General features: G+C 41.2%; 1 protein-coding gene across 2 annotated transcripts; it reads right to left on the reverse strand.

The window, feature by feature from the left end:
• Positions 1-23,904: 23,904 nt before the first annotated feature.
• LOC147905200 (magnesium transporter, putative (DUF803)) lies at positions 23,905-62,974 on the reverse strand. 2 transcript variants are annotated; one of them, XM_087397148.1, is made up of 9 exons: positions 62,753-62,974; positions 62,235-62,333; positions 44,695-44,824; positions 40,793-40,881; positions 33,983-34,069; positions 33,811-33,869; positions 33,419-33,539; positions 31,161-31,309; positions 23,905-24,356 (listed from the first exon to the last, which is right to left on the reverse strand). In XM_087397148.1, exons 1-9 carry the CDS (start codon positions 62,861-62,863, stop codon positions 24,143-24,145), a joined length of 1,059 nt encoding a protein of 352 aa, XP_087253274.1. In that variant the 5' UTR covers positions 62,864-62,974; the 3' UTR covers positions 23,905-24,142. The 2 variants fall into 2 exon arrangements, with proteins under 2 accessions (XP_087253274.1, XP_087253283.1); XM_087397157.1 differs by lacking the exon at positions 23,905-24,356 and having other exon boundaries at positions 31,186-31,309; positions 33,436-33,539.
• Positions 62,975-102,947: the final 39,973 nt, after the last annotated feature.

The raw sequence follows: 102,947 nt of genomic DNA on the forward strand, positions 1-102,947 counted from the left end.
CATTGTGTATTGATGACCTTCGATGCATTTATAGTCCTCACTAAAAGTTCCCATTTCTTATGAACATTCATGAAATGTTTGATTGCATCACATGATTGGCTCTATTTCAGGTAGTTTTCTTTCTCTTATTTTACAACAAAGTGTTGAATTGTAGCAAGGGTATGGACAATAGAAGGGTGTCATGGGATTGAAATTTTGATTAGATCTAATTTTTTCATTGATATATACCATGGAAATGTTGATTTCCTTTCCCTTTTTCTATCTTATAGTAATATGGATTCTATTTTACTCATGATTATCTTTTGTAGTGGAGAATATTTCAATCCCCTTAGTCATGCAAAGTCTCTCCACTATGTGGCATTCCTTTGTGTTCTAGTGTGCCAATGTAGAGAGTAGGCTACCTGAGTCTCTTACCTTTTCTTCAACATCAATGTTCTTACCTCGATTACTTTGTTCCTATTCTCTTTTTTCATTGTGTTCAATTGTGCGATCTATGTGGGGCTTTGTACCTATTATTGTGGTCATGTTTATATAAAAAGCTACAATTTCAACCAACAAATCATGTGGATTTTATTTCTATACTTTGTTTCAAATTCAAATCTGCTTTGTCTTTGGTGAAAATCTACTTCTTCAACTATCTATAATGTTGAGATAACCAAAGGGGAATGCCTAACATGTTCGGCATTGTGGACAAGTTGGAGATTCATATGGTTAATACAAGCTACTTATTTAACCACAATGGACATAAATTATGCAGTTGTAATGCATGATGGCTTCATCCTTCTTCTATATATGATTGAGACATCAGTGTGGTGTTTATAATTAGTGGCAATAGCACACTTTCAACTCAATGACACCTTTTTTCTAACTTTTTCATAATGAAGGGCCCAATATTTATTAGTGACCCCTTAACCCCATCACCTTCTTATCTAATCACCCCTCATATCCAATCCGGCCACTATGGACATGTAAGGAGCAAAATTTGATCACAAGCCCTCAATAAGAAATAAGCAACTTCCTTAAATTGTTAATAATTGGTGAATTAGCAAGGTTAAAGGTGACACAGAGGAAGGACATGATGCTAAGATCAAAGATGGTAGTATTGGGTGGATGGTTGGTAGAAGCAATTTTTTTTCATTCTGTGTATGTAAGAGTTTGTGATTTCCACCATGAAGATTAATTTCACATGTAGTGCAAAGAGTTCTTTGATAACTCAACAACAATAGTGAAAGCTTGTTTTGGAATGCAATTTGCACATGTGAGTGCATTGCTAGTGATGACCGCTCTTGGTAGAGGTGCTAAGACTTCACTTTGAATATTTAATACCTTGTGTATGTTTCCTTCTCACATCAAAACTCTACTTAAGATGGTCTACATAACGGCCCTAGAATTTCCCACTTAAGCATTCAACAATCAATAAAAGTGGAGGAGGTGCTTGCATAAGCTATTTCAGGAAACAACATGTGATGTGTGCACAGAAGGTTTGTTATATCATATTCCATTTTGTTAGTTTTATTTTCCAAAGGACTTGGTTGTGTTGGATATCGTTGAATCTTTTGCAGTGTATTTCTACTCCAACTATAGGTTATCAACCTATTGTTGCAACTATAGCTTCTACTAGCAAGAGCCATTGTGTATTGATGGACTTCGATGCATTTATAGTCCTCACTAAAAGTTCCCATTTCTTATGAACATTCATGAAATGTTTGATTGCATCACATGATTGGCTCTATTTCAGGTAGTTTTCTTTCTCTTATTTTACAACAAAGTGTTGAATTGTAGCAAGGGTATGGACAATAGAAGGGTGTCATGGGATTGAAATTTTGATTAGATCTAATTTTTTCATTGATATATACCATGGAAATGTTGATTTCCTTTCCCTTTTTCTATCTTATAGTAATATGGATTCTATTTTACTCATGATTATCTTTTGTAGTGGAGAATATTTCAATCCCCTTAGTCATGCAAAGTCTCTCCACTATGTGGCATTCCTTTGTGTTCTAGTGTGCCAATGTAGAGAGTAGGCTACCTGAGTCTCTTACCTTTTCTTCAACATCAATGTTCTTACCTCGATTACTTTGTTCCTATTCTCTTTTTTCATTGTGTTCAATTGTGCGATCTATGTGGGGCTTTGTACCTATTATTGTGGTCATGTTTATATAAAAAGCTACAATTTCAACCAACAAATCATGTGGATTTTATTTCTATACTTTGTTTCAAATTCAAATCTGCTTTGTCTTTGGTGAAAATCTACTTCTTCAACTATCTATAATGTTGAGATAACCAATGTAATAGGAGCATCCCTATAGCTGATTAACTCCATAAATTTACTGTTGTGGACGAATTGTTTGTGAAAGTGAAAATTGATTAAAGGATTGTAGTCATAGAGCCATTGTTGTCCATGAATGACATCATATCATGAGAGTGGCATGATCTCAAAATTCAACTTGTCCATTATTGTTTGGGTTGCTGGTGAGGCTGATATGGATGGTGTTGCTACTCGCAGTGCTTTTCCTTTTTGAAGTTGCATCTTCTGTATGAGTAAAGATGCTGGGTTCTATATTGGAGGTTTGCTTGGGTCAAACCATTTATGATTGCCACTATAGATGGTGCATAGTCCTTTGGAGGAATTTCCATCATTCTCTATTGGTTTGGTATCAGCCCTTTTAGAGTACCAAGGTCGGTCACTGCTATGTTGGGGTAGCGTTGTTGAATTAAAAGGTGCTTCTCTAGTTTGTTATGAATATAACATATTATTTTCTTTTTTTTATTTTGTAATTTTCAAGATCTTCTAATGAATATAACGTATTATTTGTTTTTTTTTCCATTTGTAATTTTCAAACTAATAAAAGGATGCAAGCTAAATAAGTACAATGTGTGCATAGACCATGTCCATTGTCTATATTGATCTTCTTTTTTTTGGCTCATGATTTTAGTAGAATCATCAGGTGAATTTTATAAATGGTTTTTGGTTGTTTTAGTATTGTTATTTGGCCAATAGTCAATGATGTGTTAATGATTTGAATAATCCTAGTTGCATGATGCAGTGATAATGATAGAATAGTATAAAACTACTTGTTGGAATGACATTTATTGTAGGTTCAAGAAAGCACCACCAAGTTTTTGAAGTATTTTTTCACATCACAAGGTTTTCTTCTCAAGAAAAGAGTTGATCTTTTAGTTTAGATTCCATAGCCATAATGTAATATATTTTTTATTTGTAAATAATTTATAAATTTATTAAATGCATAAGTGTCATCTTAAAATTTTGGAAATACTTTTTAATGTGTTTTCATCAATATGTGTGGATTCTCCAAAAGATACTAGTATGGTTGTTTCCTGCATTGAAGGTAGTGGGAATTGGAATCTACAAATAGCGACATTTTCTTGTGGGCATGTCTGTGTATGCTTGTGTTGTTGAGATATTTGTATTGGCTTAGAAAGTAATGACCCATCACAAGAAATTTCATCGTCTTTGTTTTTCTCTTTGATAAGTTGGCACATCTTTGATCCATAGAAGGACATGTATATGTTCACTATCATATTGTGGAACTTTTCTATGATGAAAAAATCAAGCAGTTTGCCAATGTTATTAGGGATTCTAATAGTAGTTTTATTAGAGGTTTAACTCATGATACTAATTATATTGATGTAAAGGCTGATGCCTATACTTACACTCATACTTTAAATGTAAAGGCTGATGCCTATACTTACACTCATACTTTAAAAAATGGTAGAAAGTGATTTATAACAAATTCAGACATCATACACCCTAGTGTTTTTTATCATTTTAAGATAATAACAAAAAAGCACATCCCATACCACATTTTGGATTTAAATACTATCAAATGAAATCAAGAAGTGAATTATCCTAATGCAAATGCATGTCAAACAAGCAAGGATGAAAAACTCTCTTCATGATAATTTTAATCCGGGAGATATAAATACATCAAGGGATGCATTCAAATTCTTCAACCAAATCCATGATGTCAAATGAGTCTATCTAGTTCATCTATATCTTTGACAGCTATACTAGTTAAACCTTAATCCTCTAATGGTGATGATAACCTAGAAGATGCACCAAAATATGTACTAGACAAGATTCAAAGTAACTAGGTCATTGCATATGTATTCCTGAATTCGAGTGTTAATCTTGTTTTTATCTAGTTTCTATGTTCACAAGTATTTAAGAGTCTCGATCAGTGGTGGCCAACTACTTTCTCTACCACTGTGAATTACAAGTATTTAAGATTGTTTACCAATGGTTGCCAATTACTCTCTCCTTGGGGAAATGTTATAAAGAGATTTTTATGGTTTGAACTGACAAACCATAGCATACAAACTATTGCACAAATTTTCCAGATGATTAAGGGATGATTAAGGGATGTTCGCATTCAATCTATTTTTTGATAACCTATATTGGGTTTTAAGGGGATGTTCATATTCAATCTTCATCTTGATCATTTATATTGGGTTATAACATTGAATCTAAGATTGGATTACTTTTCATACCTTTGATCATTATAACCATGTTATGTAATTTAACTTTTCTCATATGGATCCATGTAGAGCTTACAACAAAACGTGTTAAAATTTCAATTACCTTGAAGCTAGGTATGTCTTACAAAGTGGCTTATGGAGAATTTCTCATTGAGCTATTTTTTAATGAGTAAAGTTGTTGACTATTTGTTGTTTTTGGCCCTGCAAGCGTCTTAGGGAAGGGTGATTCTTTGTGCCTTGGGTTGGGAAAAGGGTGCGTTTGTTTGTTGTTGGCCAATTTGGCCAAGTTAGTGGAACCACTAGGGTTAAGTTATGGTTAGTAGCACGGTTATTAGAAACACTAGGGTTAGGTTATGGTTAGTAGCGTGGTTGGGGTTGAGTTTGATTTTTAGGGTTCTTTTTATTTTTATGTTCATTTGATTTGGCATTTTCTCCTCTTGATCGCTCTACTAACCTTGTCTTGGCTTCATCATTTTGTCAAGCTCCTGCATTGTTGATCCCTTTTATCCCTCTATCTTTGCTTCATCTCCACCTTCAAAACTGGTTGCATGAAGCTCCCACATCGCTAATCTGCTCAATCCCTTTTTCTTTGCTTCTAATCTACCTTCTCTCGAAATCAACTGTCCTTGATGAAGGGGTGGCGCTGCTTCCTCCTGTTTGTCATTTTGCCCCTTTTGTAGGAGTGCAATTTTCTACCTTTTGTGGTTGTGCAAGTCATCCGGCCACACCTATTCCAACGGGCCCTGAGGGAATCAAACATGCAACATACTATTGTTGCATGTGGATTCTCAAGCGCAAATGAAAAGGGCCTTTATAGTTGTGCTATAATGTGATGTGTGGCAACAGGGCAGAGTCGGTTGCATGAGCACGAGTGGGTCAAGTCATTTGCAGAACTTGGTAGAAGATTGGACTGTTAAAGTAGATGTTTTTTCTGGCTTTTAGTCATGGGGGATCATCTATAAAAAGGTGCACGCCCATAGTCCAACAGTATCTGTGTGATGATATCAAGTATCTATAGTACTGCGCTTCTGTGCCCGAAGATTTGAAGTGTCTGCAGTGTTCCACTTTGTAGTTGGCTTGTAACATCTAATCATTCAGCTATTCACATTAATATTGTCGTACCGCTTCTCCATTTAATAGCTTAGTGACATATGAGCTTTATTTAGCTTCTCATTCAACATAGAGCCGCTCCACATCTCTCGAAGCATTTGGTTGCCTTTTGGCTTGCGTATCCTGTTCACTCCCAGCTCGTTCGCTTCCATATCTACTTTGAATGAAGCATGTCCCTTCATCTTGTTTTCCTTTTATAACTTTTTCATAGACACGACGGCAACACTGTGAAAGCGGGGAACCATATCATGATGACACCAATCAACCTTCCTTTCAGCATGATCTAGACCTTTGACTTAGATCAAACATCATATACCAACTTGCATAGACTAATCATAGTCAACTCATGCATTTTGTGGGAATGACTTGACACGTGATTTCTTAAGTTGGTTGCAAGTGTAAAGAAAATTCGTTGTCCCTGAATGATGGTATTGGCTAGCTTCTCTCTATTATTCAATAGATGTAGCAAGTGAGCCTTATGTCTTCTTTTCTTTTTCCATTATTTATTTGCTGAATGCAAAGCCTAAGTGCCTATACCCAACAAGTCAGCCTATTCTTTTTCTCAATTTTTTTCATGTACTTGCAGTATTTTTTATGGGACATGAGTATGTGTGTCTATTCATTAAAGCTGGAAGCTGTGGTTTATCTGTGTATTCCAGCTATTTGCTGTATGCTTGCTTGTACTATGATGGTGTGCAAAATCTATGTTGTGGTTCATTATTGTGTGCTTGTTTGTATCAGTATAGCTATGTCTTCCAGGATCTTTGGAAGGCATTGTCAATGGAAGGCCTAACATTTTTGGCTCATGCCAATGGTTTTCTTTTAATGAAAATACATATGGAGTTCGAAGTTTACTTAGTTTTTTAGTCCGTTAGAGTTGTAGCTACTTCAAAGTAATAAATTGGTTTAAAGAGTGAAGAGTCTATAGTGGTTTCCATTGAGCAAAAAGATTTGTAATTTGATAAGCAACATTTCAATAAGATATTATTGTGGAAGTATATGTATTAGCAACTTTTTAATGATATGTCATTAAACCAAATTATTGTAGGAAGAGTGCCTAACATGAATGTATTCTTGAGCATTAGTATATCTAATTCAATATTGAAACTATAATGGAGCCCATGGCGTATTAATATATAAGCTTTTTTTTTAAACAAAGTATACAAACATGCTTCTATTAATTAGTTTTTGTAATGCCTACAAAGTATACAAACATGCTTCTATTAATTATTTTTTTTAATGCCAAACAAAAATTTTCATTATTTGTTAAATTTCCTCATAATGAGTGTTATAATTTCTTCAATGTTCTTTTCTTTGTTTTCTCTTGTATTGGCAACAAGTAGGCATTACTGTACATGTCTATACCCTCTATTTTTGCCTACAGTTGTTGCTCGGCATGGTGAATGTAATTTATTACAAACTCATTTATTATTAGTGTTCTCTAATAAGATATGAAATTTTAATAAAAAAGAATTCTCTAGTATGTTAGTATCAATATGTGAAATTAACAATTGAAAAATCATAACAGATTTCAGGTTGTCAATCTATAAACCAAACTATATATCCTTAGGTATTTCAATAAATGCATTATTATTTTGTACTTTGTAAGAAAGAATCAAGAGGTCTTATACTAGAGTTTATTTTTATTGAGGCAAAAATACTATTAGCTAATAGGGGATTTGTAATTTTGCATTCTTTGTATATAAATAATTATGAATTACTTGTAATTTTTGTATAACATTTCATTGTAGAAAATTTTGTTGTGGATTTTTTTTAGTATTATATCATATTTGAAAAATAAATTATAAGATTTCGTAGGACTATGTTTGTATTTTTCTATTGTGGAAAGAATTTAGAGGAAAAAAAAATCATTACAACTTTGGCTTACTTAATAGGATTTTAACATGGCGTGCAAGAATTCCGCACAAAATCATTGGTACTAATGAACCTTCAAAGTCAAAGTTGATTACAGTTAGAAAGAAGAAGAAGCTAAAGCGTAAATAAAAGAGTGAGAGAACATTGTAATGAAACCTTGGTATTATGAGAATGCTCGAGCTTTAGGGTTTTTTGAGTTTATAAGCACACACATGCACCTATATAGCCAAGAGAAGCGTATGCACATAGACAATTCTTATTGTTACATAGATGTTAAAAAGGCTATGATATGAATGTATCTTTCATAATTTGTACAAACAAATGCTTTTGTATTTTGTCAAATTGTATATTACATCTACACTTTATGATATGAATATATAGTTTGAAAATTATATAACCAAATAAATTAAAATTTTCTTATGTTTATAGATACTAAATGGGATTTAAAAATATAAAGTTTTGATTGAATATTTTGAATGCATAATCTACGAAGTATTTAATATAGCAACTACATTAGGATCGACATGTGCAACTTTCAAATTAGCATAAGATATTGAAATTACTATAAATGTGAATATTTCAGATTCAACTAGGTATTACACCAAGGACGATGCAATAGTCCCTATCGAATCTGATGGGGAATCATCAAGTTTTACTGTTGTGACTATCGACAAGAGCTCTCTGAAAAGATTGTATAATGAAGTAGATTTTAGAGAAGACAAACGAGTGAAGTTAGAATCTCCACAAGAAGATAGGCCTTACCACACTTTGACCATAGAGTGTTTAGATGAATTGAATGTCAAAAGCAAGCACTCACTTGGTGAGAGGCCTTTACTCATTCACGAAGTAGATTTATCTCTTAAGAATGGGATATTCAAAGGAAGAGTATTGGATAAATATGGAACCTGGGCCTTACAAAACATCAATTATACCAAAACTTTGAAATTAGATTTGACTGATAGTATAGAGGGGGGCGGTTGTATTACTCTCGCAATAGGTGAGGTTAACTATGCCGACTTTGTCAAGATGTTAAATGTAAGATATTGCATAAAGGTTACAAACTTTTTAGTTTATAATATATAGAGGAACATCCGATTACTTTGGTATTTGATCCCTCTACTAGGGTCGAACATTCTGAAACATTTACAATTGACCCAATATTTGTTTCGACTTCTAGTATCTGCAAGTAGAAAGAAGATTGCAAAGAGATAATGAACAAAGGACAAGCGAACTACTTGCCATTGGCTATAGTCGTAAATCATTATATTATTAATTGCAGTGAGATTTTCACTCACCTTAAGAAATATTGGCGCATGTCACCATTGCAGTTGACTTTTTGGAGCAACCGGCATTCGGATTATGTCAAGATCATGGATAGATTTAAGGCACTAGGCTTCAGCTATTTTGTTCTGAGAAATGTAGGAGCGAAGAAAAACAGCCAACCAATTGCACTAAACATGCTTGATCTGACTATCATGGCACTTGCTGGCACCTACACGAGTTCCATCGATCTCTGCAAAATTAGCTCGAGTATTTCATTGACATATTCAACAAATCAACTATGAAAATCAAGTAACATTTAATTCGTGTACATTGGTATGCAATATTGTAGAACAAAAAATAATATATTGGTAGTTAACACTCACTATGTTATATTAATAGATAAACAGTGTTCTTACTATTATAGGACTGAAGTCCACATTATATGAGCCTGTGTGCTCATTTTGTAAAGAGGGAATTATTTTTTTCGTAAAATTTCTCCTAATTTTTTTATGCTAACCTTTTTTCCCTATTTTTCTTTTATCTTCCCTAATCTTGTCCTATTTCTTCACGTTTCTTCCTTAGATTTGAAGGAGAACACTATACTGCGATGCTTAACATGTGACTAGATCACGATTCCTAAAGTGAAGGCACTTATTACAAGCTTAGATGGTGCAAGTGTGAAGGTTAAAGTTCTAGATTTGCCTCACCCATTCACAGAGTTATTGGAAGACAACACACAATTCCTAAAATTGGAATTGTTCAACCAGAGGATCGAAGAAAGATTCTTGGTTAATATGGATGGTCTAGTTGCAAGATTCATTCCTTTAAGGCATAATGGTCCTTGAGCAGCTCATCAACCAAGCAATGCATGATATAATCCTCCCATTGTATAGTGCAAGACCATCAGCTCAGTTTATTTGCAGCAAAGTGGTAGCCTAATGTTTTCCAGCTTCAGTTTCCTTCATTACACAGTTCAAGCTTTTCACTGAGACTGTTTTTTACCTACCATAGAACATAAGCTTGTAAGCTTGGTTATTTCATAACATAGTAGTACTCACTGCTACATGTTACTTTGTAAAAAATGCTTTGTTTATTTTATTTTATTTTAAGTTGTACATTAAAAAAAGTTGCATCTACTTTCACATTTATTTTTTAATAAAGCAAAGTTTATTTACCAAATAATATATTCTCAACATTAATAATGTGTTTTTAGAAGTAGATCTACACTTCAAATGTTATTTTAGATATGTTAATAGGAGCTTGTTCCTTCATGGGATACAACTCTATTATATTAATAGAGTAAACATATTTGCGATATCAAACTCACTCTCACTTTAGTTTGTTTGCAAGATATTATTCATAATGTAGATTTTTTTTGCCTTCCCAAGTAATCCTACTTACCAATATTTCTTATCAAATTGCTAAACATATTAAAATCTTTATTGGAAAATTTAAAGCAGCACTATTATTTATAATCATACTATACAAGCATAGTTTTGTCGTACATATAATTTAGCACATGCGTACTAGAACAAGTACTCTTATAATACCCTTTCAAAGACGATGAAAACCATGAACTATTAATACCTGGTTCTTGGCAACAAGCTTACAATTCTGGGCACGACTTTATACTACCAAAAAAAGCTTGGTACACACAAAATGTCAACGATTACCAAAAAGTAGAAAAAACCAACATACCATAAAGGAATAATTACGACACAAACAACATTGACCATAATGACATCGAACAAAATAATTTCCCCACATATGACATTGCATTTGACATGTGCAATACAAATTAAAAAAAGAAAACCAATAATTTTATTACTCCAGTTAAAAAACAAATTCTTATGCACAACGACCAGTACTTCAAGATGATTTGATCTTTAAATAGCAAACAAAGACAACTATTTGATGATATTATAATACGCAAAAGGATTTATCCAACATAAAAAATTCATTTATTTCTCACTAGTGGAGCTAGCACAGGCAAAACATATCTTCTCTTACTTATAGTCCAAGGCTTACTCCGGTTTTATAATCGAACCAATTCAAGTGTAGATTATGAACTACTACATGTATTAATGCTACCTTACATAGGAAAAGTAGCTTACAACATAAACAGGCTCACACTATGCATTGCATTTACCATTACAAACAAAAAACTTAAACTCCCTCTCAAGGGAAAAGCTTGACATATTAATCCGTCTTTATGAACAATTACAACTTATTATCTTTGATGAAATATCATTAGTAGGAAGATGCACTTATAAACTCCAATACTATATATTTACAAGAAACAAGAACCAAACACTGTCAACCATATCTAACATCTGACTTCTAATATATAAACAATCACAACAATTGTACCCTAGTACGAAACAACATTGTCATTGAAAAAGCAAATAAAATTTCACTACAGGGAATTGAAATCACAACAACTCAAGTCAAAACAAAACACAAAACATATGAAATTATAAACATATATAGACCACCATCTGAAAACATGAAAACATTCTTTCAATTACTATGCAAAAAATTATCGGCAACTACTGACACACAAAAAATAATTCTCATAGGAGACTTCAACATTAACATGCTTCAAAAAACAAAAAAATCACAAATGGTCCAAGAGATTATGAACACTTTCAGCTACACACTACAATGCTATCATATCACAACTAGATCACATTTGGACTAACATGCCTAATAAAAATAATTGTGGATCTGCATATGCATATTAGTCAAATCATTCTATGATCTACATACATGTTGATAATTAAGTACCTAGAACAACCTTTAAAAAAACAAAAAACAAAACTACGAATTCAACTTCACCATCCGCACTGAGCAAAAAACCAAAAAAAAACAAACAAAAAATACCTTTAAAATTCCAACTCCTCAAAATTGAAAATTGTTAATTCGACAAAAAAGCAACCTAAAACAAGCTAAACAAAAAAACATATCAATTTACAAATAAAACTATTCTACCTTTACTTTGCATACATAACACACTAACAAAAGAAAATCCTTTCACTACCTATCCCTCAATAATAACTAAGTACGTAGCTCCATAAATTCACCATACTCAGCCAAATCAATACCTTCATCCATGTACTGTAATCCATAAACCTTCCACTAACCTTATACCAACTCCACCCTTCTCAAAGCAGGGCCTCAGTGGATCCTCCACCTTGTTTGAGCTATTATATTTGACCAAAATGTTGTACGTGGTGCAACCAATCTTTGTCTAAATTTTGATAATATTTCTGATCATCTGAGAGGAGCTATTTTTCAATGTTCACTTTTTGTTTTACAAAGTGAATGTATTCCATCTACTATCACTATTTCTATACTCGTTATTGTTAATGTGCTCTTTGTGAATCCTACCTCTATTAAAAATTAAATAATAGCAACAACCACATACATCAATTGGTACATCTCTTATGATTTTCTTGAGCAGGATTATTGTTCTTATATTATTTTATTCTCCCTCTGTCCTTTTGTGGATAGAATTGGAATTTCACTTTTGTTTAGGTTTAATGAAATTAATCATATTTAATTGTCTCACTATTCATTGGAAATTTTTTCTTTTACAATAGGACTTTGAAGTTCTTGCATTTTGATTCTAGAAAGAAAATCATTGGTTTCTATAATAAAAAGGGAATGCTTGTTCTTTTTTTACATATGTTGCATCACTGGGTGCATTTTTTTCATTGATGTTTTCCCACATGTCACAATACATTGGTTTGTGCTCTTGGTGTTTTTGTTGTACTTTCATTCACTTTCATGGCAATCATTTTTTGTCTCTCTCCTCTTTTTTATTCATCATTCATAAAATTGGATTGATTTTTCTCTCTACACATGTATTTATTATGTTTATAGTCTAGTCAATATATACATGATTTCTTTTTGTCTTTATGAAAATGACCTCTTGCTATGTCAGGCATTTATAGATTGTGCATTTGGTTGCATTAGTTTTTGAATTCTCTCGTGCATCCTATTTGACCATTTGATTTGTCATTCTTTTGTTCTTGAAATTCTTTTGGGATGCTTAAGAAGTTCTTGCATTTTTTATTTATGAATTAATACATCTCTTATGTTTCATTAAGCACAATTATTGTTTTTTAAAACCTTTCTCTCGACATCAAAGTGTCATTGATTATCCCACATACAACATTTCTTTTCTTGTTTATATCTATACATATGATTTTGGTTCACGATACTCATAAGCAAGATTCCCCATATGGCTAGGAGCAAAGAGGTGTTAGTGTCATCAATGTAGTTGCATGATGTTGCACCTTTGGAAGCTTACGTTTAATATTATGTGAAGTGAAACATATAATTTTAAAGCTAACATAAGATAATATACTCATCTTCCTCATGCCTTGGTCTATAGTTCAATTCATATGAGTAAAAATAGATGAAGGTAGTAAGCTATAAATTCAAGCTATAGTTCAATTCATATGAGTAAAAATAGATGAATGTAAAAAGCTATAAATTCAAAGAACCTCAAGAGATCCTCCTTTTTAAAGTCTTTATATATTGGTTTTTTGTGTAGTTGCTAACATTCTATATATATTAAAGTTTTTGCTTGTATAGTAGCTCATGAATTCCATAAAATAAGTACTCTCAAATAGAGCATCATAGCTATCTACCAAATATTAATCTATTATAAATTAATATGCATCACAAAGTGCATCTTATCAAAATTCATGATATTTAAATTAATAAGTACAATTATCTATTTCTTTTGTAAGATCCAATACAAAAAAGCAATAGTTTTTAAAATTTTAGAATTTAGCTCCAAAAAATATTTTTGTATCAAATTCTTATCTTTTTTATGGATACCTAGGTACAAGTTTTATCTTAGTTTTAAAATTTAAGTAAATCAAGCACTGTTTTGAAGGAATCTTAAAAGTGAGTAAGATGCAATAGTTCTTACTTAATATGCAATAGTGTTTCGCCCTTCACTAACTCCTTACTAGACATTGTCACTCGACAAAAAATGTATTCTTGCTTGGACAAATTCAATGGCTATAATCAAGCTCAATGGCCCCCCAAATACTTTGAAAAAACTAGTTACATCACCAAATGGGGTGTGTTTATGAGCAATGTCTTCATGTTTAGACTAAAGAATGTGGTTGTTACCACGTTCCAATAGATGTCCAAAAGGTCTTCAATTCCTACATATGTTCTTCATGATGCAAGTGTTTCTTAATGACTTTAACATTTTTAGTATAGAGTTTGGACACCTTGGTTGCCTCTAATTGTACCTCACCCAATGTCCTACTACCTACCTTAGTTTGAACCCAACAAAATAATTTTTTCACAATCTTATGAAAGCATGGTCTCATAGTCAAGCCCAACAAAGTTGTTGCCATTCACACTATCGAGTCCACCTATATCAAGGAGCTTAGATAGTTTCTTAGCCAAATCACATGGCACAAGTGATTCCTTCAACATCTTTGTGCCGATGTTGTCATACCTCTCTAACATCAAACAATGTAGACTATCCTTTTATCTTGGACTACTGAGTGTAATTTGGAATTTGGCCAATTAAAAGTGTGCTCTCTCAAGACCTAATAGTTCAACCCCCCAATTGTTGTAAATAGTGTTGATGCATGGGACACCGCCATGTGTAACATCCTTATGCAAGAGTTCCAATAAAGATGGTAACAACCCATCTACTACATCAGCCATAGCTAACTCTCCAATGCCAAATGCAACTACTGTATGACTCAATGGGAAGTACTCGACATGATCTACTTCATAGGTAAGTACTACCACTACCCACTCACAATGCCTTCATGTTTCACATGGACCACCATTCTAGCCCCTATAAATTATCAACAAGCCCAATTGCATCAATAAGCTTGCACGATGCTTCGCTAAGGATTTATTTTTCAACTTATCCATACATCTGATACTCAACCCATACTGGCTGGCTATTTTTTGACTCTAGATAAGCAAACCTATCATCAACATCAACAATGACCTCCTCAACACTAGTCTATTTCACACAAACATTGTCAACATCACACAGCCGCTCTATTTTGGTAAGATAAAGCAAAGGTAGAGAGAAAAATGCAGGATCTAGAAAAGGTAAAGAGAAAGTAGAAAAAGAAAAGAGAGAAATACATGGTATCAAAGGGAAGATTGCACCCCACAAACAATCTAGGTAAGGCAGCATGTAATTAATTTCAATATGTTTATGTTTACTTGAGTTTTTTTTCCCAATTTTCAATAGGAAACAGAGACTAGGAGCATGTTTCACACAATTCCTCACATCAAAATATGCTGTGGTCAGTTTTCTTGATGTAGCCAAATGTCAAGCCTTTGATGGCTATGCCTCCTTAAATAGGAGATTAAGAGCTCTCTTAGTGCACCCTCTTCCTAATGAGGGGAACACCGAGGCTATCCATAGATTAATGTCTTGGAGTAGCAAGTTCTTGCATGGCGCTGCATCGTTGCACGCTAGCTTCACCGCCTGCTTGGTGGCTGAGGTCCCCCACATGTTCCTGTAGATGACACTGCTCACCTGGATGCCGGAGGTCTGCCAGGACACAAAGTAGAGGAGCTTATTCTGTGCTGTGGGCACTGAAAATTCTTACGAGTCTCAACTCTGTGTGTGTGTGTGTGTGTGTGTGTGTGTGTGAGAGAGAGAGAGAGTGAGGGACCAGATTTTTTGTTAGAATCGTTTGGCCTTACACTTCGGAGGTCCGCCGCAACCAAAGCAGTTGAAGCTTCATAATTAAGTTTTGGATTTAGAATTAGAATCAGTCTCAACTCTGTGGAAGTGAAAATGTCCACTAGTTTCAAGTGTTTACTGTGTGCATGTGTGTGTGTGTCTGTGTTTGCGTGTGTGTGTGTGTGTGTGTGTGAGAGAGAGAGAGAGATCACGGACAAATACTTTGTCCAGGACAAAATATTCTTTGATCAGACCAGACAAAGTATTCTGTCGAGTGCTTCACTCCCGATATCTGCTAAGTTTCAACACTGTATTTGTGTGAGAGGAGATTGAGAGTATGAGTGTTCGAATGAATATTTCTTTCGAATGTTCTTGCAGCCATTTCTTTTCCTAGATCTGCCTGCAAGCTCATAATTTAGACTTGGATGGAGTTCCAACCCTCTTTATGTGTCCAAAGCTTTTCATGGGTCTGCCAAATGGATGAACAAGTTGCAGCCTATTACATGACGTGGGTGGTAAAGATAATATCTAGATTCTACCGATCAAACGGGTTATTTGCAATTGATTGTGGGTTTTGGGGATGAAAAGTTACGAGAAAACTCAATTGTTGTGTGTGTGTGTGTGTGTGTGTGTGTTTTATATGTGTGTGTGTGTGTGTGTGTGTTATATGTGTGTGTGTGTATAAGAAAGAGAAACCGAGAGAGAGGGGGGGAGAGAAAGAGAGAGACCGTGTTCGTCGGGCATGATGATTTGGAATCGTAAATCAGTCCCAACTAGAGAGAGCTTGGGTCAGAAAGCTCGTAATGAGAATTTCGCTCTTAACTTACGAGCTTTCATAGACAGCTACTTTCATCCTAATGGTGTTGTTCAAAAAATAGCATCCCTAACATTATGGTGGCTACTTTAACCACATTCCTATTTGAATAAATCTTCTCTTAATTTGGTCACCCTTTAGAGAGCAACACTCATAATGAATTGATGCAAACCATTATGACAGGTTATAAAAGTTTGCATGGATAGTCAACTCAACTACTTAGGTTGCAATTACTTTACTCTCTCTATGTCTGTTCACTTATTCAAATTGTAAAAGCCAATAGTAAAGGCTTTCATCATAATGTTCTTCCCTCCTATTCCTTAAAGCAATTTTGAGTCTAAGGATGAAAGCTTGCAAGTAGGCAGCTCTAGACTATTTTCTTGGCATTGGTTTTTGTACACATACACATCAGCCTTGTACAGCCTCTTGGCTATCTAGACATGCAATCTAGACATGCAGTTGTCACCACTATGTTACAGGCTTGATCCTTGGCACATCCTTGTTGTCACATGACTTGGTTTTAACCGTCTAGCATAAGCCCCCCAGTGGAAGAGAGACAGACAGACAGACAGATAGACAGAGAGAGACAGAGATAGAAAGACCAAATTCTCAACCTTGTCAATGTAGGGCTTATGTAAAACTCTTGCTTCATTGATTTCTAAAGAAAATCCTTTTTAATTTAATGTTGGTGACAAACTATTATAGAAGGGTGAAGTAAAACACTCAACATACAATAAAGTGGTCAAATCTACCATGCCCTTGGGTTCTTCAATGTAGCCCATTTTTAGAATTGGCTCTTAAAAGACATATGAGGATAAATTTTCATTTTCTTAGGTTTATCTCGCAACAACTCTTCCTCAGTATGCATCAACATTGTTGCTGCATGAGAGGAGGAAAAAGGGGAGGAGAGCAGGGAGGGGTAGTACAGGAAAGGAGTGGAGTGTGAGCATGGTAAATGGGGAATGAAATGGGAGCATGGCAATAGAAAAGAGGTGGAATAGCAACAAGACAATGATAACTCAAGAGTAGAGAATGTTAAATTACACGGCACAGTGGAACAGAAACTGAACAAAGAATAGAGAGTACACAGCAAACTGGAGACGAACAAATTTTCCTTCAATACTGATGTAGTACAGATGATGGCTCCGTCCACCCGTGCGCTCCCACAGTGGAGTTTAGATGGCGATCTAAACAGACACTAGGTGAAGAGCTACTAGCTGGAAGATCTGATCTGATCTGATCTCAACTAATCTAATACAATGGACTGGGAAGGTCGCCTTTTTATATATGAGGGCAGTAGTCGGATCAACATAGTTGGTAGAGGTGACCCGTCAACCTAGTCGGTGGAACCGACGAGTCGTCCATGGAATATTCAAGGAATATTTTCTATAACGTCACCTCGAGGGCTCTCGCCCCCGAACCCCCACTAGGGGAGCCAGCTGGCCCCTAGACCCCAGCGAGAGCAAGGGGCTCCCACACAATCAAGACAATGTGCCTCGTTGTGCTACTAGCTTACCTACCCTGCCTAGCCCATAGGCTAGACTCACATAGATTACCTTCTACCACCAACGGTCTCATTGATAGACCTCATCTGACATGCAAGTCAGGATCTATCCAGTGTCCCGGCCTCACATATGACTTCTCCTCATATGGGGGCCTTACAACTTGAGCACCTTGGACCAGTGGTGGTTACGAGGAGGGTGGGGCATTGAGCATGTCTAACAGAGAAATGAAAGCTCGTTGTATTCCACACAATGCATGATGAAGACTAAAGACAAAGAAGTAGCGTTGGGAATCGTCAATCTTGCCTAAGGCCCTCACCCTCAAGAACGAAAGATGCCACCAAGGTTATTTAAAAGAGGCTAGGAATGAGAATATTGGGGGGGACAACAATGAGGGTGATTCTAGGTAGGATCTGTATGTAGCTCCAGCAGCACATAGCTTATTCTTTCGAACAGAGGCATGTTAAGAAGCTTTATAGATTCTTAAGTCAAAATAAGTCGAAGCACCAATATTAGTACCTCCATATTGGACCAAGTGATTTCATATCCACACAGATGCATCAATGTGACAATCGTAGGCGAGGCCTAATGTCAAGTAGGTGATGATGAATTACATCATCCCATCTATTAGCCAAGTATAGATTTGTGTGATGCGAAGTGCAATTACATGATGACTAAAAAGGACTCTCTCCCAAGTGTTTAGTGAAAAAGTTTCGCCTATTAGAGAAATTTATATTTTATGTGGATCATGAGTGTTTGAAGTACTTATCAAGCCAAAGTACCTGGAAGAGTAATTTGATGGATGCTCATTTTTAATCCAATAGGTAACCAAAGCAGGCAAATTGCATGGTAGATCACCTATCTATATCACTACCTAATGATCAAGAATTCGAGTATGTATGTATCTATGCATGTATGTATGTATATGTGTTTGTGTGTCTACATACGTACATATGTATGTACACAGATAGATACATGTGTATGTATCTATGTATGTATATGCGTACATGTGTAAATAAATAAGTATATAAATAAATAAAGATATATGTGTATATGTGTTTGTACGTTGGTGTATATGCATACTTTTTTATTATGTGTATACACAAAAGATACGCATGTTCATATATGTGTATTTATTTATTTATTTGCATGTCTATGCATATGCATACATATGTACATATGTGTGTATAAGAGTTTTGATAAGAAGTGACATTTTTTTTTTTGCAAAAAATTGCAAAATTTTTGAGCTTGTAGAAGTCCTAGCAAGCATCTCTTTTATTGAAGACGAGAGTCTGCATACCTGCCACCATCCAACAAGAAAACATGGTAAGAATCAGCTTAACTTTAATTGGGAAGATAGGTGTCATAAACACCCCTCCCTTGTTATTGGGGTCACAATAAAATAGGCTCTTAACCACAAACTTAAACAACTCGATGTGGCATTAAAGGTGTAAACAAGATGGGTTTATATTTTGTGGTGGGGTGAACCACCTTGGGGTGAATCAACTTGAGGTAAATATGGAGGGGGAAGGGAAAGTATACTAGAAAAAAATAATGAGAACAAGGAGGGTTGGAGATTTTAAGAGGAGTTTACATAGGGAAGTAACAGGGGGAGACAATAAAGGGAGATAATAAAGGAATTTTATCGAGGGGGGAGGTAAATAGAAATATAAATTTAGCTTTAGAAAGGGGGAATTTTTTAGGAGGAAAATGTTATAACTTTTTTCAAAAATGACTAAAGGAAAAAGGTGAAAAAGATAGAAATATAAATGAATTTTAGCTTTAGAAAGGGAAAAAATAAAGGAGGGAAAAGTATATAAATCTTAGTTCTAAAAGAAGAACTTAATAAAGGAATAAGTAAAAAAGATAGGGTTGGGGAGTAAGGTTTAAATGAGAATGAATTAAAAATAAAAATTAAGAAGCACACATTAGGGCGAGAAAGAAACAAAGAGTTGAGGAAAGAGTATCAATAAATAAAGAAGGGGAGGGGCAGGGGGGGTGTTTGAGGTACGTAGGAAACAAGTAAAAAAAAGAGGAAAAAGGGGACTTGAGAGTCCATAAAAATCGTGAAGCCGGTGAGCAGAGAAGTACCAGGGGCACAGTAGTCTAGGGACAGGGACTTGAGATGCGAGCAGGAAGTCCATTCGCACAAGGAGCACGAGAATCGATGATTTGATGTCAGGCTGAGCACACAATGCAGAAGAGCGAGCCAGAGGTGCAGTTTGGATCGTAGAAGCTGAGGGAATTTGCACCAACGTATAGTAGTGCAGAGGTGAGGGGACATGGGGTAAGATGGAGCATCAAAATCGAGAGGATTTAAACAATCGGGGAAGAACAAGGGTCAGATACCCTAGTAATAATGTGGCGTGAATCGTGGGATATGGGGGGGGGGGGGTATTGTATTCAAATGGAGTTAAATAAATAAAAGAAATTAGGATAAGGTGGAAAAAAGGGAGGAAATTAAAGTTAAAGTTAGGAAAATAGTTTTTTAAAATTAGGTAACGGAGAAAAGAGACAAATAATTTTGAGAAGGTCCGTGTAAGTAAAGGAAAAGTAGAAAAAAAATAAGAGAAAATTTAAAGTTAAGAATAAAATAAAGGGTTGTTTATTCATTCATTATAAACAGAAGATAAAGTGCTAAGCAAAAGGTAAGAAGTTATGAATAAGGGTAAATTTTTAAGTAAAAACCATAAACAAATAAGGAAAATAAGAAATTTAGAAACAATCAAAAATTAAGGAAAATTGGAAACATAAACAAGAAAAGTAAAAGTAAAAAATGAAATTAAGAAAGAAGGTAGGAGAATAGTGATAATTTAGAAGATAAGAAATAAATAGGAAACAAGAAGGTAGGAGAATAGGGATAATTTAAAAAGAAAAAAGGAAAAGGGAAAATTAGAAATTTAAGAATAAATAAACAATAGAAAGGCCAAGGAAAATTAAGAAAAGTAAATAAGGATAGGGAATTAAGGAGGATGAAGAGAAATAGGAAGAATTAGGGAAATAAATTGAAATTTTGAAAAGATAAGAAAGGAAAAAGGGAAATTAATAAAGAAGATCATGGAAAATTAGGAAGGACTAAAGGTTAGGAAAAAGAAAAAATAAGAAAATGGATATAAGGAAAGAATAAAGAAAATAAGAAGAAAGGGAAAATTTTAATGGAAGTAAGGAAATTTTTAATAAAAGGGGGGGTAAAGAAGAGGGAAAGAAGGGGGGAAAAGGAAGGGGTAGAATGTGTGTGTGTGTGTGTGTGCACGCGCGCGCGCCCGCGCGCGTGTGTGTTAAGATTAAATTAGAACCCCTCAAGAAGGTCCAATAATATATGAACACCACTTTAACATCAAATGATATATAAGAAAAAGTATATATAAAGAAAAGATGTGGTTGAATCCGAAAAAGAAATATTTTTAGGATTGAAAAAGATTTTTTCCATGACAGAACCTTTGCACCAAACTTCAACCAACATCGTTGATACCTGCCACCATCCCACACACTTATGTTATGATAGCTTAACCAAAAGGGAAGACAGAGGTCATAGCATTACTGGACTTGTTATCGATGTCCAAAGTAAAGTTAAAAATTAATCTATGGAAAAAAACTAGATAGGAAAACTCCTTAATCCATGCACATATAAAATATCACCACATGCACAAAAAATATTTTTCTCATTATAAGGGACAATAGCTTTATAAAGAATTGAAAAGGCCAACCCTCATAGAAAAGTATAGAGCTATATTTTTTATTTTTCCACCCAAACGTGGAAAGGATTTTCTTTTCAAATATTGTTTTTCTAAATGACCCATGTATTGTCAAAAACATAATGAAAAAGAATTAATAAGATTTCAGTTTTAAAAAACCCAAGGGGCGAAAGGTAATTACAACACAGAGGTGTTGAAAAGGGACCCCGTGGACAAAGGTCTTCAGGTCTTAGGGTCCAATTAGAAGGGTCAAAGGACTATATGTCCAATAAAAGGAGCCAAAGGTCCAAAGGTTCACCTAAAAGGTCCTAGCGCCCATAGGTCCACAAGTCTAATTGAAAGGTCCTATGCTCCAATAAACAAGGAACTAAGGGCTTTCAACCTATGTATCATGTCCCTCCCGTGACCCACGACCATTGGAACACAGTGTAAGGGCCTACCACGTGGCGACATGTTCTATGTGGCACCATCGCCGTGATGGACTAGTCTGCCAGTCCATTAAATGCGTCGTTTTGTGTGTATTGAGACTTTCCCTTGAATGGCATGAGTCGCACTACCTTATGGGCATGGGCTTGGATACTTCAAGGCTCTAGGTTCCAAGAACGTTATATAAACTAGGTCCACGTGCAAGGCCACGGAGACGGTACCTCCATGGCAATCACTGCTATGACCCAAACTCTTTAATGTCCCTATGCAACCGAACCCGCAACGCGATACTCCAGATTGCCTTCGTCCGTGATTTCCAATGCCACCCCTGCAGATGACAACGACCACCAACGCACTATTTGGCTACCATGCGATGTTCTAGCAATGCCTTTAATGGCACAACTACCTATGCACAGTGCACCTCTAGCCATGTGGCACAGAACCCCCATGGTTCTGTGTCTGTTTCTGCACGGTGCAATCCACTTTTAAGCTTAGCACTTATGTGGATGCCCGTGGCCATCGATGCGTGCGTGCATGCGTGCGTGTACGTACACTTGCCTTTGTTCACCCGAGATGTATGGGGATTTGAGCATTCTTAACACTCACATCCTTGCTCTCTTTTTTGAAGCGACGTCAACCACGGGCTGTTATGATTTCCTATCTAGTGAATTTCTTCGCATAGATGCTTTTGCTCATTGGATTGCAGTTGTTTCTTGGCATATTCCCGGCTATCCCTTTTCCTCTGGCTTGATACACGATTGACAACAGCTTTAGATCACTTACACTAGTTGGGTCACCCCCAGATCCAGACAATTCCCTTCGGTTGCATAGTATTCATCGAAGCAAGGTATTTGATCCTCCCTTCACTTAGCTTCATCCCAAAAAGGCATATTTCCTACATCGTTTGGGTATTTCTATAGTCCAAGATATGGTGGATGATCGAGGCTACACTCTTTCTTTTTTGTAGGCAAAGAGACAGCACTATCTAGGTCCCTTTTGTGCACTCTTATTACGATGCTCAACCTTTTCAAGCTCTCCCTCATCTATTTACCACTCTTTCTTTGTTGAATTATAGGTTTGATCAAAACTCTCAAAGCTACACTTCCTTTTCATTTGCAGATCTCTTTGCTTAGAAAGCTTATGATCTTCTGCTTCCACAACCCTACATTCAACATGGGAATCTCTTTTAGCAACTTCACAAGCCTCTTGCATGGTGAAAGGCTTGTCTTCAATGCGCTTGGAGTAGCAAGCTTCCTCTCAAGCCATGGGTCTTCCTGAGGCATCATTTGATATGGACCTTACCAGTGGGTTCTTTATTGGTTGCTCAATGTATTGCTTCCTTGGCCTGCCCTACTTGTTCACATCCAAGGGAGACTGTGCTACATATTTTTTCTACCTGTCCTATTGCTCGAGATTTTCTTTTCAAACTTACACGGTCTTCTTACTCGTTTTCTTGATATTACTTTGACCAACACTTCTCGTGGTTTGATCGACATGCTTCTAGATCAAACTATGCTTACTTCTTTTCCTGGTGTTGCTTTGGGCTCTATGGCCATGATATCATGCCGGTAACATTTGTTGACTGTATGGGCATTGTTCTGGTGAGTTTTTCATTTCTTTCATTTGTCCTTGCTCAAATCTTTCCGGGATGTGCATTTTCTTGGAGACCTTCCTCTGTTTTAGTTGAAAGCATTCTATCAATGTTTCTAGTCTGGAGTATTAGCTGCCCCACTTTGGGATGGCTATGAATGTATATTCTTCTTAATGAAATGGTTATTCTTCCCCCAAAAACGTGTGCGTGTGCGTGTGCGTGTGCGTGTGTGCGTGTACATACATATATGCATGTGTGAACATATATATGCATGCATACACAGACACACACACAAAATGTAGAAGGTTGATGGAAGAGACCCATCTATGATCACGTGAGTTTGGGGTTTTTTTTTCCTTTTTTTTTTTGGGGGGGGGGACACACGGAGAGAGAGAGAGAGAGAGAGAGAGAGAGAGAGAGAGTTCAATTTCTGTGGATTGATATTTAATTCATACTTTTATGAGCAACTCATCAAGAAACCCTTTCAAAGTTTCTAATTTGGAAGCTGCGTTGCCAATATATACAAGGTTTGCGGGTTGTCTCACCACAAGGACCTAATTTTTGCCCCCCTTCAAAAGAACCAAAATAGCATGTGCTACAATTGAATGTCAATCACCTGATTGCTATTTTGCAGGGACGTGGATAGATATCTTCCTGAATTTAAACAAAGGGATATTATGGTCTAACCTTCGCAGGTGAGGCTTTAGGTGGAGAGAAAAGCTGCACAACAGTGCTAGGGCTTGATTCTCGTCGAGAAACTGGCATAGTACGAGGGGGGGTGCTTCTATGTGCTGTTTTGAATCTTATTATGCGCCGAATAGACCTGGGAAGCATAAGGCCGATTCTATTGGAATCCATGAGGATCACCACTCCAAAAATTATGAGCAACCTGCACAATCAAGCAACAGACCCCTGCTTAAGGAATATTCAAACCCATTCTGTCTGAAGGGACACAAAGGACCTCTCTCTCTCTCTCTCTCTCTCTCTCTCTCTCTCCAAAAAAGGAGTCACCTCACAGCATATTGCTTACGTTATCAGTATAGGTTTGGAGTCATCTCGCAGCATATCATGGCAACTCGTGAAGAGCAACTGTACTCTTGGATGCTTGGTTTGAGTCACAGAGATATCACTTTATTTCACACGGCAGGTAACAGATAGTGGAGAGAAGTGGTCTTACGAGGATTTACAAAGCTCAAATCAATTTATGCATAGCTCAAATCAATACCTACTACTATTTGAAAGCTTACAAAATCAAACCCATTGTCATAATGAACAGCTCAAATCAATACCTACTTCTATTTGAAAGCTTACAAAATCAAACCCATTGTCATAATGAACACACCTTATTTTACCTTTTACATGGTAATGAAGCCCATGGCCCAAGGTTACCACAAATTCCGCACCAGCATTATCTAGAAGTAAGTCGCCCTAAGCATGCTGGTGCCCAAGGCCCAAGGCCCAAGGCAAATGATCTCAAATCCATGATCAAATCTTTAGGTGCGTAGCGTGTTACGTGCGACATTTGGAAGAATTTTGTTTCCAAAATTCTGAGGTGCGAGCTTATAAAAAAGGAGAGAAAAGGAGCTGAGAAAGGGCACGAGAAGAGGATGAGAGAGGGATGAGAAAGGCTGAGACTCGAGAGGGAGGGAGGACTGACAATCAAAGGGGGCTGAGTCTTGAGCAAGGTAAGGGGCAAAGGGGGGCCGGGGCTGACAGAGGCTGACAGATGGGGAAAAGGGAATGAGAAACGGGAGAGATTGCTGAGTGTAGGCTGAGAGCGGGCCAGGGGTTGAGAGAGGGCTGAGTAAGGGCTAAGTTAAGGGCCTGACAGTGGTGAGAGAGGCAAGGCTCAAGAGCTCCAACAGACCCGAGCGCAGAACGAGTGCCAGGGCCCAGGCGGGGTAGTGCCGCACGATGGTGGTATCATCCAGGTGAGTTTTAGGGAGAAAAATCAATGCATTTAACAATTCAAAGCATTCCAAAAATCCCTTAACGCTTCAACTGGCACCTATCCATTATGAGTACACTTGCTCAAATCACACAATGAAGACATTCTAGGGCCATTTTATCAGCTGAGATGTGATTTGCAGCTCTATGCCTACCAAGTAAGAAAAAGTCTCCCATTTCAAAGACACTCAAGATCCACTCTTTTTGGTGCTGCAACCTTCTCTGTGATAACGTGAAACTGCACTTCTATGCACTTTGTTCTTGCTTAAAACACAGTATTTGGGCCAAAAAACTCTCAATAGAAACCTTAACCAAATACCTTTATAACTGCCTCATACTGTGCCTTATCAACAAAGAGCGATGAAACTCATTGAAGTAAAGGAAGCCAGGAAGGAGGAGGCCTCAGATACTCCAGTATTTTCTTAGCTCACAATGAATCTTCCTTCACTGCTCCGTTAAATGAATTACCTTATAGACTGCATAGGCTATGTCAAGCCTAAATATATAACACTCCTCCACAAGCTGTCTCTATAAAGTGGCATCCACTCAACCTGAAGCATACGCAATCATCTTATCTTTGGCATCAAGGGGAGTTTTCAGATGCTCGGAACTTTCCATGTTAAACCTCTTCAAAATATCTTTCAAAGATTTAAACTGTGAGAGAGTGTTCTTGTCATCAGTCCAACATCTGTCAATTCAGATGACCTACACGAACCACTTTTAAAACCTGCAACAAGTGCATCATTGTTCCAATGATGAGTATATCGTCCACATAAACTACCAGAAGCACCATATCTTCAATATTCCTCAGGTACTGAAGATTTGGATCTGCAAAACTAACTGGTTTGCAGAAAATGCTGGTCAATCTTGGAGAACAGGCCTTTGTGCCAGCTTCAAGCCTTAAATAGCTTTCTTTAGCTTGCACACTAATTATTCCTGCGCTCTGCCTACAAAGCCCTCTCGCTGCTCAACATAGACTTCTTGTTCCTCTCAACTTGGCTGTGACATTGTGCTACCAGCCTTGCTTTGACTTCTGAATTTTAGAGTCCTTTTTAGTCCTGTATATCCTGTTTGCGCCAATAGCATTTTTACCTTGTGGTAACATACGCAACTCCCAAGTGTTGTTCTTCATAATTGAATTATGGTCACACTCCATGGCAAAGTGCTGTTCTGCGCATTGAACTGCTTGAGGCTCTTGCCTCCCTGGCATCTCTCCCATACAAGTTGCATTGAACTTTTGAAGTATATGTCTAGATGAATCCAGGAACATGCCCAAACTCATCCTCTAAAAATACAACACATAGTGCAGTTTCAATCTCATGAACTTTTGAAGTAATTTGAGTACTTATCGAGCTTCTCCATTCTCTCGGCCATTTCACTGGTTGCCTATAGAACTTCCTTCACTAGTGAATTTTCCATAAGATCCGAATACACACCGGATGTTAAAGGGAAACTCTCATCCTCAAGCTTCTTCCTCCCTTTATCAACTGGCTTGGGCTATTGTACCTGTATCTTTGGCTGTCCATCCTCCTCTTACACCTAAAGAGTAACTGCTTGCTGTTTTGCTTTTCCAGCCTGAAGAGAGTCATTATCATCATTTCTAATGATTATGAGTTTCCTCCCCTCCATCCTATATATAATTAATATGCAAGTTGACTACACAACAAAAAATCATGCATTTGATAGAATTTACATCCAACTTTCTTCTCTTCTGATTTGGACCATGCATACAAGCTGTGCAACCAAACACGCTCAAAATAAGCTTTGTACATGTGAATGCCTCCTCCGGTGTTCTGCCTTTGACAGCCATGTATTAGAACTCAAGACCTTAATCCTTTTTTCGGTTTGATACAATACATCTGCCCTGTGTGCCATTGTATACACCCAGGTCGTCCAAGACAATTCATCATTTAAACTGATGAACCAAAGATTTAGTCTCAAAGGGTCCCACTATTTCCATATGCACATAGACATCTCTTGCTCCTTGTGACTGGCCTTTTGAAAATGGGTCCAAAAGTTGTTTCCCATAACGACAAGCTTGACAAATCTGTTGCAAGTATCACATTGCCAAGCTTTCAAAATTCATATGACCATATCTCATGTGCCAAAGAAAAACCTCGTCTTATTATCTGCATAAATCATTGCATTTGCCAGTGGCACAATTGTGCAAATTTCAATACCTCACTCTAAAAACTGCCTTCAAATTATTTGCTCTGTACAAAATGAAGGATTCCTTATCAATGAACTCCACTTTCAACTGTTGATCTGAAATCTGATTTTAAGGCAATAAATTCAAGTGGGGTTCAGGTACATAGCACACATTAAAATACATTTCAAGTCCCCATTTGCAAAACATATGGGAATATTATCGATTCCCTTTACAAGTAGTTTTCAATATTCCATCTAGACTTCTAGATTGCACCAAATAAATGTTCCTATCTAGATCATTAAATTAGTCTTTTATGGGTGTCTATGGCATGAAGCACTTATATCTGCAACACAGAAATAGGATATGGTACAATTACCATGATAGCGGAAGTGAGAGAGGAAGAGGGAGGAGTGCACACGATATAGCTACCTGTACACTAAGTGTATTGACAATGAACATGAAGATATACATGTGAACCCCTAAGGGTTAGGGTTAGGGTTTGCCCGTATGCCCTATGTGGATAGTGCAATTTACACTATCTTTAACACCCCCTCTTTAATTGCACTGGGTAAGTAGAGGGTGCATATACAAGACCTGTTTGTGAATTTCATTTGGTGCATATGATAGCATCCAAAACTGAAAAGAAATCAGAGTAGTATGTGCGTATGTGAGCACAGTGACTACGTAGCGGAAGCATGTACAATGAGTACAACTTATGTGGTCCTATACAAGATGTGGATTTTTCCCTCTTAAGTTGCGGGTCATCCTTCGCCTTTGGGAACGAAACCCAAAAGATAGGCCGAAGGAAAAAGGAAGCAAATATGCAAAAAGTCAAGTCCACCTGGATCAAAAACTAGTCGATCAAAAGATGATTGCGTGTATGGCTGCGTGCTGAACATGTCAAAACTAAACATGTCATGAGTCACCGTGGACTGTGCAACTGCTCTGTGGAAGAGGCATCCGGATGTGAGGCTAGTCGATGTTATGATCTGGTAGGTTGTGACATACAAGGGTGTCACCAACCCAAAAGAACTGACAGCAATGTGCAAGGTATGCTGCAGTAGAACTATAATCTCTGTCAAATGACGCTGCAAAGACCGCATAGTCGGGGTGGACAGAGTGATCCAGGGGCTGAAAATCCAAGACCGAAGGTGCAGGTATGATACGCTGCTCTACTGAATAAGAGGCCCATAGAACTGACAATGTATGGCAACCTGTCATGAGCTGAAGGTCGTCGCCACAAAAATAGGACGGAATCAGAATATTATGTCTTTGATTCTCCGGAATTATGGAGATGTTGGACGGAATCAGCCATCATGAGGAACGAAGATAGAGGGCTAGCTGGTAAGCTGGTCGCTCAAGTCCTGCTGAGCGTGGTCGAAATGAAGACCGAGTCTATGGGCTTAGTGCTGCAGTTGGCTATAAACAAACCTATATGGAGGCATCTTTGCGGCTTGCTTTGGCATCATTTGAAGCCTTGAAGAAGCCTAGCTGCTCGTGTTGGGAGTCTCTTTGCAAGAGAGCTCATTGTTGGAGGAGGCTACAGGGTTGCGGGACTTTGCGGGTGCCGTTCGGCGCTGTAGTCGTTGCTTGCCAGTCGTCGTCACTGAAGCCATCCATTAGCGTGTTGTGAAGCTAGGTCGTAGGTCATCGCTGGCGGTGGATGAGTAGTCCCGTATGCAAGTCGTGGCTCTGGAGTTTGCTTGTGCACTCGTTGCTGGAGCCGGAGCTTGACAGTAGATTGATAAATGCTGGTTTGTGCCGTTGAGACCAGTCTGGCGCTGTTATGGTCTTGCGTGGAGACTTTGGGCTTGCAGCCTGTGTTGGAGCTCGTGGCTTACAAGCGATGGGAGCTGGTCTCAGTTGCTAAGAGCCCATCGTTGAAGAGGCCGTTGCAGGAGGTACCGAATATAGGTTGTTGTTGTAAGCCACCCTGGGCACTGTGGAGACTCTTAGCTACTGGTGTTCGGAGTTGATCACGAGTTGTGGGCTAGAGCGCTGCATTCGAAGAGGCGCTATAGAGAGGAGCTAGTGATGCTCAAAAGTCATTATTGATGTTGTTGCAGAGCATCACGGGTGGCTAGCATGGATGTACTGGCCTTGGCGTTGGAGGCGAGGTCGGAGCTATGGCGTCTAAGGCCGTTGAAGCTGTGTGGAGCTTAGTTGTAGAAAACTTCTGTTGCAGGTCGCAGCGGAGGCCATCGTTGGGCATTAAAGCCGATCTTTGGATGGCGTTGTCTGCTGTTACATGAGACACTGCTATAGAAGGCATTTGTTGTTTGGCTGCTAGTCATCGTTGTCTGAGGAGAGGCAAGCCGTCATAGGAGCTTGTGTTGCAGCCCCTTCGTGCTTGCTGTGTCATTTGGAGGGCTTTTGCTCCTAGCCGGGCTGTTGCTAGAGAGGATAGTAGAGGTCGTTGTTGTCGACGGAGAGGCTTGAAGGAGGATTTAGACCTTGTCTCTCTCAAGACCCTTACAAGACCTTACGAAACTCCCCAATCTTTCATAGAATCCTCAAAGAAAATCACAGTGAACAGAATTCTTCCAGAGTGTTCAATCTCTCTAAGAAAACACACGATACCATGATAGTGGAAGTGAGAGACGGAGAGAGAGGAGTGCACACGATATAGCTACTTGTACACTAAGGGTATTGACTATGAACATGAAGACATACATGTGAACCCCTTAGGGTCAGGGTTAGGGTTAGGGTTCGCCCCTATGCCCTGTGTGGATAGTGCAATTTACACTATCTTTAACATACCAAAGTGGGATGGTTCACAACCATGCATTGAAGTTTAAGTCTCCGCCACCAAATCCGATAGAAGTCAAGCCCATACGGCCCTTCATATATCCTCAACCTCCTCACCCACAGAACTTGTGGCATAGGCCTATCTGTTTTTGCCTCTGGCTACATGGCTGCACATGAATTCGTTCCATCTCTGCCCCTGCATAACTCCATCTCAATTTGCAGGACTACTCTCACCCATATCTGCTGCTTCTTCCAGCATATTGGAGCCCAATGTCTAGTCTTCCAACCCACGTGTTAGCATTACAGTACCTCCTCCAACATAAAAAATCTAGAATCACCAATCAGAAAGAAAAAGTCTTTTTGCAATGGCACTTTCAAGCTTTCTTTCTTTCTTTCTTATGTGGATTCAATGTTGCAAAGATTTACAAGAAGCCATGTGGGTGCACCAATGTATTATACGTTCATAACAGAGAAACAATACTTAGAATTCAACAATATTAAAACGTTGACCAATGTGACCAAATAGGATGAAAAATCTTTTTTAACTAATAGCTTTAATGCCAAGCAATACAGCTTTAATGCAATATTTGACCTTAATAAACTCTCTTACAAATTTGCATTATGATGCATACAAACTCTGGGAATTCGGTAGAACATTTCATCATAGAACAGAAAAGAGAGAGAGAGAGAGAGAAAGAGAGAGAGAGAGAGAGAGAGAGAGAGTTTAAGGTGCATATCCAATTGTATGTATGTACTTGCATGTCGGTGTATGGACCTTTTTCTTTTTTGTTAAGGTGGTTGTTGGGAAGGGGGGGGTATATTTTGGATGTTTGGGCAGAAAGGAAGTACCATCCTATGAACAGAAAGATTCGCCTCAATGCTGACACGGGCAATGTCTCACCAAGTACTAGCATCCCTACAAGAACTCCTGTAACTATCGAAGCAACTGCCGCACAAGTCGACACTACAACTGCCCTCCCTTCCTTTAAACCTTTAGTCTGTCAACAAGAATTAGTTATCAGCCATCCAAGAGTCTTTTTACGATAAATAGGTCGCTTTTTGATATACGAACACAAAAATATACCTTTGTAAGCCTAGAATATATCCAATCATTAAAAAATTTTAATATAGGAACACAAAAATGCTTATATATAAATCCAGATGTTGTACAAAGCAAATTTTGTAGAATGCTGCTAGCTTACACATTACTAAGCACATAGAAAACTGGAGAAGGCAACAAACAAAAGACAGATGTGAACCTACAAATGAGCCTCAAGAAGAAAATAGCATTCCTTGACCCAAACATTGTCAATCCTATCTAACATAAAAGTCTGGCGATCTCCCACAAGATGTCACCAGCATCTGTGACTCAATCTGTACATCATACGTGAAACATCACGAATTGAGCCTACACGTAATACCAGCTATCCCTTGTCAGAATAGGGACTTTTAAAAGCCAGAATAAGTTCCGTTCGGGATGCAATTGCAGCTTTGTTTAGCATTAACTAATCAAAGTTTGTCAAAACATGTGGCTAGTTCATCAAAAAAATCAAGTTGAAGTTGTATGGCCTTCAGACTTATTTCAAGGGAATTCCAAATCAAGGTTGAATGAGCGCTATCCATCTCCATCATCACATAACTAATGAAAATATCTCATGTCGAGTTTTTCGTTGCAGCTTGGCATTCAAAGTAAGTGCATATGGTGCAACCACAAAAAGTCTCTACTACACACTGGGTGGAAATGCATGTGGCTAAAATTCAAGGACATTACTATGCCGCATGTTGCGACTACAGAATTATGGTAACCTGTAAGTTATGCTCATTGGCAGTCATGTTATATGTTACTATGCTACTATATATCTAGATGAATCCAAGAAGATCCTCTAAAACACAATAGTGTGCAGTTTCAATATCATGATAGTCAGTCAGAAGGTTGAAAACCATGCAAGGACTAGCTACTATGACATTCCCACTGACGTTATCAACGCCCAACAGAGAGTGTAGTTTCTGTTGGCACACTGGAGATGAAGGGCAGACTCCACGGTGACAAAGGCTAGGACTAAATGAGAAGGCTAATCAAAAAGTAGTCCACATTCTCTTCATTCAAGCTACAACTGCTTGTAAAGACTATGCTAGCATGTTGGTTATGGTCACTAACAATGGTTTGCTGCAACTGTGGACCAGACTTCCACATACACCAGCTCAGCATGAGACTTGACATAGTCCTATACAACAATCGCCCCATTCGAGGTACTCTCCTTGTGGCATCTCATCCCATTCGAGGTACTCGCCACCTCAACATCAAGCCACCACATGCCACCATCGAATACACAGTACAAAGCAGAGTCGTGGATGCCAACAGTAGATCTCATGTATGTTCGAGAGAAGCTAGGACTCTCAATGAGATCCCAATCAAGCCACACATCTCAGGCAGCTCATGACTCACACATGATGTAGATACAAGACACACGGCATGACATGATAAGATCCACTCCCAACGCATGGAGTTTTTTCCTATTCTTTGTAGTAGCTCATTGGGGGTGTCACGTGTGATAGGTACCTCTAGTTCCCACTTGGGGGGTATACATCCTGTTTTTTCCCATGTAATAAGTACTTAGACTCGAGTTTTCCTATTTTGAATTGGAGGCACTTGTTTGTGGAAATGTATTACATGGCCCGTCGCTACGGGGGCATGAGAATATTGTGCATCATCAATAACATCAATTTTTATGCGTATTTTTATGTGTTTTCCAAAGTTCAAAGATGAAATAGAAAGTTCAGAGCTGTAAAAAATTAGTTTTTTGAAAAGAACTCAACAACTAGTCTAACCTTTAAAATACACCTGTGACGATGGTCAAGGCCATTTATGACAGCAGAGTCAAATCAGAGGTCTCCTTTTTAGCAATAAACAGAAATGTAAGTCACAATTTGATATGACACACCTATGCTTTTCTTAATACTATCTTGACCTAAAGAGAACAAACTTTACTTGATGGCTTTCAGGATACTATCTTGAAGCTAAGAGAACAAATATGTTGTTACTCGATGTTCTTGATACCATTTTGATCAAAAGGGAGCATAATTAGAAGTTGTAACGGCAATTCCACCTGACAGAAAAATCCACCTGCACTGCAGCAAACACCAGCCAGGATTCCAGCAGGAACACACGTTCTGGAATAACCATGATCCGTGAGCATAAATCCCATTCTCGCTGCAACTGCTGCCATTCTGGACCACATCCTGATACATCTGAGACATTCTCTCTAAAAGTAAACAGATATTGACTGACTATGCATACTGTTGTTTGTTTTCACACCAAACCAGCAGCTCAAAGAATTATGATAAGAAAAAATAAAACAATTTCAAAGAATATGGATAGCAAAACTGAAACAATTTGTGGTTTCCACATGCCACTGCTGGTCTCAGAGAAGACTCTGGGAAATAAGCAGGGCTGAGTCATAAATGTTACTGATCCAGTTAAGCATCAACATAGGCATACCCAAAACAAGCGCCTGCTTCCATCCCAGCAACCACTTCTTCTATCACCCCAGTTTGAGTCTGCAATATAACAATTGTGGGAAAGGCTCTAGAACAATGAAATAACATTCAACTTATTTAATTAGGAAAACAAGCATTCTATTATGTGCTTCAGGCATAGGTTAGAGCAATACAGCAGAGGAAGGTGCCAGGATAGAAGCAGCATGCTCAACAGTTCGATGACTGCCTTTCTGTGCACGAGCCCACCAATCAAGGGTTCCCTGTAGTTGAAGCTTTCAGAATATTAAAAGAAATAATGATCACACTCCTGCAGAGCATCACTTTAAACAATTCATACCTGTGAACATTTGCAATGATGGAGAGGTGTTTTTCTTCTGTTCACAGACTTACCCATAACCATACTAATCAGAGATGCATAAAAGATTTCCCCACACATGCTATAACCATGTGATGTCCTATTCAGGACATAGGAACAGAAATGAGAGAGAGAGAGAGAGAGAGAGAGTTATATTCAAAACGTCAACTAGAGGCTATGAGACCAAATGATAAGTACAACTGATCCATGGTATATCTCGGCATGGATAAAACATTGTATGGCCCGAAGCAAGCAGCTCCACACATCAGAGATGGAGTGACTAGAGTGTCAAACAGTCATAGCTTCACTTCTAAAGCTGAACATGTGCACAATGTTTCTCTAGGGCAGCCAGGGCCGCAAACCCCCATGTGAGTCTAGGATCGGCAGCCCTTGTCGTGGAAAACTTGGATGTAGAGAAAGTCACCCCTGGATATACATATGATGATACTCACTCCAACATATTGCCCTAGTATATGAACGGTGGTGCAGAGTTGGCTATCCCCTTAGCAAAGGTATTAAAGATCACTACCTTGGTCTTCCCATGGTTCACCATGAGGTCCCTCTCCAAGCAAAACCCTATAAGGCATCAAGGTTTGACGAAAATCCCTAGGGAGAATCAAAGATGAGCAAGGAAGAATCAAAGATGAGCACAATATCATAGGCATATAATAAGACTAGGATCTCAATACTCTTGACAACGGTGCTCTTGGTCCTCCAAACCTATCTATGAAGTCAGAGACCTCATCAATGTACAATCCAAACAGTGTTGGTGAAAGGGAGCAGCCCTGTTTCACTCCATTAGTGCTATAATTACATCAAACATCCCACCTAGAGCTGGTACCCTGCCAGTCACCGACTCATATAGTGTGAGAATCTCCCCCATCTCCAATTGTACTTCTATATCATGGAGCCGTCGCATCAGCTCGGCTTGTCGGACTGTGTCAAAGGCTTTGCAAAATACCACAAAGCAACAATAAACCCTCCATCTCTGTACCCTCCTCAACGATGGCATGTAAAGTGAAAATGCAGTCGAGTGTCGAGTATCCTTGCCTAAAGCCGGCCTATCCAACTGCCCTATGTCCATGGCACTTGGTCCACCTACTCAACTCATGTTCTAGGGTTGAAACCAAAGATCTTGGCCAATGTGTGACCGCACCCTAGTGTCATAACAACCAGCCCAATCACCATCCGTGAAAGCATGCATGAATAGTGAAGACTTGTCATCATAGAGAAGTCCCAAATGTTGTGTGCCCTTCAAATAACGGAAGACAAGTTTCACTGCCTACGTGCATAAACCTGCTCATTTGGAAAAGGGCATGCTGGAGATCAGGCTGAGTGTGACACAAATAAATAAAGCAATCACGGCTTGCTGATATAGAATGGCATCAAATGGACCACTGCCATCCTTTGACAACAACGGAAGCCAGGCTCCAAAGGTGTCGAAAAAGGCTTACAATATTCAAACTAAAAGCGATGTAAGAGCTGTCCAATATACTTAAACTGGCTCATCATAATGCCCCCCCTCAAAGTGAGCAAACTAGACGCCAAGATAATAGTGCAACTGACCCATATCCGTCATGGCAAAAACTGCTGCAAATAGGCCTTAAAGGCCGCAATTTTGCTGCGTATGACCCAAAGATAAGCATGTCATCCACATAAAGAATAAGAATGAGCAAATCTGCTCCACACTTCTGGACATAAAGTATTGATCAAATAGGGCTGTTTTGAAAACCAAGGCGGATCAAATGCACATGAATCTTGGCATACCACGCCCCGGGTGCCTGCTGCAATCCATATAAGGCCTTGCACAGCCAGCATACCTTATTTTCAGATCCCTTAAACTCAAAGTCAGGAGGTTAACTGACATATACCTCTTCAAGAATGTCACCATGAAGAAAGGCAGTTTTAATGTCAAGCTGATGCACTTCCCAATGCATGTGAGCTGCAATAGCAAAGTCAATTCCCTGCTGATGAGCATAGCCCTTGGCAACAAGATGGGATTTGTAGTGCTCAACGCTGCCATCAGCTTTCCTTCCACTTCAATTTGCAGTTATAGCTTCAACCATTTTGTTGCCCTACTACTACAGGAGGAGCAAAGTCGTCAAAACAGGGAACAGGGCTACTTCTATTCATGCAAATCAGGCCTTTGCTACCAATCTCCAAGGCAAAGGCAAAGGAGGGAAAAATTACAGCAAGCCCAAACCTACATCTGGTGCCTCATCATCTTTTTCTCCTACTGATGGGAAGAAGAAGAAGCGCTGTATTGCAGGAAGCCCGGCCATGACATCTCTGAATCTCGCAAGTGCATTGCTTCGGAGAAGGAAAAACAGCAGCAAGGTCTTGCAATTGCAAATGCTATTGCTGCCCATGATCATTCTCATGAGGCAACAAACTTAGCTCAAGATGAGTGTGCATTTGTTGTGACCTGCCAATACAATCCGGAGATGCATACTTCAGCTTTGTCTATTTCAGATTCTAAGTCAGCCTGGTATTTTGACAGCAGTGCTTCTAAGCACATTACCTCCTCCAAATCTCTATTTCAGTCCTTGAGTGATGTTCCACATGGGGGCATTGTCATTTGTGCAAACAATGCAGATTACCTCGTGAGGGCTTAGTGAGAGGTGCTGGTCACATCAGTGTCATGTGATACAATGATCGTTTTGGAAGTTTTGTATATTCCACGTATCAAGAAGAATCTCATTTCTATTTCAGCCATCTCCACCAATGGCTTCAAAGATCTTTTTGACAGTCATCATTGTGCCGTGTATGATAACCAGTACACTAACAGTATTATACTCGCTAAAATCTGTGATTTCCGATACTCACTTATGGCATGAGAGATTGGGGCATCTGAACTTTAATAGTTTGACATGGTGGTAGATCTCCCACCCATGCATGCAGTTACAAACAATGTATGTGAGGTCTGCTTATTGTAGAAAATGCATCGGTTCCCATTTCCAAAAGACAGGACCCTTGGTGCATAGAAGAAGTTGTACGTCATAGTGATATGTGTGGGCTGAGAAGGACAGCATCACTTGAGGATACTACTACTATGTTACTTTTCTGGATGACTTCACCAAGTTCACTTGGATATATCCCATGAAATTGAAGTCACATGCCTTCTCTAGCTTCAAGCATTTTCTTGCCTTCAAGTTGTTTCAGCTTAGCACAGGCAAGGTAAATGTCAACAAAGACTCGGCTTTCGCTGAGCATGCCCCTTCGCCTTGGCTGGATGTAAAAAACAGCCACAGTGGAAGCCTCTTATGTATTTGATACCATACTGCCCTTTACAGATTCATATGGCACTTTACCGTGTCCGGCTCCAAAGCTTCTAGCAGCTCACAGCCTCCTCCTGTTGCCCATGTTCAGCCTGATTTACAGCCACATGATGATTATGCTATTCAACAAGTAGTTATAGAAGAACGGGGCTGTCATTAGATAGTAAAAACGAGTTCCAAGGTGGCCCTCGGATAACTCTACGGGACAGCAAGCAAGCTGATCCCTTGGCTGCCCGCAGGACCCTCTCTATCATAAGGATGCATTTGCCATAAAAGCTGAACTTGATTCCATTCATTCAAATGGCACATGGGAGTTGTGTAACTTGCCAGCAGGCAAGCGTGCCATAGGCACTAAGTAGCTGATGGAAGTGCTGACTACTACAAGGCCCGCCTTGTTGCAAAAGGCTATGCCCAACAACATACTTTGAGGAGACATTCGCTCCCACTTCACGCATCACGACCATTCGGTGCGCCATTGCTCTTGCATCCCATAGGCCTTGGGGGGTCCACCAGTTGGACATTAAGACCACTTTCCTTCATGGGGATTTACTGGAATCGGTGCGTCATTGCTCTTGCATCCCATAGGCACTGAGAGGTACACTAGTCGGACTTTAAGACCGCTTTCCTTCATGGGGATTTACTGAAAGAGGTCTACGTCACACAACCTCCAGGCTTCCATGTTGAAGGTTCTGAAAATCAGGTATGCAGGCTGAAAAAGGCCCTCTATGGTTTGAAGCAGGCACCTCGGGCATGGTATGCAAAGATACATTCCCTTTTGCTATATACGGAGGCCACTCTTTATTTGCGGAAGAGTTAATCAAGATTTCTGATTTTCATTCTTTATGTGGATGACATGGTTATCACTAGGCCATACATTCAAAAAATTGCAGATTTCAAGGCAGATTTGCAGAAATCCTTTGCAATGTCAGATAACAGCCAATTGCACTACTATTTGGGCATCCAGTTTGCTAATGTTGAGGGGGGCATACTGATGAGTCAATCCAAATATATTGGACAGCTCTTGCAGTGCTTCCAATTCGCAGATTGTAAGCTGGTTTCTACTCCATTGGAACCTGGCTCCGTTTCTTCTTTCAAGAGGGGAGTGCCCCATTTGATGCCACTCTTTATCAGCAGGCTGTGGGCCGCCTGATTTACTTATGTCATACCTGGCATATGCCATTTCCCAATTAAGCAAGTACATGCACAAGCCCAACACACAACATTGGCAGGCAGTGAGGTGAGTCTTCCGTTACTTGAAGGCCACTCAGCATTTGGGACTGTTCTATAGTGATCAATCTTCACTAGATTTGAATGCATTCACAGACAGTGATTGGGCAGGATGTGATGACACCCGCCTATCACATAGTGAGCTTCTACATATCTATACAGGAGCTTCGGCTGTACATGTGTGTATTCTTTCTAGATCTGATGTGTTTCTTTATTTACTTGCGTGCACGTGTGAAGCAAGATAAGATGCATGTTTATAAAAACTTCGGTGAACAAGCAATGGTATCAGCCTTGAATCTCCTGCATTTGCAGCCCTTTTATGCCAACCAGGTCTATTGGGACTGTCGATCTGTTGGCCTACCTGCCAGTAGTACCATAAGTTGTACTACATTATGGAATAATTTATTTGAAGCTCAGACTAGGCAAGATATCCAAAAGATTACTATTACTCATCCATGCCTAGTATTGTGCCAGTAGTACCATACTGCCCTTTAAACCACCATTGGAACAAAGATACTCTTCATGCCTTTCTCCGAAAGTGGCACGATTTTCATAAATTGGAATAGACTCCTCCTGAGCTGCAAGTCACCGGATCAAGGTTGTCTCTTGGCAGTAAAGTTAATAAGTGGTGGATAAACTTGCATGATAACAAGCAAGTTCCTTGTACCTGATCAGAGTTTTACAAAAACATTTAAGGAATTCCTTCCAGAGAATGAAAAAGAATTTCCATGGCAAGCATGGGATTTATATAAGTATGCAAAAGTTCCCATTGAATCAATATGTTGCAATGTATAGTGAGGCCATTCTTAAGATACAGTAAGTTTCATAGAACTAAGGAGTTTATGCATGGTGTTAAAGGTAAGACGTCCGTAGAAATGCCCCAAAAAGTTTGAACAAGGCTATTAGGTTTCCCCATATCTATGATGATTCCGTAGCAAAGCCTAAAGCCCCAATTGAAAGTCATGCCTTCAAGCTGATCACGATAAAAAACCTACTTTCAAACGAAGGTTAAATTTTAAACCTCCTCGTTCTTGAAAACTACAAAAGGGCATTGCTGTTGAGAAGCATCTATTAACTCCTAACCACTTTAGAAATGCAATGAAGGATCGGCTGTCTTAAACATTCAAACATAGCCGCAAATTGCCCTAATCAACCATAGGGAAATAAAAACCCTTTTTATAAGGGTAAACAACCAATGAAGCAAGCTCATAGTGTACACATCTTGCAAATTTCGTAACATTCTCAATGTAAGGAAGTGGATGAGGATGAAGAGCATGCTTGCTTCATTACCCCAGCCATGTGAAAGTCCACATTGGCCCCCATGGTTTGGTTAGGATGCATGATATTCTTAACGGAAAGAGAGTTCGAGTAATAATGGATGACAATGTCACTCATAATTTCTTGAATTACTCAAATGCAAGTTACCAAAGAGTCCCAGTGCACATAAATATGTAGTCTCATTGGCATTTGGAACACGATGGTTAATACTGTAAATTTGAATAATGATACTCTTAGTTTCCAAATTATGCATCTTGTCAAGACGGATGTAGTCTTGGGAAGGGTATGGCTCTATGGATTAGGCCATACCCTACAAAGGACTTATTTAAATAACTTCAAGACTTTTGACAAGGATAGACAGTTGATCCATTTTTATGGTGAGCATGGGATTCATGAGATTTCTCTCATTAGTTGTATGTAGCTAGAGCACTTGGTCAAACATGTTGATGCCAAGGTATTCCTTTGTGATGTTTTCTTTATTGCTAAACTTCTTTGCATTTAGTTGAAAAGGAAAATGAGAAGGCTCCTTGTTACTGTATGAGTTTGATTTTTTCCTAAAAACCTTCCTAATGGTCTACCTCATATGATAGAGTTAGTCAAGTGAAGTTCCTTTCATGATGGTCCCTCGATCATTGGAACAAATAGAAAGGGACCCTACCCTATTCGTGCTCCTCGTCTTGAAAGAAATGTACGTTTCCCCTTTCAATGGCTTAACAAAAAATGCAAGGAAACTCTTCATAGAATTATAGGTTCTCTTGACAAGCAATACATTTAGAACAATCTAAACCAACCTAGCTTTTTCTAGTAATTGTTTTCTAAAGATTGGCTATGTATTTGATACCTACAAAGAGAAGAACTGCCCAAAGGAAAAACCAAATTAGACGCAACAAATGTATATTTGAAGTCCTCTGTTCCTCTCCAGCCATCCCAACACCTGAAAAGCACAAAAACATACACAATTTGGCAACATTGATGTCACATGATAATCAATAGAAAAGAGAAGACAAGCATCTGTCACTACATTGCATATCAAACTCATACAGAAACATGCAAAGAACCAATGAAAGGCACAAATAAGTTCAGCGTCGGCATTAAGAAATCTAATGGGTTTATATCTCAAGGCTACAAGGACCTTAAGCTACATCCTCTGAGTATACACAAAATGTCAAGACTGTGACCACATGCCATTAGATCTTCTGGTATCCCAGTAGTATTATGTCCTAATCTAAGCTAGCAGGTCCCACAATCGTAAGCCTTTAACTCCAGGTTTACATAGGTCGCATGTCAGGTGATATTGGATTGAGACAGTGCAATGTAAAGCATGTATCTGATACAACAAGCTGCCAAATGGCTGTGGGAATGGATCCCCGACCTGCTCTGATACCACTGTAGGCTATGGCAAGCAATGGAAGCTCAAAATGAAGGAGAGAAGACAAAAACGAGATGCTGTAATGAATTGCTGCAAAACTGAGTGGAGGACCCTAGGGCTAGTGCCCTAACTGGACTAACTGTCGTACATGGTACATTTACTAACTGACCTACATATGGAGGGTTATGACACTCTTCAAGTATTTATTTTGTATAACACACATGCAGTGTTGCATCCAAAGGTATGCATGGCACCTTATGCCCTTCACTATCATTCAATGTTGTTAAAATCTTCCTATAGTCTGAATCATCTTTATAACTTCCTTTCATCTTTCCAAATCATTTTGTGGTGGCAGAAATGGTTTTCACGCGACATCATCTAGAGAGTGCATCAGCCATCACATTATCTTTCCCTTTATGTGTTACATCTGAAAACTGAAGGCCGACAAAACATATGCCCCATATGATTTTCTTCAACTATCTGCTATTTTAAGAAATCCTTTACATTTCCGCATACAAACCATATGGAATACAAAATATAGTTTTATGAATGTCTTCTGAAGCAATCGTATCCTCTTTTTAAGATCTATCCGTCTAAACTTAGATGTTCCATTAAGACAGTCTAGTACATCATTGATACAAGATATGGAAAACCTTCTTGATAGTAATCTCGTTTAAGGCTCTATAGTCAACACGCATTCTCGAAGAGCCATCATTCTTAGCTGAAACTAATATTAGTGAGTAGAAGAGTGAACCACTAGGTCTTATCAGCCCATTCCAAATGATTCCTGAACTTGCCTTTGAATCTCTTTTTGCTAGGCCTTACTCACTCAATAAAGTGGTTGGTCAAGAAGTGAACTACATGGAATGAAATCAATCTTGAGATTTTCAGGCTTCTAGGAAGAAAGAGATATCAGAGAATTAGGGTCAACTCTGTTTGTAAGCCCCCAAATGAGGAGAGGATGAGGAGTGACACCTGTAGCATAATAGGGGAGCATGGAGGGAGATGGGAAGCACCCAGGCTGTCACATGGACACCATGCAGACATGCTTCGTGGGGTTACTTTTGACCCACCCTTTAGGGAGGATCTATAATTGTATAGAAAGCCACAGTGTTGACCATTCATTGGACCACACATGGGCCCTAATTGCAGGCTGCACATAGGGCTTGAAGTCTGGCTTATTGACTACAGAAGAAGTCCAGTGCTTGGGCTGTGGAGCTGGGCAAAGACCCAGCAAATAGGCACAGGTAAGGAGGGCTTTTATAAACCCTATAAGCCTCTTAGTCCTGGTCTGGTCAGCAAACAGACCAGCCTAGTTGGCCAGCAGAATACGCTGGTCGGGCTGTATAGCAGACTGCCAGATCGGCAGACCTGCAGACTGGTTGGCAAAAAAGGCCCCCAGTCGGCAGTTTTAAGGGCATTCCAGCCTCTATATAAAGCCCCCATTGTGGGGGGCATATGCAATCAGAAAGAGCCATCTGCAGGCTGTGTTCCAGCCCTCCAGAAGTGTAAAGCAGACACTAGAGGAGGCAGCACACGGTAGCAGCAGCAGGGCAGTAGATCCAGCATCTGTTTCAGCCTCCAGAAATGCATCAGAGCATTAGAGAAGGTGGAGACTAAGGTAGAAGGAGGTTGTATCAGAGGCACCAGCAGCAACAGCAGCAGTAGCAGCCCTTAGCCTGTGTGGAGAACTCATCTATTGAGCAGACCATCTCTTATCAGAAAAGGTGCTGGCTGGTAAAGAGTTTTGGGCTCCTTCCATAGCCAATGAAGTCCTCATCAGAGGCAATCAGTAGAAGGAGACAGCAGCAGATTAGGGCAACAGTCTGACCTCAGATCCAGCACTAGGGGGCCACATCTTGCTGTCCAAGTAGTGTGGTTTGTGAGTGTACCATTTTGTAATACATTTTCGTCCTCTCTTGGACATTATTATTCAAGTATTGGTTGTCCTGTCTATTCCAGATTTGAGCATGGTTTAAATTTACATGTATTGTGTGCATGTCCCGAGTAGGATCTAGAGTTCTCAGGTATGATCTCGTGGGCCATTCCTTATCCATTGCGTGTTCTCACATGGTACCAAAGGCTAGGACTTGAGTTAGACGTAACGTTCAGATATTGCTCCAACAAAAGAATCAGGTAAAACGTTCAACAATCATTCATCATGCTGTCCTAGGAAAACCGCTTCTCTTCTAGGTGAGCATGTCTGATTAGGAAGAGAATCAGGAAACACTCATGCTATCCTAAGAAAACCCCTTCTCTTCTAGGTGAGTTTATCTTCATTTCGTTGACTTTTAAGGTTCTTTTTTAACATGACCTTTGTGTTTTCCCAAACACAAAAATTCTTTTTCTCAAACATAAAGGTTTAAATTGACTTGAACATGACTTACCAAACAAGGTACTATGTTACTGAAAATTCCCACTTTGATAACGATGTATTTACCTTTTGACCAAACAACTAGGGCATGTGCCATACAATCCAAAATTAATAAGGTCTGGCAACGTCACAGATAACCCAAGAGAACATTGACCTCATCGACCAAGGCCCAGTCTGACCATTAAGTCGACATGGTCCACATAATCCTAAGAAAGAACGCAGAGCTTGCCAACCACAAATGAGATCTCATGTGGCTGGTCACAAAAAGCACCACTGGCATCGGTGCCTTGAGATGAATCAAGATGAATTCCCATAAATGCATGCATCTTAACATTGTCCACGTGCAACCCCTCACATGCCTCATCCTAACACACTCAACTATCCAGGTATTTCAGTCCTACTTTGAATGCTCTTTCTGATTCAGCTTTCTTTTCAATAGCTTTCCGACCTGTCCTAGCTAGTGGCCTAGGCTTAAGTATTTACCAGACTGCAGTGACAAGACGTGCTCCTGTTTCAAAGAATCACAAGGTAGCTATAAGCCCAGCAAATCTATGAGGGCTCAAAGGACGAGATGGGGGAAAGGATAAAACACTCCCAGATCTCAAAAGAGCTCGCCCTCTCATGGGAACCTTACACGAAGTAGTATTAGTGTGAGGGAAGGAATAAGTTCTGTGCTTGAGACATAGAGGATGTGGGATAACAAAGAGATATTTGTCAGAATTCTGGACCAACCAAACTTATTTAATAAAAACTACTAGTACAACATAGACGATTTTTTCACCAACATAAGTCCTATTACGTTCAACATAGTAAGCAGTATACTCTACTAAAATTCAAGAAAATGCAAGACTGAGTAGTTTCCAACTTTTATTCGTAGAGACCGTTCTGTTGTGATTTGGATATACTTAAAGCTTGAGCCCTGTTATGAGTCTTGAAGCCTCCTAAAATCCTCCTCAAGACACAAAAAGCCTGATTGTATGTAATGCTATCTATCACATGCTTACCGATTGTTCCCACGCCAGCTAAAGATACACCCAGCCAATCAAGAGAATTCATTGTTTCATGCAAATAGAAGTGAGAGAAGACTGCCAATATTGCCAGACCACACCCTGAGACTGGTTGTACAACGGAAACCTGCCCAGAAATAAGCAAACAACATCAACCGTAACCTTTAGAGACAAGCCCATGTGAGTAAACTTACCAGAAACATATATCTCACGCAACCAACATATTGAGCAACAATAAGAAAAAATGAACCTGTCTTCAAATGAACCAGAAAGAATATATAGATATAAATGTGTGTGTGTGAAGACTTCACCAAAAAATAAGTCTGTGTGTGTGTGTAGAGAGAGAGAAAGAAAGAAGATGTATTAACGTCTTCAGGAGGCCTCATGGACCTATGAGACAAAGTACAATCACCAAGAGTAAACCATACAAGCCACTGTAGGTTAGAGCAAAGGGCTTGCTAAGGCCCTTTGCAGGTACTAAGTACTAAGCTAAAAACAAAGTAGTACTCAAACAAAAATCAAACACATAACCCGGTGCCAGGGTGGCTCTCCTATGAACTGCAACAATATCTTATATCTGTGTCTACCGAGTCGTCTCTCTCGGCACGGAGGGGGGGGGGGGGGGGGGGGTCTCTGTAATCGCAGGCCAAGTTGATAGTGACCCCTCGGAATATGGCTGTGATGGGCTGGACCTCCATGATGCGTGCCCTAGTCCGTCTCTGCACCTCTGGCTGTGTCTGTCCACATCGCCGTCTCATCCCGTTGGTTAACTCAATCCTCATGTCATCTATCTCCTCCTCAACTCCGCTATGTCCAAGGGCATACTTAAAAGCGTAAATTCTGTAACATGTCACTAGGCTTCATCTAGGTGCCAATGCCTCTTCCTGCTCTCTGATGCGATGCAGCAAGGTCTCTCTATGTCGTCGCATCTCTATCAAATAGAGACCAACACAGACTTGGTCCTGGAAATGAATCAGCCGAGAGAGAGGTCCGAACCCGTGTCCCTCCTGAAATAAGCAATGGTATCGTCTTCAGATCTCATAGTATATGGGGCAAGTACACAAGAAGTGCTCCTCTATCTCCACCTCCTCCAAGGTGCGTAGTCTACAGATCCGTTGCTCTCTTGGTTCACCAATGGCTCTCCTTGTCTCAATCCTCAACTGATGGGATGAGACCCGCATCTGTGCAATGGCAATCCTCAAGGCATGCAAGACTTGACTATCCTCTAAGTATTGGGGTCAGATAATCACCGATGCACTGCCTGCAACTTGGCATATGCACACGTGCCCTCACAGACACGAACAAAGTTAGATGGCAAGGCTGTCAAATGCATTTTTATTGGGTACAGCTCAGAAAGCAAGGGCTACAAGCTCTACCAGCCCCGTACGGGTAAAGTTTTTGCTAGTAGAGATGTTGTTTTTTATGAGTCATCATCCATGCCTTTGCTGGACTGTCAAAAACAGCCCACAGTTGATGCATCAGGTATTTTTGACAGCTTGATGTCTTTATCTCAGTCAGACCCACATGATGATGCTACATCTGAGGTTCCTCCTCCTCCTAATGGTCATTTACAGCCAGTTGAGCAGTCTGAAAAAAATCAGCAAAATTTACAGCCTGATATGCCTCAGACTGATCAGGATGTTATGCACAAGGCAATTGACCAAGAGAGAGCTGAAATTCAGGAGCCCAAAATACTTCCCCGTTGGCTGTTTGACACTCTCAAAGACAGCAAACAAGATGCTCCTCTACCAGCCCGTACTAGAAAGAAAGAAAGAAAGAAAGAAATTGTATTAAAGTCTTCGGGAGACCGTGAAGGTCTATGAGACTAAAGATAACTAGTACAATGAGCATAACGGTGGCGGTCTCAAAACGGTCCGGCCAACCGTTTTCTTCAAAAAAGTTATGAAGGACGGTGTGTCTAGTCCTGGTGCAAAAAATGTGTATCTATCTCCAGATGATACAAAAAATGGCACAAAAAAATGGAGCAGAAGGGGGGAGATACAAATATATATATATGCCTGTGGTGATCGTCAGAGGCCAATCATAGAGGGCCCGTCAAATGGGAGGTCGAAAAAACCCTGCGATGGATGATTGGCCTCTGACGTCACGCTGCCTAATCGAGCTCGGTCGTCGGGGGCAGCGAGAGGCCCTATGTTGAAGAACGAGAGGAGGTCGAAAAAACCCTGCGATGGATAATTGGCCTCTAATCGAGCTCGGTCGTCGGGGGCAGCGAGAGGCCCTATGTTGAAGAACGAGAGCGACGGTGACCCCGGTAGGGCATGCTGAGAGCATAGAAGGGATGTCATGGACCCGGATGTGTGAGTCTGTCCGCTGGCGTAGCTGTCGTGGCTCTGGCTCTCGCTCACGTCCGCGTCGTCAGCTAGACTGAGGAGAGATACCCTGTGACTGGAAGAAATCAGTGATGGGTCGCTGAGTGTCCTCACGCTGTGTGGGCTGCGCATAATGTCGTGCCCGGAGAGATGCATCTCAGTGGCGGGTCATCTCATGTAAGAAAGCGGCTAGGCACCGTTGGTCCGAGAACTGCAGCATGCGTGTGAGGGGGCCGAATCCATCGCGGAATAGGCAGTGGTACCGGCCTCGGATGGCACAATAGATAGGGCATCTGAAAGCAAAGTGCTCCTCCGACTCGATCTCCTACAGGTCGCAAAGTGGGCAGATGCGGCCCTCTCATGGGATACCCTCTGCGCGTCCACTCTCGATCCGTAATCGGTGTGACGAAACCCTAAACTGGCCAAGTGAAATCCGGAGCGCATGCGGTAGATGAATCTGTGTATAGCCCGGGGGCGTGATGAAACCCTCCTGTGAGATCTGGAGGCAGTGTCGGCGATAGCAATCGAGCTTCATAGGAAGCTCGGGATGAAGAAACCAAGTCCTCCAGGTGTGAAGCTGGAGCAGGTCCTCTCGGATGATCTGGTTGACCTCCTCGTCAGTGGGGGAGAAAGGGGATGGTGGAGCGTCGAGGCTATACTGAAAAGGAGGCAACCGGTCCATGTCGAGGCCCAGTCGGGTGAACCAACTGGAAAGGCGTCCATACCAACATCGCTGGTCCCCATCAGCGGATAAGGCCATAGAGGAGCTGCCAGAAAAGAACATGCTAATTTGGTTGCTTCTACATTGGTTGCTACAGCATGCAATGAAGAGCCACTATGCCATAAGGATGCCTTTGAAAATTATTGTTGGTTGCAGGCCGTGCAAGCTGAATTAGTATGTGGGTAAACAACGTCAAACGAAAAGCTGATGGTTTAGTGGACCATTACAAAGCCCGCCGTCTTGTTGCAAAGGGTTATGCACAAAGGATTGATTGTTATTGCCCTTGCTGCCCCATCAGCCTTGGCATTAAGACAGCATTTCTTCATGGGCACTTCCAAGAGGAAGTCTATGTTACCCAACCTCCTAGCTTTGAGGTTGAAGGTTCTGAAGGAAAGGTATGCGGTTGAAGAAAGTCTTTAATGGATTATAACAGGGACCCCGGGCTTGGTATGCAAGGATACATGCTCATTTACTAAGTCTTGGCTACACTTTACATCCACACGAGTGGGACACATTTGCTAATTTTATACTTTATGTGGATGACATGCTTGTTACTCGGACCCATGCTGAGCATTTTGCAGCATTTAAGATTGCCATGCAGAAGTCATTTGCTATGTCAGATCTTGGTCCTTTGCATTATTGTCTGGTCATTCAATTTGCTAGCAGTGAGGAGGGTATTTTGATGTCACAATCCAAGTACATTGGACAGCTTTTGCAACGTTTTCAGTTTGAGGATTGCAAGCCAATATCCACACTATTCAAGCCTGGTTTTCATTTCTCATCTGATGATGACAATGGTGACTCTCTATCAACAGGAAAATAGTTGTTTGATATATTTTTATTTTTATTTTTCAAAGAAAGGAACCTTCTATTGATGCTTGAAAGATTTCATACAAGACAGCAGCCCCGAAGGTGCTGAGTATGGAAAAAAACCGAAAAAGGCTGAAGAAAAACCGGCCTCTGTTCCTGAGAAACCCTAGCTCACTGCCTAGGGGATCTCTAGAACTGGGGCTAACAGCCAAGTGGGGGGACTATATAACCAGCGAATCCCTCGTGGAGTTATGATGTAGAAAACACCTACAGTCCAAGCCTTGCAGAAACGAGCACGTCTCTCGATAGTCGCCCTGGAGCCTGGAGTCCCGCGCTCCCAGGTAGACCGTAGTGTGTAGATGATATCCTGCCATATGGCAACTAGAGTAGTCGCGCGTGGAACCAGGTGCTCACCCATCACAATACTGCAGCAACCACTCAAATGTTCCAAGCCGTGATGCTGGCTACTACCTCCCAAACACTGTCCTCCTTAGGAGGAGGAGGAGCTACATTGTCAGGGGGGATTGCCTCGTGGAGTGCAATCCTCTGGATGCTCTGACCCTGTATCCGGTAGGCTGGGGAGATCTCATCAATCTGAAACCAAGTCCTCTCTCTGTCAACCAAGCCACCGTTCCCCAGGTGTAGTCTCTATGAAGACTCTGCATACGTGTCATGATCCTGAGGGCTCCCATCCAGATCCTCGCTATGCTACGACAACTCCACAAGCAATGCGGCATAGTCTCCAAGACACCATCGGAGCAACAATGGCACTACCTATCCACTCGCATCTGCTCCAACCACGGTCCAATGGACAAGCCTCCGCGGGTGGCCAGCCAGAAGAAGAGTAAGAGATCTTCCTTGGCCGCAAGCTGAACCACAACCGCATCCAAAATCTGGAGCGCACATCTCGGGGCACTCTCTAAGTCACCCAATGTCTCTCCCTCGAAGGGGTCCACCTCGACGAGTCCATCAGAAGCCTCCTGCCAATCCGTGTGGTGTAGGAAAAGAAGGGCACCTCATCCACCTGCTCAGCTAGGCCGCCCCTGGAGGGCCAGAACCACTCTCCCGGATCCCACTGGACCTCCCTCAAGGGTCTACCCTCCCACAGCCAAAGGCGCCATAGTCACAAGAAACGTTTCGAAACGTAGAAACCTGAAACATTTCAAAACGTTTCAAAAAAAGTAAATTTTTTTTGAAACTCCTGGTTGTACTCTCTAGTGCCAAAAATGCCTATAAAATATGCTAAGGAACAGAAAGGAGACTGAAATAGCAGAGAACAAGGAATAATTGTATTGCTTGAGTGTCTGTAGTGTAGTTGTAGTGTGTCATTCATACAATTGGGCCTCTCTTATATAGAGAGTGAAGAGTCACGCATGAAAAGGTGTGTACTCCAAAGTGTATGTGCATGAAGAGGTGTGTACCCCTTGTGAAGGGTGTGACCCTTGATGAGAGGGTACATTACAATAGGAGTGTCTCTTCAATAGAGTGTCTCTTGTGAAGGGTTGTGCCTCATAGGAAGTGTCCCGTCGAAAGGGCATACCCTTCCACAAGTGTCCATTCATCAAACAATCCATAAGTCTAGAAATAGAGAAAGGAATACGTCACAGATCGTGACATCCCCTCCCACTCAAAATAAGACCCTGGTGGAGATAATGAACTGATGTAGAAAATATCACTGTAAATTCTGAAAATACTGCTGTAAATATCAAGGTACTGCTGTAAGTCTTCATCAGATTGCCAAGTAGCGTCGGAGTCGTCTAGATCTCGCCAAAGAACAAGGAATTCTGTGATAAGTCAATGTCGAGTCTCTCGCTGTCGATGGTCCAGAATACGCTCAGGAATCAGGAGAACATAATCGTCTTCGATTTCTGGAACATAATCACCTGCAGGAGGAATTGCTTCATCGCCTGGAATATACGTCTTTAGCCAAGAAATATGAAATGTCGGATGGATTTTACCCCATGATGGTTGTAATTCCAATTTATAACTTAAAGGTGAATTTTTCTTGATGATCCGGAAAGGTCCATAGTATCTTGGTCGCAACTTAGGAAACACAGACTTAACTGTATTATAGCGATGTGGGGCTACAAATAATAGCACCATGTCACCAGTGTCAAATTCTAGGTGACGTCTATGTTTGTTGGCAGAGCGTTGATACCGCTCTTGCGCTTTTCGCATATGATCCCTGACTTGGAGTAGAATCTCTTGCATTTCTTGAACCAGTTGATCAGCTAGGGCCACTCGATGTTGAAGTCCAAAATTCGTTGGTACAATCAGAGTGTGTCCATAAGCTGCTTGAAATGGAGTCATGCTAATGGCACTATGAAAAGAGTTATTATAAGCAAACTCAAGGAGTGGTAGATACTCTTCCCAAGCTGCTAGGCGTGACTGAATATAATGTCAAAGCATTTCTTCCATAACTTGGTTGACTCTTTCAGTCTGGCCGTCTGATTCTGGGTGGTAGGCTGAACTGAACAGTAGAGTTGTACCCAAAGATTCGAACAGTGAGATCCAAAAGTGACTGGTAAACTTAGGATCTCTGTCGGATATGATATTCTTGGGCAATCCATGGTGTCGGAAAATGTGTTGTATGAAGAGTTTGGCTATGTCTGGAGCCTGTGCACTGCTTTTGCAAGCAACAAAGTGTGCCATTTTGGACAATCGACCAACAATTATCATAATCTGAGTGTTACCTCGGGAGGATCGTGGTAGTGTTGTAATGAAATCCATGGAAATACTTTCCCACCTTTCAGTTGGAACTGGAAGAGGTTGAAGAAGTCCTGTTGAAAGTCGTCGGCTTGCTTTCATTTGTTGACAAGATAAGCAAGATGTAACCATTTTGATGACGTCGCTTCTCATCTGAGGCCAGTAGTATGTTGCACTGAGTAACCTCTAAGTCTTGTTGATGCCTGGATGGGCAGCATAAGCAACTACATGATGCTCTTTTAACAAAAGACGTCGAACCTCCTTGTCATGTGGTACACAGACGCGATCTTGATAATATAGAAGGTCGTCCGTATAAGAATAAGATGAGAAAATCTTCTGTTCGGAAGTCGAAGGTTGATCTTTTGAAAGAACTTGTATTGTTGTGCCGAAGTCTTTATCATTGAAATACTTCCCTTTGAATGAATTCGGAACATCCATAGATAATGTAGAGATTACCATAGCTAATGCTAGAGTTAACCTGCTGAGAGCAATTGCAACTACATTGCGTAGTCCTGGAATGTACTCAATGGTCATGTGAAAGTTGGCCAGAAACTCAACCTAGTGTGCTTGTCGAGCGTTCATGACCGGCTGAGTAAAGATATACTTTAGAGAGTGATGGTCTGTCTTGACCACTGAGTCGGCTCCCATGAGATAATGTTTCCAAGAGCGATAAGCATGTACAATGGCAAGAAACTCCTAATCATAAACCGGGTATCGGGTTTGAATATCAGAATGTTTATGGCTATCAAAAGCAATAACTTTGTCTTCTTGCATCAAGACTACTCCTGTAGCGACATCGGAACGTCGGTCATGACCTCAAATGGAAGGTTTGGGTCAGCAATAGCCATAACTGGTGTGGTAGTGAGTGCTTGCTTGAGTTGTTGGAAACTATACTCTGTTTCGGGAAGCCACTGAAAAACTGATGTGCTTTTCAATAATTCAAACATAGGAGCTGCGATTTCGGAAAACTGATAGACCTTTGTATGGTAGAAGTTTGCCAATCCGAGAAAAGAGCGGACATCATGAACATTCTTAGGAGTAGGCCAGTTTCGGATTACCTCGACCTTCTTGGGATCCACAAAGATGCCTTGAGCGGAAATAACATGTCCCAAATATTCGAGTTGGGTCTTGAAGAACTCACTCTTCTCCATGTTGATGTAGAGAGAATTTGCGCAGAGAACTTCAAAAACTTGGTGAAGATGTTGTTTGTGCTCATGTAGGGATCTGCTGAAAACGAGGATATCATCGACATAAATGATGACGAACTTATCAAGGAAAGGCCTGAAGACGTCGTTCATAAGTGTCATGAATGTGGCCGGGGCATTGTTTAACCCAAAAGGCAAGACCAAACATTCATAGTGTCCATACTTTGTTCGAAAAGCTGTCTTGTACTCATCGCCTTCTCGTATGCGAATTTGATGATAACCTGAACGAAGATCAATCTTCGAGAATTGTGTTGCATGTAGAAGTTGATCGAAGAGGTCATCGATGTGAGGCAATGGATACTTGTTTTTGATAGTGAGCTTGTTGAGGGCTCGGTAGTCGATGCAGAGGCGCATTGACTTATTCTTTTTTTCCACAAGTAGTACAGGAGATCCGAAAGGGCTGCGACTGGGCCGAATGTGACCTTTGTCGAGTAGTTCGGTCACCTGTCTTTGGATTTCTTCATTTTGAGTGTAAGAAACCCGATAAGGAGGTTTCAACCGTGGATTACTGCCAGGAATAAGTTCGATTGGGTGATCCACTGGTCGTCGAGATGGTAACTGCTTTGGCAATTCCTGTGGAAAAATATCCAAGTAGGGCTAGAAAAAAGGTTGGTTGAGGTATTCAGGAGGATCCTTTGTTGGTGTCTCCTCTACTGCCATAACCAACAGAAGTGAAGTCTTTACTTGACGTTTACGAACCCACTTCTTTACTTGTAGGGCAGAGGCAACTGGGGTTGAAGGAGAGTCCCTAGAACCAATTAGCTCAATAAGTTTTCCCTGGTGGACAAACTGGATAGTATGGCTGCGAAAACTGATTGATGGATCATAGTCGTAGAGCCACTGTTGTCCAAGTATGACATCGTACCCAGAAAGAGGCATGATGTCGAAGTTCAACTTGTCCGTATAATGTTGGATGCGAAAAGACAAGTTTTTGATTCTGGTGTTGCACAAGAAGGTAGTTCCATTTGCGAGTTCAATCTAATAGTCCATGAGACTAGGACTTGTAGTCAACCGAAGTTTGTCGACCATAGAACTAGCTAGGAAGTTATGAGAGCAGCCACTGTCGATGAGGATAGTGACCGTTGTTCCACGAATCGATCCTTGAACACAAAGTACTTGAGTGGCCAGGGACGGTTCGGGGTTGCTGGCAAGGCTCAGGTGGATGGTATTTGCCATTCGAACAGCTTTGCCTTTCTTGTCTTGTGCTAGGGTAGCATCTTCTTTTTGGGAAGTGCTAGGTTCCATATTGGAATTTTGCTTTGGTTGCTTGGGACAATCAAACCATCTATGGTCGCATGTACAGATGGTACAAAGTCCTTTTATGCTAGAGTTGTTCTTCTTGTCAGTGGCCGCACCTTTATGTTGGGGATGTCGGTGATGACTTTGTGAAGAATAAGAGGCACGATCCTTGAAGGAGTGCTTCTGTTGGAATCCAGCATACGATTTCTGAGACTTCTGGGAATCTTGAGACTGTCGCTGACCTTGATTACCGGAGTTTTTTCGAAACCTGGTGTTATCTTGAGGACGAGCACCTTTGGCCATAGTAGAGTTCTGTGTGCGATTAGCACTCTGCTTCCCTGTGTTTTGGAAATCTGTAATGCGCTCTGCGTAAGCAATAGCGCCAGCCGTGGTGGTGATGTTAGCTTTAACGACATCAATGCGTAACGAGGGATTTAGGCCTGAGATGAAAGCATGAAGGCGATCATCCTCAGTTAAACCATCAATCTCCAGCACCAATGTGGTGAGCTGAGAGATGTAGGAAGACAGGGAGCCTATTTGCTCCAACTGTCGGAGTTTTGATCGTGCTTGGAAGTCCGCATTGGCAAGTATGAACTGCTTACGGAGCACGTGTTCAAAACGTTCCCATGTTGACACACTTTTGTCGTCCTTTAAGCGTCTTTGCCACCATAGAAAAGCTGTATCCTTGAGGAGGGAGGCTGCCAAGGCGATCTTTTTGCCTTCAGTGAGGTCAACAGTATCAAAATACATGCGCATTTTTACAAGCCATTGGTCAACTATTCGGCGATTGCGTTGACCAGTGTAGGCTTCCGAAAGTTTGATGTCAAGTCTTTTAGTTTTGGAAGCTTGAAGTAAACGATAGAGGGCACGTAGTTCAGTGTTTTCTACCTCAGGTGGGAATGAATCCGCATAGTCATCTGGTTGCGTCACGTCATCCTCTGTATGGGTGGTACTGCGAGAATCTTTAAGTTGTTGAACTTTCTGGACCAAGTCGGAGATGTTGTCCTGAAGCTCGAAAATTTGAAGTTGTAGTAGTGTTTCGCCTTGTACGTTGACTTCAGGGGTCTTTTTTGGACTTGAGTCTTTGATCTCTGGAGAGGCTGCACGCGAGCGTTGCGACATATCTGAGGTCCCCGTGAGAAAAGCACGAACCTGCGCTCTAGTTTGTACCATTCCTGGAAGAGGATTCAGGCTGCTCCCTGAGGTTGCTCATGTTGGAGGGGGCAGGTGAGGCAGGATGGAACCACCCGTGGAAATCTGGTAAAGGAGGTCCTGTCTGAGGTAACACTGGTGATGCCGAAAGGGGTGTTACTGCTCGTGAGAGTACAGGAGTAGGTTGAAAGGAGATGCTATCGGAAATGGAGGACATCCAAGAGAAGGAGTGCCTTCAAAGTGTAAATACTGTCTTGGAGGATAAGGAGATGCTATCGGAAATGGAGGATAAGGAGATGCTATCGGAAATGGAGATGCTATCGGAAATGGAGGATATCCAAGAGAAGGAGTGCCTTCAAAGTGTAAACACCGTCTTGGGGAAGTTACAACCTGTATAGGAGGATATCTGGGAGCTGAAGGAGGTGGAGAGTACCCTGGAGATGCCGAAGGTGAGGGGTAAAATTCTCTCCAAAGATGGACAGCAAACTCTTGAGGAATATCGGGTTCTGGGTATCTTCGTGTCTCGTGGAACACAACCTGGACTTTGCTGAGGAAGTAATGTAACTGAGGTGCCTCACGCAGAAGATATAGGATGTGGTCCAAATCACTAGGAGGGCACGTGACACAGAAGACCCAAGATGCCAAAGCTCCGAAATGGGCTGGTTGTGCAATCTGAACACGATATTGTGTGGTAGATAATGCCTCAGGTGTCCTGCCGGGTGAATTACCAGGGGTTTCCATGCTTTAAGGGAGCGTCTTTCAGTTGCTGAAATTTGATAATGACAAGAGAATCCTTAGAAGTAGAATGGAAAGAATCCACCTGGAATTGATTTAATCTGCCAATTTGTTGCATAGAAAAGGCCTGCAGATTTCTATCCGGAGGTCCATGTTGCAGTGGGTTGCGAGGAGCAGATCGGGGCCTGGCTGGTCCGGATTGGAAAACAGGAACAGGGCACATTTAACAGGCTGTCTGCATCGCGATAGGAGGGCTGAACCGCTGCTGAACTGGCAGGAAAAGGTGGCGAAACAAGGGGGGGGGGCAGGCTGTCAATGGCAAAACAGGTTGATGGCGAAACCAGGCTGCAGGCTGTCACTGGCGAAACCAGGCTGCAGGCTGTCACTGGCGAAACCAGGCTGCAGGCGTCCAAGGCTGATTTGCGACCGAAATGGCAGGCTGATGCTGAATCTAGTGCTGCAGGCTGGCGAGGCTATCGCTGATCTGGCGCTGCAAGCAGGGAACGAGGGCCGAAAGACTGGCGAGGATAGGGCAGCAAACCGGCGAGGGGCAGGGGCTGCATATGGCGAGGGGGCAGGGCAGCAAACCGGCAAGGGCGGATGGGCTGCTTATGGCGAGGAAAGAGGGCAGTTCCTGCGTGACCAGATTCCGTACGATCAAGGGAGGCGAGCCTGCGTGACAAATCCGTACAGGCGTCAAATGGTGTGTCCCTTTTTCGTTTGTGGCTGCCTAGGGTGGGTGGTTGCCCAAAAAATTAAAGGGTGCGTTTATTTAACCCTTGGGTATCTAGGGTAGATCCAAGGTTTGGCGCTGGGTTTTTCTTTTTAACCCCTCTAGGTACCCTTTTTATAAGTGCTTGGTGCCAAAAGGTACCCTTTTTATAAGTGCGTGACAAATCCGTACGGGCGTCAAATGGTGCGTCCCTTTTTCGTTTGTGGCTGCCTAGGGTGGGTGATTGCCCAAAAAATTAAAGGGTGGGTTTCTTTAACCCTTGGGTATCTAGGGTAGACCCAAGGTTTGGGGCTGAGTTTTTCTTTTTAACCCCTCTAGGTACCCTTTTTATAAGTGCTTGGTGCCAAAAGGTGTGCCTATTCGAAGGGGTGTGACCCTTGGAATAGGTGCACCTTGTCATGAAGGGGTGTGTCCCTGTTTTTAAAAGGGGTGTCCCCACATGAATAGGTGTGACATTTTTGCCACGATGGGGTGTGTCCCTTGGGTGAGGAGTCAAGACTCTTCATCAAAAGGTGTGTCCGATGGTGGAAAAGGTGCGTCCCTTGGTTTTGGGACAGCCCAAGCACATGAAAAGACACGATTTTTGTCGTGTCCATTCACATCAACTCGTGATGTGTGGGAGATGGAGAGGCCATTGATGACTTTAGGCAGGGTTGGCGCTAAAAATTTTTACGCTCATCCTCTCCATCTCTTCCATGCACAATGTGCACGGATGTCCTAGCGGAAAAAGATGTATCAGATAGGCGCTAGAAGGTGGGGGGCATTTCCTACAGGCAGGAGCGAAATTTGCTCTGATACCAGTGTAAGAAATCCTAGATTTACTATATTTAGAAATGTGCTAAGGAACAGAAAGGAGACTGAGATAGCAGAGAACAAGGAATAATTGTATTGCTTGAGTGTCTGTAGTGTAGCTGTAGTGTGTCATCCATACAATTGGGCCTCTCTTATATAGAGAGTGAAGAGTCACACATGAAAAGGTGTGTACTCCAAAGTGTATGTGCATGAAGAGGTGTGTACCCCTTGTGAAGGGTGTGACCCTTGATGAGAGGGTACATTAGGAGAGTGTCTCTTGTGAAGGGTTGTGCCTCATAGGAAGTGTCCCGTCGAAAGGGCATACCCTTCCACAAGTGTCCATTCATCAAACAATCCATAAGTCTAGAAATAGAGAAAGGAATACGTCACAGATCGTGACACGCGAGGTATGCAAAAACGATGTCTTCCACATACGCTTTTTGAGATTGCTCTTGCAAATCTGTCGTGAATGGGCTGAATCATTGGCTCTCTCACGATTGGGAGAGTTGTGGAAGAAATAGATGTCCATAGGCTGTGTGCTTTCGCTCGGTTTCTATGCGCTTGGAAATCGAGATACCCTAAGAAGGGTAGGCAATGAGAAGACTTGACGATTTCAGCAAGAGATATGAGGATGGCTTGCTTCTGCCCTAGAATTTATCATGCTAGTCTATTGATACGACTGGCTCTGTGGGGAAGCGTGAGAGTGGGCTGGTTAGGGAAAGAATTCGCTCTAGGTTCTCGAGGATGAGATTCCTACCCTAGAGAACTAGTTAGGGTGCAGTTGAGAAATTGAAGGGGAGAGAGGGCGTTCATAAGCCCAGAGGGCAGCTTGTCTAGTAGATTCGGGCCTCAGGAACAAGGGCGATGAGATTGGGGCAGGCGCTTAGCTTTGGAAGGAGTGCGGCAGAATTTAGCGAGTTTTGGCTGATTTTGGCTGGCTGGATAAAAGCGGGACAAGATCCATGAAAAGCAAGACTTTTTTTGTCAAAAAGCAGGTTGCTTTTTTGTTTTTCTCTAGCAAGGAAATCACTTGCTCTAAATCAAGCATTCACCTAGCTTTTGATGGCCCTTCTTGGCTATTTTTATACCCGGGATTCCTCTCTCTCTCTCACTTCAGCACTTCAGCACATGAAGGCAAATTTCCCACCCTCTTTTCGTCTGAGATCAGCCTACCAGATTCCGCCATCTTTCTTGCTGTCCTCTACCCATCTTCTTCCTTGATTCCACGCAGCACCTGATTCTCTCTTGCTCGCGTGAGGAGCACGAGTTTGGATGCAGCTGCTTTTCTTCTAGTCCCTCTCTTGTGCAACTTGTTTCCCAGCCATGGAAGGACATCAAAGTAACTAGACACCTTCACTTAATTACTGTTTTATCGAGATGGAGGACGAGGCTACATCGAAGATTATTCCTCGTAGACGTCATGACCTGCTATGAGAGATGGATTCCTTGATGGATGAACTCCAGGCAGCTCTTCACTACTTTAAAACCCCTCAATACCAGAAATATATTGAAGAAGGCTCGTGTTATTCTAAATGTAGATAGCTTGTTTTAGAGTCACATCATTGAGTTCTCTAGGCAAGAGGAGAACCTCCTAGGAGACTTCAACACAGACACGCGGAGTAGACAGGTGTACCTATAGAATTTGAATCTGACCCCCTCAAAATACTAGAGGTACTTGATTGGGACCCCTAGCCTTTGTGTCACGTGTACACCACTTTAGAGACCCCCCGATCGACGCCAATCCCACTCAACTATTCTTATTCGGCATTCATCATCTCGGCTAGTGCACCGGACACATGCCCGATCCCCCTACCACCATCCACATCCAAATACACTTTGATCATGCCCTCAATGTGGTCTATGAGAGCCACTTGTCTCGTGAGCTATCGACCTCCCTTGGAGATGATGTAGGCCTCGCCCAAGCAAACACCCTGGTCCCCTGCTTTGTCTCGGTACTATGGTCATGCAGGAGGCAAACCGTGGCATACGACATGATTGAACATATGTGCTAGAATCAAAGCCAAGACCTCCTGCCCATGTGTGAAGTAGTCCCTCATGGTCCTCAGCTCTTTTGTTGTAGTGCAACCAGAACATTCCATGTGGTAAACAAGGTGGATGTGGTAGGACTAGGCAAGGACATATCAAATGGTGCCTGGCCTAGACCATCATAGAGCAACATGGTGTGTGTCTACCAGATCGCTGAGCCCGTGATGGGGATGGGTGGCTTCCCTTCTTATAGAAGCCCCGAAGCAATGGTGAGGTCCTCTCCCCAAAAACAATGCATCACCTCGTCAAGCCCATGTGAGAGGAAACCCTGCCTCTTACGGCACGTAAGACGGCGTGAGAACCATGGGTTCTGGGGCATCTTCTTGGCTAGGGGGCGTGATGTGGGTCAAGTCGAGCATGGGAATGATCTGGAGGCAGCATCTTGAACCACTAATACTCCATGGATACTAGAAACTACCATGCACTCATGATTGGCCCCACACTGGCCAAGATCTACACATGTACTAGAGAGAGATCATAACTTTCACAGAGACTTAGGGACAATGCACTTTGGGACAGGCTGGGTTCCAAAGACAGCACTCTACTCTAAATCACATCTTCACTTTACGGGCCTTCATCGAGGAGGCAAGATTGAGATTGCAGAAAGTCTACAATACTTTTTTGACTTTCGGAAGACTTCTAACCCAGTTCCACAATCTTGTATGATCGGGAGAATTTAGGAGATGCAAATCCCAAGAGTCAAGATCTAGGTTAGTCAAGAGTACAAGCCCCATGTAGCATGCCTGACTAGATTGAGAGTGATGCAAGGACTGTTGGATGCAGATAGTGTGAGCATGTCGGATGCTAAGCGTGATTGTTGCACGTATTACATGAAAAAGAAGTACAGCTTTGTTGCTGAGGCACAAGTGCATATGCAAGGCACCCAAAAACTCTAAAATGAGCCATGGTAGGCTTCTTATCAAGCCAAGTTTCATAAGGAGTAATTTTCTGCAAAGCCCTTGTTGGGCATTAAGCACATAAGCTGCACTGTGCACACATAATGGCCTCCAACCAGAACGACTTTGACCTTTCACCATGCATCTTGTCATCCCTATGAGAGTGTTTTTTCTCTCACCCGCACCATTTTGCTGAGATGTAAGACACAGTACCTTAATGAATAATGTATTTGTCTACCATACATGCATAAAAGTCCTTTGACATATACTCCCCCCGTATGAAGAGTACCACCTGACACATTTTCAGCCATCGAGAAAATATCAAAATTGCATAAAAACATCAGATTTTTCTTTCATTGGACATACCCATGCGAATCTGGAGTAATTGTCAATCAAAGTCACAACTAGAGCATTCCCAATAGATGGTGTCCGCATGGAACCACATACATCATTATGTACTAGCTGTAATTTGCTGACAGCTCTTACTGATCCATCTTTTGGAAATGATGCTCATTGCACTTCACCCAAAATGCACCCCTCACATATATATCTAATAGGGGCCTGAAGCTAAGGGAACATCGACACCATACCTTGCCTTTTCAGATACAGCAAACTATTAAAGGTCGAATGACTAAAGCTGGCGTGCCATAGTTCCACATCTGTCATAGCATGTGTTATAGTAACTGAACATGCACTATGTTGCAATATCTCATCTCTGTTAAGCCTATAAAGGTCATGGCCTAATGTACCTGAAGCAATGATGGGCACCATCACTCACGTCATGATCCGTCCATCTGTCATCAACAGATTTCATGACCATGCCTGCCCTTACAATGGCTGAAACTGACAACAAGTTCTCTAATCCAGGCACATATAAAATATCAGAGTGTGATTGTCCCACCATTTGCTGCAATGAACACAATCTTACCAAATCCATTCTCTGGGTAAGAGGATTTCTTTGCACGTGTAATAGTTCCTCCTTGAGAAGCATCCCTAAGAGGGACAAACAAGTCATGCTGTGAAGTGATGTGCTTGCCAGCACCAATATCAAAATACCAGACATGTGAAGCTAAAACTGAAAGGAATAAATCATGAATAGAAGAACACATCAGATGATTGTACCCCTGGAACTCCTAGGAGTGCACAGGCTTTCCATGAAATAGCAGAGCATAGATAGCTGCAATTAGCTTGTACCGCCAGCTCTAAACTTCAGAAAACAAAAAGTAAGAATTTGCTGACTAAATGCCACGCACAACAAGAGATATGGGGGGAAGAGAGCTTCTAGCAAATCTTTAGAAAGATGCAAACGTGGTGAAAACATATCTGAAGAAGCAACTTGTAGAAGAGTTGGGACACTGCGCCAAGGGGCATGTTCCACCACTAGCAGCAGAGCATTGACCCAGACTATAAGCTAAGATTCTTTGTTGAGGAAGCTTGCCTCTGTTGAAGCTACAAAATGCATTAATAGTCAGTTGCATTCACAGTAGAAACAGAACAGCATGTCACGTCATTACTGTCACACAAGGAAATTTAAGGCAAGAGCCCTCTCCTGCACTGCAAAGCTCCTGTAGATTGCTATCTAGAGCAACTCCTTAAATCTAAGTGGATGAAGAAACTAATGAAGCTTGTCTTTAAAAAATGACCAAAAATTTTGGTCATTTTTCAAATGAATATCGATTTAACTATCTTTGAAAATTAAAAATAGAGACAGCACTTGTCACGAGACCTTTCAGAAGCCAGCTTTCCATCCATGCCAGAAAACACGAGTTACTGGAAGCACCTGCTGATAGAGCGTTAACCCCTTATGATTCCCTCAAGAAACCTCGGGCACAGTTCCAGTTCAAGAACCAATACAAGAGAAGTCTCTAGACTCGTAAATAGATGGACAAACATATACTTGCAGTGTCATTAGAATGTTTTCATGTGTCACATGCATCCACTACATGCAGTGGGCATGCTTCTACGTGGCATTTAGGATTACAATTTGTGTATGATAGGCCCGCTATGAGCCCAAGCAACTATTGGACAGCACCATAGGAAAGAACCCTAGACACCAATAATCAATTCCTCGTAGCGTATGCTTGGATACATTATACAATCATTGAACTGATCCAAAATGCTTGCTCTTTGAGGATGCTGAAACAAGGGAAGGGGTTAAATTGAATATCATACGGGTGCTTCAGATACGGCCTTCAGCATTGCCAACGCTCCAAAAATATCTAGACCAAATCCCATCGTCCAAGTAGGGCTTGATACATACGTTTGCATCACCTGCGGCAGGGAGATAATGTTAGCAAAAGCAGCGAATATCTTGAGCATACAATAAGACTTCATTAAAACCAAGGCAATATTTAAAACCGCTTAGATAGCTTATGATTGTGCATCACTTTAGCAGCCAATGCTTGGCACAGATACGGTGACACCAGCATCATGCAGGCCAAAGAGCGAACGTTGATCTTGTTTCGTTTCTAGTAGATTTTTTTTAACACAACCCCTTTGGGCTCACTAGATCTGGAGTAGGGGCACCACACGACAATTGACGCTAAAAGCTAAACGACGACAAAAACACAAATGTGGGGGAAGTGCCGCAACGAAATTTGGGCTTACTTGAGGACAGAAGGGAAGAAAATAACGAATCCAACGTCGACTAATCGTAGCACAAATCTGTGAAATGAAAGGCAAAATGGCACCTTGAAGTTGAGCGAGAGCTGCGGAAGACCTTTGGTGCCTTGCTTCTGCAGGACTTTGCCGATGCTGTTCCCAGCTGAAGCAAGGACGGTGAAAAGCACAGCCCGCCACATCCTGAAAGCCGGAAGTCGATGTTGGAGGCCAAAAACCTTCTCCTACCGAGCATCCCAAACGCTCACGATCGCGCAATTTAAATGAAGGGGACGGGTAAGCTTTCTCAAATTAACTGGTCTTACACACTTGGATTTGTGTGTGCGCGTGCGTGCGTGCGTGCCTGCGTGCACGTGCTCTCTTGTCTATCTACGCATGTGCCTATGCTTGTACAATTACATATATTAACATCTACGGGAGGCCTCACGAGCTTATGTGACAGTACAATCAACACAATAGCTCATACGTCAAGCAAAGGGCTCGCTAAGGCCCTTGCTGAGTGCTAAGCTAAGCTAATAATCTCAAAACCTTAGAAGCACACTCTCAAAGCTCTCAGGAGATTCCAATAGGCAATGTGAAAGCTCCAAGGACATATCCAAGAGTTGCGGTATCTCTCCGATAGGATGCAAACATGTCACATATGTGTAGCTGTCGAGTCGTCTCCTGTCATGGTGGGGGTCGTGGTCTCCGTGATCTCTGTATTCGATGGCCAGCATCAAGGGTGACACCTTGGGTCAGTCGGTCTCCTCTGAGTAAAGCAGCGAACCTCTATCGTGCATGCTCTAGTCCTCCTCTGTGGCCGCCTAATCCTCTGCCCTATGTCGTCTTTGCCCCTAGTGATCCAAGGTGCCCGCATTTCAACTATCTCCTCATCCTCTACTCCGATGTGCCTTGGAGCTGATGCAAAGGCATAAAAATCAATGACATGTCTATGTGCTTGATCGGTAACTCGTGGTGCTGTCTCCTCCTACTGTCTAATTTGTGTAACAAAATCTCCCCGAGTTGCCACGTCTCCATCAGAAAGAGGGCAACACATACCTGATTGTGGAAGGGATCAATTGGGAGAGTGGTCCGAAACCCATCCCCTCCAAGTAGAGGCATTGGTAGTGTCCTCGAATCTCATTATAAGCTAGGCACGTGCATAGAAAGTGGTCCTCTGTCTCCACTACTACCATCATCCATAATCTACAAATCCATTGCTCCCTAGGTGTGCTTGTGCCCCTTCCTTGCTCGATCCTCAACTTGTGTAAGGTTCCATTGCAGTTCCATACAACCATTTGAATTTTGTTTGTACTCTTGTGTCCGGGGAGACAATAGGCTACCATACAAATGCTCGTGGTTTCATCCTATCAATTAGAGTAGAGGGTGATAATCTAAGATGTCTAAACATCCAAGGTTCCACCTAAATCCTAATCGTGACTACACAAAGCTTAGCACACTTATATGATTCATAATTTGGGAAGCGCTCCCATACATTTAGTTTGGATCTTTTTGAAGTTTCCGTTTGAATTTATGTCAAATCCTTATGGGTGTATTAGATGCCTCTATTCTCCTATGAGGGAGTTTGTCCTATTGACTTGGCCCATTGACACTTTTGGCCCTTCACACATGCTACTCTCTCTCTCTCTCTCTCTCTCTCTCTCTCTCTCTCTCCATAGATGGTAAAGTTATCAGTTGTGATAGAGCACATCGAGTAGAAAGAGAAGAGAAGGAAGAACAAAAAAAAATTGGAGTTAAAAAAGGCCCTACGAGAGATCCCTTCTTGTGAAGAGATGGAAGGATGAGGTGAATAAATTTGAGTAAAAAATTATTTTGCGGTGACTAGAATGTGACATGATTCTCCCACTTTTTAATTCAAAGTTAGATGTAATTCTCCCACTTGTGCCCTTGCCTTCCCTATCATTTTTAAAAGTGTAATCAAACTTGTGAACTAATTTAGCAATCAAACTTGAATTAAATCTCTTGAAACCAAATACTCCCATCTAGCTACTACCTCGCTTCCATCTCCCATGAAACCCTTGCCTACCTCTCACTTTTGGATGCCGTTTCACCTCTTTTGTTAAAAACCTAATTTTGGACTTCTCTCTTTCTTTTGAACGGGACCTCTTTCATTGTCCCTCCTCAACTTTGGATGGACTTTCCCATCATAATCTCAACATTCTTAATCTGTGCGGCAAGTTTCTTGCCTCTCCGTCTTCATTCTTAAACTAATATGAAATTTGCTAACATGTGATTAATTTACTTTATGAGCATATCTTCTTTACCATCTTGCCATTTCTTCGCCCACATCTATGATTTCCTCTCTATTTTAAATTATTTGAGTCAAGATTCACAAAATCTTTGAGGGCCTTCCTCTGACTTTGTCGCACAATCAATGTGACTATAGGAACATGTTTCAACTTGCCTCTAGTTTGGAGGAGACACTTGAACGAGATACTTTGAAAGAAGATTGAAAGAGTATCGATCTTCAAGAATCAAATTTATTAGAGCATGAAAATATATCCTCATTTCGTCCCTTTTTTTGAATTCACAAATATTTGTGTTGCTTCCACTCTTCCTATCTTTAGGTTGCTCTCTCTCTCTCTCTCTCTCTCTCTCTCTCTCTCTCTCTCTCTACACACACATATATATGTATATGTATATATCTATCTATTCATCTATCTATCCATCTGTGTGTGTGTGTGGGTGGGTGTGTGTGTGCATGCGTGTGTCAAAGTTAGGATCCTCTTGCTATACAATTAGTAAAGTGTAGTGAGAATAAGGAGATTTGAAGGTCTTATGATGCAACGTTTTTTGAAACCTCACTTCCAAAGTCACTTTTGTATGAGCATTATAATCTCTTTTGAGATTGATAGAGATTTGGATGAACATTTACACCCTCGTTTTCTCTTATTTGTGTTAAGAATAGTGTAAAATACATTATTGTAGAGGGGACTATAAGGGGATAGGGATAATCTATAAGAATAGTATACGTTGCATTATTCTAGAGAGGACTATAAGGGGGTAGGGACAATCTCTAATGCTAACCTTGAGGGGGAAAGATGTATATAGTCATCATTGTCTTCATAATACAAGTAGTGTACACTTACATATTGTGTGCCCTCATCTCTCCTACATCCCTAACATGGTACCATAGTTCTGGTTCTTCATCCTTTGAAAGAAGATAAAAAGAGGATCAACCTTTAGGCATCATACTTATTGGAGCATGGAAATATATCCTCATTTCATCCTTCTTTTAACATCACGAATATTTGTGCTGCTTCTTCCTATCCTCAAGTTGGTATTATATTGTTACATTTCAAGCATGTTTTGGTGGATTTCACCTATTTACAAGATTGCTTCATAAAGAATGAGGAATTAAAATCTTTCCATTAGTAAAGTATAGTGAGAACAAGGAGCTTTGGAGTGATTCTTCACTTTTTAAATCAATTGTACAAACATTCCTACGTACCACCCTTGCGAAGCTTGCCATCAAGATGAGCAGATCGATGGATTTTGAAACTTTTTGACTTCCAAAGTGCCACAGTCCCCGGCTTGAATTTGTATCGCCTCATTAGAGGAGGGCATCTTTGCCCTTGATGTGGACTTTGGAGGGCTTCTTTGCCTTGGACCTAGAGTTGGGTGTCCTCTCCCCCCTAGGCGTGGATGCTGATTCTCTGCACTTGACTTAGTCCTCTGCTCTGTCCTTCATTGTTTCTCTTCCTCATGCTCCTCCTCTTTGCTCTCTGAGTCATTGGCCTCTGCATTGTGATCCTCTTATGCCTTCCTCTATCCCTCTATCTGTGGACCTGCCCCTCCCTCTTTGGCCTCTGGAATGGCAGTTTCTCCCTTCGATGGGGATCATTGGGGGAGAGGGGAGGGGCTATCACGCTGTCTCTGAGTTTGGAAGTGGGTCTTGCTGTGCCAATCTCCTTGGTGCCTTGATCTTGGGCCTGGCCATGGGGGATGGAGAGAGTGCGTGAGAGAAAGGGTGAGGGTGTGAGAGAAAGGCTGGAAATGTCAGGGGCAAGTTGGAGGTGGTGTGGGATTGGAGAGCTCTTCATACAGTGAAATGAAAATGAGGCCCTATTCTTTTATATAGGGCCCAAAGCCCTAATTTTTAAAAATAGTTATTTTTAATAAAAACTCTAAACAAAGCAAAATTGGTGCAACCTTGAGCTAAATACTTATAATTAACCTCCAATAACTCAAAATTTCTCATTTGTATAGCAACTCATGGCCATTATACATTGGCTTTATTGCAAATCACATAACTAAAATTACAAAGAAATTGTGAAACTTATGCATGGGCATCCACATTAGAAGAGTCTAGACCATCATTTTCATCTGTCTCTACCCATATGTGCCCTTGTCTATGATGGGTTGCATGCCACTTTGCATTATTCTGTCTTGCATTTGATGAATTCTATATTCTTCTTCGACATTCCACGTTAACATCTTGCACTGCATGGGACACTAAGGACTCTTGGAATGCGTGTTGCAACTACTCTTATTTTGATACGCCTATACCACCATTGAACCATTGGGCTTGACTTAGTTTTACCAACCCCCTGTTAGGTCGCTCTATTATATGCACAATGTGCTTGCCAATGCGATCTTTCCAGCTATGAGTGAATGTGCTGCCAAATAGAAAAACAAATTAGTAAATATAGGACCATTATGTGTGAAATGATTCTTTCCCCAAGCTGTCTCCATATTCTAGCTAAAGTCATTCACAACATTGATGAAACACTATGCATCTCCAAATCTATTTCAAATTGTCTTCTGTAAAAACCTCAATAGTAAGAGTGCATCTTTAAAAAAAATAAAATCTTTCTTCCTCTTCAAATCATGTATTAAAAGAAAACAACATAATTACCAAAAGAAACTACAAATTAACTGCTTCTTTAAAGTTGCATCATAAAATCTCATTATTTTCATTGTCTTGCATTGTTCTAAAGGTTTTCTCACTTGAATCTCCATGCAAGTTGCTCTGATAGACCCTGATTTGAGTTGAAAACTAAAAACATTCTGAAAGTACATGAATGAAGAATACACGATTCTTGGAGCAAGGTTCTTTGAAAGAAAAATGTGATCAAACTTGTCCCTCCCAGTGGTCCCAAATGTGTTCCAGGAATGATGAAGTTGATGGTTCTTGCTTCAAAACAAACTATATGCTCCCAAGCATCTCGAAATCTTTTTCAGCAATATTCTATAGAAAATTGTTGATAGCAAGAGTGGGAAAGACTCATTTCTCATGAATTTTCTTACAAAACAAACAAATCTTTCAACGTTTTCAAACCATGTAATAAAACAAAACAACACAAATACACAAAATGAACTACAAACTAGTTGTTCAAAGTTACATCATTAACAAACGAATCTCCTCATAATCACTATGTTGCATTGTTCCAAAGATTATCTCATCTGAACCTCCATACAAGCTGTCTGGATGGACCCCAAACCTTCACAAATGGTTCAAAATCATGCAATTGCAGTAGAGAAAGTGACTAGTATTTGTTGAGGAACTAAAGGGAAAGCATGAAGTGAACACAAAATGAGAATGCTTGATTATGGAATGAAGAAAGGTGAGGTCCATATGTAGGCACCTCTTACATGATCACTGACATCACTGATGACCTATGAGCTCCACAATCATCTCCTCAATCAGCTCCTAGAATCTCTCAATCATCCTATGTGGCATGACTAGTATTTGTTGAGGAACTAAAGGGAAAGCATGAAGTGAACACAAAATGAGAATGCTTGATTATGGAATGAAGAAAGGTGAGGTCCATATGTAGGCACCTCTTACATGATCACTGACATCACTGATGACCTCTGAGCTCCACAATCATCTCCTCACCGTGGGACTATGATTTCTTGAGCATACCTTATGCAGATCACTCTGGTTGCAGTTTGAGCAGTGTGCGCTCATTCGTGGTATGCATTGGGTTGCAATGGATGATTTATAGGCCATTTGGATGCATTGCGGTCCTTGTTGGATGCGCTGATAGGCCCAAATTGCCTTGTGGGATGCTATTTTTTATGGACGCTTTGCACATGGATGCTATTTTATGCTGAGGGACAGCTTTGACACATTGTTGGTGATGCACTGATAGTGCTATGCTCTCTTGGATGAGATATAATTGATGCATATGCCAGTGGATGGTGTTTATGCTTGAGTCATTTGGCACTTATTGGCATGTTCTTTTGGGCCAGATTTGCTCATATGGATGCATAGTATATGCACATGAGTCAGATGCATCTTTTGATGCTTTGAGCTTTGAGTTTTGGTGATATTTCAGTCTATTGTGGCATACACATTTGGTGCACCTAGTATTTAGTGTGGTTCTCTCTTGCAGGCACTAGCATTTGGGATTTTGTTTCATTTGCATCATGGCATCCTCTTCCACATCTGAAAAGGAGTTTTTCAGCATTAAAAAGTTTGATGGGACAAACTTTTCTTTGTGGAAAGAACAAATAAGGGATGTGCTTATTCAAAAGAAGCAGATTAAACCCTTGGCAGGGATTGAAGCTAAGCCTGCAAATATGTCTGAGGATGATTGGAATGAGTTGGATGCATTAGCAAAGTCTACTATTAGACTTCATCTTGCAGAGTGAGTTTATTTCACAGTAGTAAATGAGCAGACGACGAAAGATTTGTGGAAGAAACTATGTGCCACTTATGAGAAGAAAACTGCCTCTAATAAAGTTTACCTCATGAAGAGGTTGTTTGAGCTGCAGATGAAGGAAGGGGTCTCCATTGCTTCTCACTTGAATGAATTCAATATTATTTTCAGCCAGCTTCAGGCTCAGAAGATGAATTTTGATGTGGAGACTAAGGCAATATTTCTCTTATGTTCATTGCCATCCTCATGGGATACCTTCCGTACAGCTGTCAGTAACTCTGCACCTGGTGGAGTACTGAAATTTGATGATGTTGTGGGTAGCTTGTTGGCTTGGTCCTAGGGTTTTAGAAGGAGTGAAATTGATCACTGCCTCTACACTAAAAGGGCTAAGGATAATAGCCTGATAATCTTGGCACTATATGTGGATGATATGCTATTGGCTAGCAAGAATACTTATGAGCTAGATGCATTAAAGGCCAAGTTGCATGAGGCCTTTGATATGAAGGATTTGGGACTTGCAGGTCATATTCTAGGTATGTGCATCACGCGTGATCGGAGTAGGAAACTCCTTTGGCTTTCACAAAAAGAGTATGTTACAAAAGTATTGCAGCGTTTCAATATGGAGGGGGGGAAGGCAGTGAGTACTCCATTGCCTCCATATGTGAAACTGAGTCATACAGATAGTCCCAAATCAGATGAGGAGAGGGCCATGATGGCCAAGGTTCCTTATGCATCAGCAGTTGGGAGTCTTATGTATGCTATGATAGCTACTAGACCAGACATTGCATTTGCAGTGGGAGTTGTTAGCCGGTATATGGCTAATCCAGGAAAGAGGCATTGGGAGGCAGTTAAGTGCATCATGAGGTACATGAAGGGTACCAAGGAGATGTGCATTTGCTTTGGTAAAGGAGACATGCGTGTACTTGGGTACACAGATTCAGACTATGCAGGGCATGTGGATAGTAGGAGATCCACTTCTGGTTATGTGTTCACCTTTGTAGGTGGTGCAGTGTCGTGGATGTCTCGCGCACAGAAGTGCATTGCTTTGTCTACCACAGAGGCTGAGTATGTTGTAGCCACAGAGGGTTGCAAGGAGGCTATATGGCTTGATCGGCTAGTGGGAGATTTGGGGATTCATACAGGTGTATCGACATTGCATAGTGATTCCATGAGTGCTATTCAGCTAGCACGGAATCCGGTCTTTCATGCAAAGATCAAACACATTGAGGTCAGGTACCATTTCATCAGGGAGGTACTTGAGGACAAGCGCATAGAGCTTGTCAAGGTTCATACAGATGATAACCCTGCAGAGATGCTGACGAAGAGTCTACCTAGTCAGCGGTTTGAGTATTGTCGTGTATTGATGGGCATTGGATAGTATGCTCACTGGTTGTTCTCCCTTAAAGGCACATTGTCCTTTAAGTGGGAGGTTGTGGGGGTTAAAGGTCACTGTGCCTTAACCCCGGTTATGTACAATACTCAAACACATATATAAATGAATGAAAAAGAAGATTAGGGTGGTTCTGCACCCACCAAACTTGTGTGGCTCTCTATCTCTCTCTCTCTCTCCTTCTTCCGTTCTTGCTTCCGTTGAGAGCACTCTCACACATAGAAACCAAGGTGTGCCTGGGGCATACACCTTGAGATATCCCAACAAACCCCCCCTCAAGGGAATGCCTCAGGCTATGTCAAGGATTCATCTAGTCTCATAGTTTCTCATGCCATCTCATGGTGGTCAAGGATTAATCTATGGCTAGGATCTCATGCTAGTAAGGGGTTCCCAAGGGTGTGAGGTAAACAAAAGGGATACATAAGACCTTCCAATGGTTATCTCCCCTGCATGTACATGCACACAATGTCTCCAGGAGGTACCATGGAGCAAAACACATACACATGGCCTACATCATATGCTGACCAGAGGTGTTTACAAAGAACACAATAGTTTATTTCATTCATTTTTGAGGACTATCCAGGCTGAGTACCTTGACTCAACATAAAAAGAGAGATCTGGAGCATATATGGAGATGGTTCAAAAAGCATAATCTTCATCATGTGGAGACTCATCAAATGAAAGTAGATTGGCAGTTTTTGACTTTGTAGTTGCTTCCTTTTTGGCTCTACAATACTTTTCATGGTGATTGTTTTTGTCACAGTGTTTGCATGGATTGATCTTGAAGCAGTCTTTTGAGAGGTGATTAGTCTTCCCACAATGTTTGCAAGGTGAAAAATTGCCCTTTTGAAATTTTATGGCATAGGCTGTGTCATTGCCTCTCTGGTATGCTGTGTCATTGCCTCTCTGAGTTCCATGTGCCTTTCTTCTTCTTGAAGAGCAGAAATAAGACCTTCAAGATTAGGATTAGGAAGATTTTTCAAAGTGGTAAAAACATGATCATAATCTTCAGGCATACTTTTGAGCAATACTACCATTGCATCATCTGTAGTGATTGGAGAGTTGATAGAAGCAAGTTGAGTCATGAGACTCCGCATAAGATTGACATGGGCAGCCAGAGGAGTGCCACTAACCATCTTCAATTCAAAGAAAGCAATCTTAAGTGACAATTTTGAGATGTGAGAGCTAGCGCCAAAAATAATGTCAAGCTTCTGCCAAGCTTCTGAAGGAGACTCTAAGTCAGAGATGTGATGAATATAGTCATCTCTCAAGGCAAGAGCAATGATGCCATAGGCTTTCTCCTCTCTAGTAGGATCTCTTGCCAGGTGTGTCAGAGCTGAGGATTGTCCATCATTAGAGGCTGTTGAAGAAGAAGTTGAAGCCGGTTTGACAAGTCCCCCAGAGGTTCTCTCATCAATGTGCGAACTTAACCTTCATCTGCCATGTGTGAAAGCCTTTACCATTGAACTTATCCATATTCAAGATGGTAGCCATGAGAGGGTCTAACCCAGAATGGGAAGTGTCTACTCTCTTACAAGGCTAGAAAGAGTTGAAGAGCTTCAAAATACAAGCATTTAGAATAGCAAAGGCTTGCAACCAAATTCCATACTACAAAACATAATGGAAATGATGTTTTCACTTGCATGCTTCATAGAGGTGGCTAAATGAAAGCATTCCAAGCAAATCCAAGTGTAGAAACTTAAAGCAAAGCTGTAGCCATAGTTGTACTGAAGTATTCATCACTTTAAAACATCAAAAATGCTAAAGTAGCATCTAATGTAGCATTAAACTCACAACCTTGTCAAAACTGTCCAAAACAGAGGCCTGAATTTGGAGGGCTTGTATCTCCTTCTTCAGAGCAAAGAAAATAGGGCTTTCTAGGTAGAAACAAAGCTCATATACCAGAGAAGAGCCACTGAGGAGGAAGGGCAAAATGCCACATCACGTCGCCATAGCTAGCAGCTTGAAGATCAACTGGTTTTTCTGCATTTTCTCCTCGAATATGCAACCATTTCTACTCAAATTTCAACACAAGATAGTGCAAGGTATGAAGAAGCTTCCCCTAAAAAGGAATTGGAGAAAGGTGGAGCAGAAATAGAGAATATGCAGAAGGGAGTTTCGATGATCTTTGGGGAATGGCGACCAGCAGCGATGATGTTTCTTCAATTTCTTACAGGTGAAAGTTTGCCCATACGAAGGGTATCTCTAGCTCAGAGGATTTGGAGAATGGCAGAAAAACGAGGGAGAACAAGCTCTAGCAAGTTTTGGGAAGAAATGGTGAAGATGAAGAAGAAGAAGAAGATGGAGAAGAAGAAGATGATGTGGCACAAATGGGCTCCAGGAGGATCATAGGCTCTGATACCATGTTGAGGAACTAAAGGGAAAGCATGAAGTGAACACAAAATGAGAATGCTTGATTATGGAATCAAGAAAGGTGAGGTCCATATGTAGGCACCTCTTACATGATCACTAACATCACTGATGACCTCTGAGCTCCACAATCATCTCCTCAATCAGCTCCTAGAATCTCTCAATCGTCCTATGTGGCATCTACCACCTAACAGTGCTTATGGGCACCGAGTGGGCACCTAACTGTGCCTCTAGCACACACACATAGAAACCAAGGTGTGCCAGGGGCATACACCTTGAGATATCCCAACAGTATTGAGAGATGGGCAAAAGAAAGATTCATTTTCATGCATCAGCAAACTACAATGCCTGAAAGTCAATCTTCTTTGATCCTTTCTCAAAGAATCTAGTCCAGTAGCTCCTTCTAAGCTCCAAACACCCTGCAGCATTCATGGTTTGCTTAGAACATTGGTTGCCTTGTCTTCCTAAATGTAATGATTTAGATCGTGGGAGAATCTCAGATGAGAGAGGAAGTGGCGAGATTTGAAGGAGAAGCACCCAAAATAGAGAGGAGAAGGTAGGTTGAATCTCATTCAAAAATCTTGAGAGTTTTGAAAGAAGGAGAGGGAAATGGGAGGGAAATGTAGGTAAAGAAGAGAAGTAACGAGATTTTGGCACATGAGTCCATCCCATGAGAGGGAGAATAGAGAGAGAAGGTTCCCACTCAAGAGCTAGCAAGAAATTTGAAAAGAGGGCTTGAGCAAAGAAAAATTCAAAAAGGTGCTCAAAAATGAGGGAAAAGGAAGAGGAATGAGAGAGAATGAAAGGAGTGTGGTACTTGGATGGGAGGATTTGGTTTCAGGTCAAATGGTACAAGTTTGGTTGAGAGACTAGGTTTCTCAGAAGCATGTTGGGAGAGTTGAGGCAACAAGTGGGTGCTCCACATCATTGTTTGGGCTATTAAATAAAGAAATAGAGAAGTCAGGCCACTTCCAATATTCTATTGCCCTCCACTAGCCAATATTCTATTTGGTTTTATTCACCTTATTCTTCCATGTGACTAGCCCAAGGGCTCCCTTACAGGGCCCTTTTTGAGTCCACTTTTTTTGTAATGACTTGCACAAGGCCCACTAGCTCTGAGGCTAAATCTTGTTTCCATCTAGACCCAAGTCCCGAAATTACTTAGAAATCCAAATCCACAACAATATCTAAGAGTGCCAAATCTAGCTCCTCCAGCAATAGAGGTGGCGCCCACCCCGCCTCCAACTTCATAATAGTGGCAACGCTTGACCACCTACGCCCACCCATGGTGCCTAGTGCTAGCGGCGGCACCACTCTATAATTGCCTACACAACCCTGCCTAGTAGTGGCATGACCTCTCCATTGCCATCTCCTCCTCTATGGCCTCACTCGCCCCTCCTCTCCAGCGCCATCTCCTCCTTTGTTGCCGCCCCTCCTCCTCCCTTCCTCCCTCCAATCCCCTCCCCTCTGCTAGCCGGCTACCCAACCACTGTCGATGGCACCCTCCAAAAAAAGAAGGAAGTCACCCTAACCTGACCACTAACCCAAGTTATGTTAGGTTAGGTGGGTTAGTATGGTTAGGTTAACTATAATTAGGGTGAGGCTAGGATAGGTTACTTAATTGATAGTTAGTTAGCTTGGTTAATTATCCTTAGGTATAATTAACTAAAGATAGGCTAGATTAACTAGATCTAGGTTAGGCTACGGTCAACTTAACTGAGCAGTTATGTTAGGATATCTAACTGGTTAGTTAGACTAATTGGACAATTAGGTTAGTTACATTAACAGATAGTTAGACCAATTAGTTAGCTTCACTAAACCTAGTTTAGTTTCTTTAAATCTAGGATCCATTCACACCTAGGTTGAAAGTCTAAGAACCCCTCAAAAACCTAAATTTCACCATAGATTTAAAGGCCATAACTCACTCATTTTGAGCCCGAATTGAACCCAAATTTCACACAAAAAAAACACCACTCATGACCTCCAAGTGATGATCCATCTCCACTGGCACATTTTTGCACTTAAGGGGAACAATCCGAGGCACAACTATAACACAAATGTTCCTAATACACTGACACACCTCTAGCCCCTCCAACACACATACATCAACAACTGCACTTGAGGAGGACTTACCCAATCGACCTCTCTCCATTTTTGCATGCAACTATGCTCTGGCCAACATCTCCAACCACCCTCTACCATGAATTGCCCCCTTGAAATTCATCCAATCCATTTGACTCCTCAAAGTCACAACATGGTAGATCGCCCTTGCAATGATGGTGACATTGACCTAGAAGTAGATGGGGACAATTTCTTTAACCCTCGCAATAATTATGGCCGACACAGTAACAATCAAGGTAGGCCATGGCAATTCACCAAAATTCCTCCACCATTTTGATGCCATGTCAAGCTAGAGGAGATCAATCAAATGAAACCAAGGTCACATGGTCCCCCATGGCCTTGACTGATGAAGCCTCCGAATCATACCTCGACCTCTTATTGGAAGAAGAGCCACATGGGACCTGCTACAAACCAAATTCAAGAGGCACTTCCAAAGGGAAAGATCTTGCTCTCCAACTGAGCAAACTCAAACAAGGTTGAAGGGAAGGGAAGATGTACACATGTACCTAGGCAAAATGAAACACCTAATTGCAAAGTGTGATCCACATCCCGATGATAAGTACCTCATAGCCTGGTTCTTGCAGAACTAAGGAAGAATATTTGGAAGGACATAAAAAAGATTAGTAGCTATGAAACATTCAATGTGGCTCATGCAGCAGCAATTGACATAAAGGATGGAATGACAAATTTTGACACCAACCGTGATGATGGAAGAGCAAGTGTGCAAGATAAGCACTCTAAAAAGGGCAAAGCCAAGTCTGCTATAAAAACATCTAATGACAATTGCCTAGAGGCCAGGACCATGAAGCTCAGAGAAGAAATGATGTAGGTCATGGAACAAAAGCTTCACATGGCTCTCAGCCGGCACCTCTGACTTATCCAAGGTGAGAAAATATATGGTGTCCACATTACATGTCCAATCATACAGCAAATGAATGTCCTGTTCTTAGAGCTAGGATAAATGCATAAGCCAATCCACCGCCAAGGTAGTGGTGCCACATATGTGCAGTCAATGGGCATAGCCAAAATCGTTGCATCTTCAACATGTGCAACAATCCACCCTGACCTCAATAATACTAACCTACGACCATCCCAGTGTACCAGCAATCAACATTTGCACAGGCCCCACTAGCTCTAAGGCTAAATCTTATTTCCATCCAAACCCAAGTCCCACAATTACTTAGAAATCCAAATCCACAACAATATCTAAGAGCGCCAAATCCAGGTCCTCCAATAATAGAGGCAACGCTTGGCTCACACGGCTCCATAACGGTGGCAATGCCTGACCACTTGTGCTCGCTTGTGGCGTCTAGCGCTAGCGACAGCACCCCTTCGCAACTGCCTCACAACCTAACCTAACTTTGATTAGTGGTTGGTCTAGGGTGACTTCCTTTTTTTTGGAGGGGTGGTAGTAGCCGTCAGTAGTGGCTAGGCAAGCGGCTAGCAGAGGGGAGGGGATTGGAGTGAGGAGGGGATAATGAGGGAGGAAGGGAGGAGGAGAGGGGGCAGCTGACGACAGTAAAGGAGGTGATGGCGCTAGAGAGGAGGGGCGAGTGAGGAAATAGAGGAGGAGATGGAAGAGGACAGGTCACGCCGCTATGTAGGTAGTTGCGGAGGGGTGCCACCGCCAATGCTAGGTGCCATTGTTACGGAGCCGGGTGGAGTGGGCACCGACTCTATTGCTAGAGTAGGTGGATTTGGCACTCCTTAGATAATGTCTTGGATTTGGATTTCTAAGTAATTGTGGGACTTGGGTCTGGATGGAAATAATATTTAGCCTCAGAGCTAGTGGGGCTTGTGCAAGTGTTGATTGCCTATACACTGGAATGGTTATCGGTTGGTATTATTGAGGTCGAGGCAGATTGTTGCGCATGTTGAAGATGCAGCTATTTTTGCTATGCTCATTGACTGCATAGATGTGGCACCACTACCTTGGTGGTGTCGGACACCATTGTTGTCTCTGTGCTAACATGGACTTAGGAAGTACAGAATGTGACATGTGTAGAGTAGTGGCAAAGCTCCACTTGTACTTGCATAAGGCTAGGAATAATCTCTCTTAGGAATTCTCAACGTGCAAGTTCTACATGCAACTCCTACATGCAAGTTCTACATGCAACGTCTACTTGCAACTCCTACATGCAAGTCCTATATGCAATTCCTACATGCATGTTCCACATGCGAGTTCTACATGCAACTCCTACATGCAACATGCAACATGCAACATGCAATTTCTACATGCAACTCCTACATGCAACTTCTATATGCATACCCCATAATGGAATGAAGCCCACAATCTTTGGGGCATTGTGTTGAGTTCTACTTTGGTATTCCAAGCAATTGTCTCAAGTGTCCATGCTTCCTTGCACTCCACGTCCAAAAGCATGCCCTAACCTTGCAACTCCACCTCCTCCTCCTCTTCCCTCCTCCTCCTCCTCCTCCTCCTCTCCTCCTCCTCCTCCTCCTCCTCCTCCCTCTTCTCTCTCTCCTTCCCCCATACTCTTACATCTTCTTCCTCTCCCACTCCTATGCTCCCCCTAAACCCTTAGTTCCTCAACCCTTAACCTCCATGAACTACGAGGGAGATGAGTTCTCCACCATGTACTCTACCCTGAACCTTGGATCCTCCTTCTAACCCTTGAACCTCTTCTAAACTCTAGAACCTCTTCTAAACTCTGAAACCTCTCTCTAAACCTTGAACCTCCCCCTAACCTTTAAACTCCTCCTAAACCCTTCAACCCCCAATGAAGATGAAAGCCTTCATTACCCCAACCATGATGGTGCATGTCCCTTTCACACATGCATGCACTATGTTTGCTTGCCACACTTAAGCCTACATCTCTCACCGGAATACGACTCGAGGTCCTATGCTACACGTATACTACAAACAACAATCATGATATATCTGTAGGTGACTAAAAGCCTCGGAATCCTGCATACTAAAAATACCCTGCTCTTCCTACAGAAGACGTGGGAAAGAGCTAACATTTGGTGGCACTATCGAGGAGACTAGCATCTCAAATAACGAGTAAACATACGCAAGTATGTATAAAACACGAACTACTATGAACTTTCACAAACATACTACTTAAGGGCAAGGAGAGTTAAAATTTTTCCAACTCTAGCCAAACATATCAATCCCAAGCATTAACCTTGGGTTACTACCTTAAGAAATTTTCTTTATTTCTAAAAAAGAAGCCACTAGGTAAACAAATCAAGCTAGGTAGTGGATAGGAATGCGTAGAGCTTGCAATTTTGATCATTTCACCTTTTTGCAAAAGAGCGATCCAAGCTAACCATGAAAAGTTATGGCCCGAGAAGAGTTTAGGGTTTATTAACCCTAAAACCTGCACCCATTCCTATAAAAACCCACTCCACCCCCTCATTCTTCTTCTTTGACATATTGCCTCCATTCTCTTCCCCATTCCAAGCCCTATTGAAGACACTCCTCCCTCTCCATTGACCACCACCCTACTCGCATCCTCACACGGTGAGTTATTTCGAGCCCTTCTCGCAGTGATAACCTAGCCATCCACCCATTGTCCATTCACCCTCAACAATCCCATTACATCAAGAAAGACTTGGAGAGAATTCAAGTGACCATCTCTTCCTCCCTTTATATTTCTGTCAAAGTTTTATGTCCATCAAGTTTTCCCCTCCCCCTCCACCCCCATCCCCCTCCATTTCCCTGCCCACCTTTTTCCCCCATTTTCCCCCCCTCCACCCTCCTTCCATTTTCCCACCCCCCCTCCATTTTCCCCCCGATAGCCCCCCTCCACCCCCACCCCCCTCCCCCTCCACCCCCACCCCCTCCCTCCATCCCCTTCCCCCACCCCCCCCTTCCATCTTCACCATTCACCCTCTTTACCCTCTTCACCGCCCCCCCCTCCTCCACCCCCCTCTATCCCCCTTCCATTCCCCCCCCCTCCCCACCCCCTCCATTCCATGCCCCACACCCACCCCCCCCCCCTCTCTCTCTCTCTCTCTCTCTCTCTCTCTCCTTCTCCCCCCTTTTTCTTCTCTCTCTTCTCTCTCCCCCTCCCTCTTCTCTCTCTCTCTTCTCTCCTCTCTCCCCTTCCACCCCTCCTCTCTCTTCTCTCCCCCCCTCCCTCTTCTCTCTCTCTCTCTTCTCTCCTCTCTCTCCCCTCCCCCCTCCTCTCTCTTCTCTCCCCCCCTCCCTCTTCTCTCTCTCTCTCTCTCGCTTCTCTCCTCTCTCTCCCCTCCCCCCCTCCTCTCACTATCCGCTCCTCTCCCTACACCTACCTAAAGGGCTTTAGCCCTTACCTAATAGCAATTGCTGTGTAAGAGGCCAAGGTGCCCGCACGTAGTGCCCACCAAGGGTGATGCAACCGATGGCGACAGTGCCCACCCTGCCAACCTCACAGTGTCCCTCCGCCTCTAGCCTCCGTTGCTTCAACCCACACTCGGTGCCACGCTGCCTCCAACCTGTCCAGCCAACATAGGCCTTTAAAGGCCTAAGCCAATCCTTCGCCGTCGAGACATTCTCCCCCTCCTACATCTCCAAAACCCCCCCTCTCTGTGCGCGAACCCCCCCTCAGACATCGCCCACTATCGCGACTTGACACCCCGATGCAAAGTACCTCACGGCCTGGTTCATTGTAGGATTAAGGAAGAAAATCCACAAGGAAATGAAAAAGATTAGTAGTTATGAAATGTTCAGTGCTGCTCATGTGGCAGCCATTGACATTGAGGATGGCACAACTGACTCTAACGCCAGCAATGATGATGGAAGATCCAGTTCACGAGATAAGCACTTTAAAAAGGGCAAATCCATGTCCATTGCTGAAACCTAAAATGAATATCGCCTAGAGGCCATGACCATGAAGCTAAAAGACAAAATGATGCAAGCCATGGAACAAATGCTTCACTTGTCTGAGTCGCCATCTCAGACTTATCCACGATGAGAAAATGTATGGTGCCCACACTGCATGTCCAATCACATAGCAAATGAATGCCTGGTCCTAGGAGCTAGGATCACTACACAAGCAAATCCACCGCCACGGTTGTGGTTCCATATCTATGTTGTTGGTGGCCATGATGAAAACAGTTGCATCTTCAGCATGTGCAACAACCCACCTCGGCCTCAACAATACCAACCAACACCCATGCTAGTGTATGGCACTTGCACAAGCGCCCCCAACTTCGAGGCTTAATCCTATTCCCGTTCGGACACAAGTCCCACAATTACTCAAGAATTTGAATCCACGACCATATCTAAGAGCGACAAGTCTAGCTCCTCAAGCAATTCCAATACAACTACAAGCTGAGGAAGTAGACTCACCATTTGAGTATAAAGCAGAGTACCCAATGTACTATGTAGAAGGAGCAGAGGGTCTAATACCAGTCTATGCAAATCAAGTTTGACCCAATACATATCGAGTTCCAATCGAGTGCTACGGTTGTGGAGAAAATCTAGTCATACAAAGAGATGAAAGGAATTTCACCAGACGTGGTAGTACACACAATACCTATAAGGGAAGGTGCGCACCCTAAGGTATGTGGACCTTATCGCACAAATGCTAAGTATGGCACCATGGTTTATGACGAACTGGAAAAACTCTTAGATGCTGGATTCATCTATGAGATTGAGCACACTGATTGGGTTTCACCCATTGTCATCGTGCCTAAACACAACAAGAAGCTTAGAATATGCAGAAACTTAAAGAATGTGAATGCCACCACAATTAGGGATCACTATCCCCTACCGTTAATAGAAACAGTGTTGGAAAAGGTGGTAGGTTTCGAAATATATAGCTTCTTGGATGGCTTCAGGGGCTATAACCAAGTGCAAATTGTTCCTAAAGACCAATCAAAAATAGCATTTGCTACAAAATGGGGTATATTTTCATATAGAGTCATGCCATTCAGCCTTTGTAATGCCCTAGCCACATTCCAGCGAGTCATGTTCATAGCTTTCAAGTCATTTTTGAATAAGTTTTTACAAGTGTTCTTGGATGATTTGTGCATCCACTCGAGCAAAAAATACCAATTCCAATGTCTTAAAGCATTACTAATCAAATGTAGGGAGTATGGCATCTCCCTAAATCCAACAAAATGCTAGTTCATGGTCACCTACAGAGTTCTTTTGGGACACATTGTTTCTCAACATGGGATTGCAACTAAAATGGACAAAATCAAAATCATCATGGAATTGCCTCCTCCTACAAATTCCAAAGGTGTACAGGTCTTTATGGGACATGTCAGCTATTATAGAAGATTTATGTTGTAGTATGCCATGATAGCCAGACCACTTTACAAAATATTAGTGGATTCTTATGGATAGAAGAGTGTGACCAAGCCTTTGATCTTTTAAAGTGGCGCCTAATCACAACACCCATCCTTATATCTCCCAATTGGGATATTGATTTTCATGTTCATACTGATGGATCCAAGTATGCAATTGGGAGTGTGTTTTGTTAACCTAGTGAACATAAAAAAGACTAGCCATTCTACTTCGCCAGTTGTGACAACTTAATGATGCAGAGATAAGCTATACCACCATAGAAAGAGAGGCCCTAGCAATGGTGTATAGTGTTAAGAAATTTTGGCATTATCTACTGGCAAATGATTTTGTCTTCTACATCGACCATCAAGCATTGCTTTATCTTATGAACCATCCGTGTGCAATAGGAAGAATAACTAGATGGCTCCTCTTGCTTCAAGAATTCAACTTCAAAATAGTGGTCTGCAAAGGTACATTGCCGGTCACATGTCTCGTGTTAAGTCGAGAGAAGAAGCCACTGGAGTAGAAGACAACTTGCCAGATGCCACACTATTTCAAATAGATGCTGTTCTAGAGTGGTGTGGAGATATCATTGAGTACTTAATGGCAGGAAGACCACCTCCTGAAATGAAAGCAGTAGATGCCAGAAAACTAATTTTAAAGGCTGCACCCTATCAACTCATTACAGGACAACTGTACAAGATGGGCAAGGACCAAGTATTAAGAAGATGTGTAATGCCTCATGAGATCATGCCAATCCTCACTGAAATCCATGAAGGCATTGCAGGAGGACACTTCCAAGGGGAAGCCACGGCAAGAAAAGTCCTCCTCGCAGACTACTGGTGGCCAACACTTTGGGCAGATGCCTATGAATATGTAAAAGGTTGTGATGTATGCCAAGGGACTACTAAACCACAACACAAAGACTTCAATCCCCTAACAACAATTATTGCACAAAAACCATTTGATAAATGGGGGATTGACTATGTGGGTCCCATCCATCCAGCAACAAAGGGAACACAGGCATGCTACATCATTGTGGCCACAGATTACTTTACAAAATGGGCTGAAGCTAAAGGAGTCAGAAAGGCAGATGCCAGAAGCACAGCAAGATTCTTATACAAGATGTGATCACCCGTCAGATGCCCCATTGAAATTGTGTCGGATAGAGGCACACATTTTGTCAATGAGGTAATCTAAGAACTCTTGTCTGGCTTTATGGTAATCCATAGAAAAAACACACCCTATAGGCCGAATCCACCAACAAAATATTATGCATTATCCTCACCAAGGTAGTAGAACCACAATGTTTTGATTGGGCAGAGAAACTAAATGCAACCTTATGGGCATACTGAACCACACTTAAGGATAGTACAGGGAACACACCTTTTCAATTGGTGTACAGCCTTGAAGCTGTGGTCCCACTGGAATTTGTAATACCAAGCCTATGCATAGCAGTATAGGAATGCATGGGAGATCATGAATCCTTTAAAGAAAGACTCTATCAACTAGAGAAGCATATAGAGATAAGACTAGTTGCCTACCATGCCATGACAATAGAAAAATGCAGAAGAAAGGCATGGTTTGACTCTTAAGACATCAAGGAAGGTGACTTGGTCTTCTTATACAATGTTAAAGTACATAAGGGCAAACTCAAGTATCTAGGTCAAGGATTCTATTGAGTCAAAAAGATGAATCCCATCGGAGTTGTGCTACTAGAAACATTGTATGGAGTCCAATTCAACACAACCATTAATGGGAGTCAACTGAAGCGCTACTACAACACGCAAGCCATCCCTGACACAAATGAAGATTTGGGAAACCCAAGTCTTCCTTAATTAGGATTAGCTTGTATCATGAGCACTCACTTGCATATGTACATCTTTGCACATATAGGTAGCATCAATCGAGTTCAAACTAGGGCTCAAAAGTGATGTTTGAGTTCTAGCTGTGAAGAGAGTGGGAGAGAAGGAAGGAGTCTCACTTGCAGCTTTCTCACATACACAATGGGGGAATATACACAAAGGTGGAGGCTGAAAATAGTTTTCCTCTTCTTAGTTGTGGAAGCCAAAAGAATCTAAGTACAAAAGAATAGGTGAACCCTATATGTGGGTCTCAAAACCAAACTTAGCTAACGAAGGTGGCATACTAATTGAGCCACTAACTAGAGTACATAAAGATAGCTGTCATCTAGCTATTATTCGCTCCTACTACAAGGTAGCCCAACACATGCTGAGTCATTCTAGCTCAAAATTCAAAGTTGTCCTCCTGCGTGGCAATTAAATGGTCCAAGAGCATGGCCGCTCGATCCACATATCAACGTGCCATCTCACCTTCTGAGACTGCTTCAAGTTTGCCGCTGCACCCCTGTACTCAGCCTCTCTACTTGACAAGGCAATTATAGGCTATTTCTTGTTGCTCCAAGTGACTGCAGCACTCCCAAAAGAGAACATATATCCACTTGTAGATCGTCTATCAGAAATACTACTAGCCCAATCAGCATTAGTGTATCCATGCAACTGTATCTGAACCCTAGTATCATAAAACAGTCCATACTGCAATGTGGACTTCACATACCTCAGTATGCGTCTAGTCACATCCAAATGCGATTTCCTTGGAGCCTGTATAAACTGACTTACCAACCCAATATCATAGCTCAAATTTGGCCTGGTAATAGTCATATAAATCAAACTTCCTACTATGTGTTTGTACATAGTAGGGTCTTCCAAAAGCTGACTTGCATCTGTGGTCAACTTCACATTCTGCTCCAAAGGAACTAAAATAGCTTACAGCCTGTCATCCCATATTTGGACGGCATGTCCAATCCATACTACCTCTGCAAGAGCCATATCCCACTTGTGGATCTAACCATCTGAATGTCCAAGAAGTAACACAGCTCTCCCAAATCCTTCATCTCAGACTTCTGCTTGAATAGCATTTTCACATGAAGGATATCTTCATCACTATCACCTGTGATGATCAAATCATCAACATAAATGACAAGCAACATAATGCCTTTCTCTGTTTTTCTCACATAAAGTGAGAAATTTGCCCTAGAAATCTGAAAGCCAATAGTGACAAGATACTATCCTATCTTGTTAGACTATGCTCTGGGTGCTTGCTTCAAGCCATACAAGACTTTCTTCAAGTTGCAAGCAAACTCAGGATGAACAGCATGAACATAACCTAGTGGCTACTCCATATAGACCTCTTCTTGCAAATCACCATGCAAGAAAGCATTCTTTACATCCATCTGATGTAAAGACCATCCCTTTGATGCAGCCATAGCAATGACTGCTCTTACGATTGCCATCCTTGCAACTAGACTGAATGTTTCTTCATAATCAATGCCATATGTTTATGCATACCCCTTGACAACTAATCTTGTTCACAAAACCATATGCATTGTGCTTCACCTTATAAACCCACTTGCAGCCAATTGATTCTTGTGTTTAGGCAAAGGCACCAATTCCCATGTAGCATTTGCTTCCAAGGCATCCATTTCTTCATCCATGGCTTTCTCCCATTTTTCTTTTCCCATGGCTTGCTCAAAAGAAGTGGGTTCTGGTTCATGTATCGCTTTAATCATATAGGCATAGTGAATGGCTGTAAATCCATCATATTTTAGCCTATCCACAGGATATCTAGCTCTAGTAGACCTACGCAAAATGGGCTCACTACTAGGTGCTCTCAAAACATCCCTTGTCTTCCTTACTGCAGGTGTAACAATAGAAGGAATACCCAACTCATCATCAAGGCTCTGTTCTGAGCCACTTGATTCACCATCCACATAAGAGTGACCTACATTCATGTCAATCATGGGCTGATCTACTTTCTCTTTTCCTTTTCATGATACTTGCATACCACTAGCTACATTACTTTGAGGAGATCCTCCTAATCTCAATCTGCTTATCCATGGCGAAGTATGTGAACCACTGCTAGAGGACACTATAGGTCCACTAATATTTTGTGATTGCTGCTGTGAATTCTGTGCAGCATTACCATTTTGTGCATCTACATCATCAATCACATTTACTGGTATATACCAGCTGATCATCTCATCAAAAACAACATATCTGCTCACTGTAAACTTACGAGTAGAAGGGTTATAGCATCTATACCCTTTCTGCTATAGAGAATAACCAATAAAGATGCATTTCTCAGCTTTTGCATCCAACTTGGATCTCAACTCATTTGGTACATGAACATAGGCAATGCAACCAAAAACTCTCAAATGAGAAATATCTGGTTTCCTACCAGTATACCTCTCCTTTGGCATCATGCCATGTATTACTGCAATGGGAGTCATGTTCATTATGTAGACTGCTGTAGCAACTGCTTCAGCCCAATGATAATCTGGCAGGTCGTTTTCGTTGAGCATAGCATGACTGCATGGATATTGCTGCTTTATGCCATTCTCCTGCAAGAAACTTGCAAACTCATTTGAGAGGTACTCTCCCCCTCCATCTGACCTTAGGAATTTTATTTGCAGGCCTGTTTCTTTTTCAACCATAGCTTTAAAAGCTTTGAAATGCCCAAACACTTCACTTTTCTTTTTCATAAAATACACCCAAACTTTTTTGCTGTAGTCATCAATAAAAGTGACAAAATAATGATAGCCTCTAATAGATGCAGCTTTAGTAGTCCATACATCAGAGTGGATTAATTCCAATGGTCTCTTACTCTCTTGAACATGTCTAGGAAATGGTTTACTTGCCTGTTTTCCAAATTGACAGGCTTCACATACCTAATGCATTTCTGTAACCTTGAACTTAGGCAATCTTGCAACAATATTTTGGGCCTGCATTAATTTAAGTCACTGTACATTAACATGACCAATGCATTTATGCCAGATATCAATATTTGCAACTACACTGGTCCCATGTGCAAACATTGCTGTACTCAATTCAAGCATGTCCGCATCCAACATAAACATCCAACCCTTCTTCTTCCCTTTTGCTATCAAGCGACCTTTATTTTTCATATCCTCAACAAAGCATCCATGAGGATTAAATCTGACTTGCAAGTCATGCTCAACCATTTGACCAACAAAAACCAAGTTCTTGGTGATATTCGGGACATGAAATACATTAGACAAGTATTTCTTTTTTCCATCCTGCATAGACAAAGGAATTTTACCAATCTGCACAATAGGATGTGCAGTATCATCACCAATCTCCACAAATCCTAGTCTTTCCATTTTCCTTGCATCCTACATCCATTCTGCATGACCTGTCATGTGGTTTGATGCACTTGAGTCAACATACCACACATCATTGCTTTCTTCTACACTTGTTATAGAATTGGTCATGTGCTGCACCATAAACAAATGCTCATTTCTATCATCACCTTGTCTACTAGAGGATGGATAATTGCCTTGCTGCAATTTTCTAGTCATGATGTCATTCTGCTTTTTATAGTAGTCTTTAACCATATGACCCATTTTACCACAATAGTAGCATTCAACATTGTTGTTTGCATTTTGGCCTCTCTACCATCCACCACGACGTCTTTGGCTCCCCCTACCTTTAAAGTTACCACGTCCTCCTCCATAGGACTGGCTTTTTTGAATTTGCTACATATTTTGATTTTTGCCACGGCCTCCAAATTGGCCTGATCTACCTTTGCCTCTACCTCTTCCAGCATTTGAGTAGAAGATAGCTTCTTTTGAAGTTTCTCCTGAAGAAGATGCACCACCATTTCTTTGCTCTTCAGAAATTAGAAGAGCAATCAACTCCTCAAAATCAGGAAAATTCTCACGGATGGCAATGGATGTTCAGAATTATGCATAATCCTTTCCTAGACCATTTAAGGTCACAGAAACTAAATCATCATCTTCCACTAGCGACCCAATAGAAGTAAGTGCATCTGCAATCTTCTTCACCTTCATGTGGTAGTCATTGATGCTCATATTTTCTCTCTGCACATTATGTAACTCCTGCTTGAGCTGCATTTTCCTAGCTTGCGTATTTGTGCTATACATTTTTGTCAAAGTATCCCACGCCTCCTTCGGTGTGCTTGCATCTTGAATATGCACAATTATAGAATCTGAAATATTGATAGACAGCCAGTACATAACTTTTTTGGCTCTCTCATGCCAGCCTTTAAATGCCTGCAACTCTTGTTGATTGGGAATATTAGGAATAAGTAGTTCTTGTTCAACTCCAATAATAAACTCCCAATAGTCTTTTCCCTTAAGGAAATTCATCATTCTAAACTTCCATGCTTGGAAGTTGTTCTTATTAAGCTTTTCAGTGACAATCTGTGAAAGAGCATCATACGCCATTATAGAACACTGCAAAATATTTTGCCATTGGAATTAACACAACTTCTGCCTCACAAGGGCAAATCTGCAAAACTGACGAGAGTGGTATTTGACCACACAATCACTTCCTAGTGACGATTATGCATGAATAGGCAATAAGAATGATTCAGTCACTCCCAATATCTTTGTGCACAGGCATACGATGTAATTTCTGTGATAACTTTTCACCAACTTGCAAAATAGTGGTCGCATAGCAAAAACAAGGCACTTTCTTGAGTGCCTGCAGAAAACTTCCGCCACCAAAACGGGCCTTGAAATGGCCTCAAATGTGCCAAACCAACCTGAGACAGTGCACTCTTGCACTTTCTGACTGTGCTACCCACAAAGATTTGCTCCCAAACTTTAAAAAAAAAGGAAAGCAACATTGATCCTCTTACTAGGACACCGCGAACTTGGTTTGCTTTCTTGAGCTCCTTACCATGAGTCGAGCTCTGATACCATGTGAAGAGAGTGGGAGAGAAGGAAGGAGTCTCACTTGTAGCTTTTTCACATACACAATGGGGGAATATACACAAAAGTGGAGGCTGAAAACAGTTTTCCTCTTCTTAGTTGTGAAAGCCAAAAGAACTCTAAGTACAAAAGAATAGGTAAACTCTATATGTGGGTCTCAAAACCAAACTCAGCTAACTATGGTGGCATACTAACTAAGCCACTAACTAGAGTACATAAAGATAGATGTCATCCAGCTATTATTCATGGGTGGTGTACCAACCGCATCTGTAGCTAACAAGTCAGTGACATAAATGCACGACGGTCACCCTAGTATATCACGAGTGGAGCTCGATATCTCAACACTAGCTGCCCTATGAAATCCCAGTAATAAAAAAATAAGCATATAGTTAGTCCATACCTAGCTATTAGGTCACGTGCACTCACACACTTTCACTTAGACACATAGTCGATTGCATGAATAATTGTGCCACACACTTTCATTCCACACTCTCAAAGCATGTGTAAAAATAAGCTCTCTCACAAACACACACAAATGTCAACCTACATGCCAACTAATCTAATGATCAATGGTCCACCATATGCACATGGATGCAGGTTCAATAACAATGCCGCCACTAAAGAGGATGTGCGGAAAGAGTCCACCGCCTCAACCATGAGACTCCCTCCAGAGTTCAAAGCCATCTACCTCCTCTCAACCACGGCAACCACATGCATTTGTGGTCCAGAGCAATAGCTCTGAGGAGGATTTTGTGCATGACATGGAGACCCAAATGCCACCGCAGTCACCATCGGCCTACACAGCCATTGATGTGGCCTAGTCATTGGAACTTGTGTGGCCACCTACATCGACATGCTCTTTCCAACACAACAATATATTACTTAGAGCAAAGGGGCTGGGCACTTTGTATGAGAGCCTAAAATCCTTAGAGGACAATCCTACAATGACCACATACATAAGGGACTTTCTCCATTCTTACCACTCCAGTAATGCACAGGTTGGCAAGTACTGCAACATCATTGTACATCAAAGCCCACTCAACATTATCCTCTATAGCACAGTCATTCAAAGGGCCTTCTCACTCCCAACACAAGGTGCCAAATACTTTACACAGCCTTTTAATGCTAAATTTCTTGAAGTACAACCTCTCCTTACCAAGGGCACAATGTTTCATAGGGACAGCATATTACTTCGCACCATCCTTAACCCTTGCGTCAAGGAAGCAACACAATTCCTATCCATAATCCTGGGGTTTAAGTGCGGCAAGAAATGATCCCTTCCACTTCGCACATTTTTTTTGCTGAGTAGGAAACTAAAGCAAGACTGGATCCAGCACTTTGTCATCTTCTTCACAAAAAAACTAGATGGTTCAACAGGCCAAAAATGTAAAATTCCACACTTATTAGCTATAATCATCAAAAAAGAGCTACAGGAATGAGAAATGACTCTGCCCCAATCACCAAAACCTTGAGGAGTTGGACATTCCCTTCTCACCAGTATGGGAGCTGTCACCAACTTCTCCTACTATCACATTGGCAAATATAGATACCTCAGAAGAAATGTCTATTCTGGAGGTTGAAATTGAGGAATTTCCCCACAAGATGCTATAGCTCGGTGCACAACTGTAGCCAATATATCTCTAACAACAACATCATCTAGAGCCTGAGGCAGGATTGACACCAAAGCCTGAGGCAAGATCAGCACCAGAGCTTGAGGCTACATTAGCACCAACACCGTCCATTGATGCCATGCCAATCCATGAGCCACAAGGGGAGCTAGTGCCAGTAGATCAATAGTATGACTATTGTACCCAAGTGACTGAAATACCATTGGAACAACCCCCCACAAGTACTACAAAATCATCAAGATGGCTACATGGGCACCAATTGTATCAGCAGTATCGCCAGTCCTCACCACCGTTTGTCATTCTCCATCATCAAGCTAGCCACATGATCCAAATATCCGAACTATTCACTAGCTTGGACAAGGAGGAATATGCAAGAGAATTGGACAGACAGATTGCAACAGACCAATTTTAGGCAATCTCCATAGAGGTCAAGGCACTTCGGGTGCAAATAGATGAGAAGGAGGTTGAAGAAGTGCACATGAACTAAGCTCTCCAAGCTCAAGAGAAGGTAGTGAGGGATGTGACCTCCAACCTCCACCAAAGCCAAACACAGTTGATAGCAGTAGTACAAGCAACGGCAATCCTATAGACCTACTATAACTTCTTGACCTCTACACATGCTCAACAAACGGAGGCACTACTACAAGCTCTAATTCACAAAGAAGAAGAGCTCCAGGATTGGCAAGACAAGCTTGAAGACATGCAACAGTCTTTGGCAATACTCACGTTCAGCATTGAAGAGCTTACAAGGGAATGCAGAATCTTAAAGGACCAATTGCTACCACTCAAGAGGCCAGCACTTCACAAGCACAAGTCTTGGACCAATGGTCCAATACCACTGAAGACATTCCTCAACAAGCGAAGGTCACCATGCAAATGAGAAAGCTTAAGGAGGCATATACATCCATCTACCATAAAAACAAAGAAAAAATGGATGAGATGCAATCCCAAAAGATAATCATCTCCAAGCTTGAACTCCAATTGCTAGTGCACAACCATGAGACAATGGAAGACAACACCAATGAAGCCCCACTACAGTGCACAACGGTGGTGTACCAAGAGCTTGTAGCTGCTCTACAAGCAGAAGATCACCTCAATGCATGAGTGCTTATCCAATGGAAGCAACTCCAAATCAAGATCATATCCGCTCATCCAACAATCAAATGGGAACATTCCATAGGTACCAAAACTCTGCACATAATTTGCCAATACTTGTCTGAAGATGAGAAAAATATATTCTACCTGTCTACACATGCCAAGTTTTTAGCACTCAGGATGGATGCTTTCATCGCATATGTATGCCTCATGGGTAGTCCTCCCCTCAGTGTTATTACTGGTTTGTTGCCATTGCTACAAAGGCCATCACTATTATTTGCAAGGCATGACATAATCAAAGTCCCACTCTTGCAGCTAATGATTCCATTGAAGGATAAATTGATGTAATGGGATCATACCAAGGGTTACAAGGTCCAGGTTGTGGATCATGTGTGTTGCCATTAGAGGTGGGCAAGCCATGAAGTTTCCCATGGACTACTGCTAGGGTTGAGGTTAACAATTTGTGGGGGGGTATGAAGGACAAATTGATGCAATGGATCATACCAAGGGTTACAAGGTGTATGGTTGTGAGTGATCACATGAGTGAGTCTGTGAGCACGTGTGTGTGTAGGTGTGCTTGATTAGGTGTGATTGATGATGTGTCAATCAATAGGTGTGATTGAGTGAATATAGGAGTGTGGTGTGTGATTGAGAGATTCTAGGAGACATTAGTGGTCTTTCTGATTGAGATGATTGTGGATCTAGATTCCACCTACTCATGGGCCAGTTGCCTATATGTACTCCATTCTATGAATGAATCAGTTGTTCATTGCCTTCATACTTGTGCCATTGTGTCTAGCTCTTGTCTACCTCCATCATGCTTTCTTGCTTGCTCCAACATGTGCTATCAGAGCCACTCAGCCTCCATGAGCCTCCTTGAGCCATTTCTAACCACGTCATCATCTTCTTCCTCACACTCATTTCTTCTCCATTTTTTCTTCTTTTGAGCAAAATTTCCAAGCGCTTGTTCTCCCTCTGTAGGCAACCATTTCTAGAATACTTTGAGTTGTAGAATACTCTTAGTAGGGCAAATCTCCACATCCAAGAAATTAGTAAAATATTACTCCAATTGCTTGTGCCGATAGCTTCTTCAATCAATAAACTTTTGCATGATTCGATGTGCAGGAGTCATATTTCGTGAATTCCTCCTAGCAATAGCTTAGAGACTCTATGAGTAGCTGCAATTCAAATTTGAGCCCAAATGCTTCAGTATTCAAGGAGAAATCGATGAAAAACCAGTCAAGAATGGCAGACTTCTCATAGACAAATTGATGCGGCATTGCACATTTCCTTGGTAGTGGATTATTTCTAGTACAAGACCTTTCTTTCTACCTAGAAATCCCTCTCAAAGCTACTTGCTGTTGGTTGAATTTCATCCTCCAAGTTGCTGCTATCTCTGGTTGCTATTTTGGATGGTTTTAGCTTTGAAAAAGTTAACCAAGTCAACAAAAAAATTGGGGCTTTTGACCCTGACTTGAAGTTTTCAGTATATTAACTCTTCTTGAGAAATACAACTCATGGGTGTCATTGTACTTTGCATTTATGGAGATGACTTAATGGTCTATGCAATATATCTTATGATGATTCTTCATAGGTTCTCTACCTTAGCTTTGCCTAAAATGCATGTAATGGTGAAAGGTCATGTGCTTCACTTGAGTAGTGATTTGATGAGCATAGATCTGAAGATCAAGGAAGACATTATGTGCCTCAATGGTGATATACTAGCTATACTAGCTAGTGATTCTTTTATGGAGATATGTTCTTGGATGCATGACAAGAAGATTATGAAGGACAATACATCAGAAGGTCTGGTGATGAAAGGAGACATGATGATGATCAAGTTTGATACTCCAGGTTCTCTTGAAAAGGACAAGAGAGGCATCCCCAAAGGATACCTTTCAACTTCAATATATTAATGAAGACATTCCACATTAGGTTTAGGATTTGTGTGTGGTCAATAAGGGTTCTCTGCCTTGGGATGCCCCCCTCAAATGATTGTTAGTCTTATGTGAGTTTTTACCTTGTTAGACCCATGGGACTTCCCATGCATAGTCATGGTCTATCTCCCAATTGTAAACCAAGAGAACAAAGTCAGAGTGAGATCATGTTGGGATGAGGATGCCTAAATGGGTCTACTGCTGATGCAACTAGAGTGATTCCAGGTTGTGGATAATATGTGTTGCCACTAAAGGTGGGCAAGTCATGGAGTTTCCCATGGACTACTACTAGGGTTGAGGTCATCAATTTGTGGGGGGTTATGAAGGACAAATTGATGTAATGGATTATACCATGGGTTACAAGGTCTATGGTTGTGAGTGATCACATGAGTGAGTGTGTGAACACGTGTGTGTGTGTGTATGTAGGTGTGACTGATGATGTGTCAGTCAGTAGGTGTAGTGTATTGAGAGATTCTAAGAGACATTGGCTGATTGAGATGATTGTGGATCTAGATTCCACCTACTCATGGGCAGTTGCCTATATGTACTCCATTCTATGAATGAATCAGTTGCTCATTGCCTTCATACTTGTGCCATTGTCTCTATCTCTTGTCTACCTCCATCATTCTTCCTTGCTTGCTCCAACATCCATTGCACCAGCCAAAAGAAGTGTCGAAAGATGACATGGCATATCTCACATCCAACTTTCCATATCTAACTGCTCCATTTGCCAACCTCATAACCTCACTTACCCTTGTAGCTACCTCCCTTTTAACCTTCCCTAAGCTCCATTGTAACATCTATTCCCTTCATCGTCCCTTTGTTCATGCCTCTCACCATTTTCAACTAACCCAATAGTCACAAACTTATGAGCCCCTCACACCTAACTTCTTCCCTTCCCTTGCTAATCCTACCCTCAAGGATTACCAAGATACTCAAACCATTTGCCTAGTTCTTCCCCCCCTCCCCTTTGCTTCCCCTTCCACAACTGATACTCTTTCATGTTTCTCCCCCATGTCCCCAAATTCTCTCCCTGCCCCATCATCACCTCCTACACTAGTTGTGCTGCCATCAGTAGGAAATGACACAATATTTGATTTTGAATATCATGATCTAGATAACCCAATTCATACTCCCATGCCAAGTTCCAATGATGGGTATGATTTTGATGAGATACCACTTCCCAGTAACCCCATCAAGGAATTTTGGAGCAAATATTTTGATATGAAAACTCGAGGTGGATGGTGGACCCTAGACAACTTCCCTACCAAACTTCGTCAGTGTCGTCAAATTAGTGAAGATTGGATAAGAAAGTTGGATCCACAACCTGATTGGTGCTGTCCCAAGCTCTTTGATGTAATCTTCTTGAAAGAGTACCTACATGCACCTCCATGTCTTAGAACCCATCCCAAGTTCTATGCAGTTCCATGACATCATAGATGGGAAGCCAACATACACACTTTGGGTGAAGATCGCACCATTAATTGGCCAATGATCGAACCATACTCTAGTGTAGAATGGAATATTCAAGGAACAATGATCCAAGCACTTCAGCAGCATGAGCAAATAATACATGGCAACATTGATTGCTTCCTTCACCTAAGTGCTATTTTTTGCAAAACATTGGAATATATTCTGAAGGTCCCATGTCACCTCGATAGCCATTTGCCTCCACTCAATTTCAATCCCAATGAGCAGAAGTACCTCCCTGATGAAATGGTACCTGACCTCAATGTGTTTGGTCTTTGCATAAAAGATCGGATTCTGTGCTAGCTGAATAGCACTCATGGAATCACTATGCAATGTCGGTACACCTGTATGAATCCCCAAATCTCCCACTAGCTGATCAAGCCATATAGCCTCCTTGCAACCCTCTGTGGCTACAACATACTCAGCCTCTGTGGTAGACAAAGCAATGCACTTCTATGCACGAGACATCCACGACACTGCACCACCTACAAAGGTGAACACATAACCAAAAGTGGATCTCCTACTATCCACATGCCCTGCATAGTCTGAATATGTGTACCCAAGTACAAGCATGTCTCCTCTAGAAAGCAGATGCACATCTCCTTGGTACCCTTCATGTACCTCATGATGCATTTAACTACCTCCCAATGCCTCTTTCCTGGATTAGCCATATACCAGCTAACAACTCCCACTGCAAATGTAATGTCTGGTCTAGTAGCTATCATAGCATACATAAGACTCCCAACTGCTAATGCATAAGGAACCTTGGCCATCATGGCCCTCTCCTCATCTAATGTTGGACTATCTGTATGACTCAGTTTTACATATGGAGGCAATGCAGTACTCACTACCTACCCCCCCTTGATATTGAAACACTGCAATACTTTTGTAACATACTCCTTCTGTGAAAGCCAAAGGAGTTTCCTACTCCAATCATGCATGATGCGCATACCAAGAATATGACCTGCAAGTCCCAAATCCTTCATATCAAAGGCCTCATGCAACTTGGGCTTTAATGCATCTAGCTCATAAGTATTCTTGCTAGCCAATGAACATGGCTCTCTGGAATATGGCAGGGGCATTACATAGGCCAAAGGGCATGACTCTATAGGCAAAGATTCCCCATCTTGTAGCAAATGCTACTTTGGATTGTTCATCATGAGAAATTTGCACTTGGTTATAGCCACTAAATCCATCCAAGAAGATGTATGTCTCTGATCTAGCCACCTTTTCCAACACTGCTTCTATTAAAAGTAGGGGATAGTGATCCCTGATTGTGGCGGCTTTCACATTCTTTAAGTTGACACATATCCTTAAATTCTTGCTGCATTTAGGCACGATGAAGATGGGTGAAAACCAATCAGTGTGCTCTATCTTATAGATGAATCTTGCATCTAAGAGTTTTTTTAGTTCTTCATAGACCATGGTGCAATATTTTGGATTTGTGTTATATGGTCCGTGTAGGAACCTTTCATAATAGGTATCAAGTGTAGTGCCACTAGATAAGCATGTTCAACATTGTAAGAATACCATTCCACAATACCTATACACCACACGTTGAGATGCTTCCATTCTCGTTATGTGCCTCAACTTGGTCTCCATGTAGGCCTGTGAAATGAGCCGCATCCATGCATTGGTTTGGTGGTTGCCCTCCCAAACATAAAACATTATCCTAGACATGAACTTGCACTCCTTTTTGGTTGCAATATCCTTTTCAAACTCACTATCCACCTCTCTCCATATAGGACTACAAAAATCTTTTATCTCATCTGAGACCATTGTCTCCTCCCCATTTTATTTGCACAAGGACACAATAAAAGTGCCTTTTTTGGACATGGAACCCTCATATTGGAATGCACTCTTGAGGCTAGCAACATTTGCCCTGAGACCTCTCACATGGGCATATGGAATCAAGTGGCACAAGGCATTCATTTGAACTCAAGATTCTACACTTATTGATCACGTCACCCCACTTCTCCATCTCTAATTCCATCTTTGCCAGGTCAATGTCCACCTCCTCATCCTCCTCCCTATGTGAAGGGTCTCCCTCCACCTCAACATTCTCCAAGGGCAAAATATCTTCAAAGCTACCAAAGGGAACCTCATTATCCCTAGCCTCAAGCACACGGACTCAGCCCTCACTTTCAGATTATGTTCTTTTCCCTCTCATCACCCTTATAGTGGTGACAAGAGAGGTCTTCTCTCTCCGACCCAATTTCAAAACCCTCTTCCTACCCATGAAAGTAAAATTTTAACAATAGACCTACAAGAAAGTAGCCCACATCAAGAAAGTAAGAAAGTGCCTCAATAAACTTATGCAGCATCATGTCTACATGAGCACAGGTATGCACTCCAAAAATTATTCCAAAATTCATGGGAAAAACATGAAAACACACTCAGTAAGTATCCCATAAACTCACACACAATTGGATTTGAATTTTGAATGAATCAAAAGTTCCACAAAGCAAGGTGCAGGAGATCTTATTCATATCCATTCAACTTTAATTCATAGTCATTACACACAACAACCTCATACCTGAGTACAAAACAACCATAAGATAAAGCATAAAGAAAAATCTACAAATATCCATTTTAAAAGCCATAAAGTAGTAGAACCTACATCCACAAAAAAGCTTAAACCAGAAGCATATGGAAAGAGAAGGGACATAACATAATCACGAAGCAATGCAAAAGAAAGTGCACTCACTTTGGATATGTTGGCAAAATTTGGAGGCAACAAACATAGAGCATTAGCTAGATATATGCCAAATTTCTAGAGTAGAAGCTCTAACAAAAAAAGTGCAATAACCGTACCAGTAACCCCTACTTGTTTATGAAAAATGTGCAAGACTATCACAAAAACACAACCAAAAAATGTACATGAATAACAAGCCTAAAAAAATAAGTAAAGAAATCTCCACGAAATGTTCATGTATATGAAGACTTCAAATTTACAAAAAATGGTGTTTATATCCACATATAAATGCACATTTACTTTGGACAAGAGAATCTCTACAAATACTCCAAAAGAGCACCCATATTTATTCATGCACATGGAGACATCCATCAGGGGAGAATCGGGGTCTTGAAAGGGCCTCATAAGGAATGGATTAAGCTAAGACCAAGTGAACTCACTATGGTAACCCATGGGCTAAGGGTCCCCTAGCATGTACTCAACTGGCATGGGTACCTTTATTTTGAAATTGATCAACCTTGGCCCTTGGATGGAGGTGGATGGTGGATGAATCAAAGGCCTAGGATGCTTGAATTGGTGGGAGGCATCTTTGATGGGCTCCAAAGTGGAAAAGGTTGATAAAATAGAGGTGTAATAAAGGGGGAGGGGTCGCCATTTGTTGTGGACCATTAGATCTTGGATAGATCTAATGGTGGAGATCAAAGAATCAAATGAAGGGCCTAGATTAAGGCGCATTTTAGAGGGTGTAGATGGAGCCATTGAGATCAACAGTTGAGATTCAGGTGCATAATGGACGGTGCAGATTTGAGCGCCTTTTTCTTGCATCTCCACCCTTGGATCTCCTTGAGATCAATGGCCTGGATTCTAGCGCCTTTTTCTTGCATCTCCACCCTTAGATCTATTTCTGTATGGATGGCTTAAAATCCCCCTTCTCTATTGATCTCATCCATTAGATCCTTGCCATTTTCAAGGGTTTAGATTTGATCCTTCTATACTTTGATGGTATCCATTGGATCTACACCTTGATCTAATGGCTTGGAGCATTCTACCATAAATTTGAATGTATCCCTTGGATTGTAGATGAGATCAATGGCTGGGAGTGAAGATCATGGGTCTAAACCATGGGTGAGAGGTCTCCCCACCCATAAATGCTCAACATGTCCTTTTGTACATCTCAATGTACCATTGCCCCACACAAAGGAGCACTCTCATTGGTACACCTCAAATACCTCTCTAATCTCTTGAAATTAGGAAACACTAATTGGAGGCCCTTTTGAGACCCCAAATCTCCTCTAATGATTATTATATGTAGCCAAATGTAGAAGAATGCCCCATCTTTATGCATGAATAGAACAAGGGAACAAAGAAACAAAAAATAAATGAACGTGTTTATACAAAGAATTAGTACAAGTATCTCTACAAATGTAGAATATGTACTAGTATCTCTACAAGTACAAATTTGTCTACTTGTAAAAGAATACTACACCTTTAAACATGAATAGAACAAGGAAATAAATAAATAAAGAAGTAGATGAACATGTTTATACAAGAGAATCTCTACAATTATCTCCACAATAGAATGGATCCAAATATGTTCTTTTATATGAATATATTAAAAATATGTACACCACAAATACACATATGTGAAGAAGAAGAGAATCTCTTCAACTATATCCAAAATTGTATCCAAACATTTTCATGTATATGCAGACTTTTAAAATTTATAAACCAAAAAGTAGTTATATCCACATATAAATGCACATTTGTCTGGGGCAAGAGAATCCCTACAAACATCTCCTGAAGTGCACCCATATTTATTCATGCATATGTAGACATCACTATTGTATGCAACAAAATGTAGGTACGAGTTTATCAGTTTGTCCATAAAGAAAATGTGGAAAATAGTATCAAATATATAAGCACCACTATTACAAAATTGTTATGTTTGCTTGACATTTTTTGGGCTCTCATTTCAAGAATTTTCTTGGGAATCGTAGAGTTTTTGCAACGTCCCCCCCTAGGACATCATCGGGGGGTTCCAAGGGAGGTCAGCAACATGCATTAGGCCCCCCTTGGCAGGGGCTTGAGGGCAACATCCCCAAAGCCAAAAATACATTAAAATTGGAGGACAAGTTGCTTATAAGTTGTGTGGTCAAAATTGTAAGATAAGGGTGTGGCTCACATAGCATGAAAGAAGTGGATATACTACTTGCATCTTGTATCTTCTCACTTGCTAGATAAGAAAGATGTAGGACTAGTTGTTTCTCCATGGACGTAGCCCACATTAAGTGAACCACATATATCAGTGTCTCTTTGTCTCTTCCATTCTGTGCACTTTCTGTTTGTGTATTTTTTGCATTCTACATCTTGCATTATTGCTCCGTTATTGCATTGCTCCTAACATCTTATTTGCAGGAGGGGTGCCTTGACTGGAGCCCCAAAATATAGGCCAAAATACCTCACCAAAAAAAAAGTCATAGGTGCCTTGAACTGGTCCAAAGTATCTCTCAAAATTTTCCAAAACTGGTGGTGCATCTGGAGGGGTGCCTTGGTGGGACCCCCAAAAAAATAGGCCAAATGCCCATTTCTGCTAAGTGTTTTAAAACTCTTAGCTGAAGTGGGCATTTGGCCTGTTTTTGGGGGGTTCATCCAAGGGCCCCCCTCCTGTAAAAAATCTCTAACTTTTTGGCACTAAAGGGCCCTCATTTCAGGTTTTCATTCAAACAGAAGAAACATTTCCAAGGCTCCCTTGAACTGGTCCTAGTTACCTCACAAAATTTTCCAAAAGTGGTGGTGCATTTGCAAGAGGGGTGCCCTGGCTGGACCCCCCAACAATAGGCCAAATGCCCACTTTGTCCAAGAGTTTTAAAACGCTTAGTAGAAGTGGGCATTTGGCCTTTTCTTGGGGTTCCATCTAGAGTAACCCTCTTGCAAAAGAGCCCCTTTTTTAAATAATTGGGCATCCTTCCAGGGCCTTAACTAATAAAGCTAACAATTTTTCTATGCAAAAAAATAATAAACAAATAAATCAGTTGCATATACATATCAATCCAATTAAATTAATATTTACTATTTATTAAATGTAAATTATTAGACTTGAATGTTTGTTGTGTATTTAATGTAATAAAGAATTGAATCTTTGATTTACAAATTACATTTAATAAATTAAAAAAATGATCTCTTTCACAATCCTCAATATGCAAATACATCAATAAGCCAATTAGAAGCTAAAATGAGTGACCAAAAGTGCCAAACAGACAATGCTTGTTTGTAGGAGGGGTGCCTTGACTAGAGCCCCCAAAGATAGACCAATTTAACTTACAAAACATTTCCAAGGTTGCCTTGAACTGGTTTCGTTCAAACCTAAGAAAATTTTCCTAGGTTGCCTTAAACAAGTCCTAGTTACCTCATAAAATTTGCCAAAATTGGTGGTGCATTTGCAAGAGGGGTGCCCTAGCTGGACCCCCCAAAAATAGGCCAAACATCCACTTTTGCTTAGGGGTGCCTTGGCTAGACCCCCCAAAAATAGGCCAAATGTCCACTTTTGCTAAGCAAAAGTGGACATTTGGTCTATTTTTGGGGGGTCCAGCTACGGCACCCCTCTTGCAAAAACACTCTCACCTTTTGGCACTTTAGGGTCCTCATTTCACGTTTTCATTCAAACATAGAAACATTTCAAGGGTGTCCTTGAACTGGTCCTAATTACCTCACAAAATTTGCTAAAAGTGGTGGTTTCTTTGCAAGAGGGATGCCCTAGCTGGGGGTCTAGCCAAGTCACCTCTCTAGTTAAAAACCTCCAACTTTTTGGCACTAAAGGGCCCTTGTTTAGGTTTTCATTCAAACACAAGAAAAATTTCCCAAGTTTACCTTGAACTAGTCCTAGTTACCTCAAAAAAGTGCATTTGCAAGAGGGGTGCCCTACCTGGACCCCCAAAAAATAGGCCAAATTCCCACTTCTACTAAGCATTTTAAATTGCTTAGCAAAAGTGGGCATTTGGCCTATTTTTGGGGGGTCTAGCTAGAGCACCCCTAATGCAAAAAACCTTTGACTTTTTGGCACTAAAGAGCCCTCATTTAAGGGTTTCATTCAAACATAAAATAAATTTCAAGGGAGACCTTGAACTGGTTCTAATTACCTCACAAAATTTGCCCAAAGTGGTGGTTTTTTGCAGGAAGCTGGACCCCCCAAAAATAGGTCAAATGTCTACTTCTACTAAGCGTTTTGACTCCTGCAAAGAACCTCTGACTGTTTGGCACTTCATGACTCTCATTTTAGGGTTTCATTCAAACATAAGAAAAATTTCCTGGGTTGCCTTGAATAGGTCCTAGTTACCTTTTAGAATTTGTCAAAAGTGGTGGTGCATTTGAAGGAGCGGTCCCCTGGATGGACCCCCCAAAATAGGCCAAATACCCACTTCTGCTTCTACTAACCATTTTAAAACGCTTTGTAGAACTAGACATTTGGCCTTACATAGCCAAGGCACCCCTCCTACAAAAAACCTCTGACTGTTTCACACTTTTTAGCCCTCATTTCACGGTTTCAGGGTGGCCTTGAACTAGTCCTAATTACCTCACAAAATTTTTGAGGTTTATGAAACAATTTTTAGACATCCTATCAAGGCCTTCACTAATAGAGATTCTTCTATGTTTATTTATTTATTATTTTCAATTTACTAATTCATTTGATTTGTATTTGATTTATTAATTTGTTCCTTTTTCCAATTTACTAATTCATTTTTTAGTTAAACTACAATTATTATTTCTATTTATTGAGTTATTTTTAAATTATATTATAATTTATTATTTTTATTCACTAAGTTAATTTAATATTATTACTTTCCTTATGAGTACATATTTTTTCCTTGGATTTAAACAAGTATAGGCTTTTGGTCATTTTCTTGATTTACATTTATTCATGTTCATATAGATATATGTTGTCTTTGTAAAGAGAGGTGTTTTTTTATATTAATATCACTTTTCATATAGATATATGTTTTTATATACATATATGTTGTTTCTCTTACTATTTTAAATATAATCATAAAGACACTCTTTTGTGCATGACAATGTAAGAGTCTCTTCACCGATGGTCATAATGTTCTACTTCAAGATTTTATGAATCTTTAGAACATACATAGGTGTGGACTAGACTAGTATAGAAAGAGTGTCTTTTGTGCATGAGAATGTAAGAGCATATAACATATGCAATCATGAGGATAGACATGTTCTCATGACTACATATAAGAATAAAGTATGAGTAAAACTAGGGGGGATCTCTTATGCATAGTAGTAGTCTACATAAGAGTATGTTCATAACATTCATAAGAGTATACAATTATGTATAGTGTCAGATGTTGAGATATCGAGCTCCACTCATGATATGCCAGGGTGACCGTTGTGCGTTTATGTCACCGACTTGTTAGCTGCAGATGCGGTTGGTAATAGCTGGATGACAGCTATCCTTATGTACTCTAGTTCGTGGCTCAGTTAGTATGCCACCTTAGTTAGTTGAGTTTGGTTTGAGACCCACATATAGGGTTGTTCTATTTTTCTTTGTACTAGAGTTCTTTTGGCTTTCACAACTAAGAAGAGGAAAATTGTTTTCAGCCTCCACCTTTGTGTGTATTCCCCCATTATGTATGTGAGAAAGTCGCAAGTGAGACTCCTTCCTTCTCTCCCACTATATTCACATGGTATCAGAGCCTGGTTCGTGGTAAGGAGCTCCAAAAAGCAAACCAAGTTCGCGGTGTCCTCGTAAGAGGACCAGTGTTGCTTTTCTTTTTCAAGTTTGGGTGCAGATCTCTGCAGGTAGCACAGCTGGAAAGTGCAAGAGTGCATTGTCTCAGATTGAGACACCCTTCGCGGTGTGGCGAGAGGGAAATATATGCTGCGAGACATTTCGGGGCCTATTTTAGTGGCGGAAGATTTCCGCAGGC

This window comes from Dipteris shenzhenensis, chromosome 2 (genome assembly GCF_047967505.1).
Source record: "Dipteris shenzhenensis isolate YYH24624 ecotype China chromosome 2, Dip_SZ_1.0, whole genome shotgun sequence".
Taxonomy (NCBI): Eukaryota; Viridiplantae; Streptophyta; class Polypodiopsida; order Gleicheniales; family Dipteridaceae; genus Dipteris; species Dipteris shenzhenensis.

Excerpts from the sequence above, each read along its gene's own strand:
- LOC147905200 (XM_087397148.1), bottom strand. The coding sequence starts at position 62,863 with ATGTGGCGGGCTGTGCTTTTCACCGTCCTTGCTTCAGCTGGGAACAGC. Across the intron at positions 33,540-33,810 it reads GAAGCAGGCGCTTGTTTTGG|AATGGCAGCAGTTGCAGCGA; the intron begins GTATGCCTATGT and ends GATGTGGTCCAG. Across the intron at positions 24,357-31,160 it reads ATCTTTCTGTTCATAGGATG|GTTGCTCATAATTTTTGGAG; the intron begins GTACTTCCTTTC and ends TTGATTGTGCAG.